This window comes from Helicoverpa armigera, chromosome 29 (assembly GCF_030705265.1).
Source record: "Helicoverpa armigera isolate CAAS_96S chromosome 29, ASM3070526v1, whole genome shotgun sequence".
NCBI lineage: Eukaryota > Metazoa > Arthropoda > Insecta > Lepidoptera > Noctuidae > Helicoverpa > Helicoverpa armigera.
In genome coordinates this window covers 883,996-999,353 of record NC_087148.1, presented here as the reverse complement: position 1 = coordinate 999,353, position 115,358 = coordinate 883,996, and the positions used below count along the sequence as shown (strand labels likewise).

The 115,358-nt window shown below is 38.2% G+C and overlaps 5 protein-coding genes across 5 annotated transcripts; 4 read left to right on the top strand and 1 right to left on the bottom strand.

Annotated features, from left to right (window-relative positions):
- Positions 1-13,758: 13,758 nt before the first annotated feature.
- On the bottom strand, positions 13,759-14,756 carry LOC135119060 (uncharacterized). The gene has a single exon (XM_064042515.1). The coding sequence runs from the start codon at positions 14,754-14,756 to the stop codon at positions 13,896-13,898; it is 861 nt and encodes a 286-aa protein (XP_063898585.1). The 3' UTR covers positions 13,759-13,895.
- Positions 14,757-14,933: 177 nt separating this feature from the next.
- LOC135119078 (uncharacterized) lies at positions 14,934-21,356 on the top strand. The gene is given in 3 exon segments (XM_064042632.1): positions 14,934-15,422; positions 15,425-15,946; positions 20,341-21,356. Coding segments are annotated over 3 exon segments (1,851 nt in total). The 5' UTR covers positions 14,934-15,085; the 3' UTR covers positions 21,333-21,356.
- An 11,213-nt stretch (positions 21,357-32,569) lies between these two features.
- On the top strand, positions 32,570-67,475 carry LOC110381393 (putative fatty acyl-CoA reductase CG5065). The gene is made up of 13 exons (XM_021341709.3): positions 32,570-32,724; positions 57,501-57,701; positions 58,249-58,406; positions 59,321-59,411; positions 59,877-60,022; positions 60,786-60,895; positions 61,364-61,447; positions 61,771-61,879; positions 62,359-62,435; positions 62,984-63,146; positions 63,806-63,956; positions 64,702-64,808; positions 65,532-67,475. The coding sequence occupies exons 2-13, from the start codon at positions 57,504-57,506 to the stop codon at positions 65,632-65,634; spliced, it is 1,497 nt and encodes a 498-aa protein (XP_021197384.3). The 5' UTR covers positions 32,570-32,724; positions 57,501-57,503; the 3' UTR covers positions 65,635-67,475.
- Positions 67,476-72,309: 4,834 nt separating this feature from the next.
- LOC110381392 (putative fatty acyl-CoA reductase CG5065) lies at positions 72,310-89,888 on the top strand. The gene is made up of 13 exons (XM_064042717.1): positions 72,310-72,421; positions 79,978-80,061; positions 81,546-81,662; positions 82,837-82,994; positions 83,410-83,500; positions 83,873-84,018; positions 84,569-84,678; positions 85,148-85,231; positions 86,807-86,915; positions 87,246-87,322; positions 87,668-87,830; positions 88,051-88,308; positions 88,851-89,888. Exons 2-13 carry the CDS (start codon positions 79,987-79,989, stop codon positions 89,020-89,022), a joined length of 1,560 nt encoding a protein of 519 aa, XP_063898787.1. The 5' UTR covers positions 72,310-72,421; positions 79,978-79,986; the 3' UTR covers positions 89,023-89,888.
- A 1,616-nt stretch (positions 89,889-91,504) lies between these two features.
- LOC110381391 (uncharacterized) lies at positions 91,505-114,829 on the top strand. The gene is made up of 3 exons (XM_021341707.3): positions 91,505-93,640; positions 108,844-108,965; positions 109,329-114,829. Exons 1-3 carry the CDS (start codon positions 91,913-91,915, stop codon positions 109,906-109,908), a joined length of 2,430 nt encoding a protein of 809 aa, XP_021197382.3. The 5' UTR covers positions 91,505-91,912; the 3' UTR covers positions 109,909-114,829.
- The last annotated feature ends 529 nt before the right edge of the window (positions 114,830-115,358 follow it).

The window sequence follows — 115,358 nt, the reverse complement described above, 5'->3', positions numbered from 1 at the left end:
GCTATATTTTATCCAAATTCACGAAGAAGTACTCTTGGAACCGAGGGTAATGGTCCCGTTTTACGCTTGGGTACGGAACCCTAAAAAAATGACAAAAAGTTTAAACTTATCAACTGAACTGCCACAAGGAAAAACGCCGTACCTTAGACGCTCACGACAAACACCCGTATGTTTGCATATTACGCGCAGCTTACGTTCAGCGGCATTCATTAGCTATTTGCCAACACATAGGGCTTTTCCACTTTGACATAACTTCGGTCACGTGGCCGACAAGTGGGCTATAGTAGCCCAATGATGGGCAAAGTTGGGCTACTTTATTTTCATCGATAGAGGAGGCTCATCTCTTGAGCCTTTTCCTAACTATGTTGGAGTCGGCTTGCAGTCTAACCGGATTCAGCTGAGGACCAGTGCTTTACAAGAAGTGACAGCATATCTGACCTCCTCAACCCAGTTACCCGGGCAACCCGATACCCCTTGGTTAGACTGGTGTCAGACTTACTGGCTTACAGGCTAAGTAACATTCTCAGAGATCGATCACAAAATCGACCATTGGGTCGATCCTATCTTGTCATGATGAGTTCCTCAGTGTTTTGGAGATCCCGGCTGCCATTGAACTTCCTTGGCAGTCGTTACGGGTAGTCAGAAGCCATAACGTTTTACCTAGGGGTATCGGGTTGCCGGGTAACTGGGTTGAGGAGATCAAATAAGCAGTCTCTCTTTGTGGCACACTGGTACTCAGTTGCATCCGGTTAGACTGGAAGCCGACCCCAACATAGTCGGGAAAATCGGGTTTCTTCCATACGGTTTCTCAATTTTCCTTGATTTCCCTGACTTTTCAATTTTACTTTTAAAAGTTAGTTTATTATTGCGAACTATTTTTTAGAAAGGAAAAGAAATAATGCTGATGGTGTAGGCATTTAATATTAATTGAAGTATTTTGAGGTAAAAAAAATAATACGTTATCGTGGCATAGTAGGTATTCATCTCAGACCTAAATATACCTACAATATTTCTTGTAAAAAAGTTGGTAGCCCTATCGATAAGTCCTGACCTAGCACTTTTACGAGTGCAATTGATGTTAACTTTAACCATTATTTTAACAAGGAAAAGAACTTGAACCGAGGAAAACAGGTTCATTTGTAAAAAGTCGTTTTCAAAATTAAGGTCTTGTACTTTTGACCTTAATATGTAATGATGTTCACCATTGAGACGAAACAAATACTTGGTGGAATGTCGTTTTAATAAATACTGGCTTTTATGGTTCCGTACCCAAAGGGTAAAACGGGACCCTATTGTTTTCGCTCCTCTGTCCGTCCGTCCGTCTGTCACCTGGCTGTATCTCATGAACCGTGATTATAGTTAGAGAGCTGAAATTTTCACAGATGATGTATTATTGTTGCCGCTATCACAAAAAATACTGAAAACTAGAATCAAATAAATATTTTGAGGGGCTCCCATACAGCAAACGTGATTTTTTTGTCCGTTTTATAAATAACGGTACGGAACCCTTCGTGTGCGAATCCATCTCGCGCTTGGCCGGTTTTTTCACGCGGTTTTACCCACGTCCCGAAGGAACTATTTCCTGTACCAGGATAAAATACAGACACTTCCAAAAACGTAGGTTTCTATGTGAAAAGTTATTTTCTAAATAAGTTCAGGTCAGTTCTGCTTGTGATCTCTCTCCGGTGGTGTCGGATTGTCGTCCCACCGCGCTATGAGAGTGAAGGAATAGTGAGTGCACCTGTGTCCAAGCAAATGTGCGTGCACTATAAGGTAAACGCGGGTGAAGTCGTCATGCCCCAATAGTCGTCAATTAATCTTAAAACTTTTATTATTATTTTCTACTGAACTTAAAATGGGCCGGTTTATATACCAACATATTCTTGATAATATATTGCACAATTGAAATAAAAATACGGGGTTTAAACAGTCACCGCTTCTAAGATATGTTATTTGAAACGTGTGTGCCCTAACAAAATCGTTTTTTCGTGAAGTTCAGCTGTCAAAAGTGAAACTCAGCACGTGGTTTTGTGTTTTGATTTACATAACTCCAGTGAGGTCTGTGGTATGTTTCTTTGTATAATTAGATAGTTTAGTTTATTTGCTAGCGATGTAATATGCAATTTGGAATACTTTTAACATAGAAGATATATTTTTTTAATGTGACATCTATTGGTACTTCATAACTCCCATTTGACCCAAAACCCGTCAATTTTACAATTATTATGACGACTACTGGGACATGCTCAAAAGTTGCACCTAAACTCGTCATAATGAGGATATTTTGTGTTTTACAGTACAAAATGCGAATAAATAGCTAATATCGGGACTTTTACAAAATTGATAACTGTCTAGAACAAACATATTTAAGGTTTAGACTACATTTGTTCATAAAACTGCGTTTCTTTTAAGCTTTTTCTTAGGAGTACATTTTACTCTGTTGGTTCTAGATGCACGTACACAGTCATGTTATTCGATTCAATTCATATGTTTCTTAATGGTTAAATCCCCTGTTTTCTATAAGTATGCACTTCCTACGAGTGTTTTTTCAGGTATATATTGGCCGCTGTAGGCCTCCGCCATTCGATTAAGATCTACCGCTTTGGGTACAAGTAGGTCTAGGCTAGTGCTTGGATTACAATTTGTGGCAAACAAAAATTGACTGTTCTTACACCATGCTTTTTGTTCGAAATAACTGCATTTCGTCACGCGTATTGTACCACGTCTTCCTAACGTGCCTTAATAGCGCCTGTATAAAAATTATGTCATTCAACTAGTTTTGACGCAAAAAATATTAAAATCAGTTTTAAAACTAAGATGACGTAGCTTCCATCGCTGTCACTTCTTTGCTTGTCGTATTCGATATTGATGGGTAAAGAGTAAGATTTTTTTATTTAAAATTGTCTGTATTTAGTGATTCCATGATCGTAATTTTAATAGCAGATCATGACTGAAAGAAACTACAAGCAAGAGGGCCTTTTAATGGCGGTGAGTTCGGGTGGCTCATCGTCCCTCCGTCTTCTTAGACGACAGACTCGTGTCGGCGGCGCGCGTTGTTCCACGCGCTCCTCAAAGAGATGTCAGCAACCCCAGCGGGGCCCAGCAGGGCCAGGGCCTGCCGGGGCTGCAGGTTGTTCGAAAGAGATGCCGCGGCCCTGGTACATAAAAGGCCCACGACGGAACACGACGGTTTTTAGTCAGTCAGAGTCTGACACTACCTCACCGCTGCTAACCCACAGCGGGACTCATCTGATGATTTTTAACGTCGCAAAAAAAAACAGTGCCTTTTAAAAGTCATAAAAGCTGTAAATCAAGGGCCCACATACAACATCAGATGCAGCAAGAAAATTTAAAACGCCCTTTTGAGACAACTTTAATGAAATGGTGACACAAAACCGACGATTATCACTGTATATATATACTATAGAAATGAACCCAATGACAATCTCCGGTTCTGTGCTAAAGTATTGCTAACTATGGAGGAAACTATAGGAACTATGGCACCTGGAAAAAAAGTCGTGGTGGCCTGGTGGGCCAAGAATCAACCTCTCAAGTATGAGGGCGCGGGTTCGATTCCAGGTCAGGCAAGTACCAATGCAACTTTTCTAAGTTTGTATGTACTTTCTAAGTACGAGTATATCCAGCAATGACACCAATGACTGTGTTTCGGATGGCACTTTAAACTGTAGGTCCCGGCTATCCTTGAACATCCTTGGCAGTCGTTACGGGTAGTCAAAAGCCAGTAAGTCTCACACCAGTCTAACCAAGGGATATTGGGTTGCCTGGGTAACTGGGTTGAGGAGGTCAGATAGCCAGTCGCTTCTTGTAAAGTACAAGTACTCAGCTGAATCCGGTTAGACTGGAAGCCGACCCCAACATAGTTAGGAAAAAAGGCCCGGAGGATGATGATGATGAGGAACTATGGCACCTGCCGATGACAATGTATAAAATGGAGACTCGCCACCTCACTTACTGGGCCCCCGGGAATCAGTCGCTAAATCGCAACAAGAGGGCAACAGGTACATGAGCAGCTGAAGGGTGAGGATACCTCGGCGGACTTTAAACGCAGATCACGCGCTCCCTGTGGGTCCAGCATCACCGGCCCACTCGCCACTTACCACGAGGCACCTACCCTCCGAGCAGGGCTGCTAACCCTGCACTAGCGACTCCACTCTGGTCGGCCAATGAAGGCAAGCCAAGAGGCGGGAGACCTTCACTCCGGCAGGCCGGAGATGGGGGATAGTATACTCTACCTGGAGCACTCTGATATATAGCCCCACGGGGTCGCTACTCCCCGTCATCCACCTCAGATGCCCTGTGGGGCTTATTAGATGTTAATATTATTGGGTTTGAACGGTTAGTTGTACCTAGTCATATTTTATTTTTTGATTGATACCTTTAAAACAGTTATTATATACATAATACATATATAAAATACCTAATTATTTCGCGGAAAGCTATATAAATAAATGTGGCTTTTATTTTTTGTGAATACTAAATATATGAATTTTAAAAGTAATTATTTTACTCGCGCTACATATGCACATGACTGCATGGTTATTATGATTAAAAAATATAACATATATTTTATAAACCGGTTTTGTGATTCCAAGCGTTTAATATATAGAATATATATTAAAATGCAACCATGTATCTGTTTCATTGAATAGCTGCTCTTCTAACAGATTATGACCTGCTATTCTAAATAGGAATTTGGTTTTTTATCTATCTAATGTTTCAAAAGCACAAGTATGCTTAACAAATTCAAGCACAAAAAAAATGTACATAACTTGAACCTTATGTTCAAGAGCAGAGAGTTTACATTAGCATTAAAAGTTGACGAGTACTGGGAATATTTGACGAGTATCCGTACAAATCAGACGACTATTGGTACAAATCGCCCTTTTTTTACTTTTGCCTTAATAAGTATATAAACCCATCAAAATGATTAAAAAACATTAGTTACTTAGAATAATGAATAAATACTCTATCACGTCATGCAAAAATTTTCATTTTCTATTGAATATTTAACACACAGTAGCGCTTCAAAGTCAGTGATTTCCGAAATCCGACGACTATTGGTACGTTTACCTTAATATGTCCTGCGCAGCTGGCTGATCTCCTTACATGAGACAATTGCTCTAGACGTCATTATTATTAAAAAAACTTATGCTCATGGAATTAAGTAGCAAATCGACATTGATTTTTCCTAGAACTGATGCCTAGTGAAATAGGTAATGTTGTTCTAGTCGTTCTCCCGCGGTTTCACCCGCGTCCTGTAGGAATTACTGCAAGTACCTGGATAAAATATATGCCTATGTTACTCGGGAAGAGTGTAGCTTTCCAACAATGAAAGAATTTTTCAAATCGGTTCTGTAGTTTCGGAGCCTTTTCAGTACAAACAAACAAACGAAAAAATATTTCCTCTTCATTATAGAAGTATAGATTACATGGATACGTTCTATTAAGTAAATGCAACGAAAACTAGTTTGTATTGAAAAATAAAACAAACCGAGCATGAATTTACCGGTACAAGTACAAACCTTTATTGCAATGTAGTCACGTTTTATACGTATACTAGCTTCTGCCAACGGTTTCACCCGCATCCCGTGGGAACCTCTGCACGAACCCGGATAAAAAGTAGCCTTTCTCGATACATGGGCTATCTAATACTGAAAGAAATTTTCAAATCGGACTAGTAGTTCCTGAGGTTAGCGCGTTCAAACAAACAAACTCTTCATCTTTATAATATTAGTATAGATTGATTATTAAACGCGGGTTTGGTCGCATACTGTCTCTCTGTATTTTTTATTTATTTATTTATTGCAAATTTATTTAAATTCTCGAGCTCGTTTTTTTTGCAACTAAGTGTAATTTTACATATTTAATTGAACATCTTTGGCAGTTATTATTGGTAGTCAGAAGCCAGTTAGTCTGACGACCAGTCTTACTCGTCAGGTTGCCCGGGTAACTCATTTAAAGAGCTCAGATAGGCAGTCGCTCCTTGTGGCACACTGGTACTCAGCTGCATCCGATTACACTGGAAGCCGACCCCAACATAGTTGAGAAAAGTCTAGACAGTCGTCACACAGTATAACATTAACAATTCTCCTATTTTTTCACTCTTCTTACACACAAAAAACTTGATACTGTTACAGTCTTTTTATCATCCCACTGCTGGGTTGCGGCCTCCTCTCACACGGAGAAGGATTGAGCATTAATCACCACGCTTGCTCAATGCGGGTTGGTGATTTCAGACTTTATAGTCCAGGTTTCCTCAAGATGTTTTTATCAGCCATTGGTGTCTAAGATTACTTAGAAAGTACACACAAACTTAGAAAAGGTGCATTGGTGCTTGCCTGACCTGGAATCGAACCCACACCCTTATCGAGAGGTTGGTTCTTTACCCACTAGGAAACCACGACTGTTAAAAAACTTGATAATCAACATGTATTTAGTTTAATTTAACATCACTGGTCAAACGAGAACCGCCGGTAATATCGGATGTTGTCAAAAAAACTGCCTACAGCTTATATAAGAGTTATATACCTAGGTCAGTGGGACAGACAGACGGATTTTACTACATAACTACTGAACATTCTTATTGTGGTTCGTTTAACTGTTGGTCAATAACCGATTATTGGAGGTAACTGAAAAACGTTCAAGGTTGATTCTTGTTTATCTATCTAAATTTTTATTAAGATGTTTATAGGTACTTGACTTCGGATGGCACGTTAGACTGTAGGTCCCGGCTGTCATTGAACATCCTTGGCAGTCGTTAGGGGTAGTCAGAAGACAGTAAGTCTCGACACCAGTCTTACCAAGAGGTATCGGGTTGCCCGGGTAACTGGGTTGAGGAGGTCAGATAGGCAGTCGCTTCTTGTAAAGCACTGGTACTCAGCTGAATCCGGTTAGACTGGAAGCCGACCCCAACATGATTGGGAAAAAGGCTCGGAGGATGATGATAGGTAATTGACATTTTTTTGGGTATTTTCTTCCGTAAACGGTTTCACCCGCATCATGTAGGCCTACTTAAAGCACTCGGATAAAAACAAAGAAGATGGATAAAAACCTTGTTAACTTCTTCGATACTAACACACTGGTTTTTCAAATCGGTCCAGTATTTCCTGAGATTAGTAAACAAACTCATGAAAAATTAGTTTCTTTGAAATATCAGATAGTGTAATAGACAATTGTTAATGCGAACTTGCTACTTAAGTATACCGAAGTGTGTTTAAGGAAAAATATCTGAACTTCATCATCCTCCTGCCCTTATGGTCGCTGCACACAGCGGGCGGGGCGCGACGGGACGGGACGGCGACGCGACGCTGAGCAGTTGTAATGTACTAGATATTACGGACGACGTCACACAGAGCCTTCCCGCTCGGCGCGACGGTAACTGTCGCGCCACACCGCCGTCCCACCGAGCGTGAATACAAGTCACGTATACAACACACACGAATACAGGCGGGACGGGACGTGATCGCGCCCGCAGTGTGACCGATGCCGCCGCGCCAGCGCAGCGTCGCCGTCCCGTCCCGTCCCGTCCCGTCCCGTCCCGTCCCGTCCCGTCCCGTCCCGTCCCGTCCCGTCCCGTCCCGCCGCGCCCGCTGTGTGCAGAGACCTTTATCTGAATTTTATTTATGGTCGGCGCAGCATGTCTTCTCCTTCCACACTCTTCTATCTACCGTCATCTCACAAGTAGGTCGATAAGACTCTTTCTAGCCATATCAACTTTCAGACAATATTTATCCATCTTTTTTTTTCCGACGTCAAAAATCAACAAATGACCCCTCCCGCTGTGGGTTAGCAGCGGTGAGGGAGAGTCAGACTCTTACTGACTAAAAACCGTCGTGTTCCGTCATAGGCCTTTTATGTACCAGGGCCGCGGTATCTCTTTCGAACAACCCGCAGCATATTTATCCGTCTTAAAGAATGAAAAAGTATCCCAAGCAAGTAACGCGTGCCTACATTCAATGTGTTATGCACCAATTGAATTGAGTTCTTGTGAATTGTTTCAAAATATCACGTTTCTTTGAACAATATTATAGCGTTTGTTTTCCTTGTACAACTAAGTATCTTATCTCCCGAACCTTTTCCCAACTATGTTGGGGTCGGCTTCCAGTCTAACCGGATGTAGCTGAGTACCAGTGTACCACAAGAAGCGACTGCCTATCTGACCTCCTCAATCCAGTTAAACGGGCAACCCAATACCCCTTGGTTAGACTGGTGTCACACTTACTGGCTTTTTACTACTCGTAACGACTGCCACAGATGTTCAATGACAACCGGGACCTACAGTTTAACGTGTCATCCGAAACACAGTCATTAGTGTCCAAGATATACTTAGAAAGTGGATACAAACTTAGAAAAGTTGCATTGGTACTTGCCTGCCATGGAATCGAACTCACGCACTGATACTTGAGAAGATTTTTTTTCAAGTTAATTATGTAGGTAATTAAGTAAAGATGAGTCAACAACTGACAAGCAATCGTATTTAGGTACTTTCCGAAAATAAAACTGTTCTACCTTGTAGTTAAATTGTAACCTTGTCTGTTCCTTCATCTTAATTATTATAATTTTCATTTACAAAATAAGCGTAGGCATTTATTTTTCATATCATAAACTTGTCAAGGTGGTAAGCTAAGTGATACTCAATTGTTTTTTTCGTTCTGTCTAAATTTTTTTTTCTAACCTACATAACTGCCTCGTTGGTCTAGCTGTCGCAAGCGCGGCTGCTGAGCACGAGGACTCGGGTTCGACTCCCGGGTCGGGCCGAAATCGCTTTGTGGGTTGTCTAAACTTACATAAAGCAGCCCGAAGCCTCGAAATTGGTGATTGATACTCTCGTTCATCGGAGAGCACGTAAATGTCGGTCCCGCGCCTGATCTCTCTCCGGTGGTGTCGGATTGTCGTCCCATCTCGCTATGAGAGTGAAGGAATAGTGAGTGCACCTGTGTCCAAGCAAAGGCTTGTGAACTATAACATGTCCTGCGCAGCTGACTGATGTCGCGATACCTAAAGCCTATGTTACTCGGGAAGAGTGTAGCTTCCCAACAGTGAAAGAATTATTCAAATCGGTTCTGTAGTTTCGGAGTCTTTAGGATACGAACAAACACAAAAATGATTCCCATTTTTTAAATTAGTTTCATTGATTTTCTTTAAATAATTACTTATAAAACTTTGTCGCCTCGGCAAACGTAGTGTAGGACGTCCTCAGGCACGGTGGAGTGATGACTTGCGCAAGACGGCTGACAGGAGCTGGATGCGAGAAGCCGAAAATCGATCTCAGTGGCGTGCACTTGGAGAGGCCTTTGTCCAGCAGTGGACTGCGATAGGCTGATGATGATGAAATACCTACTTGTATTATCAGCCTTTTTAGTGTCCCAAAACACGTTCGTAAAGTTGGTATTTGCCCGGATTCGAACGCCCTCACTCTTAGTTTCGTTGCCGCAACCACTAGGCCATTACGATTTATCTTCATTCAAGTAAAATTGTTATATTATGTTAAAATCCGGTTTGCAAAGTAAATCAGTTGGTCAGAGAGTCAGTGGTCAGAGAGTCAGTCAGTTTATGTAACTTTTCATAATAATATACGAGTTTAATGGATATAGAGAGATTTTTTATAAAACTTAAATATTGTTTACATTAAAAATAATATACCTACTTAATTCCATGTCTATTTGTTACCTAGGATTTATAGAAAAGTTTTTATAGCATAGAATTAGTTCTCCATGGCAAAGGCGTGTCATAAGGGAAGTGCTAACTTCCTGCAGTGGGATAAAGATTACCTTTGCATTTTCTCAGGTTTTACAGTATCTGTGACTCATATTTCAGTGGTAAGTATTACGGGATCGATTATATTCTCACGTTCCGAGGGAATCAGGGAACTACTTCCCACAGCTAGACAAAAGTATTAGCCCTACTCTGGTTTCAGACTTTCTGTATCCTACTTCGAAATCAGTTCAGTATTTTCAGCGCTAAAACCGGACCGACAGCTGACAGAGTTACTTTCGCATTGCAAATAGGATTTATATTTAGATCTATTGCCAAACAAAATGGGTAACGAGAGATATTTCAAAATATACCAACATTACTTACTAACTACATATTGCAATGTTCAAAGGTCAGCTTTTTGTAAAGTCAGCTGTATCCGGTTAGACTTGAAACTGACTACAACATAGTTGGGAAAAGGCTAGGCAGATGATTGTTTCTTTTTACTTTATTTGTTTAGCCATTTCTCAACTATGTTGGGGTCGGCTTCCAGTCTAATTGGATGCAGTTGAGTACCAGTGTGCTACAAGGAGCGACTGCCTATCTGACTGCCTTTCTTTCAGAGTTTGTTCCACCATTTCTTCTTCCCAACAAAAACACGTAGGAAGTGGTGAAGGGCGGGCGTTTTGGGGGCTGTCTTTTGTAAACCTGATCTTCAAATAGCTGATATTCAGCCTACTTCGAATAAATTAATTTTTATCTTTAACTCCTCTACCTTACAAGACGCTATAGGACTGATTGTCTTCCTAGCTTCTGACTACCAGTAACGACTGCCAAAGATGTTCAAATGACAGCCGGGACCCACCAATTGAACATGTCTTCCGAAACACGTCATTACAAGATGAATCCATATGATCAATCAACTCTTGTGGCTGTTACGTAGCTACCACAGAGATTTTTACACATCGTTGAATCATCTTGGCGCCTTATAGTCTCTCAAAGTCGCAAGCAAAGACTACTAGTGAAAGTCTACTGGTAGTAGCCTAAACTGCTGTTCCGTTGGTTGCTAGTTCGTAGGTTCAATTCCTAGGTGAGACCGAAACCGCTTTGTGAGTTTAATGCCCGTTTACACCAACAATCTCTTAACGTTTCTCTAACTACGTGTCACTTAGTTTGAGGGCTCCCCATATAATAAAGGTTAGGTATAAGGGACACTTAAACTTTGGTAAAACGAAATTCGCAGTGTTCCCAAAATGCTCTTAGGAGTCCCTAAATTTAGGTATTTGTTGGTGAAAATGGCCATAAGAAACATTCACAAAGCAGCCCGGAGTCTGGAAGTTGGCAGCGTTACACCCCCGTGCCTGGGAGGGCACGTGTCGCCGGCGTCCCCGAATGCTACTCAGTAGCAGTTGTTGTTACAATTCCACGTCAGAGGCCGTCAGGCGGATTTGAGAAAACTCTGACACTAGAACTTGTTAGGTGATTAAACCTGCAGCTCACTCAATAATGATGTCCTCCTAGAAATATCAGCCAAGGCTGTTCTCATAAAAGGAGATCAGCCAGCTGCGCAGGACATATTATAGTGCACGAGCATTTGCTTGGACACAGGTGCACTCACTATTCCTTCACTCTCATAGCGCGATGGGACGACAATCCGACACCACCGGAGAGAGATCAGGTTAAAAGTAAAGACTATTTGGTATTGGCTAATAGATTTGGTCAACAATATGTAGGTATATCGCAGTAGTAACATAATGTTGGAACAGGGCAGTGAAAGTAGATTCGCTTCATTACGCCTCGCTAGTGAGGGGCCACGGTTGTTGATGTCGATAGTTTCGAGTCTATTTTAATAAAACAAATGAAAGTTAAGCTGTCTTTATGTAGTTAAGTGATTTAATGAGATACATACCTAATTGGGTTTAATTAAGGGTAAAATGTTTTTTTACTAATTGACAAGCGGCGACTCAACTGCCGGTACCATTAATGCGTAAATAATAAAAGCTTGGATCTATGTATATTCACATGCAAATATAGTATATTTCTATTTCTCTTGATATCTTCTTGACATGAAACGCTCAATCGATATCCCTATTATTAGTTTTTAGTTTTTGATAAAACAAAAACTATGCAAAGACTATACGTACAAAGTTTTATGTAGAAGATTGAATTTTATTAATAACTTACCTTCACATGAATCAATAGACAGAAATAACTACTTACTTAGACACAAAAAAAAGTATATCTCACTATTTTTGTTGAATTTTATGTCCAAAAATGCAAATACAAAAATAACCAGCACCTAACCTACAAACCTACTATCCTACACGTTCTATCGATAACTTTTCCCCTCACTATTCACAAACCGGTTTACAGTATAATCATATATGTAGGCAAACTTACGTCAGAGCCGTGCCATCGCTTCGTAATACATTACACGGCTTTTTTTCAAGTCGGTTGAGGCATTGGGAAATATAGTTGTTTCTTACTTTAGCTAGATATAGGTAAAATATGGCCTTATTGTTAAGGTAAAGTAAGTAGGTAAAGATTTATTTTATGGCTAGTTAGGTTCCTATTGACCCACGGGTAACTGGGTTGAGGAGGTCAGCTAGACAGTCGCTCCTTGTGGCACACTCGTACTCAGCTGCATCCGGTTAGACTGGAAGCCGACCCCAACATAGTTGGGAAAAGACTCGGGAGATGGGTGGAGGTATTGACCTACGTCTCAAGGGAACTGGGTAGGTATCCGCAGACGGATAAAAGGTAGCCTGTGTCCTTTTTTAGGGTTCCGTAGCCAAAATGGCAAAAACGGAACCCTTATAGTTTCGTCATGTCCGTCTGTCCGTCTGTCCGTCTGTCCGTCTGTCACAGCCGATTTACTCGGAAACTATAAGTACTACAGTGATGAAATTTGATGGGAATATGTGTTGTATGAACCGCTACAAAAATATGACACTAAATAGTAAAAAAAAGAATTGGGGGTGGGGCCCCCCATACATGTAACTGAGGGATGAAATTTTTTTTTTCGATGTACATACCCGTGTGGGGTATCAATGGAAAGGTCTTTTAAAATGATATAAAGTTTTCTAAAAAACATTTTTCTTAAAGTGAACGGTTTTTGAGATATCAGCTCTCAAAGTCGTAAAAAGTATGTCCCCCCCCCTCTATTTTTATAACTACGGGGTATAAAATTCTAAAAAAAATAGAGGTGATGCATGCTAATTAACTCTTTCAACGATTTTTGGTTTGATCAAAGTATCTCTTATAGTTTTTGAGATAGGTTGATTTAACTGTAATTTACGGAACCCTTCGTGCACGAGTCCGACTCGCACTTGGCCGGTTTTTAGTCTCTAGCCGCTGGTTCAATAGTTTTAGACTCAGAATACTGGTTTTCAGACTTGTTGACTTCTGACTCGTAACGACTGCCAAAAATGTTCAAATGACAACCGGAACTCTACCGAAACATGAAGGAACTTGTCATGCCTTTCCTTGATGATCACCCATCCACAGACGAAACGTGCCAAATGTTGCTTAACCTTCTCACGTCACAAATTCAAGTTTGACACCAGAATGTTTGCCGGCTATCCGGCTATAGGCAATCAGTAATAGTTAAAAATTTCTTAGAAAAATTGTAGCTTAAGTATTTGTTATTTCAGTTACGCGTAACTAGTTAATAAGAACAGTTATTTGGTTCGAGTTACAGAACTAGAAATATTCGTACGATTTAACTAGGTGATTTGATATGTTCGATTCAACTTAATTTCAGGATATTTTAGTGCACGCAAATTTGCTTGGACACAGGTGCACTCATTATTCCTTCACTCTCATAACGCGATGGGACGACAATCCGACACCACCGGAGAGAGATCACAAGCAGGACCAACAGCGTATTTACGTATTTAGGTACCTACTCATTTACTTATTTTCTCATTTAGTGAGAATGGAACCTTGTATGTCTTTGGTGGCTTTCATGTCAGAACTGCAGAATAGCTATATGCTATTGATTTCTGACACTTACGCGAATATTAGACATTTAAATAAAACTACTTTTACGGATTTTATCGCGGTTATATTATATTATTTAATCCCGACGTTTCGGATCCTTTACAGCATCCATGGTCACGGGCAGACTAAGGTGTTGGTCGTCTTGATATATTAGTTACAAACAGCTACCCTACATTTTGTTAATTATTATTGACAATCCGATTCACGCAAAACGAGCTAACTGTATCCTTAGGTCGAGCAGTTGTAGGCTTGGATTTTGATTTAATAGTTTCTATGATGGGATTCCAAGCAGGTGGTATGACCCAGCCATCTTCTCTATTGAAATTTGGATGTTTTTTAATTTCAATAGCCTCGCGAATCATCCTAGGTAGGAATCGGTTTTCTTTTGCAAGGACTTGTGGTTTATCAAATCTGATGTAATGCTGGGCCTTGTCTAGTGTGTGTTCACAAACTGCTGACTGTCTGGAACGGCGGTGTTTGACATCGGCGATGTGTTCTTTTACGCGGGTCCCTATGCTTCTTTTAGTTTGGCCTATGTAAGAGAGACCACAATCACATTCAAGCTTGTATACACCCGCATCTTGTAGAGGTATGTGACACTTGACAGGTGGTAAGAATTGACTAATCTTCTTCAGCGGCTTGAAGTAGGTTTTGATTGAAGCTCGCTTCAAGATGTAGCCAATCTTGTCTGTGACTCCTCTTATGTATGGAAGAACAGCAGGTAGACGCTCAACTGTGGCTGGTTTCACGCGGGTTCTGCGACGAGGGCGCGGTACTCGGAGCTTGTTGTCGTGCAGTACTTGCTTAACATGTTGAAGCTCAGCACCCAGGTGTTGTTCATCGCAGATCCCACGTGCTCTCTGAAACAATGATTTACCAACGGTAGATAACTGTGTTGGGTGGTGGTGGGACTCACCATGAAGGTATTTGTCTGTATGGGTTTTCTTCCGATACACAGTGTGACTCAAGGTGTTATTAGGGTTACGGATAACCAAAACATCTAAGAAAGCTAAGGAGTTGTTTATCGGATGTAAGTACATATAAACAAGTGAAGACCGACCCCACAACAAAAACATTGAAATCAACTAGTGATTTGATAAAAAAGTACTCCGAAACATTGAATCTAGACGTAAGATACCTAGTTCCTAGCTGCGCAAAACCACCAAAGCTGTATGGGCTACCGAAGATACACAAACCTAATGCTCCACTACGACCAATAGTCAGCCAAATCGACTCACCAACCTACAGATTGGCTCAACATCTGGCTAAAGTACTTTCACCATTGAGAGGAAACACAGCAGCATATGTAAAGGACTCGTACCATTTTGTCAGTGAAATAAAACACCTACAACTAGCTGACAATGAAACTATGGTCAGTTTTGATGTTCAGTCATTGTTTACATGCTTACCCGTTGAAGACTGCATCAAGATTGTGTCTAAGAAACTAGCAGAGAATAACATGCCTACTGAATATGCTGAACTGTTAAAACATTGCCTAACATCTGGCTATTTACTGTGGAATAATCACTTCTACACGCAAGTGGATGGTGTAGCAATGGGCTCCCCAGTATCTCCCATTGTTGCTGATATCTTCATGGAGGATTTTGAGGAGCGAGCCCTGCAATCTGCACCCGTAACACCCAAATTCTACAAGCGGTACGTAGATGATACTTTCACAATACTACCATCTGACAAAGTCACAGCATTTTAAATCATCTTAACTCCATAAACCCCAAAATTCAATTCACTATGGAGTCAGAGGCTAACAACTCCTTAGCTTTCTTAGATGTTTTGGTTATCCGTAACCCTAATAACACCTTGAGTCACACTGTGTATCGGAAGAAAACCCATACAGACAAATACCTTCATGGTGAGTCCCACCACCACCCAACACAGTTATCTACCGTTGGTAAATCATTGTTTCAGAGAGCACGTGGGATCTGCGATGAACAACACCTGGGTGCTGAGCTTCAACATGTTAAGCAAGTACTGCACGACAACAAGCTCCGAGTACCGCGCCCTCGTCGCAGAACCCGCGTGAAACCAGCCACAGTTGAGCGTCTACCTGCTGTTCTTCCATACATAAGAGGAGTCACAGACAAGATTGGCTACATCTTGAAGCGAGCTTCAATCAAAACCTACTTCAAGCCGCTGAAGAAGATTAGTCAATTCTTACCACCTGTCAAGTGTCACATACCTCTACAAGATGCGGGTGTATACAAGCTTGAATGTGATTGTGGTCTCTCTTACATAGGCCAAACTAAAAGAAGCATAGGGACCCGCGTAAAAGAACACATCGCCGATGTCAAACACCGCCGTTCCAGACAGTCAGCAGTTTGTGAACACACACTAGACAAGGCCCAGCATTACATCAGATTTGATAAACCACAAGTCCTTGCAAAAGAAAACCGATTCCTACCTAGGATGATTCGCGAGGCTATTGAAATTAAAAAACATCCAAATTTCAATAGAGAAGATGGCTGGGTCATACCACCTGCTTGGAATCCCATCATAGAAACTATTAAATCAAAATCCAAGCCTACAACTGCTCGACCTAAGGATACAGTTAGCTCGTTTTGCGTGAATCGGATTGTCAATAATAATTAACAAAATGTAGGGTAGCTGTTTGTAACTAATATATCAAGACGACCAACACCTTAGTCTGCCCGTGACCATGGATGCTGTAAAGGATCCGAAACGTCGGGATTAAATAATATAATATAACCGCGATAAAATCCGTAAAAGTAGTTTTATTTAAGCTATATGCTATGTTTTATCAGGGTGCAGGAACTTATTTCCTAGGGATGTCGGCATGCAAGGAACAAACTGTTAATTGTATTCTGTTGTTCGGAACAGCTAGTAATTAATAAATTGTCCATACTAGAACAGGAACGAGAACCTCGTCAGTAAAATAATTAATTTTCTTCGAATTGTAGGTGCTATTCATTCTTTGAAAGAGCTGAAAATAACAATCATACAATTACTAAGAATCTAGTATCAATAACAGAAGTGTTACGGTTGTTATAAATGTCTTACATTAATAATTTAAAATCCAACAAAAAATGTGAAAATCAATCATCAGATAAAACTTAATATACTGCCATCTGTCGGCAACTAGTATAACTATTTTTACTTACAGTTGAATAAACTGCCATCTACCGACATCTTTTATAACTACGCATACCTAAAGTTTAACACACTGCTATCTATCATCGAGAGGATGAAACAAAAACTTCAGCTACTCGCCGCTAGATAGCAGCACTAGTTGTCAAAGTAAAAGTTATGAAATTGTGCAATATTATGCATATTGCGACATAATAGCGGTTTTATTATTTTGCGCAAGACATTTATGACGCTTTCTTACGTCAGACCGTCCGATCGGACGCATGGTTGGGCGCGAATTTGATTATCTCAGCAAGGTCGGGTCTGTTGTGTCAGATTTGGAGAGCAGGTACCTTTAGCCTGCGATGTAGCCTTGCCGAACTTGAAGTTGTTCAAAACAAGTATGCGTAATTCGTGTGTCGATATTTTTCTATAGATTTTTAGCTCTTTTTTGTTAGATGAATATTTTTTTTATTATTTATTGTGGTTATGTTTTCCTGGGTCAATAAAACTGTTATTGGTTTTTAATACTGCCGCGTTGTTTGAAAGAGTTACCGCGGCTCTGGTACATAAAAGATTCCAATAAACAAAAATAATTGGTATAGGTAGGTCAACGGAGGACTGTAATGAATCATCTCAAACCTTTATTTAACTTGTATGCAAATTGATATCAATAACATGATTGGTACAAAACCCACGCCTCTTTCGGCTTAGATATAGGAATTTGTTGACACTCACACAATATTATTTGATTTATAACATGTTTGGACTTTAAAAGAGACTATGACCCTTGAGTTTGTTTCGGCGTTTTTTCTCAGGGATCAGTCAGTAAGGAAATGCCGACCCCAGCGTTCTTAAAATGACGTGTAAAAGTGATGTAATGTCCAACTTGCAAAATAAACGATTTCATTTAATTATCAAAACCAAACGAGATAAATCCACCAGTGTACAACCGGTCTTACCTAGAGCAAAATTTCAGAATATTAAACAAACATTACGAAGGCCTACTAGACCGGTTAACACTAACTGTAGTTCAACAAAGAACAGCTGATTTTAGATAGTTTGTGGACAAAACATGACATTGACAGCAGATGTTTTATTTGCAAACTACTTAGCTTTTTCTCACTGTTTCACCCACATTCTGGGGGAACTTCTTTCAGTAACCGGATGTCATCATGTCATCATCAGCCTATCGCAGTCCACTGCTGGACATAGGCCTCTCCAAGTGCACGCCACTGAGATCGATAACCGGATAAAATATTAAAATCTAAACAAATTGATTTCTGACACTAACGCGAATATGAGACATTGAAATAAAACTACTTTTATGAATTATATTGCGGTTATATTAATATGCCGTGGGACGCCGGCTTAGAATTGCGCTCCCCCCAAATCATCCCGTGGGTGTCGTAAGAGGCGACTAAGGGACAAACCGGAGGTCGGGCAGCAGCGTCCTCCGCGTACTGCATACCCTCACTGCGATCGCCAACCCGCCTGCCAAGCGTGGCGATTAAAGGCAATTACCCCCCAATGAGAAGCACAGAAACCAGGCCCCCAGTCCCCGGCAGCTCCGCTATCCCTGGCGCGGGTAGCGGTCAAGGTAACGGCGGAGCAGGGGGTGCTAAGAATCTCCGGAAGAGATCCGGCTACCCACCCCCACGACGACTGGCCCTGGTAACACACAACATACGCACATTGAGGACTGACGAAAAGATCTGCGAGCTGGAAGAGGAGTTGAGCAAGTTACATTGGGACATTATAGGGTTATGCGAAGTCCGTAGAGAGGGAGAGGACACCGTAACCCTGAAGTCTGGTAACTTGCTCTACTACCGGGAGGGTGACCAAAAGTCCCAAGGTGGTGTCGGGTTTCTCGTTCACAAGTCCCTCGTAAACAACATAACAACCATCGACAGTGTGTCGAACAGGGTGATATACCTAATACTCAGAATATCCGAAAGATATTCGCTGAAGGTCATTCAGGTATACGCACCGACCTCGTCACACTCCGATGATGAGGTGGAGACTATGTATGAGGACGTAAGTAGGGCCATACATAGTTCCAAAACCCACTTCACTGTTGTTATGGGGGATTTTAACGCTAGGTTGGGCAAGAAAAGCGGTGATGAGTTGAGAGTGGGGCAATTTGGATATGGGCAACGGAACCCTAGGGGACAGAGGCTGGCTGACTTTCTGGAAAAGGAGGAACTCTTCATGATGAACTCTTTCTTCCAGAAGCCGCCTCACAGGAAATGGACCTGGTTGAGTCCCGATGGTTTCACGAGAAACGAGATAGACTTCTTCATGACCGACAAGAGACGGATATTCAGTGATGTCTCTGTGATCAACAGGGTAAAAACCGGAAGCGATCACCGAATCGTAAGAGCCTCACTGAATATCAATGTTAAACTTGAAAGGTCCAGTCTGATGAAGTCTACGCTCCGACCTACTCGGTCCCATATTCAAAACCCGGAAAGCTTTCAACTCGAGCTCTCTAATCGCTTTGCTTGCCTTGACAACTTAGTGTCAGTGGACGAGATCAACGACGGACTAGTGGAAACTGTCCGCACGGTAGGGTCTAAGTTTTTTAGACCCTGCCGTAAAAATAGACCTCAAAAACTAACCGAGCAAACCTTAAACCTCATGGCTGAACGACGCTTGCTACAGTTGCAGTCTTCCCATGATGCGAAGTCATATAGGCAGCTCAATAGACGAATATCCAAGTCCTTGCGACACGATCTGCGTCTCTTTAATACAAATCGTGTTAAAGAGACCATACAGCGAAACCAAGGCTCCAAAGTGTTCGCAAAGGACAAGTCTATTGGGCAAAGCCAGATGACTAAGCTGAAACGGGAGGATGGCAGCATAGCGTCGACCAAGGCAGAGGTTTTAGGCGAGATCGAGAGGTTCTATGGACAGTTATACACTTCGGTCGCAAAGTCCGTTGACAGCTTGGCAGGAGATCCAAGAGCCAAGCTGTCCCGACATTATACCGAAGATATCCCGGACATCAGTCTGTACGAGATTAGGATGGCCCTGAAGCAGCTTAAGAACAACAAGGCTTCTGAGCCTCTGAGAGCGACTTCAGAGAGACTTCAGAGCTTCTGAGAGCGGGTGGAACACCGGCACTTAAAGTCCTCCAGAAGCTCTTTAACTCTGTCCTGTCCGAGGGCAAAACGCCTGAAGCATGGAGCAGGGGTGTGGTGGTGTTGTTCTTCAAAAAAGGTGACAACAGCCTATTGAAGAACTACAGACCCATCACACTTCTGAGCCATGTTTATAAGCTGTTTTCAAGGGTTATCACGAACCGTCTCGAGCACAGGCTTGATGACTTCCAGCCTCCCGAACAAGCCGGTTTCCGAAGAGGCTTTAGTACCATAGACCACATCCATACGCTGCGGCAAGTTATACAGAAGACCGAGGAGTATAACTTGCCATTATGCTTAGCGTTTGTGGACTATGAGAAAGCCTTCGATTCGGTGGAAACATGGGCGGTACTTGAGTCACTCCAACGATGCCATATTGACTATCGGTACATCGAGGTGTTGAAGTGTTTGTATTATAACGCCACCATGTCGGTCCGAGTACAGGAGCATAGCACGAAGCCGATTCCATTGAGAAGAGGCGTAAAACAGGGGGACGTAATCTCCCCGAAACTGTTTACCGCCGCAATGGAAGACGCCTTCAAGCTCCTGGAATGGCAAGGACTTGGCATCAACATCAACGGCGAATACATCACTCACCTTCGGTTTGCCGACGACATCGTAGTCATGGCAAAGTCGATGGAGGAACTCAGTATGATGCTCGAGGGCCTCGACCGAGTTTCACAACGGATGGGCCTGAAAATGAACATGGACAAGACGAAAATTATGTCAAATGTCCATGTTCAGCCCACCCCAGTCTCTGTTGGAAGCTCGGTACTCGAAGTTGTTGACTCATATATCTACCTAGGACAAGTAGTCCAATTAGGTAGGTCCAACTTCGAGAAAGAGGTCAACCGCCGAATCCAACTCGGCTGGGCAGCGTTCGGGAAACTACGCAATGTCTTTTCGTCCGACATACCTCAGTGCCTCAAGACGAAAGTCTTTAACCAATGTGTGTTACCAGTGATGACTTACGGCACCGAAACGTGGTCTCTCACTATCGGCCTCATCTCAAAGCTCAAAGTCGCTCAACGAGCTATGGAGAGGGCTATGCTCGGTGTTTCTCTACGTGATCGAATCCGAAACGAGGAGATCCGTAGACGAACCAAAGTGACCGATATAGCCCACCGGATTAGCAAGTTGAAGTGGCAATGGGCAGGCCATATTGCTCGCAGAGCAGATGGCAGATGGGGCCGAAAAGTGCTGGAGTGGAGACCACGGACTAGCAAGCGCAGCGTAGGACGTCCACCAACGAGGTGGACAGACGACCTTATAAAGGTCGCCGGAAGACGCTGGATGCAGGTCGCTTCCAACAGGTATCTGTGGAGATCAAAGGGGGAGGCCTATGTTCAGCAGTGGACGTCCTATGGCTGAGATGATGATGATGATGATGATATTAATATTATTTAATCCCGACGTTTCGACGTTTCCCACGGATGCTGTAAAGGATCCGAAATGTCGGGATTAAATAATATAAATATAACTGCGATAAAATCCGTAACAGTAGCTTTATTTCAATATGTAAATAAATATTATAAAGAGGAGATTTTTTGGTATTGGGTATAAAAAACAAAACACGGCTCCTAAACCTATGAACCGATTTGAAAATTCTTTCACTGTTGGAAAGCTACACTCTTCCCGAGTAACATAGGCTATATTTTATCCCGGTACGGGCAATAGTTTCTTCTTTACAAGAGTGATTTGTGACAAAGATACTTTCATACAAAGATATAATCATCGGCAAGGATATTGAGCCCAGACCTTCACCTGCGCAGAAGTGATTTTTCGCCTTAAGTGTACAGTGCGCAAACCGATCCCCACTCTTCCGTCGAGAGCTCATTATCCGTGCCGATAACTATAGTCAATTAAATATTGCAAAACCTACCTTTTCTTTATTTGTAGGTTCTTATGGATGTCGGGTTTAACCCAAGAGTTATTTCAAAAGCATGGGCGGACTCAGGCCCGCCGCTAGCTGTTTGTTCACCCGCGTGCAAAACTGATTATGCCGCCCTACGACTACATACGTTTTGTCAAAAATATATAGGGGTCCGGACCCCCTGGATCCGCCCCCCCCCCCATTCATATCCATCTTACAGTCCAACATAAAAAAATATGTGCATGCACCGCTCTGATTGCAGAAAACCCACCTACTTTTGGATAAATAACTATTGCAATATATAACATACATTACACATAACTTTTTATTTACTTGAAATGTTCAGAGTAGGTAACCTAAGCAGTCCTGGGTTAGCCCATAAGCAAACTAAGCAATTGCTTAGGGCATCAATGCAGTGCAATCATTACCCAAGTGGCCCCTATATGTTGAAAGATTGTGACTAACTTAAACTAACGCACTTAAATATCTATAACAATGTTTAAAGTCAATAAAATATGTTATTTGATGGGTTTCCCGTTGAAGAGTCAACTTATAAGACATTTAACACGTAAGGAAGCGCGAGCGGAGCGAGCGCGAAAATTTTTTAGTCTAAGGACACAAAACAAATAAAAACCACTGTAAATTAACAAAGCAAAGTCAAAAAGTAAGATATGTACAGAAGGAAAGTGCAAAATCCGCGAGCGAAGCGAGCGCGATTTTTCCCTTAGAGTTTTCATGAAGTAAACATATCATAAAAAGCCATAACGGACTTGCGCGAAAAATGTTTTTTTCGGAATTGAATGCCTCAACAATTAAAGAAAGATAAAACGCGATATCCGACATGGAGCCGCGAGCGCAGCGAGCGCGAATTTTTTTAGGGATGCAAAGGGTGAAACAGTCAAAATTGATAGGGGACGACCAAAGCTAGGGCGGCTTTTTCTGAAATTTTATTGGTTTAATTTTGCCGCCCCCTAAATAGCATTTGCCGCACGCTACGCCACTGGTTAAGAATCTTTAAATTTGAAAATGTCCTTTCAACAGATGTACCTAACTGAAACCGGCAGTGTAAGTAATATTCTTAGCGCTATTGCTGTGTTCGGAAATATTGATATCAAATCATTAGTAAAAAGATATTGTATTTTTTAAATATTACGTGATAACTGGCTAGATTTGCCGCCCCCTAGGACGTGCCGCCCGCGTGCTGTGCACGCGCTGCACGCCCGCTTACGGCGGGCCTGGGCGGACTGGTTTGTTAGAGGTGATGAGGTCAAGTTCAATCAAAGCTCTTTTGTATTCGCCATAACTACGGAGGAAGGAAAGATAGCGGAGATGCCACAAGGAAGGTAGGTCAGGCGCCTTCTTGTAGGCCAAGCAACGTACGGTAGGCGTGATCAGTTACTAGAACTAATGAGACATTCGGGTTCCTTGTCAAATCAAAACCAATCTGTCAAAGGTCTTGATTAATTGGTGATTTTATTTTGAAAATCATGAAAGGGTTTCAAAGAAGGCGTGTAAGGGTGGAGCTAGTAACGTTCCTCGTCCCCCGAACACCCGCATGTTGTCGCGCTACTATCTTAAGAGATTTTGCGTTATGACATCTCCGCTAGTCATTTAGGTCTCCATGGCTATAATATTTCGAAGATTTGTAAAAAATTACCAAGGTTATCTATGGACACCGTTTTATAACCATCGTGCATATTGTATGTTTTTATAAGTATGAGGTAATCAATAGCGGATATCAGAAATAAATAGGTAAGTAAAAAAACGGCTGTCAACTAAACTAATCGCTTTAAAGTCGATAATTCAATTTAAGTAAATAAATAAATAAAAATACTGTCTAGACTAAAATAGAAAATATTTATTTAAATCAGTAGTAAATGGCAGAGATACCTACGCTCAAACAAAACATAAAAAACGTCCTCCTATTTGCTAAATTAGTTAAAAACATATTTACAATCAAAAACACTCATAAAACACACGAAAAACACTTATTTTAATTCCTTAAAATAGTTTCCCGCCACCGCCCAACAGATGGCGTTGTACAAAATATCGTGAAACCTGCATCGCGCTATGGTTTCGTTCACAAACCAGATGACCTCGAATGCCCTTCACTAAGGGTTTCATTGAAATCTCTGCAGCATTGCATGTAGAATGTAAGCTAGTTTCTAGTATAGCTTTGTTGTCTCCGTGCTATATTTGGATATTTTTTTGAATGATTGTCCAGCGTTTTGCTGGTACAATCTTATTACACTTAAAAGGCTGCGAAAGACAGAATGACTAACATACCTACAGAAAAAAACATATATAGAGTCAAAAATAGTAAAAAACACGCATTCTACTTGTTATAAAACTTTAACATAAACATCTGAGAGAAAGAGAATCCTCCGCCATTTTCAAACAGTCAAAAAGTCAGTTGCAGTAAAGTCCATTAGAATTAAACCTTGCTAACACTTTTAATCTCGTTGACAAAGAAAGTGTCAGCGATAGATATAATGAAGCTTTAACTTTAATGGATCTTTCTGCAACTGAAGGAAACCCATATATAATCAAAAACAGACACAAAACACTTATTTATACTTTTAGCAACAGATTCCCGCCACCGCCCAACAGATGGCGCTGTACAAAATATCGTGAAACAATGTAGATGACCTCGCGTATCCTTCACTAAGGGTTCCATTGAAATCTCTGGAGCAGTCCTACTAGCATGTAAGACTAGTACTAAGTTTAGGTTCGTTCATAATTTTTGAATGATTGGTCCAGCCTTTGCTGGTACAATCTTATTACACTTAAAAGGCTGCGAAAGACAGAATGACTAACATACATAAAAAAACAACCGACTTTAGAAGCTCCTTCTTAAGTTTTTAAAAGTTTCAAAACATATTTAAAATCAAATATAGTCTAAAAACACAAAAAAAAACACTTCTTTCCACTTTTTATTAACCTTAAACTTAAAAGGCTGAGAGAAAGAGAATGAATATCATAAATAAAAAACATACTTATTGTGAACTTGCTGCTTAAATTTTAAAAGGTTAAAAATCATCTATATGTGCAGTCAAAAACACTCATAAAATACGCGAAAAAAAACACTTTTTTTCACTAACAAAATAGTTTTCTACTACCGCCCAACAGATGGCGCTGTACAAAATATCGTGAAATCTGCATCGCGCTATGGTTTCGTTCACATTTTAGATGACCTCGCGTACCTTCACTAAGGATTCTATTCAGAGAGGAGGATTCTGGAACAGTCCTACTAGTATTAAGTATATCTTTGTAATGTCTGCTAGATTTGGAGTAATTTTTTGAATGATTGTCCAGCGTTTTGCTGGTACAATCTTATTACACTTAAAAGGCTGCGAAAGACAGAATGACTGACATATTGAAATGACATAAGATTGTAGAACCGCCTTCTTAATTTTTTAAAGGTTTAAAACATATCTACAATCGAAAACAGTTATGAAAAACTACGAAAAAACACTTTATTCTACTCCTTATAAAACTTGAACGTACAAGGCTGAGAAAGGGAGATTGAATCAATATAAATAAATAAAATCGTGGTTGTCAAACTTTTCCTTAATTTTTACAAGGTTAAAAACATATTTACAATCAAAAACACTCATAAAATACGTGAAAAAGAAACACTTTTTTTCACTAACAAAATAGTTTCCCACTACCACTCAACAGGTGGCGTTGTACAAAATATCCTGAAATCTGCATCGCGCTATGGTTTCGTTCACATTTTAGATGACCTCACGTACCTTCACTAAGGGTTCTATTCAAAGAGGATGATTCTGGAACAGTCCTACTAGTATTAAATATAGCTTTGTAATGTCTGCTAGATTTGGAGTAATTTTTTGAATGATTGTCCAGCGATTTGCTGGCACAATCTTATTAAACATCATAGGCTGAGAGATACAGAATGACTAACATACATAAAAAAACAACCGACTTTAGAAGCTCCTTCTTAATTTTTAAAAGCTTCATGACATACTTCATCATCATCATCATCAGCCTATCGCAGTAAACTGCTGGACATAGGCCTCTCCAAGTGCACGCCACTGAGATCGATTTTCGGCTTCAAAACTTATTTAAAATCAAAAATAGTCAAAAAACACAACAAAAAACACTTCTTTCTACTTTTTATAAAACTTTAACTTAAAAAGCTGAGAGAAAGAGAATGAATATCATAATTAAAAAATATACTTATTGTGAGCAGCACGCAGCAAGCTTGGATTTTAAAAGGTTAAAAATCATATATACATAGGTACAATCAAAAACACTCATAAAATACGTGAAAAAAACACTTTTTCACTAACAAAATAGTTTTCTACTACCGCCCAACAGATGGCGTTGTACAAAATATCGTCAAACCTGCATCGCGCTATGGTTTCGTTCACATTTTAGATGACCTCGCGTACCTTCAATAAGGGTTCTATTCAGAGAGGATGATTCTGGAACAGTCCTACTAGTATTAAATATAGCTTTGTAATGTCTGCTAGATTTGGAGTAATTTTTTGAATGATTGTCCAGCGTTTTGCTGGTACAATCTTATAAAACTTGAAACTATTATGTGATAAAACTGTTATACTATGGTATGCGTTGAGTATTACAATTAAAGCACACTATTTTTGTACGAAAAATACGAACCAATTTTTGGGGATGATGGTTTAAAAATAGGGTCCATAATTGTGACTATTATTTTATATTTTCCACCTAATGGGTGCATTATGGAATGCAATAAACGATATGATGTGAAATATTTCGCTTTTGAACCTTAAGAAAATATATAAGTAAGTAGGTATTTAAAATAAAAAGGCTAAACAGATGAAGAAATAAGTAAGCTAGCTATTGATTAAATAAGCTTGCCACAGTTGAACAAAATCACACTCATTATCTAGCTAGCTATAAATAAAGTTTACTCATTCATTATGTTTTGTCATCAAACTAACTTTATACTACTTAAGTACCTACTTTTTTGATTGTTTTCACTTCTGCGCAGATGTAGGTCAGAGCTCAAGATTCGTGCCGATAACTATAGTAGTTAGACCTAAAATAAGTTCCAAAAAATATTTTAATACAGCAGGTAGAGACAAAGTTTAAGTTTAATTATGAGAACTTGTAGGTATTTACTAATGCATAAAATATTACCTATAACTGCAAAAGTTATCTTGTCTGTCAGCTCCAATTTAAATGGGATTGGGTAAACAAATAGTCTAGACTTCTAGAGCCATATAAAGGACAAAGGTTAAAATGGACAAATAAATCAAAGAAGGAAAACCTAGTGAAATTATGAAATATATCGTATGAATCTGACATTTGAAATGCTGCGTGAATCTATGTCACCACTTTACAGACTGTTAATTTTAATTAAATATAATGCCTACTTCCTCATTAGTTTAATGCTGAAATACCTCTTCTTTACAGGTGGGAAAACATCGAATGACCATTTCTGCTGTGTCCTGTCCGGCAGTTGGAACATGGAAATGTTTTTATATCTAAATTTGCCGTTTCACCCGCGTCCCGTGGGAACTACTGCCCGTACCAGCATAAAATATAGCCTATGTTACTCGGGAAGAGTGTAGCTTTCCAACAGTGAAATAATTTTTCAAATCTGTTCAGTAGCTTCGAAGCCTTAAGGGAACAAACAAACAGACAAACAAAAAATGCTTTCTCTTTCTTAAATTTCATTAGATACTAGTACTTATAGATTTTACAGATTAAGTATAGGAAGTTAGGTTCTACAAAAAGAGATTCCGACTCATTGAAAACCTCCTCCTTTTAGGGAAGTCGGTTAAAAAACTTTCCTTAAACGAAAAATACTTTAATTAATCATGGTTCGTTTGCTTAGTAGGTAAAGTTATGCCAACAAGAGTGTCGAGAAGAAATGGCCAAGGTCAGTGCGCATGCGTGCTTATAATTGCAAAAGTCAGTCAGAAATGTACGAAAATATGTGTAAAGTTCCATTAATCATCTTTCGAGCCTTTTTCCCAACTATGTTGGGGTCGGCTTCCAGTCTAACCGGATGCAGCTGAGTACCAGTGTGCCACAAGGAGCGACTGCCCTATTTGACCTCCTCAACCCAGTTTTCGGACAACCCAATACGTGCTTCTGACTACCCGTAACGACTGCCAAAGATGTTCAATGACAGCCATATAAAGTTCCATTAATATAGGTGACTACTTAATTACTAACCTAACCGACTCAGGCAGTAGGAGGAGGGCTAAGTTTTTGTAATCAATAAGTAGTAGGTATCTATTTTTTGTTAAGCTGAAGAGTTTGTTTGTTTGGACGCTATAATCTCAGAAACTAGGTACTGGCATGATTTGAAAAATTATTTGAGTGTTAGATAGCCCATTTATTAAGGAAGGCTATAAGCTACTTTTTATCCGGATGCGGGAAGTAGTTTGCATGGGACTAGGGGAAACATACAGTCAGTAAATTAATACGCATAAGTATTGTAATTGAGGGAAAGTAATTAAAAGATGCCGAGTTTAAGTAAGAACGGTTTAATGTCCAGAGAGCACGGAAGTACAAGAAAGTGAATGAAAACAAGATGTCGGATAACACAATTGACAGCGCCACAGTGGCTAATTTAAGAACTAATTTAACGTTCGGAAATCCTATTTATGTTTAGTATTTCAACATCCTCCCTTAAACATAAATCAACCCCATCTTGGATGAGCAGTACTCCAACTTTGATTGCGGCAACGCCTTGGTGAGTGAGTCGGCTACCATCATGTTGGTCTGCATGTACTTCACATCAATGAGCCCTTCAGCAACTTTATCTCGCACGAAGTGGTGCCTTACATCAATGTGCTTGGTCCTAGAATGATAGCCATCAGTACCTGAAAGTTTTATAGAACTTTGATTATCACTATAAATTATCATAGCTTCATCCTTCAGTTGAGGCCAAAAACCTTCTTGAAATTGTTTTAGCCACATAGCTTCTTGTACACATGATGACAACGACATATACTCTGCTTCAGTCGTTGAAAGTGCAATAGTTGGCTGGCGTCTAGAGTTCCAGCTGATAGATCCTCCCTGAAACAAGAATGTGTATCCAGTGCAGGAACGCCGATCGTCATCTGAGCTTGCCCAATCTGCATCACAGTAACCATGAGCCATACTCTCCTCTGTATTCTGCTTATATCTCATTCTATAGTTTTCAGTGCTCTTTAGATAACGCATTACTCTCTTCAGAGCTAACCAATGCAACATTTGAGGTTTATTATTGTACTTGCTCAACAAATTTATAACGAAACTTATGTCTGGTCTAGTAATTTGTGAAATATACAATAAACACCCAATAATCTCTTGATACGGAATGTCATGTAGAATTTTGTCTTCCTCAGAATTTATAAACTTAGTATTTGTATCCATTGGAGTTTTAACACCTTTGCAATCAGACATGCCATATTTCTGTAGGACTTCTTGTATATACTTCTTCTGGTCTAGATATAAAATTCCCTCCTTCCTGTTTCTTTCTACATGTATGCCAATACAGTACTTAATTTCTCCCAGATCCTTTATTTTAAATTGTTTTTGTAACTCTTCCTTGATATAATCTGTAGAGGCTTTATTATTAGAGAATAAAATTATATCATCGACATATATAGCTAAAAAAACCATATCATTATTGCTTACAACTTTGCTATAGATACATGGATCTAATTTGTTCTGTATTAGACCTAGTCCTTTCAGTTTTGAACTTAATTTTTTGTTCCATTGTCGGCTTGCTTGCTTTAACCCATATAAGGATTTTTTTAGTCGACATACTTGGTCACCATTGCTATACTGAGGTGGCTGCATCATATAAATTTCTTCTTCTATGTCGCCTTGTAGAAAAGCTGATACAGCATCTAACTGCCATATTTAAGTGTCCCAATCTCTTGTGCCATGTCAAAATATCTGTTTTATTTTCACTTGAAACTACATAAGCATTGCCAGTAACAGTGTTCAGTTTATACATGTTATTGGTCAGTCTCGCAGTTGCTACCAGAATCTTATTGGCATTAAATATATTACAACCAACATCAGTGAACTCAACTTTACAGCCATTTTTTGTCAATTGACTGACCGACAACAGGTTTGCACTCAATTCAGGAATATATAAAACATTTCTCACCTGGATCTGTTGTTTATCATTACCTGCATAGGTTTGTATGTTTACTTTACCCATCTTTTGAACAGAAACAACATCATTGTTCGCCACCATTATTGTAGATATCGGAGGTGGTTGAAAATCATACATCCAGGCATCTCGTTTTGTCATGTGCATTGTGGCACCTGAGTCGATATACCAGTCATCTTCAGTCACTGTACTGTAAGCTGAAAAAACTGCAGAAAAATTATTTTGGTCACCTTTTTTTACCTTGCATTGACTTTTAAAATGGCCATATTTGTTGCAATTGTAACAACGGGGACCTTTTCCTTTTGGCTTTGTACTGTTAGTGCTGTTCTGTTTCTTTGTTAAGAATGCAGAAGACTCGGAAATTTTCACCTCCTGTAAAAGCTTTGTCTTGATGAAATCTGCTGAAATTTTACGCCTGAACTTTCCAGACCCATAATCATTGGTTTATAATGTTCTGGTAAACCGGTCAGCATAATCGCTCCCAGCCAATCATCTCCAACTTCAAAACCGATATTTCGTAACTTGTATGCAGCAGTCATTATCTTATTCACGTAATCTTCCACGCTGGCGCAACTATCTAAGGGCGTGTTGGTGAGATCCCGCAGTAAACCCACTCTTCTCGACAGCCCGGAGTCTTCGAAAGCTTTTTGTAGGTTATACCATGCTTCTTTCGCCGACTTAGCGTTTTCAATGTGCACAAAGTTTATCGGTTCCACCAACAAATTAATCTTAGATTTGGCTTTCACGTCTTTTTTGCTGTCAATATTTGTGCCGGGATCAATGCATTCCCACAAATCCTCGTGTTCTAGGTACGATTTTGCAGCAAATCTCCACGTGGAATAGTTTTCTCGCCCGGTTAACTTCTCAATTTGTAGGTGAGATATAGCCATGTTGCCGGAACGATGCACGTGCGTGCAGTAAGATAATTCGCGAAATATTTTACTATACTTTTACTTATGGACATTAAATATCGAACTATTATATTTAAAGGCATGGGACGGCCCATAACCTGAGGGAAAGTAATTAAAAGATGCCGAGTTTAAGTAAGAACGGTTTAATGTCCAGAGAGCACGGAAGTACAAGAAAGTGAATGAAAACAAGATGTCGGATAACACAATTGACAGCGCCACAGTGGCTAATTTAAGAACTAATTTAACGTTCGGAAATCCTATTTATGTTTAGTATTTCAACAGTAATCATATCCTTCTTCACATTCCAATCTATCAATACGTACGTAACAATCTCATCAAAATCTGTACATTCATTTCCAGTAACAAGTTTTAACATATTGACGTCGTGAGTTGAAAGTTACTTAACAATACTAGTTCCAATAAGGTGTCTATACTTACATCTGTCACGACTCGAGAATCGAACCTGTAACCTTGACATACATACGAAGATAGTTACTTACTCACTCACTTGGTTTTTCTCTTTTTATACTTTTGCCATGGAACCCTTCATGAGTGTGTCCGACTCAAGCTTGACCTGTTTTTCAATGACTTTAAAAATGATACATAAATACTAGGTGAAACTGAGTACCTCATTTTTTTGAAATTGGTTTTAAAAAGAAAATTAGAAAGCTCTTTGACCGATTTAAAAATGTAATCTTTGAAATAAATGACTTTAATTTAACTTTACCTAACATATCCCTGTCGAACGAAAGAAAAAAAAACAATTATTAAAGAAAAACCACAAAAAAAATACATATTAAAAACATAAAAAAATAAGAAAAAAAATCAACTTGAACGAGAACTGGAAACAATACGTTGCTAACGACACGACTCACACTTGGCCATTTTTAAAAAGCGTAAGTATTATGTTATAAAGCTGGTTTCCATAAAAGGCTAAGCTATAACAAGCTATAAATCTTTGCATATTTAGTAATATTCTATCGATCAAGTAAAATATAGTAAGTCATTGTGAATAGGCTGTATTGAACTATTGGGTCTGATATGTTAACCCTATTCTGCGGAGTACCGAGTACCTACCAGTGTAGAATGAGCGACTGCCAATCTGACCCTCACGACTTAGTGAGAAAAATATACTTAAAAAAAAACAGTGACATATGAAAAAAAACTTAGGTATAAGTCTAGAAGAGATAAGACCGTATTGTCGTACTTCTAGAAATCGGTTGCAAAATAAATACAGCACTAACCTTAAGAGACCGACTTCTAAAGCCATTTAGCCATGTCAAAAGATTTATTTTTTCAAATGGGTTTTATTTGTAAACTTTTCAATCCAGACATCCAGGGTAATAAATTCCAGTTTTCGGATAAATAAATCCCTATTTCCTTCATACAAAATATCATCTTAACTTTTAATTTTTTTCTATAAATATCTTTTGTAATAACTTGTAAGAAACTCAGTACATATTTGTGTTGTAAATAAAACATACCTAAAACTCGGAACAATAACCTAAATATCGTCAGTCGAAAAAATTGATTCCAATTATTCTAAAATAACAACAATTAAATTCTAAAAAAAAATACTAAATTTTTTGTACCACATGACCATTCAACGGGTTAACCCTAACACTTCAAAACGGCACCAGATGTACCATAACACACGCGGCTGCCATTCCATAACTCGCAATCGTGCGCTACGGACGGTACAAAAGTAATTATTAAAAATAATAATTTATTTATTAGTAATTTTTTAACAATTTTTTTTTGTCGGACTTGGTTTTGAGAGTGACTTTTGAAGTGTTAACTGGTGCGTGAATTTGTTTTATTTAGTTATTTGGGTGTAAAAAAATATTTTTGGTAAGTTTTTTTTATTTTTTTTTATTTCTGTTTACATTTACTTGTTATTTACACTTTTCGATAGTACATAGAAAAAATAACGTTGACAAATATAAAAATAGTTGCTTTTTTATTAATTTCAAAATTATTTGCATTTTTATCGGAAGAAAATATTAATCCTCGAGATAAATCCATATTTCTAAAGTTAGGCTTTATTTTCAAAGTTTAATATAAATACCTACGTAAGTCTTTCATAATTGAAAAGGAGGGTATTTCCAAAATTAAAATTATAAATTATTAATTATAATATTAATATTAATGTAATTGCGGTTTTAGAAGTTAATTGACTTATGCAAAAGTTATTGCATTTTTTAAATTGATTTGATAGTTAAATTATCAAGTTATAATACTATCTGTTTCACGCAGTTTCACCCGCGTCCCAGGGGTGAAATAATTATAACCTATGTTACTTGGGATAAGGAAACTTCGCAACAGTGAAAGAATAGTTCAAATCGGTTCAGCAGTTTCGGAGCGTCTAGGGTACATACAAAAAAGTTTATAAATTGAAATAGTTTTAAAAGACAAAAACAATGCACTTATCGTACTAAAATTATAAAGAGAAAACATTTTGTTTCGAACCCTACGGGCTCCGAAACTACAGAACCGATTTGAAAGCTACACTCTTCCCGAGTAACATAGGCTATATTTTATCCCGGTACGGGCAGTAGTTCCCACGGGACGCGGGTGAAAACGGCTAGTGTACAAAGAATCAATGAATTGAAATTCTTATACAATATTTTGATTCTAGTTTCTGTCAAAAATTGCGAAATTTGCGAACATCTGGATTTCGATATAGCACCTACATAAAGTCAAAACCTGATTGTCAAATTTTTGGTGTTGAATTAACATAAATTCTTGGGTTTTTATAGTTTTTAAATGTTAAAATGAATGATTTTTCAATTTTAATTTTAATTAATAACTTGTCATATCAAACCACATAGTACTTAATAAGAAAATATAGCGCGAAGATGGTCACTTAACATCTTTAGCAGTCGTTACGGGTAGTCAGAAGCTAGTAAGTCTGACACCAGTCTAATCAAGGAGTATTTGGTTGCCCGGGTAAATGGGTTGAGGAGGTCAGATAGGCAGTCGCTCCTTGTGGCACACTGGTACTCAGCTGCATCCGGTTAGACTGGAAGCCGACCCCAACATAGTTGGGAAAAAGCCTAGGCTCGGAGGATGAGGATTATGAGTTTTAAAGAATTAAGCATACATAGGGATATAGGGACAAAGAAAGCGACTTTGCTCTATCTATACTATGTAGTGAATATGAGTATAGATTAAAGATATTTATAGTTCCGGAATTATAATCCGTTAGAACAAGTAAAGCACCTATTTTTGCATAATTTTCAATAGTCTGACATTTTGTTCAAATATTGATAGTTTTTGCTTTGTATGCAAACTAGTTTCAAATCTTATAGACAGACGTATTTTCCTTTATACAAAGATGATATTTAGATTTGTGCTTTATTATTAAACTAACCGTTTTCCCTCGGTATCACTCGATCTACTGCCCGTACCGGGATAAAATATAGCCTATGTTACTCGGGAAGAGAGTAGCTTTCCAACAGTGCAAGAATTCTTCAAATCGGTTCAGTATTTTCGGAGCCTTTAAGGTACAAACAAAATATTTGAAGCTCAAACTCAAAAAAATATTTACCTATTCAAACTTTTTTGAACGTTAAGATTTACAAAAACAGCCCCCAAAACGCCCACCCTTCACCACTTCCTATGTGTTATTGCTGGGAAGAAGAAGTGGCGCAACAAACTCCCCAGCAACACATGTTTCTAGCTAGCTCCAAAGTAACAGATTCCGTACCTGTTACGGGATCCTATTGTTTTCGCTTCTCTGTCCGTCCGTACGTCCGTCCGTCTGTCACCAGGCTGTATCTCATGAACCGTGATAGTTAGAGAGCTGAAATTTTTACAGATGATTTATTTTTGTTGCCGCTATAACAACAAATAAAATTAAATAAATATTTTGGGGGTCTCCCATACAACAAACGCGATTTTTTTGTCCGTGTTATAAATAATGGTACGGGACTTGGCTTTTTTACTTTTTTCTTGTACAGGAAGAAGTTTGCGAGTGGAATCGCGGAAAAGCAGCAAGTGCCATTTCTGTTCATAGCATATGTAAATTAAATAGAACTCTTACAAAACATTTATAATTATCATAATCAATAAAACAATTTATGTTAATTATCGCCATTTAAAAGGTTAAGGTTTCTTTTTTGTCTGTCTGTCTGTTATTGTAATCTTAAAGGAAGTTTGAAAGTGGTACCGGTATAACCTATATATTCATAAGCGTTCTTAAACAGAATAATCAGCTTTTCTGTCTACCTGTTTGATTTACATATAACACTGAAAAATATATGAACGCCCTAGAAAAATCCTAAGTCAGATAAATACTAGGTATGTCGGGGCTGCAGGATTGTTCGCGCGAGTTACCGCGGCGCTGGTACATAAAGGGCTTAAGAAGAAACATAGTGGGGTTTAGTCAGTAAGAGTCTGACACTCCCTCACGCTGCACCCACAGCGGGAGGAGTCAGTCGATGATCTCCTATGAAAAAAAATAAAAGAGAAATACTGTGCTAAAAAGCGCACCAAAATCGGTTCAGCGGAAACTGAGTTAATCAGGGCCAAGCTAAGGACCCTTTTTTTGAAGTTGGTTAAAAACCACTTTTAAAGTACAAAAGACGTTTCTTTCTGAAATCACCACTCCGCTTTATCTCATTCCTTCTTTGTATGAGAAGAGGCCTCAGACCGCATGTGGAACGATAAAAATGCTGATGATCAACTATTTCCAATTACCAAAACGTGGGTAATTCATTAAAAATGAATCACACTTTGGAATTCCCTTACATAAGCACCAATTAACAAATTACCAAAAATGTTGCTTGACACTAATGTACTTGAATATAACTTGAAAATATGCAATACTTAAGTACCTACTTAATATTATGAAAGCAATAGTAACTCTGTCCGGTTTGACGCCAAAAACGAATCGTCATCCTCCGAGCCTTTTTCCCAACTATGTTGGGGTCGGCTTCCAGTGTTACCGGATGCAGCTGAGTACCAGTGTGCCACAAGGAGCGACTGCTCTATCTGACCCCCTCAACCCAGTTACCCGATACCTTTTAGTAAGACTGGTTGTCAGACTTAACTATTGAACCAATTTAAATGATATTTGGTGCACAGATAGTCTAAACACTGAAAAAGGACGTGGGCTACTTTTTACACTTTTGCAAAAAGTAGTTTTATCTGGACGTGAGTGAAACCACGAGTAACAATCAGCTACTAACGTCCATTCCTAATATTCAATCCATCTTTTATGTCGCTAACCAGAGATAGATATTTGAGCCTACCCCCTGCGGGATTGTTCGCGCGAGTTACCGCGGCGCTGGTACATAAAGGGCTTCAGAAGGAACATGATGGGTTTTAGTCAGTAAGAGTCTGACACTCCATCACGCTGCACCCACAGCGGGAGGGGTCATTTGATGATTTCCCAGAAAAAATATATGAATTTTACATTACGTGTACAGGGCTAAAATTATGTCTCAAGAAGGCAAAAGAACAGTTAGATATATATAGAATATTGCGAGCAGCCGTTAGTAAATTACACCATTTTACAATTAATATAGAGATATGAATCTTTTAGTAAAAACTAAGTATTTCGTAAGCTTTACAATGAGTAATAAAACGGGTAAAGTCCGAATTGGACTTTGGTATATACGTAATGTGTCGATGTGATGTAAGCGCAACTCACGCTTCGCCGGTCTTTGTAGTTCGTAGCTTTACTTCACAGAACGTAAAAAATACAGCTACTTATATTTATACATTTAATAACTGTCATTCGTTGATTTTTGATTAGAAATAAAATTTTGAAATTAACTCCATATAAATGATGTCAAACAACCAGTTATCGCTAACCAGTCTAACTACGGGGTATTGGGTTGCCCGGGTAACTGGGTTGAGGAGGTCAGGTAGGCAGACGCTTCTTGTGGGACACTGGTACTCAGCTGCATTCGGTTAGACTGGAAGCCGAAGTTAGGCTATCGCCAAATAACGCATAGGTAGGTATAGGTTACAGAAATCTGTAGTTAGGTAATCAATTTATATTTCTTTTAAGCTGTAGTTTAGTAGTCCTGTCAAGATCGTTTTCCTGTAGCTGGCCAAATGAAGTGTAATATATACATAACTTCTATGTCATAAAAAAATAGAAGCTTAGGTCACTGACTCACTCATCACAGAATTTCAAAAACGTCACAAATATATGGGAATTCCTTTTCGGGGATTTTAATGACGGGAAAGACACATATTTCGAATCGTCTCCCGTGGGATAAAAAAAATTGTTAGACAGACGTACACGGGCACGACACTTAGTTAGTTTACGAAAAATTCAAAAACTCCAATAAAGAATTAATTTATATTATACATATTATGCTGATCATTCTATTACGAAATTTATTTTTTGATGGTCAAAGCTATTTCTCAACTGACTTCACAGCGAAAGTGTCAAAATTCAATAAGTATGTCAAAAATTTACAAAATGGCGTCTTGTTTTGTACCAAGGCTATGGGGACCCGGTTTTTTGGGACTGGTACCAGGTTCGAGTCTGGGTTAAGGCCTAGTCATGTTGAATTTTTAATGAGGAAGATTACGACATTATTAGACAGTGAATAATTATTTTCTATTTAATTTATTTAAAAAAAAACTGACGATTGACACGTGTTTAAGGCAATTTTTTTGTTTAAGCACCTGTCAAAATCTGTTTAACTTTTTTGTAATACAACACCATTTACGTTGATCTATGTTTGCATAATTTTTAGCTAAGTTGTAATATTAATGTGTACAAAAATTGTTACATACCTTTATTGAACATTAGCTATTTATTTATAATCATTACAATACGATGTCAATAAAATCTATAAAACCAATTATGTAGACTATTTGGGAAAAGGGTAACTGGGTTGAGGAGGTCAGGCATTCAGGCGCTCCTTGTGGCACACTGGTACTCAGCTGCATCCGGTTAGACTGGAAGCCGACCCCCACATAGTTGGGAAAAGGCTAGGCAGATTATGATGTTGATTCAGAAAAGTTGTAATAATTTAAACACAGACACACACACACATACTTAATAAGACGCCTTGTCTAGATAAATATTATTATGTCTATATCTTTTGTTGAAAGTACTGTTGACGGCAGAAATGTTTAGTATTTTTTGGGCATGCCCATGAAGATTTGATAAGCTACATTTTACTAACGCCGTGTTTTTTTTTGTTATTCTGCAATGTTGCAGCACCTCTTAAGAACTTTTCCACGCACCCGGATAAAAAGAAATAAAAAACCTTCCTCGATAAATGGGCTATCTAACAAAGAAAGAGTTTTTCAAGTCGAACCATTAGTTCTTGAGATTAGCGCGTTCAAAACAAACTATTGATTGATCTTTATAATATTAGTATAGAGTTGTGACAAAAAAATGACCTTTGTATCAAAATCCAGTTTACTAACCTTTAAAAAGTTTAATAAACTTGTCTATGCTCAATGCGGAACATAAACTACACAATATTATTGATTTTACATTTATCGATCACAAAGTCCAAAGGTTTAGCCAAGGGCGGATCCAGCTTCGGCGCCAGGGGGGGGTCACACAGTCGTGGTCAAGTCACAAAAATATTATATTGTAGCGTATACTTCTTTTAATATTAAAAGTAGTAGTAAAAATAGGTACAATAAGCGCGATCGTAGCGAGCTCGAATTTTTTACGAATGTTAAGAAAAGTGTTTCATGTTGAAAATGGCCCGAGCAGAGTGAGCGCAATTTTTCGTAATTATACTATACACACGCGCCAAACTAAAAAGCGCGAGCGAAGCGAGCGCGAAAATTTTTGTTCAGGACGAGGACTAAGGTTAAAAAAGTGTTTTTTTGTAGAAAAAACACTTTTTGTTCGAGCTGAGCGAACCCGATTTCTTGGACATAATCACAGGTGCGAAATTGAAAAAAGCGCGAGCGAAGCGAGCGCGAAATTTTTTGAGCCTACGACACAAAAGCACCTGATTAAAGACATTGCAAAGCAATAAGTAGCCGCGAACTTATAGCGACACGGAGAGCGCGAACTTTTTTAAATTATTTCAGACTGGGAATTACGTACAAATAAGAAGGAACCGTGATTAGAGCGAGTGCCATTTGTGTTCGTTGATTCGGTGCGTCAATAAAAATAATAAACAATCAGAAATACAGTACAGACACAGTCATTTACTCGCGAGCGTAGCGAGCTAGAATTTTTTCACTTAGTTGGAGGATGTTAAAAGTTAAAAATAATCAAAATGATCAATCCAACAAAGCGAAGGCGACTTTTTTGTCAGTATCATGATACAATGTGGATCTTCCTTATCGAACGGGTGTAATTGCTTCGAAATTTCCTGGTGGTGGGGCGTCCCGCGGCGCCCCTGATATCGAGAAGCCCGGGTTATTCGCACACCCTGCACCATAGGTTAAGACGGCCCTGCATGAGATATAGCATATAATGTAGACAGCCCGGGCAGCGGATTCTTAGTAACAGGGTCCCGTTTCCTCCTTTTAAGTACGGATAAAGAGTAAATAAAGAATAGAGAGCGAGCATTGCGAGCATGAATTCTTAAACAAAAATACTCTACCTGTAACTATGTAGGTATCTACCTATTCACTCGGAATAAAAATCCAAACTAATATTATAAATGCGAAAGTAACTCTGTCTGTCTGTCTGTCTGTCTGTCTGTCTTTCTGTCTGTCTGTCTGTCTGTCTTTTCTTCACGCCTAAACTATTGAACCGATTTGTGTGAAATTTGGTACAGACATAGTTTGAAACTTGAGAAAGGCCATAGGATAGTTTTTATTACAAAAAATAAAAATAAAAAATAAAATTTATTACGGACATACAGTGCCATCTATTGGTCAAATGTCGAGATAGATGGCGTTCCTATGCTCCGTAGATAGATGGCGTTAATCGCGCAATGGTATCATTACACGTGTTCGGTTCATGTTATTGTTTTAATTCATCGGAAAATCCATCAGAAAAATGTAAATAAACAGTAAAAAGGTGTAAAAAAAATTATATTAATATAATAAAAGTTTTACTACAAAGAAAATGCTCTAACGGAGTATAGATGTCACCGTAAGATTACAAACATCGTTAGATTACAATCTATCTCGAGAGATTGTAAACTGTCGAATTATTGTGAACCGTAACATCTGATTGCAATTTAACGCATTATTTTTCGCTATATTATAATCTATCGATGAGAAATTGTCAAATTGTCAACTGTCCGAAAGCTCTCCCTGATTGGTCAGTCTTTTTGTAAGATCGACCAATAATCCGTTCTGTTCCCATGGAGTTCCCGTAGAGTTAGGAATGAAATAGAGGTGTCAGTTAAATAAAATAAATGCTCTTCAAAAATTCTTCAAGTATTTATTATTTAGTACGAGTATGTAATTAATATTCCTGACATATGGAGAGAACAAATTGTAACGAAATATTTATTCTTCAAACACAAATTGAAATTGGAAACATATTGATTTCTGACACTTACGCGAATATTAGACATTTAAATAAAACTACTTTTACGGATTTTGTCGCGGTTATATTATATTATTTAATCCCGACGTTTAAAACCGACCGCGATAAAATCCGTAAAAGTAGTTTTATTTAAATGAAATTTTAAAATTATAAGAAACAAAATAATTCGGTAGTTTGTCTTCAAACACAAATTCATTCCTAACTCTACGGGAACTCCATGGCAACAGAACGGCTGGTCGTGATTGGTCGATCTTACAAAAAGACTGACCAATCAGGGAGAGCTTTCGGCCAGTTGACAATTTGACAATTTCTCATCGATAGATTATAATATAGCGAAAAATAATGCGTTAAATTGCAATCAGATGTTACGGTTCACAATAATTCGACAGTTTACAATCTCTCGAGATAGATTGTAATCTAACGATGTTTGTAATGTTACGGTGACATAGATAATACGCGAGATCGGGAACTATGTGGGTAAAACCAAAAATCGACCGGAAGTCACTATTCCACGCGAACGAAGTCGCGGGCAAAAGCTAGTTATCTTATACTTATAACAAAAACATAAAACATCGAGTTTAACCATTTTAATTATTGGTCCTCTTAGGTCCTGAACCTGGCCCAGGGGGGGGTCATGACCTTGTGACCTACCCCCGGGATCCGCCGTTGGGTTTAGCTTAAAATAATTATGTTTATGACTCATGATGACGTTTAAGTTAGGAAGTTAATAAAACTTTACGTATAACTTAACTAGTCATCGTGATTTTTGGTTACTTGTTTTTTTGTATTAGTGATTGAGCTTTTTAAAATAGCACGTCATTTTCTAAAGATGCAACTTCAAAATTTTATTTCGTAAGTTTTGGCAGGATCTGTTTTTTTTTAAAGCGAGCCGTTGAGTTGAGACCTCTTATTTTGTTCGTTATTAAGATACTTTCTTCTGCCCGTGGTTTCAAGCGCGTTCTCACAGCATTCCTTTCCGCAAATCCGCACCCAGATACATACAGGAGTAATGATTACTTTCACAAAGCAGCCCGTAGTCTGGAAGTTGGAGATTGATTCACCCGTGCATCGGAGAGCACGTAAATGTCGTTCCTGCGCCTGATCTCTCTCCCGTCGTGTCAGATTGCCGTCCCAGCGCGCTATGAGAGTGAAGGAATAGTGAGTGCACTTGTGTCTGCGCAAATGCTCGTGCACCATTAATATGTCTGGCTGATCTCCTGATATGAGAACAGCCGCCGTGGCCGAAATCAGCCTACATTATTTATCTATCTATTTAAAATCCATTCAGTAGTTTATCAGTTTCTCTCGAAAAATGCCTTCTGTCATCGTTTTAACCGTTTCAGGACAGAGTTCCATCCTGCACAAGATAAAAGTAACCTACCTATAGATATTGTTGTTCTGATATTCATATACACTATATTACTGCAAAGTTTCATACAAATCCATTCGTTACTTCTTTAATGAAAAAGAAATAGTCATTCATACTACAAACATTCGCATTTATAATTACAATATTAGTAGGATATAAGCAGTGATAAGAAAACGAAAATGTTTGTATGTCAATGTCGTCGACTGGTTGCATAAATCAAGCCTATACGTTGCGAAAGTTAACATTATATACTATGTGTAACATGTGTTAGTAGAAATTGAGGCTTAGTAACAACTGCTAGGTGTAAAAGATTATCCGTGCTTAACGCGGCCACTGCATGGATGGGTGACCCTGGTGGTAGATTTTCTGCTTGCTGTATTTAATCTACAATTATTTGTTATTAGAAATTTAAAATAATATAGTTACAGGTACGAAATACCTCATCCTCATCATCCTCCGAGCCTTTTCCCAAACTATGTTGGGGTCGGCTTCCAGTCTAACCGGATTTAGCTGAGTACCAGTGCTTTACAAGAAGCGACTGCCTATCTGACCTCCTCAACCCAGTTACCCGGGCAACCCGATACCCTTTGGTTAGACTGGTGTCAGACTTACTGGCTTCTGACTACCCGTAACGACTGCCAAGGATGTTCAATGACAGCCGGGACCTACAGTTTAACGTGCCATCCGAAACACAGTCATTGGTGTCTAAGATATACTTAGAAAGTACATACAAACTTGGAAAAGTTGCATTGGTACTTGCCTGACCTGGAATCGAACCCGCGCCCTCATGCTCGAGAGTTTGGTTCTTTGCCCACTAGGCCACCACGACTTCTAGGTACGAAATACCTAAGGGAGAAATATTTTAATCTGTCCATCAAAAAGGTATACCTGATTTTAATAGATAGAATATTTTTATAGATATTTAAGTTTATAGTAAGTTAAACTTATAAATTGTCAGAATAACATATACGCAAACAAACACATCAACTAAATAATACATATACTTAATAACAGACTAGGAGGGACATAGATATCTTTTTTTCCGCGGGCTGCAAAAAAAAACAAAAAAAGGTCAAACCTACCGATCTTATATAAATATAGGTAGAATATACAACTTCAAAACAAATAAACAAATATCAAAAACGATATGTCGGCGTTGTTTGTAGTTTTTAACCGAATTGAAATTACTGACGCGCAGTAAAATTTTGCACACCTACACTTAAATAAAACTTAATAACAACTTCTAATGTATGGAAACTTTTGATTGGGATAAACCCCGTAAAAAATAACCAACCGTTGAAAATTGATGAATAACATACCATTTAAAAGTTTTCCAATGATTCAGTAATAGGTATTTTTAGCCATTTATTTTTGAAAACATATTAGTATTGTAAAGTCCATAAGGTACTGACCGCTAAGGATAGATGGGTATCCCCAGTTTTTTTGTGAGATCATCGGTTTTTTACTGTCATTAGGACAGATCAAGATATTTATATATGGCATGTAAAAAATGGTTTATTTAATTGAGGTTCAGATGGTTTATTTAAATATAGATGTCCTTTTTAAAATAAATAACTTTGACTTATTTAAGAGTCATCATCCTCCGAGCCCTTTTCCCAACTATGTTGGGGTCGGCTTCCAGTCTAACCGGATGCAGCTGAGTACTAGTGCTTTACAAGGAGCGACTGCTGCTGAAAAAATATTTCGGGTGACAGATATAGTCCATTTATCGATACTTACTTATTAACTTTAAAATATTATTAGTGTCTTAATACCAGCAACTTTTTTTTATAATTATCTACTGCTGCTATAAGTGAAGACTTGTCATTGGCTCCCTGAAAATATATCTTGGGTTAATCGTAGTTATTTTAGCTGTAAGTCTTTCATGTTTCATAAATACATATAATTTTACCGAATTTCATAATAAACTGTCGAGTCGTTTAACCCTTTCAGCATGAAAAATCACTTTTCTAAAATTAATTGAATTAATATTAAAAACGTGATTTTAAGAACTTTCTGCCTTCGACTGTACAATCCACAGAGTTAGTCTAGTTTGACAGCAGGTCACATACATGTTGCGTAACCCTGGTTTATATTAAAACGCAAATCTAAAGACATTGGCCCCGATTGTAGATGTAGCAATAAACTTGTTTCATGGTTCATAGTATAGAAATAAATACCAAAACAGTTGAATCTAAGTCAAAATCAATGAAATAATAGCTTCCGTCGGCGGTTTTATCCTCTTTCTAAATTAAATTACTCTTCGCACACGGATAATTGGGTAAAAAGCATTTACCTATATTATTTTGATGCCCTATTAATAGCAAAATTTCCGTTAACTACCGGTTAAGAGGAACATACAACTAAGCATACAAGCTTTCGCATTTCTAATATTATTAACATTAAAACTTTTCTGCAAAACAGCCCTTTTTGAACATCAAATTTACAAAAGACAGCCCCCAAAACGCCCACCCTTCACCACTTCCTATGTGCTATATTGCTGGGAAGAAGAAGTGGTGGAACAAACTCCCCAGCAACACAAATAAGCTTGTGTCTCAAATGATCATCGGCCTAGCCTTTTCCTAACTATGTTGGGATCGGCTTCCAGTCTAACCGCATGTAGCTGAGTACCAGAGCTTTAGAAGGAGCGACTGCCCTATCTGACCTCCTCAACCCAGTTACCCGGGCAACCCAATACCCCTTGGTTAGATTGGTGTCAGACTTACTGGCTTCTGACTACCCATATATTACCTCATACTTTAGCTTTTCTTAGCTCTTACGCCATTTAATTAATTAATCATAGGTCTATATCTAAGGATGATATAATAGATCTCACACACGATACGTGAGACAAAAGATGTATTTTTTCTCGCTCGTTCCTATTCACATAAAATTATTGTAATGGGGGCGTGAGACCAGTTTTATTGATACTAAGATATCAATAATTAAGTGCATATTGATTTGAGTAAGAATCCTACTATAGTTACTTCCTCATTTAGGAACAAACACTATATCATCTGCTTAGCTCGTTAAACTGTAGGTCCCGGCTGTCATTGAACATCCTTGGCAGTCGTTACGGGTAGTCAGAAGCCAGTAAGTCTGATACAAGTCTAACCAAGGGGTATTGGGTTGCCCGGGTAATTGGGTTGAGAGGGTCAGATAGCGCAGTCGCTCCTTGTAAAGCACTGGTACTCAGCAACACCCTGTTAGACTAGAAGCCGACCCCAACATAGTTGGGAAAAAGTGCTCGGAGGATGAACCATCATCTGAATACCAGTGTGCCACATGGAGCGACTGCTTATGTGATCTCATTTACCTGGGACCCTTGGTCTTGGACCCCTGGACGACTGGTTCATAGAATTTCAAACTTCTGACTACTCTTAAAGACTACCGAAAATGTTCAAAAGATAGCCGGTGCCCTTCAATTTGACATGCCTTCTCTCTGAAACACGGAGGAACTCGTCTTGACATCGGTCACCCATCCAAGGGCCACCCACATGTTGTTTATCCTTCGCTCGATCGACCTCTGTGGCTGTTACTTAGTCACGAGCCACTCTATATGGCTGCGGGATTGTTCGAAAGAGTTACCGCGGCCCTGGTACATAAAAGGCCTACGACGGAACACGACGGTTTTTAGTCAGTAAGAGTCTGACACTCCCTCACCGCTGCTAACCCACAGCGGGAGGGGTCATTCGATGATTTTTGACGTCGTTAAAAAAAACCTTTATATAAAGAAACATGACATAAGACGAGACGGATATGGAAAATCTTGATAAGTGCATATTAATTAATAAGTTCATTAATAGTATATTAGCTGTTGAGGTAGGTACGAACATACTTATGGATGCATCTATGTCTTGAATACATATTATGATTTTTTCCAGCACATAATGATTTATTACATGCCTACAATACAATGTGCAAGTATGAAGACTGTCATTTGAACATCTTTGGCAGTCGTTACGGGTAGGTAGTCAGAAGCCAGAAAGCCTGACAACCAGTCTTACCAAGGAGTATTGGGTTGCCCGGGTAACTAGGTTGAGGAGATCAGATAGGCAGTCGCTCCTTGTGGCACACTGGTACTCAGCTACATCTGCTTAGTCTGGAAGCCGACCCCAACATAGGTGGGAAAAAAAGATAGGCACATGCAGATGAGGAATTTATTTTGATGATCTGAATGATTCCTAAAAGTCGATCCTTCTATTTGATGGGTCCTTATAAACAGCATGTTTTTTTTTCTTCATTGTTTTTTATGCTTTTGCATCATCAAGCTGTAAAGTCATTTGATGAAAGCTGTAAGTTCTTATACTTATCTAAGTTTTTATACTATTGCGTAAGCATAAACTATCACTATGGGTGGTGTCATAGAGAACTAAATGACTAGCGGAGATGTCATAACACAAAATCTCCTGAGAAAGTAGATCAAGAACAATCTTTGACAGATTGGTTTTGATTTAACAAGGAACCCTATTGCCTCGTTAGTTCTAGCAACTACTCACGCCCTATTTTTATAAAGGGAAAAATCATGGACTATCCTCGGCGGGGGGTCGGCGGAAGGGTGAAAACCATAATTATGATGTTGCCTTCATTTACCTTTTGTCGGAGGCACTGGTATCGCCAGAACTTTCATTTATGTATTATTTATTTATTTAACTGTTTATGTACACAGTTACACAATAACACAGTCAAGAAGAAGGATATTACAAATACTGCAAAGGCACAGCTTATTTCATAAGAAATCTCTTCCAGTAGGCCCGTTATGGGAGTTGAAATAAAAAAGATTCATTCTTCCGCACCATCTGCTTAAGCCTATAGTGCGTTGTTCGACCTACTACAATTCACCTGACCTACCTTCCTTATTTCATCTCTGTTATTTCTTTCCTCGGTGGGTGGCATATAATTCCACGGTTTAATGATGCCTTACACCATCGATGCATGATCACGCATAATGTTTGATGTCAGATGCATTGACATACATATGGAATATTGTTACTATATAGTTTTGTGTCAGGTCAATGCCCGACTGTGACTAGCTGTGAGACAGGGATTCACTTGTTTATATAGCTCGACGAGTCATATAAATTTTGAATAGCTTAATACATAGGTATTGAGACTTTTCTTAAACCACCTTTAGTAAGAATTTCTTTCAGGCATGTGGTACTTTTTAAAAGGTTTTTTTTTCTCTATCTGCACTTACTAATAAATAGAATGCAGAAAATTTGGTTTGCCTGAACACGCTAATCTGAAGAACTACTGGACTGATTTGAAAAAAAAAGTTCAAACCAATTAAACAAAGCTTGTAAAAACTTAAAATTTCACGCTAATTCTCCACAGATTGGTTAGGTATTGGATTTTCCCCAAAAAAGCAAAAATTACTCTACAACTTCATAATAAAAAAACTATTAATAGTTCTAACATATAGGTATTCTACGAAAAATCCCCGATTCCTTACCACCATAACCGCAGAATTCAATAATTTACATCTACGATTAATAACTCGATTCCGAAGATTTAACCATTCGCAAGTTATCAATCGATTTGACCTTGACCTTTCGGCTTCAAGGTCATCTTTGTTATGTTATGACCTTACCTTTGCGGAACTCTTCTTAGGTACCTATTGGATTTCTATAAGCAAACTATCCATTGTATTGAGATTAGATATTGAATCTATATGCATATCTGTTGATTAATTAGTGAGCAGTTTGCTCACTAATTAATCTTTATAAAAATAACATGGTTTTCTTAATAGTTTCTGGTTTCCGTGTTTCAATATTTTTTCTTTATATCCTATTCGTTTTATTTCACCCGCGACCCGTGGGAGCTACTGCCCGTACCGGGATAAAATATAGCCTATGTTACTCGGGAAGAGTGTAGCTTTCCAACAGTGAAAGAATTTTTCAAATAGGTTCGGTAGTTTCGGAGCTTTTAGGGAACAAACATAAAAAAATGTTTCCCCTTTATTACAATAGTCTTAAAATAGAAGTATATATTATATAGGTGGTCCTCATGGCTAAGTTACAGCCACACGGGTCGATCTATCATAAGGTTAAGCAACGATTGGCGCGGTCAATGCAATTGTCGTAAATAGGTCCCGGCTGTCATTTGAACATCTTTGGCCGTCGTTACGGGTAGTCAGAAGCCAGAAAGTCTGCCACCAGTCTTACTAAGAAGTATTGGGTTGCCCGGGTAACAGGGTTGAGGAGATCAGATAGGCAGTCGCTCCTTGTAGCACACTGGTCCTCAGCTGCATCTAAGTAGCCGACCACAACATAGCCATGAAAAAAGTTAAACATATGATGAAATGAGGAAGATATCAACCTCGAATCTACTAAGAATGTGTACAAAAAAACCCGCATTGTTTAATTTATGAATTAGCACGAATCTGATTTACAAACGTTCGTTAATATTTGAGTAAGTCCATTGAGAAATTTCGCGCGAAACCAAAGGCCGAGCGTATATTCTTTTTAATCACCACATTGGGTAATCGGTTAAGCAATTTATAAGTTCAGTCATACCTGCTTATGTGTGCTTCACAATAGAACTGTACGTATGTTCATAGTTCGTACCAGAGAGAACAAATGACTAGTGGAGATGGCATAACGCAAAATCTCCTAAGAAAGTAGCGCGACAACATGCGGGGGCAAGGGGGACGAGGAACGTTACTAGCTTCATCCTTACACACCTTATTATTTTCAAAATAAAATCACCAATCAATCAAGACCAATCTTTGACAGATTGGTTTTGATTTGACAGTTAACCCGAACGCCTCGTTAATTCTAGTAACTGATCACGCCTACCGTACGTTGCTTGACCTACAAGAAGGCGCCTGGCCTACCTTCCTTATAGCATCTCCGCTATTTTTCCTTTCTCCGTAGTTTATACGCTTGTATATTAATTACATAATACTATAAAACGGCTTGACGAATTTGTATTTGGCAAACAGGTAATGGATTTGAAAACGGTTTTTTGGTAAGTGGGCGTATAAAGTACGTGCCAGCTGTCATTTGAACATCTTTGGCAGTCGTTACGGGTAGTCAGAAGCCAGTAAGTCTGACACCAGTCTAACCAAGGGGTATTGGGTTGCCCGGGTAACTGGGTTGAGGGGGTCAGATAGTGCAGTCGCTCCTTGTGGCACACTGGTACTCAGCTGCATCCTGTCAAAGAGAGGGCTGGGCATATGATGATGATAAAATGTTACATTTATCATATTCTTTGCTAATATGATGTTGTCATTTAGGTACAAACAGGTTAGGACGCAGAGCCTTATATAAAAAAAGTATTTAAATAAAATGTATTTTAAATACAAAGTTATGTATCACAAAGTATACATTGATTTATGTAATTGGCTTTTAAAGCCATGTATAAATTATTTTTTACGACATATCATATATTTTTTATATTTGGTTCCGGACCTGTTAAAATAAAACTGCTTCCTTATATCAATTATTTGTGCGTATCTGCGTATCTGTCTGTAGTAGTTACTTTACTAATTACAATTACAAATAATGGTAGATCTATCCATTTTAAATTAATCTGTACCTCTATATATACTAACACTATAATAAGAAAAAAATGCTGTTTATATTCACACTAAAATCTCCGAAACTACAAAACCAATTTGAAAAATTCTTTCACTATTCTAAAGCTACACTGTCTACGAGTAACATAGGCTATATTTTATCCAGTTACAGGAAGTAGTTTCCACGAGACACGAGTAAAACATCTAGTCAGTTATCATCATCATCCTATGTTGGGGTCGGCTTCCAGTCTAACCGGATGCAGCTGAGTACCAGTGTGCCACAAGGAGCGACTGCCCTATCTGACCTCCTCAACCCAGTTACCCGGGCAGTTACCTTGGTTAGACTGGTGTCAGACTTACTAGCTTCTGACTACCCGTAACGACTGCCAAGGATGTTCAATGACAGCCGGGACCCACAGTTTAACGTGCCATCCGAAACAGTCATTGGTGTCCAAGATATCAGCGAGTCAGTAATAATCCTTGTAAAAACTGTCTGTGCATCACATACACATGGAAATTAACCCAGATATTTCCCATGACTAAACGCCATTTAACTCGAAGATGCGCTATTATTTGAAATGACATGTCATTTTGATTAATTGTGTAATTCTGTCATTCATGGGCGCTCGTGTTATCCAAAGTACCTACCCATACTGCAGACTAAATAGTCGCCTGACAGTTGACAAGAGGTTGACAAAAATCTTGATTCCAATCAAAGTTTTCAATCGATCTGATACCGGCTAAATACCTGATCTTTGTAATGTGCGTACGACCATTCATCTTCATACTGATTTATGAGCCCAAACAAACTTTCGGTCGACTAAAAGTTTTCAGTATGCGGTACTCTAATTCTATATAGACCTACTTATAAAGAATCTGTAAAGATCCACCTCAAAGTTCGCGAAAAAGAATGTCGGAGTAGCTAGGGCTAGTTAGTCGTTTCGAACCATAAGTGGTTCGGACCGCGGTCTAAAACGAACCATGAATACTTTGGAATGGGTCGATTCGGACCACAAAGGGAAAAAGTTCTTTTTTTGAAAGAATAATTTCTGACAGTCGCGATACCTACGTAGTTTGTATTATATATTACATTTTCTGTATGCCTAGTATAATCAGGCATAAAAAATCATCTTTCTAGCCCTAGCATGTGTTCGCGCACAAATTTTGCAATTTCGCGGACATTTTAGAAATGTTCGCACGCAATGTGTTACTGTTTGTTAGAGCGAGTACACCAGAAGACATTATTGTATGAGTCACAGCACACCGGTGGAATCTTACTTTTATGACTTATTCTAGGAATGATCACCTAAAAAAAACTACGTTGCAATATACATAATGATCAGGGGTTTTCCTTAATACCTACTTAGATACTTAAACGATTTGATGATGAAGTGCGCGTTTGTTTGATTGAATGCGGTATGGAACTGTTGGACCGATTTGTAAAATTCTTGGAGTGTTAGAGAGCCCTCTTTTCGAGGAGAGCTTTTGGTTATTTTTATCAAGGTGCGCGGATTAGTTGTTAAGTGATCCGCGAATCCGTTAATGAATCGATTTGAAAAAAAAACACTGTTCGGTAGCTAGACTATCTCTGGGTAAGGCTCTATTTTATTCTGGTACGGATAAGGAAAATTGTTCATGCGGGATGTGGTTAAAACCGTGAGCAACAGGCAGTATTTGAATAGTTAAAGACAAAAACAAATGATGCCAGATTTAAATGTCATTGACCCTTTGGAACTAGAACAATAATTCTGCCGTCGTAATTAAGAAAGGCACAACTAACATTTTACAAATGTTGAGAAAATCGAGTTTAAAATATTTTTTGAAATTTGTAAAAAAAAACACGTTTAAAATGTGTTATTCGAAATTGTGAAAATGTAAAATAAATGTGTTTTTTTGGTATGTACACAACGATAGCAATATTATATTTTATTTTAAATGGATATATTTAATAATTAGCATAATTCTTTTTAACTTAACATAAAAAATAACAAGAAAGGAGCAATATTATGTTGAAAAGGCACATATAACCAAAATGCCTTTTCAATGTTAAATTTTTAGTAAAAATTTAAAATTTTACGATGAAAAGGTAATTTTTTAAAATGAATATATAGGTACAGAAAATATTAGAATTAATTCATAACGCCGATGTCCCTTTTTTATATAACATAAATTTATTAGCGTAGGGGTAAATAGAAAGAGCATAACTGCCAGTTGTGACTTTTCTTTCTACATTAATTGCCAAAATGTTCGTTCCATTAAAATATATCGATAGTAAAAAGGTAAAATAAAAGTCACATCATACAATATGCCTTTTTATTGTAATAATATTGTAATAAAACTTAAAAGGTGATGTAGTTGTGCCCTTTAAGCTTATGCTATCTCTGTTTATTTTGCAGCTAAAAATCCACAAAAAATCAGGCAGATAGGCCTTTTTTTCCTGATTCCGAATATATATATAACTCATTTTGACAAAAAATGTTAGTTGTGCCCTTTTTCGGTAGCACGGCAGAATTAATGTTATTAACTGCACATTTAGTCAATTCATAACAGAAGTGTTTTATCATCTTGATTGACCTGAGAAAAACCTGTATCAATTCGGTGTGGGTCATTCTTGAGATTAGGAACATTCATTCGATTCACGTGCTGCATCTTTTTAACCGACTTCAAAAAAGCGGGTTCAGGTTATCTTTGTGCGTCATTATCCTCACGTTCGGCTGTAATGGTTTGGTGCAGAAAAAATCTTTCAATTTTGGAAAGCTAAACTCTTCCCGAGTAACATATATTTTATCCCAGTACGGACAGTCAGTAGTCCCACGGGACGCGGGTGAAACCGCGGAAAAACGGCTAGTATACTAAAGAAGTAAGGGATTTAGATAAATATACATATTATAATATTAAAATATCTTCTAACACGTCTCTGTACAAATAGACATATGTCTACAGCTGTTCACGTGAAGTGTTTTGTAAATATATAAATGGTCGCCATATTTGTTTTTTGTATTTAACGTCATACAATGCAAATCAGTACATAGGTATAGTAGAAAATGCATTGTCAGTTAGAACAAGAAGAACACTATGTTAATAAAAAGGGAAAAAAAACTATTTTAGGTGCATCAGCCTAGAAGTCAGTGTCTAGTCGATGCAGCTATGTTTATTTATTTAAAATAAAAAACTAAAATCCCAATGAATTGAGAACCTCCTCCTTCTTGGGAAGTCGGTTAAAAACGGCCAAGTGCGAGTCAGACTCGCGTACGTAGGGTGCTGTTCTATTACCTATAAAACGACCTAAATATCACGTTTTTTGTTGAGCCCCCTAGAATATTTATTTTATTCTTATTTTCTGTATTTAATAGCAGATACAGAAATACATAATCTGTGAACACTTCAACTGTCTTACTATTACGGTTCAAGAGATACAGCCTGGTGACAGACAGCGAAATCTTAGTAGAATCCCATTTTAAACTATAGAAACCCAAAAAATTTAACTTCTCTTCATATACCAACAAAAAATAGCCGGAACTGACAAAAATGGTCACCCATCCATTTACGGACCTCAGTATAAGCTTAACCTTTGATCTGCGGGTTGTTCGCGCGAGTTACCGCGGCCCTGGTACACAAAAGGCCTACGACGGAACACGACGGTTTTTAGTCAGTAAGAGTCTGACACTCCCTCACCGCTGCTAACCCACAGCGGGAGGGGTCATTTGATGATTTTTGACGTCGTTAAAAAAAAAGCTTAACCTTTAATTAATCTATTGACTGACACGTGCAGTCTTTGGACACGTGTTACCTAGTGATGAGCCCTAGACTTTATAGTTTGTCAGAACCAGTTTTCCCAATAAGTCGTTGCCTCCTAGTGGTCCTATAAAAATTTGCATACTTAACTATTCCATATATCACCTTCAACGATATACTTTACCTATTAAAATTCTTTTATATACCTAATCTTTACTTAGTAACAGTTTTATTTCGTGTAGGAGGATTCTTCTACGCCTTCTACTATATTAGGAGCGTCCGTATTTCGGAGGGCACGTTATACTGTAGGTCCCGGCTGTCATTGAACATCTTTGGCGGTCGTTACGGGCAGTCAGAAGCCAGTAAGTCCGACACCAGTCTAACCAAGGGGTATTGGGTTGCCCGGGTAACTGGGTTGATGAGGTCAGATAGGCAGTTGTTCCTGGATGCAGCTGAGTACCAGTGTGCCTGTGCCACATGGAGCGACTGTGTATCTGACCTCCTCAACCCAGTTACCCGGGCAACACGATACCCCTTGGCATAATTTGTTGTCAGACTTTCTGGTTTCTAACTATCCGTAAAGACTGCCAGAGATGTTCAAATGACAGCCGGGACCCACCAATTTATCGTGCCTTCCGAGATACAAAAAAAAGAAGTCGTCATGACAAGATTGACTCTGACTTATCCAGGAGTTCTTCCAATAACAAATAATAACCAGGTTATTTCTTTAAACAATGGTCTAATTATTACTTCAATCAATGAAGTCATAAAAACCATCACAAAGCATCATGCAATCCCATTGTCTATGATGTCACAAGAATCACTTGATACAGAAGTACTTAGATAAACTAAAGTTATGTAACTTATACTAGGTCTTAATAATATTGCAGCTTGCTTGAATTATTTTTGCTCTTCTAAAGTTAATCATTTGACTCCTTGAGCATTTTTCCGTACAGATCCTGTCGAGTAAGTCAATTCATTTCTTCTTATCGAGTGAGCTGCAGGTTTAATCACCTAACAAGCCCTAGTGTCAGAGTTTTCTCAAATCCGCCTGACGGCCTCTGACGTGGAATAACAACGACTGCTACTGAGTAGCATTTGGAAACACGGGTTTTATCTGCCCTTCCAGGCGCAGTTAGTTTCCTTAGAGTACATTACATATTAGCCAAAAGTATGGCATAAGGTTTCCTTGATAAGTAGGTTCACTCTATTACTCAATTATTCAAACTAGACCAGTTATTAGTCTTGAAATTAGCACGTTGAAACAAATAAACTCCTCAACTTTATAATATTAGTAAAAAAAATCAGAGAGCACGTAAATATCGGTCCTGCTTGTGATCTCTCTCCGGTGGTGTCGGATTGTCATCCCATCGCGCTATGAGAGTGAAGGAATAGTGAGTGCACCTGTGTCCAAGCAAATGTGCGTGCACTATAACATGTCCTGCGCAGCTGGCTGATCTCCTTAGCCTACAATTAGCTTGTACACCATTATTGTATATGTATTTGGCGTATCAAAACCACCAAAACAAATGATTCAATGCATCTAAATGATATTGACTTCCCGACTGACTGTTTGTATGCATCGCGAGTGACGCCGGGTGCGTTGCCAAGGTTACCGCGTGACAAACATACAAATGTCTATGTTATAATGTTTTGTGTCATTGTCTATATATGTCTTTAAGTGTATTATGTCAGTCTTGAGGGCAAATTTTGTTGCGTCTTTTCGGTGATTTTATAAGGTAGACGGTTATTTTAGGAGCTATCGCAGTTTCACCCGCGGACTGAGAGAACTACATCTCGTGCATTAAAAAAAGTAGCCTAATTTATTTATTTGTTTACAGGCAACTAGGGCCCATAGAAAGTACAATACATACAAAATTTAATATTGCAATACTTATAAACTAATAAGCACTGGTACTCAGCTGAATCCGGTTAGAATAGAAGCCGACCCCAACATAGGCAGTTGGGAAAAAGACTCGGAGGATGATGATAAACTAATACATATAAAATTACAATAATCAACTTCTATTTGTTGATTAATGTTATTCTGAAACACTAAGCTATATAACTGCCATGTTTCATCGAAATCCATTCGGTAGTTTCTGTGTGGAAGTTTCGCGATTAGATAAAATTAATTTCGCACGTTTCCTAGTCATTTTGAGAATCATTTCCCAGGAATTGTATTCTGAAATTCCTCCTCCATGACAAATGTCCAGTTACTATAGATTTTATACCTATATTTTTCTAATTATGTATATCTCCAGTGTAAAATATACCTCTTTTGTTTGATCAAGACTACTCGGCCGATAATTGAAAAGTCTTGGATTCATCAAAGTTTTCAGTCGGTCTGATACAGGCTAAATACCTGATATTCGTAATATGCGTACTACCATTCACCTTCATACTGATTTACGAGCCTTAAAACATTGACCGACTAAAAGTTCGTAGTGTCTATAACCAGGTTCATTAGTCGATTTTTATGATTATTTTAATAACAAAGAAACCTAAAAAATATGCGTAGACTATAAATAAACTTCGTGCACGAAATCGACGTCTAAAAACTGATTAAATAACCGATTTATATTCCTTAGGAAGTGTGACACGCATTAAAATTTGAAGGCTATGTTTGTGCGCCTAATGGGTGTCGAAATAAATCCGTTTGTAAACTAATTAAACGATAATTAATCCAAACTTGTGACTATAACCTTAGGCTGTATTTGGAGGGTTACAACAGGTAAGAATAATTTATTTCTTGTCCACTTTTATAAACAAGGTAAACGGCGGACTAAGGAAATATACCCATGTGGTTTCACTCGCGTCCCGTGGGAACTACTGCCCGTACCATGATAAAATATAACCTATGTTACTCGGGAAGAGTGTAGTTTTCCAACAGTGAAAGAAATTTTAAAACGGTTCAGTAGTTTCAAAGCTTTAAGGGTACAAAAAAAAACAATCATTTCCTCTAGTTTCCTCTTTATTATTTTACTGTACGTAGAAGTATATTATAACCTCCAATGGTCGTAGGTAAAAAAAATATCATTCCTGAATCGATTTTTAATGTAAGGTTGGACACAAAGTAGATTTAAAAAACTTGGCTTCATTTTAAAAGAAAGTAAGTAGTCATACAAATTGATACAATTATGCAATTAAGCTCGAAGATGGTAAGCCATTTAGCGGCAACAGAAACCTAATTATTGAAACTGGATAGTATTTGCTAAATATGTATTAATTACACCTGTTTTCTTAATTGAACTATTTAATAATTACTATACAAAATAACTATTGTTGAGTAGAACTTAGTAGATCTTTGGCAGTCGTTACGGGTAGTCAGAAGCCAGTAAGTTTGACAACCAGTCTTACCAAGAATAGGGCTCTTGGTGTGTGTTCCATATCATTAAAATCGTTGCAGTAATTTTGGCTTGAAAAAAGACAGACGAACAGACTTTCGCATTGATAATATTAGTAGGTAAGGATAAGGATTATTTATATATACTTCTAGATAATAAAATGTGTCAATCTTTGAAAGTCTAAATTAAATTAGAGTAATAATATATGAGGTGCCTTGTTTATTCAAATATCTATGTAAATATTATTAATATTGTGGGTAAAGCTGTAGCCTTTGTTTGTTTGAACGTGCTAATCTCATGAACTACTGGACCGATTTGAAAATTTCTTTCAGTGTTAAATAGCCCATTTATTAAGGAAGGTTTTTAATTCAGATGTGTGGAGTAGTTTCTACGGGTTCCAGTCTAACCAAGGGGTATCGGGTTGCCCGGGTAACTGGATTGAGGAGGTCAGATAGGCAGTCGCGTCTTGTAAAGCACTGGTGCTCAGCTACATCCGGTTAGACTGGAAGCCGACCCCAACATAGTTGAGAAAAAGGCTCGGAGGATGATGTATAAGTTATATTACTACCGGGTTCCATTCAAATCCTTTTACAGTGACTTTATAATATTAATATAATATCTATGAATTTACATGTCAAAAATCACGTTTCGTCTTAACACAACGCTTATAAAACTCCGTGGTCCCTCCAACGCATTCTTGAGCGAGGTCACAACCAAAATATAAAGTCGTCAATTAAACATTTGCGAAATATTTTAAGTTAACGAAATGTGTATGAAGTTACGTTTTCGACACACGAAAGGGAGTACTACTAGCGCCACGTGATGACGTGAGAGAATTTGGAACTAATGTGTGTTTACACGGCCATATTTGTTTAGGAAATAATTTTGTGCGTGTTGATACAAATAAGACTTTCTATATTGTAATATATTGTATGAATGAATACACTATAACTAGAGGTTTCTACTAACTATTTACAGATGCAAAGTCGTCTTTATTTTTTTTTTATTAATATAATATCGTTGTAAGATTTATTGTTTGCAAACATTTTACAAAGCCAAAAAAATCTGACGTTCTTTATATACAATGATTTATGACTGTAACTACCGTTTTCTCGTATTCAGTTACAGTTTACAATATATTTTTATTTTACTTTCAAATAGTTTATGTACCTAAATACATATTTTAATGTTGTATTTTCTTTTGTTCCACAGAAAATGGCGCCCTCTGTGAACGTCGCAGAGTACTATGCAGGAAAAACGCTCTTCATCACCGGAGCCACGGGTTTTATGGGCAAAGTCATGGTCGAGAAGATGCTGAGAAGTTGCCCTGACGTGAAGAAGATGTACTTACTCATGAGGCCGAAGAAAGGACACTCCAGTAAGGAGCGATTGGATGACTTGCTGAGTTTTAAGGTAAGCGCCATCTAGTAGCGAGTAGCGGAACTATTCTCTATAAAAGTTTTTTATGAACGATGGTAATAACAGTTTTCAACAAGAGTTTTGGATAATACTATTTTATATATATTTTATTTTATAAAAGAGTAAAAGTAAATTAACATTGTGTTTCTTTTGTTATTAAGTTGTCTTACAGCCAATTTCTTCATCAAAAGTAAAAGCTAAAGTAAAAGCCAAAGTAATGTCATAAAGTAAAAGTAACGGTCAAATTCGTTTTATCTATTAGTTTTCTGTCACTTTAGCCTTGAAAAAACGAATTTGACCGTTACTTTTACTTTATGACATTACTTTGGCTTTTACTTTTGATGAAGAAACTGGCTGTTAGTAGTTATATGTGCACAATATACCTATGAAATTAGGTTTTAGTTGATGTTACTAAGTAAATAAAATGTTAAGTCGATACTTTCAAGCACTTTATTTAAAGTTCACGCAGGTTTCGATAGCTCTCGAAACAATTTTCATTATTTTATTAAGTAAATTTAACACCCCACCCCGCCATTTTCAGATCTTCGACCGCCTAAAAGCAGAAAACCCGAAAATCTTTGACAAACTCCATGTGATACCCGGAGATATACTTTCTGAAGACCTGGGCATCTCTGACGAGGATCGGCGCCTGATTCAGAGTGAGGCGCAGATTATATTCCACTGTGCTGCTTGTGTCAGGTAATAACTGTTTTATCAGCTATGTAAGCAAGAGCTCATCACCCTCCGAGCCTTTTTCCCAACTATGTTGAGGTCGGCTTCCAGTCTAACCGGATGCAGCTGAGTACCAGTGTGCCACAAGGAGCGACTGCCCTATCTGACCCCCTCAACCCAGTTACCCGGGCAACCCCTTGGTTAGAGTGGTGTCAGACTTACTTGGCTTCTGACTACCTGTAACGACTGCCAAGGATGTTCAATGACAGCCGAGACCTACAGTTTTTAACTGTTTCATTTTAATTGTTTTCAAAGTCAAGGTCAAAGTCATATATTATTTGCAAACATGCGTACAGGTACAGGTGTTAGGTTTATAAACGTTCTCCATATTTTACCGTCACCGTTTCATCAGCTATGTAAGAAAGAGTATGGAAGAAGAAAAGATGCTGCGCCGACCCTAATAAGGTTGAGATTGGGGCAGGAGAAGATGATGACGAACGCTTTAAATCGGCTGCAATAAACTTCGTCTATGTTACATATTATCTATGCATAAAAATACCTACTAGTAGTGTGTGTGGGCGGTTGTCGGTCAGCTGCGCAGAACATAGTATAGTGCACAAGCATTTGCGTAGACACAGGTGCACTCTCTATTCCTTCACTCTTAGTCGATGTAGCAGGTGTAGCTGATTTTTAAAACAAGTTGCTATCAAATAAAATAAACCATTGCAACACTTAACAATAAGTTACATGTGGTTGTATTATAGTAAAAGTACAACATATCAGAATTAACAAAACGGTCCTCCTATTATTTCTAGACGTTAGAATTTGTCATATTTGATTTATAGAGTGTCATAATTTCATTTTCTCTCTTCTCCTTTCTCTTTTCTCTTCTACTTCTCTTTCTATTAGTTTATTCATGAAGTATTAATCACTTCTTTCAGGTTTGACATGTTCCTCCGCGATGCTGTGAAGATGAACACCGTCGGAACCAAGAAAGTCTTGCAGCTCGCTGAGGGAGTCAAGAATTTGGAGGTAACACTTAATTCAATTACTTCTACGTCAATACAATTCGCGCCAATGAACTCTCATCCTCCTAGCCTTTTCCCAACTAGGTATGTTGGGGTCGGCTTTAAGCCTATCCGGATTCAGCTGAGTTCAAGTGCTTTTCAAGAAGCGACTGCCTATCTGACCTCCTCAATCCAGTTACCCGGGCAACCCAATACCCCTTGGTTAGACTGGTGTCAGACTTACTGGCTTCTGACTACCCGTAACAACTGCCAAGGATGTTCAATGACAACCGGGACCTACAGTTTAACGTGCCATCCGAAACACAGTCATTAGTGTCTAAGATATACGTAGACAGTACCATAAAAATTTAGAAAAGTTGCATTGGTACTTGCCTGACCTGGAATCGAACCCGCGCCCTCATACGGAGAGGTTGGTTCTTTACCCACTAGGTCAACACGACCCACATCTTATTCTGGTCTTTCTTTCCAGGCGTTCATCCACGTATCCACCTCATACTGCCGCTGCGAGCTCCCCGAGCTGGAAGAGAAGCTGTACCCTTCGAAGCACAGACCTGAACACGTGATGCATTGCGTCAGCTGGATGGACGATGACCTTCTCACGCATTTGCAACCCAAGTTAGTTTGAAATTCATCGTCAATATATCTATTGTAGGACATAGGACAAGGTATGAGCGTTAATCACCATCAAAGTGGACTTTGAAAGCCCGGGGGCCTTACTAATAAGGTCTTCCTTCACCGTTTTTAGGATTCCGTACCCAAAGGGTAAAACGGGACTCTATTGTTTTCACTCCTCTGTCCGTCCGTCCATCTGTCACCAGGCTGTATTTCATGAACTGTGATAGTTAGAGAGTTGAAATTTTCACAGATGATGTATTTCTATTGCAGCTATAACAACTACTGAAAACTAGAATAAAATAAATATTAAGGGTTGCACCAATACAACAAACGTGATTTTAAAAAATAGTACGGAACTCTTCGTGCTGGAGTCCGACTCGTGTTTGGCCGGTTTTTAGTCATTGGTGTCATTTTGGTAGATTGATTGATTGATATACCTAGAAAGTACAAATAACTTTAAAACGATACATTGGCAGCTGCCTGACCTGCGTCCGTGGTTTTACCCGCGTTCCAAGGGAACACCTTCCCATGAACATAGCAATACCTGAGATGCTGGTATCACAACCACATTAAGGCCACCACAACATCCACTTAAGGTCCAAGTACACCGACACCATAAATTTCCGTTTTTCTTATTATAACTATTCACTTTAAAAAATAAAAGTGAAAATTCACAGTAAAGGACAGTTTTAAGAAAACTGTAGCTTATGTCGTCGGTGGACTTAGGCCTGTAACATTATTAACATGATATTATGTTTTCCAGGATAATCGAGCCCCAGCCTAATACATACGCGTATACCAAGTCTCTCACAGAAGACCTGGTGTCACAGTACGAGGGAAAGTTTCCCATTGCGATCGCAAGGCCATCTATCGGTGAGTAGCGGAACTAGTGTTGAAGTAAATCAATATAGATAGATTATTTACACGGAAAAATCGACTATTTGTGAATGATATTAATAAAGCTGGACCATTTTTTTAATTGAATAGTTTTACAATTATATATACCTAGATAATATTCAAATGAGTTGATCGATGTCTTTAGTTTTCTTGGACATAATGGAACAAATCGTGATTGCTACTGGCTACTGCTTGCTCTGGTCAAATACACACGAAGGCGTAGTTTAATAAAAAAAAACCCACCATGTTCCTTCTTTAGCCTATTATGTACCAGGGTCACGGTAATACGCTTGAACAATCCCGCAGCCCTGGTAGGCGCATACACTAGGGGAAAAAATCAAACAAAAACCTATGTGAAAGAAACATCAATGGTCGTTAACCAGTCTATTTATTTTAAAATAATATAACAGTAATAATTAATTAATTTTAATTATTATATTCCAGTGGCCGCAGCGTATAAGGAACCCTTGCCTGGATGGGTGGACAACCTCAACGGACCAACGGGGCTACTAGTCGGTGCTGGAAAAGGTATGTAACCATTATTTACCGCACCATGCCCAACTATGTTGGCGTCAGCTTCCAGTCTAACCGTATGCAGCTGAGTACCAGAGCTTTACAAGGAGCGACTGCCCTATCTGAACCTCAACTCAGTTACCCGGGCAACCCAATACCCCTTTGATGAAACCTGTCAGAAACACTGGCTTCTGACTACCCGTAACGACTGCTAAGGATGTGCAATGACAGAATGTTGAATTTATGGCATCTAAGTTCATCTCTCTGCCTCCATATTCTTGAGGCTATCATCTTACCATCATCTATTATCATCATCATGTACGTTTGTCTGTCTACAGGCGTGATCCGCACAATGCACTGCAATGACAGCTATACGGCGGACGTGGTGCCAGTCGATGTCACCGTCAACGCCTGCATCATACTGGGCTACCTGACAGGACTTGAGCAGTACGTTCTCACCTATGTCTTTAACCTTAATATAGTTATTTGGGGCTAATCGTTTTCTAGCGGTTTCATCCGCGGAACAGGGGAACTTCTGTCCGTACCGGTATAAAGTATAGCCTATGTTACTCGGGGAGAGTGTAGCTTCACAAAAGTCAAGGAGTATTTCAGAGAGAAACAAACTTCACTATGTATACTATATACTATACACTAGGTGTTCCCCGTGGTTTCGCTCGCATTTTGAGATAAATATTTCTCCCACTTAGATAAAAAGTAGATAATATTTGGCAAAGCTAGAGAATGTTTCTATTTTGAAGTAAAGATAGGATTAGTGGTGCTTACTTTGAAGCGAGGAAACCATAAAAATCTAAAAGTTTATCCATCGACAGAACCCACGCTAAAGTGTATTATGCACTTTGTAATAATTATCAAGCTAGACTCATTTCAATGAGAATAAGAATAACAGATATGTTTTCAACTTGCAGGCCTAAACAGATCAATGTTGTGAACGTCACTCAGTCAGAAATCAACCCCATCACATGGGGGCAGGCGCTAGATATGGGTAAGTTTCTAATTTGTTTATTAGACCCTACTGGCTACCTAATTAACATTTGATTATTAATTCTGTCTCACTGCTGACATTTCAAGAAAGTAGTTCCACTCAATTCCATTCCATACAAAGTCTTCTTATCGAGTGAAACCTGCAATTTCATCACCTAACAAGTCCTAGTGTCAGAGTTTTCTCAAATGCGTCTGACGGTCTTTGATTTGGAACCACACAAAGTGGTAACGTCATTTGATAGTTTTCCAGCTAGCCTCCATCTCCGTCGCCTTTTCCCTAGGGTCAGCTTTCAGTCCAACCGGCTGCAGCCGAGTACCAGCGTGACGCCAAGCATTGCTTACGATCCGCGCAACTATGACTTAGCCATGAGCTCCAACTCTTCACTCTGGAAAAATACATATAACTTTAAGATACAGAAAGTTACATTGAAATCTGCTTGACTTAGAATATAACCCATGCTTGTGGGTAGTGCTTTACCCACCAAGACACGACGACTTGACACCATATAATTAAAATTAATCTAAATTTGAACCTCCCTTCTTCATCAGGTCGTGTCCACGTGCAAGAGTTCCCCTTCACAGTATGCCTGTGGTACCCAGGCGGCTCGCCCAAGAGCTCGCGAGTGGCTCACCAGCTCGCCTTGTTCTTCACTCACCTCCTACCCGCTTATCTGGTCGATATGCTGATGTTTTTGATGGGGAAGAAGACTTTGTAAGTATATGTTTGAAAGTCTTAACACCAAAGTGGAGCGCAGTGGAGACGTTTTTAAATAAACAAAAAAATTTTGTTGTTGAAACATCTTGTTATTGTCTACTTAGGGCTGATTTTTCAATCATCAGTTAACTTCTATCTGAGGGATAAATATGGCGGTTTGACATATATTCCATACAAAAGCTGTCAAAACGTCAAACATATTCCCCAGATAACAGTTATCTGGCGATTGAAAAATCAGCCCTTAGTGGTATACAGAGAGCGAAAATATAATATTGTATTGGTTGTTTTTAAAGTTATCCACTCCGCTTTGGTGCAATTTGGACCTAATTCCACCTTATGAGATTCCATTGTGATTACATTTTTGACTGAACCTACTAATTTCGATTTCATTACTTCAGCTGAATGAAATCTATTTATAAAGAATTATTTTAGTTAAAGAGCTAAGCACACACCATACAACTAACAATATTGTTGCGCAACAGTGGCGCCGCTATCTAATTACTACATTACCTTCTTTTTAAATGACATGGAACTACATTATCATTATTTATGCATCTCCTTAAATGTAAAACTAAAAACACACAGAAAAAAACTTTTAAATAGCTATCCTTTTTTTTGAAGTCTTCACTAACTAACCAAATTCCGTCTATTTTCAGTATGATAAAAATCCAGAAACGCATCAACTACGGTCTGGAAGTCCTGCAGTACTACACCACAAAGGAATGGTTCTTCAGGAATGACAACTTCGTGGCTCTGCAGCATCGCATATCTAAGAGCGATAACGAGACTTTCTATACGGATATGAAGGTAAATATATAATTTCCAGCTTTTGGAAAAATATTTGGACCATTTACCCAGAATTTTTACATGACTGGGATGGTTGGCGTTCGTTGGGGGAGGCCTACGTTCAGTAGTGGACGGCAATTGGCTAATATGATGATGATGATAACGATCTGGCTTTCCGTTTTAAAGGCGTCCAGTCTAACTGGATGCGGCTGAGTACCAGTGTGTCATATAGATATGACTACCTAATTGACCACTACAACCTTTTACTTACTGATAACTATAATTGGTTTTAACACTTTCTGAAGCGATTAGCACTACCCAAAGCGATTGCCAAAGCAAATGACAGCCAGGACTCAAAGCTTAACATGAATTTATAAACTTCATGACAAATATGTCACGGACTTATTGTGCAACCAAAACCTTTAGTTTTGAGATATATGTATGTAGATAGTCATCTATGTAATCAGGTTACATAGTCAAATCATTGTTCACACTGCAGGGCACAGGCTTCTTCTAATATTATTATTATATCTAGCCTGTAGTGTCCCACTGCTGGGCAAAGGCCTCCCCATCTCGCTTCCACCCTTCCCGATCTTTCGACCGGGTCCACCAATCCAGACGATAGGCGTCTAGTTCGTCACGCCATCTTTTCCGGGGCCTACCCCGCCTGCGGTGTCCATCCTGAGGTGTCCACTGGGTGATAAATTCTTCTAATAAAATGATAAAAATGGGCGTGGTCAAATACTGAAGATATGTTTACTTACAGGACATGGACTGGAGCGGCTATATCCGCAACTACATCCGTGGAGCACGAGAGTACTGCTGCAAGGAGGACCCTGCCACCCTGCCCGCTGCACGAAGACTGCAAACACAGTGAGTACCTATACTCTCTCCCTCAAGCCTTGTCTTTTTGAATTTCTCTCTTCATCCTCTTACTCTTATCTCAACGTTTTTTCTCCCATACACACAAGTAACGTTCTTTCTAGCCATGTCGACTTTCACACAATCCATCCATCGTTTCTTTGGTCGTCTGCTTCCACTATATCCATCCACAGTCTTACTCATGATCCTCATTCTATGCCGAGCCTCTTCCCAACTATGTTGCGATCGGCTTCTAGTCTAAAAGGATTCAGCTGTGTACCAGTGTTTAACGAGGAGCGACTGCCCTATCTGATCTCCTCAAGTAGTACCCAGTACCACTTGACTGCCTTCAGACTTACTTTTTCATTTCAAATAGGCCTGTGGAAGCACTTTTGAAACGTCAAAATAGTTGCACGGTTCCAAGGAGTTGGTCTCATGGAGAAAACCGGCCACTAATTCCATAGACAATCGTCTAAAAAAAAAAGAACAAAAACAACAACGGCTGCAACTGTGCACCAGTGCCACCAGTGCCCACAAGGAGCGACTACCAACCCAGTTACCCGTGCAACCTGATACCCCTTGGCAAGATTGATTGTCAGGCTTCCTGGCGTCTGACTACCCGTAGCGACTGCCAAAGATGTTAAAATGACAGGAGCATACAATGAGACCTAAAAAGAAAATGTGATGTGAAGAAAATGTGATTTTAGTGTTAATATTAATTTTGTTTGTCCACAGATTATACTACTTAGATAAGGCAGTCCAGATCATGGTTGGGCTTCTAGTATCATACTTCATCTATTACTATTTTAACATGCTCTATTCTGTGATAAGCTCATAATTAGCTAATTTAATTAACTGTACCAACACACTGCAAACTTTTAGTCGGCCGATAGTTTGTTTGGGCTCATAAATCAGTATGAAGATGAATGGTAGTACGCACATTACTAAGATCAGGTATTTATCCGGTATCAGACCGACTGAGAACTTTGATTGGAATCAAGATTTTCTTTTCAAAAAAATTGGCAACTGTCGGCCAACTGTTTTGTGTGCAGTGTGTGGTTATTTTAATACTTTGTTATTATTGTGATTTAATGATTATCAAATATTATAGAGGCTATTTCTGCCTCAAAAATAATCCCATTCGAGTCATATATTACTTACTTAGTTAAAGTTATTTCTTATAAATATTATAAATAGAAATAATGTTGGCGATTGTTTTTTGAGAGAATTGTGTCCATGTGTGTAGACAGCCTTATTTTATGTGCTCTATATTCTAACAATAAATAAAATACTTTAACTTTAATACTTACAATGGAGATTATCCTGTTTTTTTTTATTATGTTGACAAGCAATTTCCAAATATTCATAAATAGGCAGTATATAGAGGTAATAATACTTGTTATAGGAGTTAACCACCGCGAAAAAAAAAATAAGAATCCCATGATAGTTTCTTACTAGAAAGAAAAAAATACATCATTTTTGTTATCTAAGTAAAATAATAAAACGGAAGCGTTTTGTACCCTATTTGTTATCTAACTTACAATAATAAAGAGGAAACATTTTTTTGTTTGTACCCGAAAGGCGCCGAAACTACTGAACCGATTTGAAAAATTATTTCAATGTTGGAAAGCTACACTCTTCCCGAGTAACATAGGCTATATTTTATCCCGGTACGGGCAGCAGTTGCCACGGGACGCGGGTGAAAACGCGGGAAATAAACTTACATATTCTACAATACTTGTTTTATAATAAAGAAACATTAATATACCAAAGACAAGAGTGTAAAATGTTTCTTAGGAAATCATAGTTTTTAGCCCATTTCATAACTTACCTAATAATACTCATAGATTTGTACTTAATTTTTACTAAATTTTAAAATAAATTCATTTACGTAACAATTTGACCTACTGTCAAAAAAATTGTATAAATTTCCAAATGAATATGTACAGTCAACTTCAGGTCAGTGGTAACAGTTTTATAGGAAAATCGTACTTATTAATATTGAGTTAAGGTGCATGACAGTTAAATTACCACTGATGTGCAGTCTACTGTACAGAAAGCACATTAACCTACCTCAATCTGTCAAATGTCTTCAATAGATTTTCAACCTTAGCACAATAGTTTAAGGTTAATGTTCGATTTGTAGACAGATTTAAACAACTGTGCAACTTTTCTAAGTTTGTATGTACTTTCTAAGTATATCTTGGACACCAATGGCTGATAAAAAGGTGAAGGAAAACATCTCGAGGAAACCTGGACTATATAGTCTGAAATCAGCAACCCGCATTGAGCAAGCGTGATGATTAATGCTCAATCGTTCTCCGTGTGAGAGGAGGCCGCAGCCCAGCAGTGGGACGATACAAAGGCTGTAACAGGTAGACAGATTCGGGTAGCTTGACCTGCTTTCTGTACCTAGGTACCTTTTTTATTTCTTCTTGCCTTGTAGCCATTTGAGTTTTTCAAAAAAATATATTAATGAATTATTAAGTAAAATTAACCTATAATTAATGGACCTATCCGTTGTGACTTTTTTTGTTAAAACATTGTTTTTCTTGCGCAACTGTTGCTCAACTAAATAGTTGCGGTGTATGGAATTGTCTTTAGTATTTAATTGTTTACCTCATGTATAAATTGTAATAAATAATGTTAATACGAATTATAATAAATTAAATTAGATAATTGATGTGTTTTATTTAATTTATCTCAGCATTTGCACCCTTACAACAATTTTCCAACATTTTCACTCTAAATTATAACATAAAAATCCGATTTTTCATTCGCCAGATAATTTTTCAGAAAAATAGGTATGTTTGACGTTTTGACAGCTTTGGTATAAAAAATATGTCAATCCGCCGTATTTATTCTTCAGAGAGATTTTTTTTACTGATGATTGTAAAACCGGCCTCTAAAACATTTTTTATTGACTTCAAAAAAGGAGAATGCTCTGAATTACGATTTATCCTTTTCGATTTTTTTTAAACTAGCTTCAGGCCGCAGTTTCAAGCTTCTTGAGATAATTCTATCCTATGCCCTTCCCGGTAAGTACTAATTTCCAGCTTAAACGATTCAAAAATTCACGAATTTTGAGCAAGGGATAAATGTAGGGATTTATTTATTCAACATGTAACGTAATTAAGGCACGCCCTCAAACACCCCAATTAGAATATTATGTTATAATCATAATACATACACTGAATTTTTAATTTTACATATATATGCATTGTTATTTACTAAATTAGTTATACCAATTCTTGGAGAACTTTTTGGTCATACTACTTACTACGCACGCAAATATCTATTCGGTCTATTTGAATTTGTTTTGACTGTACAGGGTTAATATGACAATAATTTCCGTAGTTTTAATTATTTTTGGGATAAAAAATTACCTATATTAAAAATGATTTAAATCGATTCTGAACAAACTAATTTCAGGATGTGCGTTAATTAAGTTACATGTTGTATAAAGGGTTATTGGTAAATCACTAACAACCTTGCAGGACTGTATTACTAAAGTCATAAACTACAACTTTTGTTCTATGACTTTTTATAAAACATAATACATTTGCCAAAAACAAACCTACAAGATTTCATTGGTCTATCTAACACATTTCAACTCTATTTTGCTATAGTGATAAGCACGCCCCTACCATTTCTTCACCAACAAAAGGCCCGATCGAGACCAGTCGAGCGATTAGTCGACCTTAGAGTGTGCGGACGAGTCGAGATTATCACACATTACAATAAATTCGTTTGGTGAAGGGTTTGCATTTTTAGAATGAATGCAAGATCTTTGTCTACCCTACGCCTCCCGCGCACTATTCTCGTACCTAGTCATACTTTTGAATTGGTAACTCGCTACGCTACGATTTCCCGCCTTTTTACGAAAAGGTCAAATAAAAAAACAAAATATCGTCTTCTTCACGTACTGTGTGCCTCGGTGGACGATCACTATCCCTGATGGCATGCCGGAAATGCCCGTAATCTCGTAACCGCTGTGTGGCGGCTAGCATTGTTACTCAGCTAGGTGTAGGGATGTTTGGGAATCGTATGGCGTATTGGCGACATCACACCTAGCCAGCGTTCGCACTCGACATTTGAATATCGATACGCCATACTGTAAAGATAATTACGTTCGCACCACCGAATTTCCCTACAAGGACACGTATGATGCGACGCGGGCGCATAAAAACGACTGACGGCCGCTCGTAAATAGGTCAAACGCTCAAGAGCCCCGCGCCCTGCTCCCCTCCGCTGTCTTTTGTACTACTGTTTACTGTGCTTCGCATAGACTTCGTAACTTTTAGAGCGTACACTTGAAATATTTTAATTTTTGTGTGAAAATTTTGATGAACTAAAATCTGAGAATTATTAAAAGTCATAGAACAAAAGTTTTAGTTTATGATATTAGTAATATGGTCCTGAGAGGTTGTTAGTGTTTTACCTATAACCCTGTATATCTAGGTAGATAAATAATATTTAGTAATACTTGCTTACTTCTATAACTTGCGTGGTCAATATTACCTACCAGCTAGTTACGTGTTTTATTATTTAAAGCAATGCATTCATTTGTTTTATAGACGATCTATATCATAATATTATGTAGAGCAAACCGACTATGTATTATTATATAGGTACATTCGTATATTATTACAAAACACCTCATTTTATTTTTCGTGGCTAACCCCCCCATCCAGAGACATTTAATGATTACTTAAGTCATTCCTTAGTGACAGATTCTCATAGAAATTCTGCACTAAGGAACAGCTTAAGTAACCATTAAATGTATCTGAGTGTGTCCATAAGTAACAGTCCCATAAGGGCCCATCGATCATATGGCTATGCATCTCTCAGAAGTCAGAAAGTCTGACAACCTATCGAGGGGTACCGAGTTAACTGGGTTGAGGAGGTCAGATAGGCGCTCCTATTACCCAGCTCCATCTCTGTCTCCCGAGCCCTTTTCCCAACTATGTTGGGGTCGGCTTCCAGTCTAACCGGATTCAGCTGAGTACCAGTGTGCCACAAGGAGCGACTGCCTATCTGACCTCATCAACCCAGTTACCCGGGAAACCCGATACCCCTTGGTTAGACTGGCGTCAGACTTACTGGCTTCTGACTACCCGTAACGACTGCCAAGGATGTTCAATGACAGCATTTGATGTCCAAGATATACTTAGAAAAAACATACAAACTTAGAAAAGTTGCTTTGGTACTTGCCTGCCCTAGAATCGAACCCACGCACTTATACTTGAGAGGTTGGCTCTATACCCACTAGGCCACCACGACTTAGTAACCAGCTACATTCTTAAAAATAAGATACAGGACTGCAAAGGCTAGACAGGTTTAACCTACCTTCTTAAATAGAGGATAACATATAGCGAACTGATTAATTATAAATGAAAGACATTACGTGACCTTGGCTAGCTATAAACAATGGCTAGACTATTTGGACAACTAGGAACGTGCCCGGAATAGTAGAACTACATTGTTAGAAGATATTCTGATGGTGTCTTATGACTCTGTGTTTAAGCTACGAATATAATTAGTCGTTATTTTGTAGTCACATTGTTATGATAAACTAACTTTTAGCAGTAAGTAGTTTAAGCCGTGTCACGTGTGAGCTATTTCACGCACCCGGATAAGAAGGCTACCTAACACTGAAATATTTCTTCTGTACTGTTACAGCCTTTATATCGTCCCACTGCTGGGCACAGGCCTCCTCTCACACGGAGAAGGATTGAGCGTTAAATATTACTTCAAATTGTATTTTTTACAGACAACATAAACGTGCGTTCTCTTCTTAAACGTTTACTTTACTTTGAAAATTGAACATCATCATCATCCTCCGAGCCTTTTCCCAACTATGTTGGGGTCGGCTTCCAGTCTAACCGGATGTAGCTGAGTACCAGTGCTTTACAAGGAGCGACTGCCCTATCTTAAGTCCTCAACCCAGTTACCCAGGCAACGTAAAAATAATGAATTAGGAATGGGGATTATTCAACATCTTTGGCAGTCGTTACGGGTAGTCAGAAGCCAGTAGGACTTACCTAGGGGTTGCCCGGGTAACTGGGTTGAGGAGGTCAGGTAGGTATGATGATGAGTGAAAAACAGTTTTCACAAAACTGACGTTTTTATGTTGTCGATGTATCTTAGATCAATTGAACCAAAGACTGTTAATTAACAAAGAAACCTACTTAATTTGCTCCGAATATACATATAATTTACTTATGATAAATCAAATATGTACATGTAGGTTTGCTTGACCGAATCTACTTTTTATGTAAATGAACGACAAACAATTCTATGCGTGCTTTAGGATAGCAGTAGATAATATCTCAGTCTTAGAGCATCTGCACACTGCAAACTTTTAGTCGGCCGATAGTTTGATAAAAAAAAGTTTCCTCTTTATCTACACTAATATAATAAAAATGCAATATTTTTTGTTTGTGAATCCTAAAGGCGAAACTGCTAGACCTATTTGAAAAAATTCTTACACTTTTCCCGAGTAACATAGGCTATATTTTATCGAGGTATGGGCAGTAGGTATAGTTCCGTTGAAACTGCGGCAAAACGGCTAGTTATATATAAATAGTAAGTAAATATAAACCAACTTTCGACCAACAGTCTTAGTAATATACACTTTAGTGTTCAGTGTTTGGGGCTAAAAACACTGTTTACACTTATTAATATTCGTACTGCTGTTATATTAAATGTGCATTCATTAGGGTTTTCCTTGATCAGGTCAGGGGTCAAACAATGACTGTGCAAAATAAACAACGTAAATTTACTGATATTTTAACTTTAAAAAAAGGAAAAAATAGCACAATGGCTAAAGCTATGGTCGTGATTTCGATTCTTACCTTTTGCATTTTTTTTTTCCTTTTTTTAGTCTATAATTATTTATTTTATACAATGTACACACTATACATATATACAAACTTAAACTACTTATCTTTATACAAAACTAAAAATAAAATACTATATACAAAATACATATAAACATAAAACATAATAATTAAAACATACATTTTGCAAAATTGATGTGTACCTACTTTAGGCAAGTATATAAATCATAGTTGCTATATAACCAAACTTCCCTTTTTTAAATAAAATATAAGTACATACATAGCCTATGACTCTTGGAAATTAGCTTTCCTTTGGTAAAAGAATTTTCAAAATCGGTTCGGTAGATCCAGAGATTTTCTCTCTTACAAGCTCTATCTTTAAATATTACTAGTCATTCCAACATTTTTACTCATATCCCATGAAAACTAGGTACTTCTCGAATCGAGACAAAATATAGCCTATGATCTTTCCAACAGTGAAAGAATTTTTCAAATCGTTCTAGTAGTTTCGGACTTTCGGAGCCTTTAGGATACAAACAAAAAATATTTCCTCAAATACTAAGTTAGCATAGATTAGTATAAAATAACATATAAATATATCTAATTAATTACTATACACGACCAATATAACTACAATAATACATTCACAATATAATTACGACAATATTTGGCTACGTACATTGAGGCCTGCGCGTGCGCATACAGGAGTGTCGGAGTTCAGCGCAGTCTATAGTCAGTGGTCAGCGGTGATAGTTGAAACGAATCAGTAGGAGGATTTTATAGGTAAGTACTATAACATAGTTAAGTTAACTAAGCTTAATTTAAAAAATAAGGTAAAAAGTTATCGTTTTTTTTTTAAAGAAAAACATATTTTAAAAAATCTTTTTTGTCATGTGTTTAATAATTGAAAATTATTTGTGTTTATAACACTGATTTTTATTGTGATTAAATTCTATAGTCACATAAAAAAAACTCCTATCGGGAGTGTACCCAATAAGCTATTTTTATCGATTTATGTAAACTAATATATACATATTATATCAGTTAATCGATGATATAAGAAAAGTAAATACGAATATATTTCCTGAAAAATTATAACTGCTATCAGAAAACAGTGAAAGTGTGAAATTAAGTAAAAAAAGTGAAAAGAAACAGTATTATGCACAATGTGAACAAAAATTAAAGCCAAGGTCAGTTTTTTATCAGTCTAGTATTGAATTGCATAATTGTAAATTATATTAAGTGAATTCTAAGTATATCTTAGTTGTTTTCTAAGTACATCTTAGACACCATTGACTGTGTTTCGGATGGCACATTAAACTGTAGGTCCCGACTGTCATTGAACATCCTTGGCAGTCGTTACAAGTAGTCAGGAGCCAGTCTAACCATGGGGTATTGGGTTGCCCGGGTAACTGGGTTGAGGAGGTCAGATAGGCAGTCGTTTCTTGTAAAGCACTGGTACTCAGCTGCATCCGGTTAGACTGGAAGCCGACCCCAACATAGTAGGGAAAAGGCTCGGAGGATGATGATTAAGTAAATTGTAATAGACAGCTGTGTTGCTGGGAAGTTTGTTCTTCACCGCTTCTTCTTTCCAGCCATAACACTAGGAAGTGGTGAAAGGAGGTTTTGGGGGTGCTGTCATTTATGTAATTTTGACGTTAAAAGTGCTAATCTAATTAGCCTACTTTAATAAACAATTTTGACTTTGAGATACTTTGAGTCCATACAAAATCCTGCCGGGGCTGCGGGTTGTTCGAAAGAGTTACCGCGGCCCTGGTACATAAAAGGCCTATGACGGAACACGACGGTGTTTAGTCAGTAAGAGTCTGACACTCCCTCACCGCTGCTAACCCACAGCGGGAGGGGTCATTTGATGATTTTTGACGTCGTTAAAAAAAAGTCCATACAAAATCTTAATGAAACGCAGAGAAATGCAGAGCAAATTACTTTTACTATAAAATCTTTTATAATTACCTAAGCTGGTATTAATAGATATAGGTATACGGTTTGTTGTCAATTTAAACAATTGACTACATAAGTAGATATATTTGCTTAATCAGTGTTTGCCAATGACAAATCAAATAAGTTAACTCAATTAAAATTAGTTTCGATAGCCTAGTGGTTAAAAGCAACTTTAAATATAAAGTAAGTGTGTGCGGGTTCGAATCCATTCAAGTACAAAATCTTCTTCTTATCGAGTGAGCTGCAGGTTTAATCTCCTAACGAGCCCTAGTGTCAGAGTTTACTCAAATCCGCCTGACGGCCTCTGACGTGGAATTGTAACAACGACTGCTACTGAGTAGCATTCGGGGACGCCGGCGACACGTGCCCACTGCCCACCATAGAGTAAAGTGCTTTAATGGCATTACCCTTGAGGCAGCATCTATCTAAAGAAACCTAATCTACTAATCAAAAACCGGCCAAGTGCGAGTCGGACTCGCGTACGAAAATATTTATTTTATTCTAGTTTTTAGTATTTGTTGTGATAGCGGCAACAGAAATACATCATCTGTGACAGCTCTAACTATCACGGTTCATGAGATACAGCCTGGTGACAGACAGACAGACGGACGGACGGACGGACAGAGGAGCGAAAACAATGGGGTCCCGTTTCACCCTTTGGGTACGGAACCCTAAAAAAGGTCCTAAATATTTTCAAATAGGTACTTTATTTGTAGAGCAACCAAAAAATGGAAAGCAAATCGAGTGTGTGTAGTTACAAAATCAAAACTATCTACTGCTACATGTTTTTTTGTTATGATAATTCTGAGAATAGGAGAAAATAATGTGTTTCTAAGAAGAGCTTCGCATTTTGGTGAATATGATACTTACTTTTACTTAATTGACGAATAAAATGCTTTAGCAGAACTAATGAATGATTTCGCGGTTTGTTTTTTTTTTTTTGTTAATTTAGTCACGAAATCAAAGATATGCTTTGATTGTACGTCCATCTAAGGCCTGGGAGATAAACTATATACTTACTGATAAGAATGTGTCTAAACTACTAGCATCTAATAACGACATCCAGTCGGCCACAGCAGCCTTGCTAGAAGAAGAACAGCCAGCTGCGCAGGACATTATAGTGCAGGCACATTTGCTTGGACACAGGTGCACTCACTATTCCTTCACTCTCATAGCGAGATGGGACGGCAATCCGACACCACCGGAGAGAGATCAGGCGCAGGACCGACATTAACGTGCTCTCCGATGCACGGGTGTATCAATCACCAAATTCCAGGCTCCGGGTTTTGTGAAAGTCTCTAAAATCCACAAAGCGATTTCGGCCTGACCCGGGACTGGACTGAACGCAAACAGCGATGGATAGAGAAAGATGGAAAGCTATGGAGGAGACATGGAGGAGACCATAACCCAGCAGTGGGATAGTATAGGCTACGTTAAACTATACTTATCTCAGTTTTTTTAAGTTTTATTTTATAATTACTGTTTAGTTTGATTTTAGTTTTAGTACCTAAGTAGTATGTAACGACTATATGTTAATGATGTTTTTGCTTATATTTGGGACCGCACATTTGACCTATTCTATAAAATGGCATACCTTATGTAATTGTGTGACTCCTGTTGGCAATCCTAGTAAATAAATAGTATATATATATCAAAGATAGTTTTATCATAATATTGCTATCAATTATAACTGCACACACAGCCGGACGTACAGCAAATAATACGTCGGTATGATTTCCTAAGCCTAATCGCTATTCCTGTGTATAATCTGAATTAAATTGCATATTTTTTCTTCCGATCCATTGATTACCAAGGATTATTGAGTTGTATGTGGAACTGGGTTGAGGAGATCGGATAGGCAGTCGCTCCTTGTGGCACACTGGTACTCAACTGCATTCGGTTAGACTGGAAGCCGACCCCAACATAGTTGGGAAAAGGCTTGGCAGATGATGATGATCCTATTGTTCTATTAATATCTACCAACCACCAGTGGTTTTAAAATGCGTCCCATAGGATACTTCAAGCATCTGGATAAAAATTTTAAGTGTAGCTTTCCAAGACAAATGAGCCCATTTGTCTTGGAAAGCTACACTTAAAATTTGATCTAACAATGAAAAAAAATTTCAAATCGGTCGAGTTCTTGATTGGCACGTTCAAATAAACAATTTCAGGTTTATAATATTAGTGCAGATACTATCTAGGTACCTCCTGTCAGTCATTATCAGTCATCATCATCTCCGGAGCCATTTTCCAACTATGTTGGGGTCGACTTCCAGTCTAACGGTATGCAGCTGAGTACCATTGTTTTTCAAGGAGCGACTTCTTATCTAACCTCCTCAACCCAGTTACCCGGGCAACCCAATACCCCTAGACAAGACTCGTTATCAAACTTACTGGCTTCTGACTACCCGTAACGACTGATTTTCAAATGACATCCTTGACCCATCAATTTATCTAGCCTTCCAAATTATGGAGGAACTCGACATGTGACCAGGGAATAGTGTAGCTTCCCAACAGTGAAAGAATTTTTCAAATCTGTTCAGTAGTTAAGTGAGGAATGATTATATTAGAGGAAGTCTGAAAGTTGTGCCAGTTACAGAAAAGATGAGAAGTAAAAGATTGTCGTGGTATGGGCAGGCACCTCCTCAAAAAAGGAGGTAATGACGAGGGATGATACGCATGCAACAAAGTGTGTGCTAAGTATGAATGTAGATGGATGGAGAGGAAGAGGAAGACCTAAGAAAAGATGGATGGATTGCCTGAAAGATGATATGAATAGGTAGGGAGTGAGTGTCAGTATGGCGAGTGACAGGGGAAAATGGAAGAAAATGACATATTGCGCCGACCCCAAGTAAAATTTGGGAACTGGGCAGGAGAAAGAAGAGTTTCGGAGCCTTTAGGGTACAAAAATAAACATTAATTATATATTGCGTTATAAGTTTATATTTTATTATTCGTGATTTATAAAAGCGAAAGTGACATTACGACCCCACTATCCATTGTAATTTTTGATACCACGTATGTACTTTTTGCATCGTGACTATTTAAATAAATACATTATTGATATATGCAAAGATTTTAATGGAAGTTTATAATTTAACGTAAAATATTTCGAGTTCACAGGTAAACCAATTATGATAATGTTCATTATTCTATACCGTTTGAGGTCATATACCTTTTATGTAATACCTAAAATCTTTCCACGAAAGTCTAAGTATGTATTAAAACTATTTTTAACACCACAGGACATAATATATTATACTGCACGCGCATTTGCTTGGACACAGGTGCACTCACTATTCCTTCACTCTCATAGCACGATGGGATGACAATCCGACACCACCGGAGAGAGATCACAAGCAGGACTGACATTAACGTGCTCTCCGATGCACGGGTGTATCATCAATCACCATCTTCCAGGCTCCGGGCTGCTTTGTGCTTATCTAGCGAACTGCCTGCGAGGAATTATCATCAGGCTGTTCGTTTTACAACTGCAAGGCACAGCCACCTGACCTGGAATCGATCTCGTACACTCTTACTTGAGAGACTGATGCATTTAACCACTGGGCGACCACGACAAAAAAAAGACTACCGGAGATGTCATAACGCAAAATCTCCTAAGAAAGTATCGCGCCAACATGCGGGTGTGAGGTGGCGAGGAACGTTACTAGCTCCAACCTTATACCTACGCCTTCTTTGGACCCGATCATTTTTGTAACACCAAAAAACGTTGTCATTTGTCTCAAAGAACCCGAACGACTCGTTAGCTCACTTGTGACTGATCGTTTTTGACCTAGAAGAAGGCAACTGACCTACCTGAATAATGGCATCTCTTCTCATCTTTCTTTACTCCGTGCATTTTACCATGTCTCACCTAACGACATACAAGGAACTCCTACACTATCTTAGCCGGCAATCGCATCAAAATGCGTGCAGCCTAATAACCTGTCAGCCGGCCCCTGATTGATGAAATTCGCAGGATATTATAGCAATGTTTGTCCAATTATTAGTTGCGGTCGGATATTAAGAAAATGATTTTTTGCTATTATATCGAAAGGTTGGATTGTTGATTCATTATGTATGAACCATTTTTTTTGGTATTCGAATGAAGTTATTGATTTCGTTATAAGTTACTAGCTTCTACCAGCGGTTTCACCCGCGCACCGTGGCAACTTCTGCACGAATCCGGATAAAAAGTAGCCTATAGCCTTCCTCGATAAATGGGCTATCTAACACTGAAAGATTTTTTCAAGATGAAACAGTATTCCCTGAGATGCTATTCAAGAGCTCGTGGCTAAGTTAAAGCCATGCGATAAACTTAAGCAGTAGGTACTTGGCATGGTCGGTCCGAGGATGGGATCTCGTCTTCACGAGCTCTTCCGTGTTTCGGAAGGCACGTTAAAATAGTGGGTTGTGGCTGTCATCTGAACATATTTAACAGTCGTTACAGGTAGTCAGAAGCCAGAAAGTCTGACAACCTGTCTAAATAAGTTAGGTTATCCCTCATACAAAGCAAGCCAAGCTCCAAGCTCCCTCATACATATTTTTACAAATGAAGATATTAAAGACCTCATTAGCAAAACTGTTTATGACAGAAAATAAAAACGATATACGGTCATGATACAATACCTAGTGAAGCATAAAATCGCACAGGTAAGGTCAGCGTCAAAAGTAACTGAACTAATCAGAATTTTCAAAAGTGCCTATGAACGTAAAGGGTCATAAAAGAAGTAAATAAATACGCTGGTAAGTTATTGACGATATAATCATCCTCCGAGCCTTTTCCCAACTATGTTGGGTTCGGCTTTGAGTCTAACCAGATGCAGCTGAGTACCAGTGTGCCACAAGGAGCGACTGCCTATCTGACCTCCTCAACCCAGTTACCCGGGCAACCCTTTGCAACGAGCTCTATCTATTGACACAGTGTTCAGCAGTTTTTAACGGACTTCCGAAAAAATGTTTTTTTTTTCTTTAGATTTTGTGCAGCTACGTTTGAAGTTTACTGTACTTAATGTAACCAAAACCTAACCATTATGAAATGTTTGGTAACCTTCAAGAGAGAAAATGATGCCAAGTTTTTGATTATTTACACAAAAAATTGACAGTTATAAGTTACTGCAATAACCTGTGTTATGTAGGTGGTGGTCATATCAATAGTAGCTTCTTCGTATAAGACTGTAAAATTGATCACATTTTCAATCTATACTAAAATAGCACAGAGGAAACGTTTTTTGTTTGTGTGTACCCTAAAGGTTTCGAAAGGGAACCGATTTGAAAATTATTTCATTGTCGGAAAGCTGCATTCTTCCCGAGTAACATAGGCTATATTTTATCCCGGTACGTGCAGTAGCTCCCACGGGACGTGGATAAAACCACGTTGAACAGCTTTTATAAAAGCCACAACGGCCCGATCCGGGAATCGAACACAAGACGACGTATCACAGCTGTCGAGCTATGCGCTTTCTAGACCAACGAAGCAGATTACGCACGGCAGTTAACGCAGTAGTTTGGAGAAAAAACTATCAGTTGGGTATAATAACAGTTACTCAATAAATTGGGTAACTAGACAGCTACGCGTAATCTATACTAATATTGCTGAAGAGTTTGTTTATTTGTTCGAACAAGCTAACCTCAGAAACTATTGATACTATTTAGTAGGATCATAAAATATTGTGTATTAGCAAGGAGGTGAGGATTTTCACGGAAATATCTTTTATTTATACTAACCTTTTCTTTGGGTCAAAATTATTTAATTTATATTTAATCTTAATAGGAAATAAACTGCAATATTACAAACCAAACAATATAAAAAGAATAAGTAAATTAACATGCACATATAAATTAGTAATTACTTAAAAATAACTCAAGTAAAGTACCTAATATACTATTTTAGAAACTAGCAAATTTCGACTATATTTTAAATGAAATAAATAATATTGAATATTCTTATGATACTGAGTTTACTTGGGAATAAAATTCATAAATGTCATATTGTATTCCATAATCTACATAAGGTAACCTTACCCCAGCGGGGCCCAGCAGGGCCAAGGCCTGCCGGGGCTAAGGGATCGTTCGCGCGAGTTACCGCGGCCCTCGTACATGATGGGTTCCAGTCAGTAAGAGTCTGACACTCCCTCGCCGCTGCTAACCCACAGCGGGAGGGGTCTCTTGATGAAAAAAAAGGTGGAAACCTTCAAAGGGATACTTAACTACCTAAATATGGCTAGAAAGAATGTTACTTTTGAGATGCCGGCAGATAGAAGAGTATGGAAGAAGAAAACATGCTGCGCCGACCCCAAATAAAATTGGGATAAGGGCAGGAGGATGATGATGTATTAGATGTAGCTTTTACTTAATTTATTATTGTTCTTTTTCAGATTACCAATATGGCGCCTACGGTGGAAGAGTTTTATCGCGGGAAGTCGATCTTCCTCACTGGAGGAACTGGCTTCGTTGGCAAGGTAACCTTGACATAGATATATAATACTAAAATACTAACTAGGTATAAGAAACTGCTTCTTATCATCATCATATGTCTAGCCTTCTCCCAACTATGTTCGCGTCGGCTTCCAGTCCAACCAGATGCAGCTGAGTAACAGTGCGCCACAAGGAGCGACTGCCTATCTGACCTTCTCAACCCAGTTAGCTCGACAACATGATACCCCTTCCTAAGGTCTAGTGACAGTTCCAGGGGGAGCTGGTTATAGTAGAATAAAATAAAGAATGTGACACTCACCAATAATGGCTTTCTATGGGCCCAAGACCTACATAACGCCACTGACAATTTTGTGCATCCAAAAAACACTGGTCGTCTTCGTCTCAAGAAGAAGAAGAGTCACTTGCGCATACTTTTGCTCGGAATTTAGTTATGGACCACCTTCAAATTTTGCGAGAACTTTATCTAGGTACTTATATCAAAATTCCAAAATTAACTCCTTTTGGATTTTTCCACACCTGTTGAAAATAGATAAATATAGATTTGGAAACTAGCTGCATCACGGTATATAATGTGCAATGTGGTGTTCTTGTGGAAAGCTTAAATATGCAGTTATTAACTAAACTACTGTTTACGTTGCTTTGTTTTGTTTCGGTCCAGTGAATGTGTTATTTAATCTCCTACTAGACTACATGCGTTGATTCTTCATACCTACAAGTTCCTTGGTACCGTAGAAAAAAATGACTAGCGGAGGTGCCATAACAGAAAATCGCCTGAGAAAGTAGCGCGCCAGAATACGTGTGAGCGGAGGACGAGGAATGTTACTGTCTTCGCCCTTATACGCCTTCTTTGGACCCGATCGTTTTTTGTAATTCCAAAAATCGTTGACAGATGTCTCAAAAGAACCCATACCACAGATTACTATAATAGTTAATACGTCCCGTACGCCTTGTTAGTTCACTCGTAACTGATCGTTTTGGTCATGCCCAGTGTACGAATTTGAGCTAGGAGAGCATCTGCGCTCATCTTTCGATACTCCGTGCCAGATACATTATACTAGTTTTACTGTATAATAATGTTTTTGTCGTTAGCTCAAGCTAGAGCTAACGACAAAAACATTAACTAGAGGAAGCCAAAGTTAGTTAGTTTTTGTCGTCGGCTAAGTTACAGCATATCGATCGATCATAAAATTGAGCAACGCTTAGTGAGGTCTTAAGAGGTTACCATGTTCTCATGATGAGTTAAACATCTTTGGTAGTCGTTATGGGTAGTTTTACCAAGGGGAATCACTCCTCTAATCAGTATTCTCTGATAGATAAAGCGTTGTTCTGATGACTGGTAGCCAAGACAACACTGGGAGCACAAATATGTTAGACAAATATGGATATTTTAATCGTTCTCAAATTGTAATGTCGATTTCGCATTTCTAAAGTTCTAACTAAAATAAATTTTCATCCACAGGACACTTTTCTTGCGTAATCACTTCAAATACCTACTTATCACTTTCAGGCGTTAATCGAGAAGCTTCTCCGGAGCCTGCCAGACCTCAAGGCACTGTACTTGCTGATGAGGCAGAAGAAAGGACTCTCAGCAGAGGAGAGGCTCAAGGATCTCTGCAGCAAGCAGGTATGTACCATGTCATGATGAAGAACTTAATTGATAACGATATGGACGTAAAAATGTTTACCTTCTCCTCCTGTCGGGGCTGTGGGATTGTTTGCGCGAGTTACCGCGGCGCTGGTACATAAAGGACTTCAGAAGGAACATTTTGGGGTTTAGGCAGTAAGAGTCTGACACTCCCTCACGCTGCTAACCTACAGAGGGAGAGATCACCTATGTACTTATTATAATTTTCAGGAACACCCGCAGATAAATTAAAAGTAGCCTAGCCTGTGTTCTTTCACAGGCTCTAGAGTCTAGACTGAACATATATAATCTTCAATTTAAATTGGTTCAGGCGTTCAGTTTTGACGTGAAAGTCAAAGTAAAAAAAATATATATATTTGCAGTTTGCTCATGAATACAGTTACATGAAAGGTGTTACAAAATGGTAATTAGTAAAAAGCCGACAGAAAGATGACTTTACTTTCGCATTTATATTATATTTGCGTAGACCATGCGTCATATTGCTATAATCTTATCAAAAAAGGCTGGTAGCATGATAGATTGGCTCCATGACGCAACTTACTGACTTACAATGAACCATCTCTAAATATTGTCGCCATTATTTATTCAATAACATCAATGGAGTCAATGAATCATTGTAGGCATATTGCAGACTAAACTGTCGACCGATGGTTGGCTGACAGTCTCTTTTAAACCAGCTGTTTCCCTGCGGTTTCAACTTACCTACCAAAAGGGAACTTCTTCCCATACCCGGAGAAGAGCCTGCCTATGTTACTCGGGGATATTGAAGCTTCCCAAATGAGATAAATAATTGTCAAATCGGTTCTGTAGTTTCGGTGCTATACAAACGCAAAAATATTTCCTCTTTGTTATATCATTCACTAGCTTCCGCCAGCGCCATCGCCCATGTGGTGTGTTGATAAAGAGTAGCCTAAGTTTTAATCCAGGGTATCACCTATCTACATACCAAATTTCAATCAAATCGGTCCAGCCGTTTTTGCGTGATTGAATAACAAACATAGGTACATCCATACATTCTCAAAAACTTTCAAATTCATAATATAAGTAGAAATAGAAGTAGAAGTAGATATAAGTAGAAGTAGGATATAAGTAGGATTAAAAATATAGATAGTATCTCCGAAATAAAAATTCTACTAACATTATTTCACCACAGGTCTTCGACATGCTGCGAGAGAAGAACCCAGAAGGCTTTAAGAAGCTTAGAATAATAAACGGAGACATCACAGAAGAAGGTCTCGGTATCTCAGAAGACGATAAGAAACTACTGAGAGAAGAGTGTAACATTATATTCCATAGTGCAGCTTGTGTCAGGTATTGTTAAAGAGAGGTTTTTTTTATGTAAGGGGATAATGGCATGTTGGTGGAAGGTGGTCGATAGAAAGACCAATGAAGTGTTGTAAAGACTATTTGGATATCTTCCTCGAGAACTGGTCTACAGCTTTCGACAGAAATAGTTAGAAGGTTTATAGCCTAACAAAAATGGGGGGCAAACGATTAAACGCATCGCATAGAAAGCGAGTATCGCCGCTCTTGGAAACCCGCAACACCAATCAAGTCGTCATTCTTTTACGAAACATTTTTTAGGGTCCCATACCCAAAGAGTAAAACGGGACCTCCAGTTTTCGAACTTGGCCGGTTTTTGCGAATCGGACCAGTAATTGGTTTCCTGAAAGTGCCATGAAACAAACTCCACAGTTTTACAATATTAGTGTGTTTGTGTGCTCAGATTTGACCAGAAGCTGAAGGATGCAGTCAACATGAACACATCTGGGACTCTGAGAATGTTGACCCTCGCTGAGAGTATGAAAAACTTGGAGGTAGGTTACGACTACTACATTTTCTTATACTTACTGTAACTTTACTTAGAGTACATTATGTTGTCGGAATCTCTCTCCGGTGTTGTGGAATTGTCGTCCCACCGGGCTATAAAAGTAAAGGACTACTGAGTGTAGTGAGTGTACCTGTTTGTGCTCCATAAGTATCTAATATATACGGCGCGGTTGTCTGATTTCCTTTGTGTTAATATGACGAGTGACAGAAGGGAATAGAAGTGGAAAACATATTCCACTAAATTCATATTTTAATGAAAATGGGAACAGGGCATAAAGAAGTAGATGCACTAGGCCTTGAAGACCTCTTTTGTTCTCCTAACTCCATTAAAACTAACCAGATCCACTTCATCCTCTCAGGTGTTCGTGCACCTCTCGACAGCATACTGCCGCTGTGATCTGGAGGTCTTGGAGGAGCGGGTATACCGAGCAGTACACCCTCCGCGCAAGATCATGGACCTGGTGCAGTGGATGGATGATCCTACCCTGGAGTTTTTGGAGCCTAAGTGAGTAAGACCTTTGATGAAGGAATATATAATGTCATCATCCATATAGATAGTAGAATTTAGAGCGAAAGTGAGTAATAGAGAAAGAAAATATGTGTAAGAGCATAGATGGATGATCACAACTGGTAGAAGTAAGTAAATTACAGAGGAAGAAAATACATATGTAGGTAAAAGGAAACTTGTTCTTCGAGTTACATATTATGTACTTACGAGCCATAATTATTCTTATGACTAAGAACCCTCCTGAAGGAGACACCTTACCAACTACGTCAAACCGTTACTTGACCCGTATCTGGCTACCCATGTCTCGAGGGAACTATGTACTTCCCGCACATAGATAAAAAAATACTGTATGTATATCCTCTTGTATGCCCCAGACATCTATGTACCATTTTCTTTGCGTAATGGCACGACAGGTATGCAGAAGAATAGTGACTTCTGGAGGCGAAGCAGTGACTATCAGATGCTGGGTTAGCGCAGAACTTTGAATACAGTATACAGAAATCAGAAAATTGTATTGGCTTCATTATAAACTTGATCTTCTTTACAGGCTCATATCTTCAGAACCGAACACATACTCGTACACGAAGGCTATCACGGAGGATCTGGTGGATGAGTACAGCGGGAAGTTCCCTGTCGCCATCGCTAGGCCTTCTATAGGTTTGTACCATCAGTCCAGCATTTAGAATTAAGTTGAACTAAATTCAAAGAGACTCTTGTAATTGTATAAAAACACGTTCAATATTATACTATTTAGAAGTAAGCTCTCCATCATCTTTAAGCGGTGCCTTACCGGGTCCAGTATAACGTATGGAATTCTAATAAACAATTGAGTATTGAATAATGCTTTAGCCAAATACATATCAGTGACCATATTTCTGAGGAGTAGTTATAGGAGTTTTTTCCTAAAAAAAGTTTTTTTCTCTTGTCTTGTCATGAGCGATTCGCACATGACACTGAACATCGCCGATTTATTTATTTATTTATTCTAGGAAGGTAAAATAAATAAATAGTAACAATACTTTAACACATTGCTAATAACAAGCCCCCACATATAGTTCATTTAGTAACAGTCTTTATCATTAAGTAAGTAGCTTGAAATGACTGCAATATTTCGTAATGTTTACAGTAACTGCAGTTTGGAAGGAGCCAATACCAGGCTGGGTGGACAACCTGAACGGACCCACGGGATTAGTTATAGGCAGTGGTAAAGGTAAGTCCATGGTACTTTCTTAATGTTTCTGCAAAAATTATATATATACCATATAATTAAAATTATACACATTTACATAAATATAATCTAGACACACGGCAGTGTGTCCGCCAAGTTCGAGCAAAAAAAGCGACACACCGGCCGTGGGTTATATTACACGAACCATTTCGGGCCAAATTCGACCCCCCTGTAACTCAAAATCTATTTTATTTACGCATATCAAATTTCTAGTATCTGTTGAGACCTCCTCACTTATCTAAAATACAAAATTTCATTAATATACCTATTGTAGTTCTTGAGATATTGACGTCAGAAAATCGCTATTTTTACTATACACTCACTGACTGACTGATTCACTGACTCACTCATCAAAAACCTAGACCACTTCCAATGGTCGTATTGACTTGAAATTTGGCATGGAGGTAGGTCTTTATGTCAAGGTAAAGGGAAAAATCTGAAAATGGCCAAGTGTGAGTCGGTTTCAAAATAATGAAGGTGTTTTATACCCGGTGTAAATTTATACCCCTAAGGAACTAAAACGAACTAAATTTATCTATATTTATATAATATATCTTCGAATGGTACAAAGGTTTGTATTTAGTCAAAGTAGAGTAAAAATCTGAAAACGGCCAAGTGTGAATCACTTTCGAAAATAACGAATGTGTAACTTTGATCCACGAAAATAATATATGATAACATGTCATATCAGTCAGTTGGTAAATCTAGTCCATTTAGTTAATCGTGTTCATTTCTTTGTAAGAAACATAGTGCATATTAAAAAATCTAAAAGATAGTATAAATGAGACATTTCTTTAACTAACTTCATCATAAGAAAAAATAAAATAAACAACCTTACAAAAATAAATGAAATCCCACCCAAAACAAAAATGTGAAAGACTGCCAAGTTCGATAATATGGGAATGCTTCGCCTATAAAAGACGTGAGATCTGAATAAGCACCAAGTTCCATACACATACCTCAGTTAAAAATAGTTACTTTTTAATGATGTTACTTGGCAAGTTTTAATAGGAAATTAAATACTTGATTCATTGCGTTTAGTAGGTTTATAACAAGGTGTGTGAAAACTTGCCAAGTAACATCATGAAAAAGTAACTATTTTTACCTGAGGTATGTGTATGGAACTTGGTGCTTATTCAGATCTCACGTCTTTTATAGGCGAAGCATTCCCATATTATCGAACTTGGCAGTCTTTCACATTTTTGTTTTGGGTGGGATTTATAATTATACATAGAAGAATAGCCGAAGCGAATAGAATGGGCCGACTGACGACCCCGATGGTTGGCAAGTTGTTTTTTCGATAAAATCTTGATTCCCGTCAAACTTTTCAGTCGATCTGATAGCGAGTAAATACCTGATCTTTGTAATGTGCGTACTACCATTCTTCTTCATACTGATCAAGAGCCCGATGTAACTATCTGATGAACTGTAGCCAAATAAAAGTTTATAGTGTGAAGGTCTCATATTGAGTAGTTTACCCACGCAGACAAATTCATAGGTAAGATCAATATGAAACTACTGGAAAAACTGGCTCATTGATATGTTATTATTTCCCAGGAGTTATCCGAACGATGCATTGTGAGCCATCATACAAAGCTGATGCTATTTCAGTTGATGTGGTCGCCAACGCTTGCATCCTCATTGGCTACGTCACTGCACTTGATAAGTACGTATACTTCTTTATCATCATCTGCCTAGCCTTTTCCTAAGTATGTAGGGTCTTCTTGATGCAGCTAAGCACCAAGTGTGCCATTTGGAAAGAATACCTGTCTGATCTCCTCAACCCAGTTACTTGGGCAACCTGGTATCCTTTAGTAAGAAAGGATGTCAGTCTTTCTGGCTTCTGACTACGCGTAACGACTGCCAAAGATGTTCAAATGATTGCTGGTGGCTGGTAACCACCACCTTAATTTCCCCTACTGACAACACATGAACATGAAGGAATTCCCCAAAACATGTTGGAAGGGATAATAACTAACACTTGTTTTGTTTTCAGACCCAAAGAAACCCAGGTGTATAACTTAACTTTGTCTGGGGTCATCAATTTGACGTGGGCAGAAATTATTCAATTAGGTAAGTTGATCAAAGGCTTGTTGATCACAACGATTTTGCTCGTGTACCAACGGAACTAGTCCCGCATTCTGATAAATAGTATCCAATATGCAATGTACAAGCTATACTAGCTTCTGCTAGCAGTTTCACTTGGATTGGTTTCACCGGCGCGAGGAACCATTCTGCCTACCCGGATAAAAAGTTGCCTGTAGCCTTTCTCGATGGGCTAACATTGAAAGATTGTTCCAAATCGGACAGTTAGCTCCTAAAACTAGCGCGTTCAACAAAAAGTCGAAAACACATTCGTCGACTTTTATATACATATAGCTCTAATTAGCAAAGTATAAACCGAACGCTTTCTTCCAGGAGAGAAATGGGTGAACGAGTTCCCGTACTCAGTAGCTCTCTGGTACCCTGGGGGCTCCATCAAGTCGTACCGGCTGGCGCATCAGCTCGACGTCTTCCTCAGTCACGTGGTGCCGGCTTACCTGGTGGACGCACTGCTGTTCTTGTTGGGGAAGAAGACTTTGTAAGTGCTGTGTGGTTTAAAAGACATCGTCGTCTTCCGAGCCTTTTCGCAACTATGTTGGGGTCGGCTTCCAGTCTAACCAGATGCAACTGAGTACCAATGTGCCACAAGGAGCGACTGCCCTATCTGACGTCCTCAACCCAGTTACCCAGGCAACCCAATACCCCTTGGTAAGACTGGTTGTCAGACTTACTTAACTTATTATCATTCCTTTTCACAGTATGATAAACCTCCAAAAACGAATCAGCCATGGTCTCAACGTGCTCCAATATTACACGACCAAAGAATGGCACTTCAGGAACGACAATTACAAGAGTCTTCGCACTCGGATCACGTCACAAGAAAACGACACATTCTACACGGATCCTTCGCAGTTGGATCCTGATGAGTATTTGAAGAATTACGTGCTGGGGACCAGACAGTTTTGTTGTAAAGAGGATCCTGCTAATCTGCCGAGGGCTAGGAAGTTGCATAAGATGTAAGTTTTTGATATCTTGTAGTGTAATAAGAATAAAGCAGTTGTAGAAAGTGTTTAAACTTTGTTTTGCGGCCATTTTTAACTGAATTCAAAAAAGGTGGTTCTCAGGTTGCAACTGTAAGTATATGTATAAGTATGTATGTAGGTATGTAGGTATGTCTGTGCCCCACTGTCTCACGTTTGGGTGAACCAATTTTGATATGGTTTTTAGCACAGTATTGGTCAGACTTACTTTCAGTAAAGTTTAAGTATGTAAGTACCTCACTAGCTCTCACCCGCGTTTTCACCCGCTCCCGAAGGAAACTACAGCAACTACTTGTTTCACATGGATAATAATTGGTTACTTATTCTGATATCTACATATAAACCATACTACTGCCAGTGCCTAGTTTCATCAAAATGAATCCAGTACCTAGGTTTTAAAGTGAAACAGGAATATCATATATTAGGTACATCCATACATACAACCATGGGACTTTACTACACCATTAAAATTTCATTTTTTTCTACATAAAAAACTGACTGTTTTTTCTTTCTTTCAGCCGCTACATAGCCGACCGCTTCATAAAAGCTCTCTTCATAATCCTGGTACTCTGGACGCTCTACAGTCACAGCCAGACCTTCACCTCCTCAGTGGAACTGCTGGACTCCACCCTGAAGAGTATACCACCCATCAGTACTGCTGCTCAGGAGGCATATGATATACAACCTTAGTGTTATGTGATTAGAGTTCATTTTCTGTTAAAGGATAGATGGTGAAGAATGCGCAGCCCATTTTAGACTTTGTTGGTATTGAAATAGTATTTAAATTCAATTAACTGTCGCCTGAAGGTAGCTTCAATGAAGATTTCCAAAGGAAAATTGCATTTTTGGTACTGCACTGTACAGAATTGTCAACTGCACCAAAAAACGGTCAGGGGCCCGATTCTGCTAAGTTAATCATGTCAAAATTGAATCGCAATAGCAGTTTTAACCTTAGAGGGCAACCTGCTCTAATATAAGACATTCGATTGGATTGCGACTGATCTGCCATTTGGCCTATTCGGTACTTTGCTCTAAAATCATATTTCAATCGTAAATAATTTGTAGATACCTATGATTCATCATGATCATGATTCATTATGATCATTACTGAATCACAGGAACGGATAAAAACGTTTATTTGAAAGAAAAATAAATAGCTGAATGCCACATACGCTTCAGTCGTAATTGAGTCGGGATTGGATCTCAGTCGAATGTGAATCGTATGTCGCTTAAGTAAAATAGCAGAATCGTGCTCCTGGCCTTAATTGATTTTGGTTTTTATTACAATGAGGATAGATAAACCTACAGGTTTATATAGCAAAATGTGGAAACTTATGTTCGTGTTGTTTTTTTGTGAATTTGTCACTCAAAAAGTTTTGTATTTTCGTGTGATTCATTCGTTATGTTTTATTTAATATTTTTATAAATAATAGGTACTAATAGTTATTTGTAAAAATAACGCATAGTGTGTAAGGTATATTGCTCAATTCATAATCATATTTTTTTGTAAAAAAAAACTACTTGAACCACAGATAAACGATAGAATTTTACAATAAGGTAGAAGTTTAATAAAATATTTTTTTATATAAGCAGTGTATATTATTGTTACTTATCACTACCTCCACGCTCCAAATTTTGATACCATCACCCAAAGGTGGACTGGGAGAAAACGCCTAAGGCGTTAAGTCCGCCGTTATACTGTTTGTGCAAAAAGTGTTATAAATGCAATCTAAACGCCTATTTTTTAAATAAATAAATAAATAAAATAAATAAACGCCTGATAAAAAGCTATGAGCAACATGACTATTGACAAATGAGAGATACACTTTGCAATCGTAATTCATACAGGCGTCAATTTTTTTTACCTATGTGTTTATTTAGGTACCTACCCTTAACTCAACAATATGTACTCGGCAATTCTTACATTCATGTTATAGTTTACGCCAAACTTTACGACGCCTAGTCAAGGCTCTTATGTGATAAAAGATCGCGAGAGATCAGGTATTGAAATTGGCGATAACTAAACAGAAAAATGCATTTCTTACCTTTCATGAGACTATACATTCAATTTAAAGCATTAAATTAAATGTATTTAGGCTACAGTCTCTAGTTCATTACCCAACATGCATATTCCTTAGTTCGGTAGATCACAAAAAATACTACCTAGAAACGCGACCTATTCACACCAGACTAAAAAACATTAATTATTTAATTCTGGTAACTTCTAGACTCCTATAGGACATTCTGGTTTTGTAAAATCCCCGACGGATGTCCCCATTTCTTAGTCACAGCACTACGATAAACTTATTGACCAATCAAGCAACAGCAGACAATGTTAGCCAATAAGAACGTTTGTTATTGTTGTGTGCAGCGAATCATATTTATTTTTAGCTGTTATGAAGAACAGATCATGCGTCATCAAGAACGAACTATTGCATCAGAAAAGGAAAACATGTCCAAGGGCACGGGTGGCGATAAATTGTCTATGGTATTTTAATATTATAATCGATAAAAGTTACTCGAAAAATAAATCTAAAATCGGTGGATAGGTAACATTTACGATCGAGTAGTTGAATAACTCAATATTACTAGAGAATTCAAGGAAGTGTTTATTTTGATTATAAGATATTGTTCCTTTCCTTGTGATGTTGTCTAAAAAACAAAACACTCACTAGGTCCAAAAAGATTCTACAAATGAATAAAAGACTACCTCCACAGTTTGTGTGTTATGATAAAATTATTTGAAACTTATTCGTCGTGCTGGACTAATTGTCGAAATTGACATCGACACGGATTGCCATATACAAAAATAGAATAGAATAGAATAGAATTAAATATTCCTCTCTATTACCTGATCTACATATTATGTCATGCTTACATTAGTTGAACTGGGTAGCTACACGAGTACACCTTTCAAATAGCAAAAACAAAATTATTAAACTTGAAGAAGTAAACCTACTTCTTTTATACACATGGTTGTAGTAGTAATTGTAATTTAAAATATTGTAATAGTATCTACACTGTCTACCAAAATATTGCTGTATTAGTTGGACATAATTCATATTTCCATAATTTTTGAAATCTCGATTCATAATACAGTGTGTGAGAAATCGATATCAGTTTAATCGATATTTATGGTCAACTCAGTACATCACTAGAGGCGCAAGGACAACAAAAGCAATATTTTTATCTGTCATTCTCATATTTTTCACAAAATGGCTGAACTATAGAGACGTGTATTATTTTCGAGTTATATTCGTCACAATGGAGCCCAAAAAAGTTTATTATTCCAACAAAAACAAGTGTACAACTACTTTTTCGAACACAGACGTGTTGATTTGCGGAGATAAATCTTCATCAGTGTGTAGAACCGACTCGATTTCGATCCGTGACCGTGTGTGGTTTTCCCCGAGAGATATTCCCTTGAAATCTTTTGAGAACTATAGTAAGCGTTGCAGATTCGTCCATCGGCCTTCTCCAGATATTGTTAAGGATTTTAGAGTCTCAACAATGTGTGCGTGAGTGAAAATGTGTCTGTGATCTAGTTTACAAGTGTATAGAAAATAGTAACAAAAAAAAAATGAATTTTACTCAGAATTGGCGCGATAAGCGCACCGATTTCAGACCCATGCATTATTCCATTGCCAACTACAGTACAGAAACAAAGAAAGAAATGAGATCCGCGTTCGGCGAAGACCTTTTCTTGAACAACCTTCATCTGATTCCGGATCCGTTGATGAAAAATTTAGCGGACACAATTATCACTGAGGAAAAAATGGCGCCTAAATCGAAATTAGATAAACATATTGATGTGAATACTGAGAACAACATGCATAATATCGAAGCTGATTATTCTCCACTGTCAGGTATTACGAGTTTTCTTTCTGGCGTTGTAAACGTGATTTCGAACGCAGTCTTTAGTAGACTCAGGTCGCCGGACCTGGTTACTCAGCCACCGGCCCAGATGGCGCCACCGTCGCTGTGGCAGCCAGCCAAACGCGTGGATGAAAATAAAATGTTACCCGATGAGAAGATTTCGGATGAAAAGTGTAGCGAACTCGCGCCAGACATGGTTGACTGTAGGACGGCGGTCGCTCACTGTCAAAATAAGATCGAGCAGGTCCGCCTTCTCCTGGGCAGCAAGCCTGTCTCCACGCCACCAACCACCTATCGCTCCCGGAGACGGCCTAAACGTGTATTTGTTGAAGCCAGCTCCGTAGAAGACAATTTTGAAGATGCATTTTCACCAGAAGACTTTGAAAGCCTTGCAAACGACTCTTACATCCAATACTCGAGCCCCGTATGCTTCCATGACCAGTTTTTCCATGAGGTTGACAGTCCTAAGGTGAAGACGGAGATGAGAGGTCCCACCCCTGTTCCCGAGGTTCCTACAGTCTGTGAGACCACTGAAATTGTGGCTAACGTACCTGAAGATACCGTTAATGCAAGTAAATTAGTTAATAGTAAAGAGGAGCTGGTGTCGTCCTGCGAAGATAAGCTTAGTAAGTTGAAGGCACTGCTGGCTGAACGTAAGAAGAAAAAGACCACCGTTGAGCCTGAACCGGTCACCGTACAGCAAACCGAGGAAGTTAAGGAACTGCCTAAAGTTAAAACACCAACAAAAGTGAAGGATAAGCGTTTTAAGAACCCCAATCGCACTTGCAGTAAGCGTATGAAGTCGAAAATGAGGAAGAGTATCGAAGATGACTTACGTTTTGCAAACGAGATCAATATTGATGATTTTTCCAGCGTAGAAAACTCACCATCTATGGGTTGTTTGGAGAAATACGTCATGCATTTCACTCAGCGTCCCGTTGAGACACCAAAGCAAACCGAAAAGGAGTTTTTCGATGAAGTCTCTGGGCGGTTCCTTCCTGGTTCCGTAGAGAGTGAGGATTCCTTCCAAATCGTCTTCAACGACTGTCCTAAACTGCGGAGAACATCGGACTGTGAATCTGAGGACTCTTTCATCGTCTTTGAGGATTCACCAGACAGTTGCTACACATCCAACGACGTCTTCGGAGAGACAAGTGATGATGATGATGAGTACGACAGTGATTCAGACGTCAGTCAGTCCGGTGATTCAGGGTGTGGTGATTATCAGTTCAATTTGGCTGCGTCTCTATCTAAGAGTGTGTGTAACCTGACCGATGCGAGCTTGTATGCGGATACCGGGGCTGATGAAGTGGATTTTGTGGATGATACTGCGGTCAGTCAACCGGAGGATGTGGAGACTGAAGATCTGAAGACTGGATTGCTCATTGATGATAGGAAGAAACATCAGCGGAAGGGATTACCACCTAAGCGGGTAAGTCCTACTTTATATTGTTATTTTTAATTCAACCCAGGATCTAAGGGCAATAGAAAATACTAGATATATCAAAACAACTTTTGATTTTCTCCTTATAAGGTACATTTATACTCTACAAAACTACTGAACAGATTTTAAAAATTCTTTCATTGTTGGTAAGCTACACTATTCCTGAATGACACTAGACAATATTTTATCCGGATACAGGAAGAGGTTCTCCTAGAAAATAGGTATATCCATAACCAACATTAACTACTCCATGTTTACATAGCTATGTATCATGACATTTTTACAGCATTATCATGTGTTTTGGTTATTTCAATCATGTATTCATTTCATATTGAAATGTAAACATTCAAGTCCATTGAATGTTTCAATGATACAAATGCCCAAATATAATCACAATAAACAATATCCATTTGACAATTGAAAAAAGCAGTTTTTTGTCTATTGAATCACCTCAAAGGATGATGTAAATCTTTTAAAAAGTTATGTTGTCATGATTATCATTGAAAGTCAAAGTCAAATCATTTTATTTCATTTAGGCCTTTACAAGCACTTATGAACGTCAAAAATATAATGAGTTTGATTCGAGTTGATTAATTAATAACACACATTAACGTAAGAAAACAATAAGACAATGTTTGTTTTTGCTTCCTCTAGGTAACTATTTTTATTTATATTTCTGTCTTTATATTATCGACAGCAAAACATAGCACTATCCATACTTATATTGTAAAACTAAAGCATTTGTTTGTTCATACTCACTAATCTCAAGCATTACCTACTATAATTTTTCAGATACTGTAAATATCAATTTGAAAAATTCTTCACTGTTAGATAGGTAGCCCAGTTATGAAGGGCCATACATACATATGTATGTAGTATCAACTGTTTATACCAATATTCAATATTCTAGAATGTAGATAATCTAGCAAACATTAGTAGCAAATTGCAAATTGATAAAAGCTTAAATTCTACTGATAAGTTTATCGTGTTATCATAGAATAACCTTTCGAACTGATAACCACAAGGTTTAGGGGTACCATGCAGGCTTGTACCATGGTTGATTTAATTAAAACCTCAAAAAATCGAAATCATTTATTACCTACTTATACCAAATACTGTTAGAAGTTAGAATTATATTAATTATGATTGAAAGTACATCGTTTGTATGTAGTTCTAAGTATATCTTAGTTAGACACTATTGACTGTGTTTCGGATGGCACGTTAAACTGTAGGTCCCGGCTGTCAACATCCTTGGCAGTCGTTACGGGTAGTCAGAAGCCAGTTAGTCTGACACCAGTCTAACTTAGGGGTATTGGGTTGCCCGCGTAACTGGGTTGAGGAGGTCAGATAGGCAGTCGCTCCTTATAAAGCACAGCACTTTTTGAAGGTCAAGTTTACATAAGACACCCTTCACCACTGCCTATGTGTTTTTGCTGGGAAGAAGAAATGATGGGACAAACTCCCCAGCCAGGATAGTATATCAGTAATAATATAAGGAACATTTATACCTAGAAATACTTGTAAAACAAGGGGGCTTGTCTTACAACTACGCAATATATAAATATGGCGTAATATTTGTAGGTAACCTACTGATAAGATTATGTTGACACTTCTAAATACCTACCGTTTACACTTAGTATGGACACAGCAGTCCTACGTGACAGACAGCACATTTTCAACCAAGTTGTTTGTATAATAAATATTTACATTTACCTTCTTACCACAAAAACTTTTAAACGTCAGTTTATGCCTTGTCTAAAAAAATGACAAATTATGACATTGACATATGGTTCATTTTGCAGCCAAAATTTTATTAGACAAGTGTAAAACAGGGTTTAAAGTTTTTGTAGTAAGGCCCTTAATGTTTAGATACCCAAAGGATTTTCCTTAAAGATCGCGTCAGGAATGACCAGGTATCACCTTGGTAGAAGAAGTTTCTTTACATTAATGTCAACGTTATAGTTATTTCTTCCGACTTATCCTGCAAAGTATGTGAATGGTGTCGTGTACATCATCTTCCGAGCCTTTTTCCCAACTATATTGTGGTCGGCTTCCAGTCTAACCGGATTCAGCTGAGTACCAGTGCTTTACAAGAAGCGACTGTCCTGCCTGACCTCCTCAACCCAGTTATCCGGGCAACCCAATACCCCTTGGTTAGACTGGTGTCAGACTTACTGGCTTCTGACTACTCGTAACGACTGCCAATGGTGTCGTGTACAGATGAAAAATTATAAATAATGTACTAGGTCCCCGTGATTCCATCGATGTAATGTTAGAATTATAACTATGTACTTCTCACATCTTAATAAAAATTATCCTAGGTCCTTTCTCAGACTCTAGACTTATAGCTACCAAACATTGAAATCAGTTCAGTAGTTTTGGGGTAAAAGCGTCCAAGACAGACTATAGAAATTGGCCCGGAATAGGGCTGCCATCCGTCCGGGTTTCCCCGGATTTGTCCTCGTTTGGAGGCCGTCCGGGGGCCGTCCGGGCGGGGTTTCAAGAAGTGTCCGGGGAAAACCCGGACACTTTTAACAGGGACATCTTGACCTATGGTGCTGGGTCCCAAAACTCAAAAATTTTCGCGCTCGCTTCGCTCGCGGCTTCTTTTCTTAACAGGGTTAATTTTTTTTTTCGTTTAGCTACCTTCATATCCCAATATTAAAAAAAAATTGCGCTCGCTTCGCTCGCGCATTTTTCACTGCGGATTGCTTTTATTATACAAGTTTAGGTGCTTTAGTGACGCAAAACTTATTTTTTTTTGCTACTTTCAACATTTTTTTGTCTAACCTATCAAAAAGGGAGCACCATTTTAAATTCCTTTTATTAACAAGAAATTAACTCCTAGTTTCCATATGAGCTTTCTTATTTATGATCTTCGAAGTAGGTACTCATACTAGTCATAATCTTTCAATACCTACTACTACATGAGCTAGAGACGGCCCTGACTTTTCATGTAAAGAAGCACCTCATTGAATTTAAGTACATATATGGTAATAGTAAATGGATAAAAAATTAGGTCTTGTTTTGTTTACAAAAAAACGGACTCGTCCGGGGAAAAAATACGATTTACGCCAAATGTCCGGGTTTTTTTTCATGTTTGTCCGGGTTTGGCGAAATTCGAGATGGCAGCCCTAGCCCGGAAACTACTGAACCGCTTTAAAAAATCTTTCACTATTGGAAAGTTACACTATCCTCAACTAACATAGGCCTTTTCCCGTTACACGAAAAAAATCCCCTGTGACGCGACTGAAACCGCGGGACACAGCCAATACCTATAATAAAGTACGACATATACCTACAAATTATTGCGTAGCATACAGTTAATCAATCAGAAGGCAATTTAAGCCTTACGACATTGACGCAAGGTCTAAATTTAATAAAACGCTCACGTTTCGACCTTGATACTAGTGTTATGAGGAAACGAACTACATATATTATTATTAAACAAAGACACAGCAGAGGTGTGTCTGGTCTGTATTTATCAATGAACGGTTTTAACAAGAAACTAATATTATAAATACGAAAATAACTTCGCCTTTTTTTTAACGACATCAAAAATCATCGAATGACCCCTCCCGCTGTGGGTTAGCAGCGGTGTGGGAGTGTCAAACTCTTACTGACTAAAAACCGTCGTGTTCCGTCGTAACTCGTAAGCCTTGTACCAGGGCCGCGGTAACTCTTTTGAACAATCCCGTAGCCCCGGCAGGCCTTGGCCCTGCTGGGCCCCGCTGGGGTTGCTGACTCCGCCTGTCAACAATTTATTATACAGGTTATCAAAAACCCTGAGAAAGGACATAGATTACATTTTATCCGTGTGTCGGAGGTAGCTCAGCCTGCCTGTTAAAAAGTACTTGCACACTCGTATTTCATGGCTTGTAAAAGAAAATGTGTTTATTTTATCATCAAATTGCCCACCTATCTATCTGCCCAACCTTTTCTCAACTACGTTGGGGTCGGCTTCCAGTCTAACCACATGCACAGCTGAGTACTCCTTTAGTTAGTCCTTAGTAGGACTGATTGTCAAACTTACTTGCTTCTGACTACCCGTAACGACTGCCAGAGATGTTCAAATGACAGCGGAGACCAATTTGACGTGCCTTCTGAAACACGGAGGAACTCGTCATGATAAGATGATCATTTATTCATGCACGGAAGAATTAGGTTTTTTTCCTCAAATTAATTTTGTCGTCGAACCACCAATGACGTAATTTATGAAATTTTTATCAATGCAGTAGATTATTTTTATCTTTTATCTTTCCCTGTGTATTGAATGTTTAATTAATAAAATATGACGAAGCATAAATATGTATTTGGTAATAACACTAGTTTTTTCGTCATAAACAAGGAAGATTAGATTGATTATATTGCATTGTTACTGCAGGAAAATCCGTTCAACAGTTTTTGAGTTCACACTAGCTGATTCTCCCAGTTTCACCCGCGTCCCTTCGGAACTACTGCCCGTACCGGGATAAAATATAGCCTATGTTACTCGGGAAGGGTGTAGCTTTCCAACTGTGAAAGAGTTTTTCAAATCGTTTCAGTAGCTTCGGAGCCATTGGTGGTACAAATAAACATAATTACAAAGAATGTTTTCTATTTATTATTAGAAAGATTAGTTTGATCCTACGCAATGGTTTATAGCTTTTGTATCAGCAGATTCGGATATTGCATTGTCATCATTATGATCAATGTTTACACAACAAATAACATTATTTCAGTAGACTATGATTCATTGGTAGACTGCACTTTGTACCGTAAAAGGTCTTTGTACGAATATAAAAACATAAACATTGGTATATTTACATACATTTCGAGTTCCCTTCCCAAAGGGTGTAAAGGGATTACGAGGCATTGAACATCTTTGGCAGTCGTTACGGGTAGTCAGAAGCCAGTAAGTGACAACCAGTATTACCATGGGGTATATTGGGTTGCCCGGTAACTGGGTTGAGGAGGTCAGATAGGCAGTCGCTCCTTGTATAACACTGGTACTCAGCTGCATCCGGTTAGACTGGAAGCCGACCCCAACATAGTTAGGAAAAGGTTCGGGAGATGGATCTAACTCAGTTTTCATAATGCTTTGTCACTCACTATTTTTACTTACATTTCACAATAAAATGCAGTATTTCTAACAAGTATCAATGGCCACATATAGCCACGTAGTCCAAACAAAATGTTCAAGGTATTATCTGTACGTATGTTGCTCAAGAACTCGGAAATGGTTTGAGCAATGTTGAGCAAATTTTGCATAAGCATTCCATACATGCAATCGGTTTAGATAATGTTTCGAAGGGCTGCTTATGTAATAACCAGGTGTTATGATAAATAACACATAGTTTATTATTTTAATTGATGCTAATTACATGTTTTTGGTATCTATAAATGCTTTGTGTCAACCCATTACATATTTTTTCTAATAATAACATCACAGGAATAGATAAATACGAAAGTCTCGTTTGTTTGTTTGCCGCGCATTCACACCAAAACTATTGAACCGATTTAAATTAATCGAATGCTCGGTAGACAGATGGTCTACTAGACTTCTAGACACTAGAGTCTGAGAAAGTCACAGGTGCTCTGGTGCTTGAGTTAGTTCCCTAGGGAGGCGGGATAGCACGCGTGAGTTCTTTTGTTACGCTGTCATACTCAAAACCACCGTACCGATTTCGATGAAACTTAGCGCAGATAAATCTGGCACCGTGGAGACGATTCAGGTTGCCTTTACCCGGCTTCAGGAAGCTGTTCTCTAGAGACATTTAGTGTGAATATCACCAAGTCCAGTTTCTATATTTGAAAGTAGATATAGAGTAAATGTTCGTATAAATAGTTTAACCTATACCTAGTAGTGAAAGGGAAACCGGTCGCGGTCCGTTACAGGTTTTATTGCCGGACCTTAGTCTGATAAAGCCTTTATGAATATCTAGCCGTTTCCCGTGGCAACAACTCCGTACACCCGGATAAAAAGTGGCCTATAGCCTTCCCTGACAATAGTCGTGGTGGCCTAGTGGGTAAAGATCCAACCTCTCGAGTATGAGGGCGTGGGTTCGATTCCAGGTCAGGCAAGTACCAATGCAATTTTTCTAAGTTTGTATGTACTTTCTAAGTATATCTAAGACACCATTGACTGTGTTTCGGATGGCAAGTTAACCTGTAGGTCCCGGCTGTCATTGAACATCCTTGGCAGTCGTTACGGGTAGTCAGAAGCAGTAAGTCTGTCACCAGTCTAACCAAGTGGTATCGGGTTTGGTCGGGTGGGTTGAGGACTTTGAGATAGACAGTCGCACCTAACACTGGTACTCAGCTGTATCCGGCTAGACTGGAAGACGACCCCAACGTAGTAGGGAAAAAGGCTCGGAGGATGATGAGTTGCTATTAACGCATTCAAACAAACGCATCAACTTTATTATAATAAGTATCTAATAGATGACAATATAATATCCTGTAGCAGTGGCTATATCTTTGTTCCATTATTTTATTGTTACACGGAAACTATTCATAACATTACGAGTCTTTGTTTTACAAGTAACGGCTAAATCAGAGTGCCTACTGATGTCCATTGTACAACGAATCTGCTATTTTTAAACATAGTTTTATCAAAGATTAGAAGAATTAGAAGTAATTTTTTGTTACTAACTTCCGACCACTGTTTTACCCTCATCTCGAAGTAAGTTCTATACATACGAGGCTGCGGGATTGTTCGAAAGAGTTACCGCGGCCCTGGTACATAAAAGGCCTACGACGGAACGACGGTTTTTAGTCAGTAAGAGTCTGACACTCCCTCACCGCTGCTAACCCACAGCGGGAGGGGTCATTTGATGTCAAAAAAAGTTCTTTACATGCCCGGGTCTAGGCTACCTCCCCACTAATTTTTAGCCTAATGGGCTTAACCGTTCTTGAATTACAATTCGTGTAATGAACTATACATACTTACTTTTGCAATGATGTGTCTTCATTTGTATTTGTACCCATTTTTATTTACAAACTGAATTATCTAATCTTGTCAATGCCTTGTATCTATCGCATCAATTGTATCTTTTACTGAAAGTTTTTCCAAACCACACATATTGAGAGAAAGCAAAGAAAGATGATGTAAATAAAAACAAAGAAATGTAATATTTGAAACATCACCACTAGTCATTATGACTAACGATTCTGTGGAACTTTAAGTAGTAACAAAATAGGACACATTGCGCCATTTAGGTATTTTTTTCCTTTGTGGGTAATCATCAAATGACCCCTCCCGCTGTGGATGCAGCGTAAGGGAGTGTCAGACTCTTACTGACTGAAACCCATCATGTTCCTTCTTAAGCCCTTTATGTATCAGCGCCGCGGTAACTCTGTGAGAAATAAAAAAAAAAACAAAAGACACTCGTACATAGATATTGTAATATGTTAATATTATAAAGCTGAAGAGTTTGTTTGGAGTCATTGCAGGAATTTTACAAGTTATTTTACCAATAGAAAGCTATATTATTTCTTAGTGTCAGAAGCTATATTTTATCCAGGTACAGGATATAGTTCTCACGGGATGCCGTGATATGTGCAAGCACAACGTAGTAGTTTAGTGAATGAAACATCATACAATAGGATGATGACATACAAACAAAAATTGCATACAATGAGATTGGTTTTTCTTGAACACAATGTTTGTAAACACAATTGATAAGAGGGAATTCCTTATGTGAAGAAACGTGTGAATCCTTTGAAATAAATATCGTAGTTTATAGTAGTAGAAGTACTAAGTGGCAATGCTTGCCGCGGTCGGTCCGTGGATGGTTGACCATCTTGTCATGATGCCAACCTCTCAAGTATGAGTGTGTGTTCAGTTCCAGGTCTTACAAGTACCAATGCAACTTTTCTAAGTTTGTGTGTACTTTCTAAGTACATCTTGGATACCAGTGACTGCGTTTTGGATTGCATGATAAACTGTAGGTCCTGGCGTACATTTGAACATCTTTGACACTCGTTATTGGTAGTCAAAAGCCAGTAAGTCTGACACCAGTCCAGGCAAGGGGTATTGGGTTGCCCCGGTAACTGGGTCGAGGAGTTTAGATAGGCAGTCACTCCATGAAACACTGGTACTCAGCTACATCCGGTTAGACTGGAAGCCGACCCCAACATAGTTGGGAAAAGGCTAGAGAGATGTTGAGTTTAAACAAGCATTGTATAATTATACAATACATAATGAACGGTTTATGCGCCAAGATATACAGAACACTGATAATGGGTAATTAGTGTGCCAGTATATTTCGAAACATAATAGTTTGTATATAACAGTAGAATATATCAGGCGCCAAATTAGTTTCCCAGCTCTGAAAGCATGTTACCCATTTAAAGACGTCGAGAGTGTCAGACATTCAATGAACGTACATAGGATATACGTAATAGCAATCTATACTAATATTATAAAGCTGAAGAGTTTGCTATGCCTTATTACCTACTTATCAACCCGCATTGAGCAAGCGTGGTGATAAATGCTCAATCCTTCTCCGTGTGAGGGGACGCCGCAGCCCAGCAGTGGGACGATAAAAAGGCTGTAACAGTAGCACCTATTGGTATGATTTGAAAGATTCTTTCAGTGTTAAAAAGTCTATCTATCAAGGAAGAAGTTTGGTCCGGCTGCGGGAATTAGTTACCATGGGAAGCGGGTGAAACCGCTGGCCAAAGTCTGTTTATGCCAAAATCAAAGTCAAAAATCATTTATTCATAGTAGGCTGAAAATCAGCACTTTTTGAACGTCAAATTTACAAAAGACAGCCCCCAAAACGCCCGCCCTTCACCACTTCCTATGTGTTTTTGTTTGTACCGATATGAGTAATTATCTCAAGTAGTCTATGACTAATCATTTAAATTAGGTTTACTGGAATACTTACATCTAAAACTATTTCAATTAGTAAGTCATCAAATTGAATTCCTTAGGGCGACATTCCACCTTTGTGCGCAAATGTGACACACAAATGTATCTTCTGGTGTACTCGCTCTAGCAAACAGTAACACATTGCGTGCGAACATTTCTAAAAAGTCCGCGAAACTGTAACCTTTGTGCGCGAACAACGAACGGAATGAAACACATTTGTTGTTCGCGAACAGTTTTGGCAAAATCTCGCTATGAATCAAATATTCGCTTTGTGTTCTCAACACGGTTTTCCTGACACCTGTTTTACAGTCTATTAAGTATGTCAAGAGTTCACGTCTCCAACAGTCAAACATTCATTAAATAATGTACTATTATGTAGACTATACCTCTACAATAATTTGGAGAGGTTCCAATCTTCGTGGCAAAGACAGTGTATTGTCGACCAGATATGGCTAGTATTTCTGATTTGGGCTTCAACATTTTTCTATTGTTAAGCAGGCCTACATAGTATATTGTGCATTGTCTATTGTTTTTCATTATCACACTATCTAAAGTTCTAAACTAATATTACCTATAAAGAAACATCTATTGTTTGTACTCCGTAGCTACTGAACTGATTTGAAAAAGCCTTTCAATGTTGTAAAGCTATTATGGACTAATATTCTTTTGGATCATCATCATCATCAGTCTATCCACTGCTGGACATAGGCCTCTCCAAGTGCACGCCACTGAGATCGATTCTTTTGGATACGACATAATAAAGATTATATCTCCATATCATACAATACTGTTCTCAAAGATGAACATTGCAATAACAAAGGCATTCAGAAACAAAACAATTGAATGAAGAAACAACAAAACAAACAAACATTGGTGACGATAATATTATCAGCAAGTTTAAATACCTGATCTATTAACACTAATGAGGACTCATTAAAATGTCACAACGCATTCTTGAAATCGTTTAGCAAGATTCCACCAAAATGTGTACGCTATGTCGCGAGTCCACAGTTAGCATGTGTTCGCGCGGCGGTTGCAGTTTCGCGGACATTTTAGTAATGTTCGCACGCAATGTGTTACTGTTTGCTTTAACGAGTAGACCATTTGTGTAGGTCAGTGCCACACTCCGGTGGAATATCCTCTTGAAAAGGACTGGGAACTAAGCGATGGCGATGAAAGCTAGTTAAAGGTTTTATCAGATAGTCGCTCCATGTGGCATATTGGTACTCAGCTGCATCCGTTTAGAATGGAAGCTTTTTTTTCGTAGGAAATTATCCAATGTCCTCTCCCACTGTGGGTGAAGCGTGAGGGAGTGTCAGACTTTCTGAATAAAACCGACCTTGTTCCTTCTTAAGCCCTTTGTACACCAGGGCCGCGGTAACTCTTTCGAACAATCCCGCAGCCCCGGCGTTAGACTGGAAGCCGAGCCCAACATAGTTGGGAAATGGCTAGGCAGATTCTTTGAATAGTCAGCTATAAATGTCTATAAGTATATATTTGGTTTTGTGACTTCCACGTAGGGCTGCCATCCGTCCGGGTTTCCCCGGATTTGTCCTCGTTTTGACCCCGTCCGGGGGACGTCCGGGCGGGTTTTCAAGAAGCGTCCGGGGAAAACCCGGACACTTTTCATGTAATAAAGCAACTTACTGTATTTACGTATCTATCGGCATTATGATATGATACAAAACACTAACTTCATTCAGTGTAAGAGTACCCATCCGGGGAAAAAATGCTATTTACGTCAAATGTCCGGGTTTTTTTTTACTCTTTGTCCGGGTTTGGCGAAATATGAGATGGCAGCCCTACTTCCACGTCACAGCGGTTTGTCGGTTAGAAGGTCGATAAAGTACCTATAGTAGCCACTAATGACTGTCAATGTACCCGAAATGTATTGATAACATATTGTAGGTACGTGTCGATTCGTCATTCGTTTGTTTGTATTTTCATTGTTAGTGTTTTGCCGTATTTTCGATAAAATTAAAAGTTATAGTATGACTTTCCTCATGAATCTCTTTTCCTTCTTTTTCATTTTTTGGTGATGGTCGCGAGCAGACAGACATGTTAAGGGATTTAGTTTCATATCATTCTGTCTTTTAGCAATTTCACCCGCGTCCAATTTAGGACTACTCGCACCCGTAAAGCGTAGCCTATAGCTTCTCTTGATAAATATGCTATCTAACACTGAAAGTGTTTTTCTAAATGAGTCAATATGTAAAACAAGATGTTCAGCTTATTAGATCAACAGTAACTTATCCATGTCCATGCGCACCTCAAAGAGATGTCAGCAACCCCAGCGGGGCCCTACAGGGCCTGCGGGATTGTTCGAAAGAGTTACCGCGGCCCTGGCACATAAAAGGCCTACGATGTAACACGATGGTTTTTAGTCAGTAAGAGTCTGACACTCCCTCACCGCTGCTAACCCACAGCGGGAGGGGTCATTTGATGATTTTTGACGTCGTTAAAAGAAATAAGATCAACAGTAACTTTAGAACTGACCTTTACGGGCAAAGGAGACGGGACGTCCGTAATTTCGCCTTTTGTTCTTCCATTTTTTCTAAGACGCACTAACCACAGCTGTGATCGCTTTTCATTTCCAAACGCCCATGAAATGTGTAACAATTCTCTCCGAATGATCAACAGCAAGCTATTTCTGTCACACTACGTTCATCGTTTAATTTAAATCTTTTTGCGTTTCCAATCTATAAAGTTGAAGATTTTTTGTGGGTTTTAGTTCGTAAATATGTGTTTGTTGCGTTGTTTTTTCGTCGTATTGTTTTATCTTAGGATTGTACTGCCTTTTTGCAGGTACTTAATTAAAGGTAAACAACCTTACTGTTACTGTCTTTTTTTTTAACGTCCCACTGCTGGGCACAGGCCTCCCTCTCACACGGAAAAGGATCGAGCATTAATCACCACGCTTGCTCAATGCGGGTTGGTGATTTCAGACTTTGTAGTCCAGGTTTCCTCAAGATGTTTTCCTTCACCTTTTTATCAGCCATTGAGGTCCAAGATATGCTTAGAAAGTACATACAAACTTAGAAAAGTCTCATTTTTACTTTTTTTATAGAGAACTCAAATGGAGTTATAGGTCATCTCTAAAAGAACTATAGTCATTTGGGCAAATATCGTTAGATATCCGATTCGATTCCTAGTTCTATTTTATCTCGATACTTGATCAGAATTCAATCATTATTTAAATTGTATCGATTTAAATATCAAAATGGCAAATAACCAGTTCTATTGCCTCCCGCCCGACCTTGTCATTAATATAACTGCTTGTAAATCGTATGATTTTATCACGTTTTTATAGTGTGACAAAGACAGATGTGTGTAAGGATTTTTATTTCTTCTCATATCATTATCATCTCCAGCATCAGAACTACATATAAATAACAAAGTGTACCCTTAGATAACAATTTCTTCCTCACTTAAATCCTATCCTACTTCCTAATAAGTGTGTTAGTATAGATGTCTATAAGTATTTCTACTTTTTTATCTTATTTCGTCAGCATTAAGTCAATCCCACTGATACCTATTATAGACGCAAAAGTTAGTAATGGATGATTTTTGTTCCTCTTTCAAAACAAAACTATCGAATGGAATTTTGATGAAACGACATAGCCTAAAATAACGTACAGGCTCCTTTTTATCCCTGTTCGGGGAAGCAGTTCCCTCAGAACCGCTGGCGGAAGCCGTCATAATTTGTCATATGTCACAATTTCTTCCTCACTTCAAGTGTTACATGGTCAGTACACAAATAGTCTTCGAAACCCAAAGGTTTTCCCCTGAAATTACATTGGTTGTACCAACTTGTTCCACGATGTCGTCATGATGACTCACGCGCAGTACCATGTCATGATGCGTCGTCATCGTCAACTTGTGACGTCATTTGTTTGTTGTAAATATTGGGTGTTTGATGTGGCTGCGGGATTGTTCTAAAGTTTATCCAAAACCTTCTTCGGGTTTCTGAAGGCACGTCAAATTGGTCCTCGCTGTCATCTATACTAATATTATAAAGCTGAAGAGTTTGTTTGTACGCGCTAATTTCAGGAACTACTGGACCGATTTGAAAATGTCTTTCAGTGTTAGATAGCCCATTTATCGAGGAAGGCTGTAGGCTACTTTTTATCCCGGTACGGGAAGTAGTTTCCACGGGATGCGGGTGAAATCGCTGGCAGAAGCTAGTGTGATAATATTAAGGGTAGTTAAAAACCAGTAAGTCTGACAACCAGTCTTACCGAAAAGTTATGAGGTTTCCAAGGTCACTGAGTTAAGGAAGTCAGATCGGCAGGCGCTCCATGTCTAACTGTGGTACTCGCTTGAAACTGGTTAGACTGAAAACCGACATACCTAGTATGGGAAAAGTATAGGCTGAAGAAATCTGACATTGCCATTTTTACCCACAGTAGGAGAAGAGTCATATGATAAGTTTTCGTATCCTAGAAAACCTATGACGTCACCAATCGTGTAAATAGAATCAAATGAACGAGTAACTGTACTATAAGTTTTTTGTGGTAGGCGGAGTTGAGGGCAATGGTAATTTATGAGGTCAAACAGTTTTTTCGTAACGCTCTAAAAACGTGGTTTAGCTATTCGCGATATGCGCTGAATGTGTTAAATATACTGTAGACGAATCCGATTTGAAAAGTCATCATCTCCCGAGCCTTTTCCTAACTATGTTGGGGTCGGCTTCCAGTCTAACAGGATGCAGCTGAGTACCAGTGTGCTACAAGGAGCAACTGCCTATACAATGACTCGTGGTTTAGCTATTCGCGATATTTGCTGTATGTGTTAAATATACAGTAGACGGATTTGATTTGAAAAGTCATCATCTCCCGAGTCTTTTCCCTACTATGTTGGGGTCGGCTTCCAGTCTAACCGGATGCAGCTGAGTACCAGGGTGCCACAAGGAGCGACTGCCTATCTGTCTTTCTCATTCTATTTAGTTATTATCAGGGTTTCCCATATCATCTCCCGAGTCTTTTCCCTACTATGTTGGGGTCGGCTTCCAGTCTAACCGGATGCAGCTGAGTACCAGGGTGCCACAAGGAGCGACTGCCTATCTGTCTTTCTCATTCTATTTAGTTATTATCAGGGTTTCCCATACCTTACCAAATTAGGTTTTCGCCCACTTTAATCTATTGAATCCCACGGGATCTCTCAGTTGGTTTATATTTAGCCTTACATTCATGATTGCTGACGCGAAATTAGCGTCATTCCTCTGATATGTAGCGTCATCCAGAAATGTATGGATGACGCATAGATGACTGGATTAGTAGGTTTTCTTTGCTTGTAAACATTTTATTGGACTTTTTTTGACGACGTCAAAAATCATCAAATGACTCCTCCCGCTCTGTGAGTTAGCAGCGGTGAGGGAGTGTCAGACTCTTACTGACTAAAAACCGTCGTGTTCCGTCGTAGGCCTTTTATGTACTAGGGCCGCGGTAACTCGCGCGAACAATCCCGCAGTCCCCTCAGGCCTTGTTGGTCTTGGATAGAGTTAAAAATGTGACTTTAATATGTGATGGTAAAAAAATCAGTTTTGCGGATCAAAAGTCTGTAGTTAGCATATATTTTTTTAGTAAAAGTCGAATGGCGTGGAGTAATTTAATTGGCGCCTTTTCACGGTGCGTTACATATTTATCTAAACTTGGACTCGTTACGATAATCTTGACATACTGACCGACATAACTACTGAACGCATTTACTGAATTTCAGTTTCATGAAAAGTATTCTATATCTTTCGGTTGAATTAAATCTTTAGCAATTCTTTGATGGGGTAACATTAAATAGACTTTAACCAGGTTTTTTTCTTTCTTTAGCCAGTTATTTTATTTTTGTTTATTTATTTATGATCATCAATAAAAGATACATATACACATAACATGACTATGGTATGACTGAAATTTTAAATAATGGGAATATACATAGTTGCTGTACTTACAAATTAATCTGACTAGGTTACAAGAAAATATATATTCAGAAAGGTTTAAGTTTTTAATTTTTTGTTTAAAATTATAGTTGACGGTGCAATCCACCCTTACCTAGCTTTTAACAAACTACCAATCTGATTGTTTATGTTGTTATATTTTCTACTAGCTATTTTCCTGCGGTTTCACCCTCGTCGAGAAAAAATTGCCTATGTTACACAGGAATAGTCTAGCTTCCCAACAGTGAAACAATTAAATTTTGTATATAAATAATAAATTATGTATTAATTGAAAATGGTTCAATAGTTCCGGAGCCCATTCGGTTCAAACAACTTTATATACAAGTATAGATTACATCACACATTATATGCACCATTTCTAACCTCCTACCTTCTCTCTTCCAGGTGCAGTTTTCATCAGCACCTCCGAAGGTTCACGTGCTTCGAGTATGGGCGTTTGCAGCCCGTCAGGCTCGGGCCGGTCATTGGGAGAGATACGCTCTAGATCGGGACCGCTTCAAGCGGAGGTAAGCTTTATAATCCTTGAAGTACTCTAGACACTAAACTTCATCAGCTGGCTTAGAAGTAATCATAGTAAATAAAACTTGAATTAAAACAGCTGCAGTAGATTTTGATGAAACATGTCTTAGAACCACCGATGGAACTTCAGCTTTAATATACAAAACAGCATTCTATTAGGTTCACACAAAACTTAAAACTTTAAATACATGTTATATATGTTTTTGCCATTTATAGAGTGGCATTCATTTTTTTTAATATCAAGATAAAAACCCTTTCTTTCACTACATCGCAAGGTCCTCAATGTCACAAACCATCACACTCTTCTCAAACCTACATCTTAATTAAGTTTTACTATCCAAAAATTCCAGAATCGCCGACGTTGAAGTGGCCGTATCCTGGGTGCTCCGACCCCAACACCGTTCCCGCATCATGTTCCAACGCTTCATGCCTTGGTGGAACCGCCTCAAGCGGGAAGAACTCGCCGAGAAGCGAGAGCGAGAAGAGCGAGCGAAGCTACAGGAGTTGGAAGAGCGAGCGAAGCAAGAGGAGCTAGATGAGCGAGCGAAGCAAGAGGAGGTAGCTCTTGAAGATGTTACGGAAGAGCGAGCGAAGGAACAAGAGCCTGTTGAAGACGTTACACAAGAAGAACGAGCGAAGCGAAAGGAGTTACCTGTTGAAGTGCGAGCGAAGCAAGGGACTGTCGACGAAGTTACAGAGCAAAGTAAGTCAGTAGGACTTGGTATCACATCTCCGATTGATAAAATCGATGATAGTTGCCTTAAATCACCGCTAGATGGAGCTGAAAACACCATTGATAATATTAAAACGCCAGAAGAAAATAGTAAGAATGATAGTAAGTCGCTTTGTAAGAAGAATCTTGAAATAATTCCGGTGAATGATAAATTGTTGATTTTGAAAACAGATGTCACTCAGGCGATTGACACTTGACATAATTTTATTTTAAAATTGTACGGTATTGGGTAGATTATAAGTAGATATATATATATGAAAAATCCCGGCTGTTTAAAGCATATATTGTATACAAAAACTTTCCTCATAAATCGGTCTGTTTATTGCTGAAAACCACATGAAAATCAATGCTGCAGTTTTTGAGTTTTTCGCGATCAAAAATTTAAACGCAGCAGGGGAGTTTTATAGTATATTATTTTGTGATAATGTTAGGGATATTTGGTGCTTTTTTTATGTAAAAAAATATCTTAATATAAAAAAAATATTACACAAGTATTTTGTATAATTTATAATACTTGTTTTTTTAAGACTTTAACGTCATATAATATAATACGATAAATAAATGATTATTATTTTTAAATAAGTCTTGGTTTTAATATTAATATAATTCAATAGTTTAAGTATTATTAGCATACCTCGCTATGGTAGGCTTTCAGTGCTTAAATTATGTTTTATTCGACAAAGAATAATTAAACCAAGACATATAACAATCGCATTTATCAACGAACGTCCCAAAGTAACTACTTCGCGCACCCGGTTAAAAAGTAGACTGCTCAATAAATGGGCTATCTATACTACGCGCGCGGAAACGGAATAATTTCGTATGTTGACCTTATTTGCAATGTGCGAGCTAGACAGCAATATAACATGAATGTAACAGAGATAGGTATACTTTTTTTTTAACGACGTCAAAAATCATCAAATGACCCCTCCGGCTGCGAGTTAGCAGCGGTAAGGGAGTGTCAGACTCTTACTGACTAAAATCATCGTGTTCCGTCGCAGGCCTTTTATGTACCAGGGCCGCGGTAACTCTTTCGAATAATCCCGCAGCCAGAGATAGGTATACTTAGGTCAACGAACTTAAATCTTTCGTTTCCGCGCGCATTATAAACAATTAAATATTGTTCTATATTGAACCAATGGTTCCTGAAATTAGCGAATTTAAACTAATAAGTCAGCCTTACAATTTACAATTTAGTGGCTGTTTTCCGTGGAAACTACTGCTCGTACCCGGATAAAATATAGCCTATGTTACTCGGTAATAGTGTAGCTTTCCAACACTGAAAGAATTTTTCAGAGGTTCAAGCAAAAAAATGTTCTCTTAATAATATTAGTATAGGATGTTCTATTAATATAATCTACCCAATATTTTTAGTTGTCAAGTGCCTGATTACAAATGAGACTGACTATCTGTAGAAAGTACCGAATTATGACCTAATGGTACTATTACACTTAGATAAATAATATATAAGACATATTACATAAGGGCCTCCGTTTTTGCACTTCACAAAAGTATATAATAAGTATTTTTTGGTTGATTTTCACACAAATCTTATGTTATATTGTAACTGCTACAAATATGTTTCGGCGCAGATATGATATGTAGCAGAGCAGAATATGTTTTACTGTAAAATTGTTAAGGACATTGTGTACATTTAAAATTAATTTACATAATTATAGTTAAGAAAATAATAATCTAAAAATTAACTGTCAACATCGTCTCCCTAGCCTTATCCCAACTATGTCGGGGTCGGCTTCCAGTCTAAACGGATGTAGCTGTGTACCAGTGCTTTACAAGAAGCGACTGCTTAGTTTTCAATTGTTTTTTGATATTATTTCAATGAAGATAAAGTCTATAATAGTTTGACAGCGCAATGTATTCTGCTCTGCGCTTTGACATATCTGCGCCGATTCATATAATAAAAGTAAGATACACATCAAGAGAAATTGTACATAGAAAAATTTTGCAACAGTAGGTCCACATTATGTTACCCCCTTCTATAACAAATGTATATAAGATGATATATAATATATACCTAAAATATAAACGCTGTATATTTGTAAAAAGTTTTGGTTTAGCAGTTTTCTTTTTATATTTACAAAAACTTGCCGTTTGAAATCGTGGCCTCTTAATACAAAATATTTTTTGAGTTGCACCATTTAACTATAACGATAACCGAACCATTTTTCAGTTGTCATATCGCCGATGTGACCAATGGGCGGCAAGTATACGGCTGGTTATGGTTTGGTTATCGTTATAGTTAAATAGTGCAACTGTATCTTATTACTTTTTAGGGTTCCGTAGCCAAAATGGCAAAAACGGAACCCTTATAGTTTCGTCATGTCCGTCTGTCCGTCTGTCCGTCTGTCACAGCCGATTTACTCGGAAACTATAAGTACTACAGTGATGAAATTTGATGGGAATATGTGTTGTATGAACCGCTACAAAAATATGACACTAAATAGTAAAAAAAAGAATTGGGGGTGGGGCCCCCCATACATGTAACTGAGGGATGAAATTTTTTTTTTCGATGTACATACCCGTGTGGGGTATCAATGGAAAGGTCTTTTAAAATGATATAAAGTTTTCTAAAAAACATTTTTCTTAAAGTGAACGGTTTTTGAGATATCAGCTCTCAAAGTCGTAAAAAGTATGTCCCCCCCCCTCTATTTTTATAACTACGGGGTATAAAATTCTAAAAAAAATAGAGGTGATGCATGCTAATTAACTCTTTCAACGATTTTTGGTTTGATCAAAGTATCTCTTATAGTTTTTGAGATAGGTTGATTTAACTGTAATTTACGGAACCCTTCGTGCACGAGTCCGACTCGCACTTGGCCGGTTTTAAATCTATAAGCATTTATATGTTATAAATAATTATTCAAGTTTATTTACCGAGGCCATGGTTCTACAATTGGCCTAGCCTGCCTATAAAAGGCCGAAATATTGTTTTTATTTAATACTCAAAATAGATTTCCAATTTTGGCGCACTCTAACAAGAATTTAGTCTGATGCTTGATTGCATAATAATATCATTTATTAAATTATGATATGCATTGTCGAAGGAGGCCACTTTTATTAAAGAATATATTTGGAGCACTATTTTAGTTCAAAACACTGCCTCTCTTAGGCATAATTAATTTCATTCGTACAGTCAATAACTAAAGTCTATGAACACTCACAAAAGTATCTACCTATTATCAAAATTGAAAAATACCTGGATACTAAACTCTTCTTCAAGTAATTTTTTAACCGACTTCCCGAAAAGGTGGAGGTCCCCAATTCGTGGGAATCTTTATTATGTATAACGGAACAAAATAACCTGGATATAAAATAATTTTAAAACTAAATGAACACAGTTTTTTCATTTAAAATGAGTGTTCATAGACTTTTGTGGCCGACTATCGGTGGATTGCAATATCCTATCTGAATATAATGGATAGATATTTTATAGAAATCCACTATATACCGCTATTGAGCGTCAAAATGCGCCTTGCTATACACGGTACTTGAATGACACTTCTTAATTACGCATGTTGGAATAAAAACGTTAAAACACAAATACATATAAATTAATTGTTAAAAGACTAATCACGTCTTAGGGTACGCTTTGAATACTTGTTGCTGACTGCAACTGAAAACCGCACACACCGCGACTGTATGAAAAGTCAAATCATTTATTTAATTTAGGCCTTTACAAGCACTTATGAAAATAATATCTGAGGGCGACTGAACGTGCTGCTCCCGCTTCGATCCAAAACGGTTTCATGTAAATACATACAAACCAGGGACTTGATTCTGCTAATTTTACTTCAGCGACATACGATTCACATCCGACTGAGATACAATCACGACTCGATTACGATTGAAGCGTATGTTTTTATCTGTTTGTGTGGTTCAATAATGAATCATATTATCTGCAAATGATTTACGATTGCAATATGATTGTAGAGCAAACTACCGTTTAGGTAGACCAAATGGCATACCAATCGCAAACCAATGAAATGTGATTGGAATACGATTGGTCTTATATTAGCAGCAGAATGCCCGCTAAGGTTAAAACTGCCATTGCGATTCAATTTTGTCATTATTAAATTAGCAGAATCGGGCCCCAGTAATGCAGCTGCGGCCGACTTCATGCAATCGCGGCATATGCGATCGTCAGCTAGCATTGAAAGCGCACCTTTATTTGTAATATAAAATTATTGTTTTATAATTATGTTTACTAGGATCTTATACTTATGTATTTATTTCTTTCCATGAAGTTGATAACGAAATGGTTTTAAACCAGCGTGTTGTGTTCACATCAAATTATAGTCACTTTAAATAATACGGTAATAATATTTATACAGATTTGTTTCATTATTATTTTACATTTGATTGTTAAAATAATTTTGAAAATTACTATATTTTTTTGTTAATATGTTTCTTAGATATTTAACTAGAACGATAACCGAACCATTTTCAGTTGTCAAATCGCCGATGTGACCAATGGACGGCAAGTATACGGCTGGTTATGGTTTGGTTATCGTTATAGTTAAATAGTGCAACTGGGTCTTAATAAATTGAGTTTCTATTCACTTGAAAATGAATATTATTTGTATAGATATTATTTCTTGTGACTGTACTGCAATCATTTTTATTTTGTATATATTTTGTTAAGTTGAATGTACCAAATAGTTTGTATGTCTAATTTGATTGAAAATATATAAATTTGCTTTGTATTTTTCATTTAAAAAGAGATGAGTAAAGAAACTTTATATCTGGTAACACTATTTCTCCCCGGTGGTGTCGGATTGTCGTCACATCGCGCTATGAGAGTGAAGGAATAGTGAGTGCACCTGTGTCCAAGCAAATGCTTGTGCACTATAATATGTCCTGCGCAGTTGGCTGATCTCCTTATATGAGAACAGCTGCCATGGCCGAAAATTGGCTAGAAGGATCTCTTTTTAAATGAAATTTTAAGTTAAAAACGGGGTTGCCATTCTAAATGGCTTCTAAGTTGAAACTTGTAAAGTGATATTTGTGTATTTCAGTTGACTTAAACTAAGTAAATTGTCTAGTATGTATATTGTATAAAGGTTTTGGTGTCCGTAAATATATTGTATGTAAACGCAAGTTTATTTGTTTTATTGAAACATTGCTACAAGATCTTAAGTTAGTTAGTAAAATACATCTTTACTGGTGTATAATTGCTACTCTTTTACAAAAAACTATTGGATGGATTTTGATGACGCTTATGAGTACAAACTCATCGTGTTAGACGTCCACTGCTGGACTGCTGCCTCCTTCAAGGCTCGCCACTTTGCTCGATCTTCAGCAACCCGCATGCACTGCTTCCTGGAGGTACATACCTATGTAATAGATTGGCTAAACTACCTTTTACCTATATAGAAGAATGTTTCTTCTGTGAGTAGCGCCATCTAGTGAACGCCGATCAAAGTCATAAACACTTAGGTTCACAGCTTCTTGAAGAAATTCCAGCAGAACTCAAAAGATGTCGCTAACGATACATAACTGTATTATTTCAGTAGTTCTTCAACATTATACAAAATCCCAGTAAAGGTATCTTAGGTAAGGTCTCAGTAGGTTACCTAGGTGCCTTGTAGTATTATATTTTCTCAGCTGATTATTATAATTTAAAAAA

Coding starts and splice junctions, on each gene's coding strand:
- LOC110381393 (XM_021341709.3), top strand. CDS start 57,504: ATGGCGCCCTCTGTGAACGTCGCAGAGTACTATGCAGGAAAAACGCTC. Junction 61,448..61,770: donor ACTAGTCGGTGCTGGAAAAG/GTATGTAACCAT, acceptor GTCTGTCTACAG/GCGTGATCCGCACAATGCAC. Junction 62,436..62,983: donor GGGGCAGGCGCTAGATATGG/GTAAGTTTCTAA, acceptor CTTCTTCATCAG/GTCGTGTCCACGTGCAAGAG.
- LOC110381392 (XM_064042717.1), top strand. CDS start 79,987: ATGGCGCCTACGGTGGAAGAGTTTTATCGCGGGAAGTCGATCTTCCTC. Junction 81,663..82,836: donor AGGATCTCTGCAGCAAGCAG/GTATGTACCATG, acceptor ATTTCACCACAG/GTCTTCGACATGCTGCGAGA. Junction 88,309..88,850: donor GCTAGGAAGTTGCATAAGAT/GTAAGTTTTTGA, acceptor TCTTTCTTTCAG/CCGCTACATAGCCGACCGCT.
- LOC135119060 (XM_064042515.1), bottom strand. CDS start 14,756: ATGTACTTACATCCGATAAACAACTCCTTAGCTTTCTTAGATGTTTTG.
- LOC110381391 (XM_021341707.3), top strand. CDS start 91,913: ATGAATTTTACTCAGAATTGGCGCGATAAGCGCACCGATTTCAGACCC. Junction 93,641..108,843: donor AGGGATTACCACCTAAGCGG/GTAAGTCCTACT, acceptor TCTCTCTTCCAG/GTGCAGTTTTCATCAGCACC. Junction 108,966..109,328: donor CGGGACCGCTTCAAGCGGAG/GTAAGCTTTATA, acceptor CAAAAATTCCAG/AATCGCCGACGTTGAAGTGG.